Source organism: Ursus americanus, chromosome 14 (assembly GCF_024610735.1).
Source record: "Ursus americanus isolate L20-20 chromosome 14, mUrsAme1.1.p, whole genome shotgun sequence".
Lineage (NCBI taxonomy): Eukaryota > Metazoa > Chordata > Mammalia > Carnivora > Ursidae > Ursus > Ursus americanus.
Window position 1 is genome coordinate 44292696 of NC_142140.1, and position 110088 is coordinate 44402783.

Genomic DNA, 110088 nt, shown 5'->3' on the forward strand with positions numbered 1-110088 from the left:
TGTATTTGCATAAGTTAAAGCAACAGGCTCCTCTCCCGCCACCTGAGACCCAAGGGGAGGACGAAGGGGTGGTCACAGTTTTTTGAGGTCCCACTGTGTGCCAGGCGCTGAGCTGGGCTCACGTGCTGTCCCCCACAAACTTGTGGGCGGGACGTTATTGGTTCCCATTTTACAGATGGAGAAACGGACTCCGCGAAGACGAGAACTTGACAGGGGGCCACGCAGCAAGTCCGCACCCTTGAGGGCAGTCTCAGGAGCTGGCCCCAGGACTGGGAAGAACTATCCCCAAGAACGCTGTCTTGTCACAAATCAGAAAGTCTTCCGTCTCTCTCACCTGGGCCCTCATAAAATGAGATTTATACAACGCTCCTGCCATTCGACCCTCCACTGGAACACTGGGGTGACCTCCTCTCCCCAGGCCTGCTTCCTCACCGGGGTCCACTGCTCAGTAAGGGCAGCCCAGGAGCATGGGCCAGAGGCCCTGGAATCCCACAGTCTTCTCCTCACGTCCTCTATGTTGGTCCTGCTGGCGCCTTGTCTCTGAAACACCCCACTTCGTCCATTTTCCTGTATCCTCCCCCCCGCCCCCCACCCCACCCCCCCGTGGCCCGTGGCCCGTGGCCCATAGCCCCTGGCCCGAGGCCAGGCCTAGAGGCTGCCTCAGCTTCCTACTTGGGCCTGTTGTTGCCTCCACTCCTGCCCAGAACAAACCCTGCTCCCATGGCAGCTACGGATTTGGTTTTGCTTTGTTTTGTTTTTTAAATAAACAATTTATTTTAGAGCTGTTTTTTATTTACAGAATTATTGTAAAGATGGTACAGAGTTCCTATGTATCCCACACCTAACTTCCCCTATTATTAACACCTTACATTAATATGGTACATTTGTCACAATTAGTGAACTGATACCAGGATATTATTTATTTATTTAATTTTATTTATTTATTTTTAAAGATTTTATTTATTTAGGGGCCCCTGGGTGGCACAGTGGTTAAGCGTCTGCCTTCGGCTCAGGGAGTGATCCCGGCGCTCTGGGATCAAGCCCCACATCAGGCTCCTCCACTATGAGCCTGCTTCTTCCTCTCCCACTCCCCCTGCTTGTGTTCCCTCTCTCCCTGGCTGTCTCTATCTCTGTCAAATAAATAAATAAAAAATCTTAAAAAAAAAAAGATTTTATTTATTTATTTGACAGAGAGAGAGAGGGCACAAGCAGGAGGAGCAGCAGGCAGAGGGAGAAGCAGGCTCCCCGCTGAGCAGGGATCCCAATGCAGGACTTCATCCCAGGACCCTGGGATCATGACCTGAACCAAAGGCAGATGCTTAACTGACTGAGCACCCAGGCACCCCACATTATTTTTTTTAAAGATTATTTATTTATTTGAGACACAGCGTGTGAGAGAGAGAGAGCACAGGAGTAGGGGCAGAGAGAGAGGGAGAAGCAGACTCCCCACTGAGCAGGGAGCCGGATGGGGGCCAGGACCCTGAATCATGATGTGAGCCAAAGGCAGATCCCTAACTGACTGAGCCACCCAGGTGCTCCCAGGACATTATTATTAACCAAAGTCCATGCATTATTCAGATTTTCTCTGTTTTCCCTAATATCCGCTCTCTGTCTCCACATTACATATAGTCCTCACGCCTCCTGAGACTCCTCTGGGCTGAGACAGTTTCTAGGACTTTCTTGCTTTTGATGACCTGGGCAGTGTTGAGGAGAACCGGTCAGGTGTGTTGTGGGAAGTCGCCCAGTTGTGATTTGTCTGGTGATGTTTCAAGATTGGCCTGTGGGTGACAGGTTTTGGGGGAGGACCACAGAGGTGAAGTGCCCTGCTCGTCACACCAAGTCCACAGGACATGCCATCAGCGTGACTCTTCAAGGTGATGTTGACTTGGATCGCCTGCCTGAAGTGGCCTCTGTCAGGTGTCTCTGCTGCAAAGTTACTCTCTTCCCCCAGTTGGTGCTGTGCCCTGCGGAAGGAAGCTGCCATGCGCAGCCCACACCTAAGAGGTGGGGAGTCACGCTTCCCCCCTGCACAAATGTTTTTGAATTCCTCTCTTCTCCCTGTTTCTCTATTCAATCATTCACATCAGTATGGACTCATGGATATTTATTTTATACTTTGGGTTAAAATTCAATACTACTTAATTGATTTTCTTGCTCAAAGGGTTTCAGCTTTGGCCATTGGAGCCTCACTCGGTTGGTTCTCAGGGCTCTTTAACATGCCCCATCACATCCTTGGTTTTCCCCTCTTAGCACTTCCTTACTTTGTCCGTACAAAATCCTTCATGCTCATCTCCTGTACTTCCTGCCCCGCTCTTAGAATCAGCCTTTTCTCCAAGGAGCAGCCCTGGTGCCTTTTGCTGGAGAATACAGTAGTCTCCCCTTTTGCACAGTGTGGTCTGTGATCAACCGCAGATGATAGCCCTTCTGACATATGGTCAGAAGGTCAACAGCAGCCTCACGCTACATCACAAAGCCTGCGTCATTCACCTCGCTTCATGTCCTCACGTAGGCATTTTATCATCTCCCACCATCACAAGAAGGGAGAGTACAGGACAAGACGAGAATATGAGAGATAGACCACATTCACATATCTTCTATTACAATATATTGTCATAATGTGCCTAATTTAGAAATTAAACTTTAGCATAGGTGTGTATGTATAGGAAAGATCATAGTAGAAATGGAGGGTTCAGTAATAACCGTGGTTTCAGGCAGCCACCAGGGCTCGTGGAACATATTCCCCACAGAGAAGAGGGGCTCTGCTGTACTAACACAAACCGAGATCTAGGCGTGCGGCTTGCTACCGGGGAGTCATTGTTTTTAGGCCCTCACAGCTGACAGAGCAAGGACACAAAATGTGTATATTACCTGTGAATATACACAGTCTTGTAAATGTGTCCATATGTAACTCTCTGCATCTGTATTAAGTTACACATGAATTCATGCAGATGTCCCCACACCTAATCCACTAGCAAATGGATTCTTCCAGTCTCCTCCCCTTGCCTGTACTGTAACCTCTCACTCCAACAGTGAGAAACCTGGATCCCACCCTCCATCCCGTTTGCTTAATTGCTCCATTCCAGCGTACACGTATGGCGGCTTCAGGATGTTGACCTGTGCCTACGGTGAGGGTTTCACACAGGGACGGATCACCTTCCTCTCCAGCTCCAAACCCTCCTCTAGGGCTTGGCACGCTCAGTAAAGACTCCACGCCCTCCCCACAGCCCTCCGGACCTGTGCAGCAGGACGCTGTCCCCACCCCTGTCCTCATCCCTCCCTGCCCGCTCACTGCCATCCTGACAAAATCAATCCCACCGCAGGACCTTTGCCCCTGCTGTTCCTTTGCCTGCAGTGCTCTCCCCGCAGCTATACATCTGACCGGCAACTTAGCTCTTAGTTCCTACACAGAAGCCCTGGTCAGGCTTCCTTCCAGCCCAATGCTGACCCGCCAGGGTTAGGGCATTGTGTTGGGCTCAGCCCTTCCCCCAACAGGCTGGAAGCTTCTTGGGGGCCCTGGCACCACTCATATGGGCCAAATGCATTTACACTCCCCATACACATCTCTCCCAAGCCCCAGCCAAGGGTAAGAAGGTGGGGGCGGTGATTCTTATTTTCTAGGATAGGGGACTGAGGCTCGGGGACAAGAAGCTACTCTCTGAAGTCACACACCAAAGACATGTCAGAGACAAGACTTGACTTAGGTGTACTGGTGCCAAAGCGCTCACCTGGATCCTAAAATGATGCTGTGGGGATGGGGAGGACAGGATGCAGGACTGTCTGTTGGGGAAGGAAATCTGGGGGTCCAGTCACTGCCAATACAGCCTGGGGCCACCTGGAGGTTTGGGCCAATTATCTCATTTCTGAGATAGGGGAAGGCGAGGGTTGGGGGCCCACGGAGAGGTTAGGTAACATCCTCAAGGTCACCAGTTTTGCAACCATTTCCTGAGCACCTACTATGTGCCGGGCGGGAAAAGGCACATACTGTGTGTAGGTGGGTGCCTGCCTTGTCCCGTCCTGGCAGCAACTCAGACTACAGACTAGAAGGAAACAGAGGAGGGTGACTTGCTGGTGGATGGGGTGGCATTTTAAAGGGAGCGGGTCAGGAAGAGCCAGAGGAGGGCCTGGAGTGGGGTAGGCCGGAACCAGAGGCAGAACAGGGAGGGCTTTCTGGAGGAGGGGACCCAGCAGGTGGGGCTTGGAAGATGAGCGCTTATTGCACTGCTCTTCCTGGGAGAGGCAACCCCTCCCTCCTCCACCATTAGCTCCTAAAAGCCCACATCTTCCCAGTAAAGGGCCCCAGCCTCCCCTGCCCCCTCCTCACCCCCCAAGCCTCTTGAAGGGGAAATCCCGACTGCTCAGTGGGGCAGCTGTGGGGCCGGCCCCACCCCGCACCCTCCACTTGGGCAGCTTCAATATTACCAGGCTTCTCTCGGTTCCTTTAAAAGACCAAGCCTGGGCCTCTGTGGGTCCCTCTGCCAGGTGTGTTCTCCCTCTTCCCCCAAGGTGGCTTAACCCTCCGCTTCCTCATGGGGCCTTCTCTCATCCCCAAGCGGCATTGTGGGTCCTCCTCTGGCACCGTGCTACCCCCCCCGCCAAGGGCACTGTGGGTTGTCGTATCCTCCTGTGTGTCTGACTCCCCCACTTGCCAGGGTGGTATCTGGTATTTGCTGACTGATGCGTGGCTGGCTGGCGGCAGCCCAGGGAGAGGACGCCGTGGGTGCAGAGGCTTGCAGGTGTGATCAAGCTGTTGAAGGAACACGGAGAAATCAGGGGGCAGCTGTGGCTCAGGCTCAGCGTGAGTATCAGGGAGGGGCTGCCCGTGAGCCAGCGGCGCAGAGTGGGTGCCCAGGCCAAGGTCGCACATCCGGCTCCTGGCGCATGCTCCAGGCGGGGCCCCCAGGTGCTTTGGCTGTTGCGGGGATATTTTTAGTGCGCACTCAGCCAGAGGCTGGGCCAGGCAGCTGTCAGGAGGGACTGGGGAAAGAGGGAGGAAGTAGACACGGGGTGGGGGGGGGGTGGAGAAAGCGGGAGAGAAGGAGAGGAGGGAGACCTTAGGCCCCAGACCCTCCCAGCTGTAGACCAGGAGCTGGCAAGCCACGGCCCAGAGTTCAAATCGAACCCACAGCCTCTTTGTGCAGTTTTACTGGAATACAGTCTTTTCCATTTGCGTTCAGCTACAACGGCGGAGTTGAGTTGTCTGAACGGAGACCACAGGGCCCATAATACTGAAAACATTTGCTCTCTGGCTCTACAGAAAAAGTTTGCCAACCTCTGACCAAGACAAAACTGTCTTTGCTGGGGGGACTTGTCAGTAATCAGTTGATTTTCACCACTCTTTCTGGTTCTCCTCCATCCAGGTACCAGGGAGGAGTGTACCTCCTGAATCAGGCAGAGTCACGTGACCTGCTTTGGTCCACAAAATGAGAGACGTGGGATGTCACTTCCTGGTGGTTGAGCCCTCAGGAATCCGTGCCTGATTCATCAGGTTCCCTTCCCGCCTCCCCACCTGATGTTCTAGGTGGTAGGAGTCCTGTAATGCTGGGCTGATGAGGGCGTTGAGAAACACAGCAACATCAGAAATCTGAAGGGCAGAGAAAGGTCCACCGAGGATTAAGGGCAAAAGGCCAGACCCCTCCTCCCACCCAGTTTATTAAAATAAAAATACAAAGTGGAGTTCTTTCTAGGAATGTGAGGATAGATCAGTGTGAGAAAACCTAATAGCATAAAAAAAAAAAGAGAGATAAATTTATCCTCCAGTGGTTCTTAACTTTATTTCGAGGCTCCTTTATTAGATGCAAATAAGTTTAGACTCTATCTATTCTTGGTGAATTAAAAGCTCTAATTTGAGGGGTGCCTGGGTGGCTCAATCGGTTAAGTGGCTGTTTTCGGCTCTGGTCACCATCTCAGGGTCGTGGGACTGAGCCCCATATGGGGCTCCATGTTCAGTGGGGAGTCTGCTTCTCCCTCTGCCCTTCCTCTCCCCCTTGCTTATGCTCTCTCTCAAATAAATAAAACCTTAAAAAAAACCCTCTAATTTAATATTCTTTATTTCCAAAAATATACAAATATATAACTTTATTAATGTGAGTATATCAGCTTTCTTTCTTTAGTATTTGTCAGGTTTATTTTTTCTCATCCTTTAAAGTTTTCAGCATCTAAGCATAAATATTTAGATATTTCTTGTCGATAGCTCAAAAACTTGAATTAAAAAAAGGTAACAGTCTTTTGTCCTTTAACTTGACCATTTACACTTATTGTAATTGCTGGCAAATTATATGTATTTCCATGATCTTATTTTGGGCTACTCAAACCTCCTCTGCTATGGAAGAATTATTTTGGATTATTTCTGTTCCATTCCAATTTTTGCCCCCTACTATTTGGAAGTCATAAACTACTTTTATTCTCCTACTATTTACAGTAACTATTAATATTTTCTACTGCACTCAGCCAAGTAACATGTCCCACTCCCCTCAAACAATAGAGGGCTGCCTCAGAGATACTGTGGGTTCAGTTCGAGACCATGACCACAATAAAGCAAATATTCCAATAAGGCCAATCCAACGAACTGTGTGGTCTCCCAGTGCCTGTAAAAGTTGTATTTGTACCATACTGTTGTCTAAGTGTGCAATAGCATTATGTCTAGAAAACGCACATACCTTAATTAAAAATACTTTATCACTAAAAAATGCTAAACATCATTTGAGCTTTCAGAGTTGTAACCACTGATCACAGATCACCATAACAAATATAGTAAGAGTCTGAAATATTGCCAAGAATTACCAAAATGTGACAAAGAGACACAAAGCGAGCAGATGCTGTTGGAAAAAATGGCGCTGACAGACTTGCTCAATGCAGGGCTGCCTTCAGTTTGTAAAAACACAGGAAAATGAGGCATGCCTGTATGACAATTTTAAAACCTTACTCCATTCAACTATTTTTTGCCATTGTTGTCTTAAAATATAATTGAGACTTTAACCCTACACATTGGACATTACAACGTTCTTGCTTATGAAGGTGATGTTCCTTCAGTTGCATTTCCCACCTTTCTGCTCACTCTCTCCTGCACGTCAGCCCTGTCCTACCTGGTTCGTTTTCTGTCTAAAACAGTCCCCTTAGCATTTTGTTCAGCAAGGGCTCCACTCCTCTATCCTTCTCAAAAATATTTCTGTTGGGGGGCGCCTGGGTGGCATAGCGGTTAAGCGTCTGCCTTCGGCTCGGGGCGTGATCCCGGCGTTGTGGGATCGAGCCCCACATCGGGCTCCTCTGCTATGAGCCTGCTTCTTCCTCTCCCACTCCCCCGCCTGTGTTCCCTCTCTCGCTGGCTGTCTCTCTCTCTGTCAAATAAATAAATAAATAAAATGTTAAAAAAAAATATTTCTGTTGGGTGAGCATCTCTGGGCTGCTGCTTTCTCTCAGAGCCTAGGAGGTGCCCCCCCGGGTCCTGAGTTCCAGGCTGTGGGACTGAGAAGTTGGATCTCCATCCTCGTTCTCACTCTCCTTGCTGACTGTGGGTTTTGAGCCTTGAATCAGCTGTCTTTGTATACACCTTCCTTGGGATGTGGTTGGCTTTCTGAGTCCTGGTGAACTGGTGTTTCTCATCAGTTCTGGAAAGTTCTCCGCCTTCATCCTCTTCAGAGTTTGCCTCTGCTCTCTCTCCCTCTCTTAACCTCCCTTCTCTTCCCATGTTTGGGAAATTCACTATACTCCATCTTCTAGCTCACCTGTTTTCTCTTCGGCTAGCTCAGATCCACAGTTAGCCGTGTCCAGTGTCCAAAATCTCCACCATTTACTAATTTCTCTTTGTTCTATTCGACTTTTCTACAAATGTCTTGCTCTTTGTTCACACTTCAGGATTAAACACACCAGTTCTGGGTCTGATGATGCAGACACTGGAGGTCTCTGCTGCCTTCATGTACCCTGGCTCCCACCCACAAGGACAAATCGTGAGCTGATACTGGCTCACACACAGTTCCTGGGATGCGCCTGGGCGAGTTCTTCAAGGCTGGGGTTGAAGGCTCATCCAGCAAACCTCCAGGGTCATCACCACCCTGGACAGCTTTAAACCATTTTGTCCACTGGAGGCCTCTGCCCACCCGAGTAATGCTGGAGTTAAGACTCAAGCAAGGTCACCGTTCACCAGACAAGATTCAACCCCCTCTTCCTCCCAACAGCCAGGCTAGAGATAACCAAGTTTCCTTTCCATTCCTGGGAAAATCTTATTTTGATTTCGACTTCACCCTTTGAGGTCTTAACAGACCCACCATTTTGAAGGCCCCTGAAAACAAGACCAAACCCGCCTTGTCTAACACAAAAGCTGCTTCCTTCCTGGGGCTCCTGCCTATGCTGACATTCTGGCCTCTGACTGCTCCTTTTATCCTCTGGTTGCTCCCAGACATAATCATCAAGATTTAACTCATTTTTACCCGGCAACTTTCATTGTTTTTCTTGGAGAATGAGTTTGAGAATCTAGTCTACTATCTGGTCAAAAGCAGAGGTTTATACCTTTTTTTTTTAAGATTTTTTTTTTTAAGTCATCTCCACACCCAAAGTGGGGCTCAAACTCACAACTGAGATCAAGAGCCACACGCTCTACCGACTGAGCCAGTCAGGCGCCCCTGTAACATTTCTTAGAGCATGTGTTTGGGCCCCCTCCGTGGAGCTTCTAGAACTCCAAGAGGAATGAGCATGTGAAAACAGCTGGGAATTTATGAAGGGAAAAAATAAAATTAAGGAGAAAGAAACTGCCGAGGAGCAATTAAGACACACAGGACTACACCAATGAAATAGCCAGGAGAGGACCAGAAAAGCCAGTGATAGATTAGAGCAGATGCAGAAACAGACGCTAACACGCTAGGGTCTTGTTCAGGGAGGGGGGAGCGTTTCAAATCTGTACTCAGCCTGGAGACGATCGGCTGGCCCTTTGGGCCGGGGCAACCCCTCCATCTCTCTTCATCCCTAAATAAGTCCTAGATGGATAAAAATAAAAGTTAAAATTATAAGCAGAGAGAAAAAACAACCATGGAAGGATTTGTGCCAGCTGCAAGAAAGGCCTCTCAAAGCACAAAAGACAGACAGCTGAAAACCGTGGTTTGAAAACCGTAAAAATAAGATGTTTACAGAAAATGTGATTATGAAATGGAGAGGTCAATCTGGTAAAAGAGCTTACCGCAAAAAGCTTAATGGTTAAGATGGTAAATTCTGTTATGTTTTTTAGCACAATTAAAAATCTTAAAAAGTGTTGTTTTTTTTTTTTAAAGATTTTGTTTATTTGGGACGCCTGGGTGGCTCAGCTGTTATGCGTCTGCCTTCGGCTCAGGTCATGATCCCGGGATTCAGGGATGGAGCCCGGCACCGGGCTCCCAGCTCCGTGGGAAGCCTGCTTCTCCCTCTCACACTCCCCTTGCTTGTGTTCCCTCTCTCACTGTCTCTGTCAAATAAATAAAATCTTTAAAAAAAAGATTTTATGGGGCGCCTGGGTGGCACAGCGGTTGAGCGTCTGCCTTCGGCTCAGGGCATGATCCCAGCGTTATGGGATCGAGCCCCACATCAGGCTCCTCTGCTATGAGCCTGCTTCTTCCTCTCCCACTCCCCCTGCTTGTGTTCCCTCTCTCGCTGGCTGTCTCTATTTCTGTCAAATAAATAAATAAAATCTTAAAAAAAAAATTTATTTGTTGGAGAGAGCGAGCGTGAGCACAAGCAGGGGGAGCAGCAGGCAGAGGGAGAAGCAGACTCCCCACTGGGAGCCCGATGTGGGGGATTTGATCCTAGGACCCCTGGATCATGACCTGAGCCAAAAACCACCCAGGCGTCCCTAAAAAGTGTATTTAAAAAGCAAATTATGATGCATAACTAGAAAAAGATACACATGTAATAAAACAGTCGAAGCAGCCAATTACAGATAAACACATTTTAGAAAACCTCCCTAGTAATTAAAAAAAAAAATTAAACGAGAATGGGAGGCGGCACCAAATGTCACTTGACATTTGGCCAAACTGAAAATTCGGGCCATGTGGCCTCACGTATACACGGTGACCCACCCTGAGACCCGGTGACCCACCCTGAGACCCGGGGCTGAGAAGCCCACCCTTACCTGGCAACAGGAAAAAGCGGGCAAGGGGCCACAGCCTGCATGCCCAGCAGCAGAAGTGACGGGCTGGGCTGGCTGTCCCGACGCCACACACCCGGCCCAGCATGAGGCCAGCACTCTCCTTCCCTGTGAGGGGTGGGAGGCGGATGCAGCGACAACCAAGTGGGCTCGGGGTCGCAGATCCAGGTCTCAGATGCTGAGCTGCTCCCCCTTTCCCGGGGCCAGTGCGCACCGAGCTGGGCCTCGGCATCACCGACAGCGCCCTGGTGGGTCCCGTCTCTGCGGGCTCCGGGTCGGGTCTCCTGGTATCTGTCTGCACTTCCCGACGGCCCGGCCCCGTCAAACCCCAACATCCCACATGAGGACAGCCGGACACCAGTTCGAGGCTCCCACAGGAAGCAGTCAGTCCCCCATGCCAACCCTTTGTAGCCATCGCCCCCCCTGCTGCCACGCTGACAGCTCTGAATTGTGTGCCCCCTGGGGTGTCTTCTTTTTCTTCTGGTAATACAAGTGTCTGGCTTAAGCTTTGATGGCTCAGGCGTCCACTTCAAAGGTGGCTATCTGGAATAAACCTATTTGCCAGCCTCCCCACTAGATAAAGAGCCAGGCCGCTCCCACACTGAGGCTCCCTTGTTTGAGGGGTCTTGGTTTTCTTTTTCTTTTTTAAATATTTTATTATTTATTTGACAGAGAGAAGCAGACTCCCTGCTGAGCCGGGAGCTGGACTCGGACTCGGGGCTCGATCCCAGGACCCCGGGCTCATGACCTGAGCTGAAAGCAGACGCTTCACTGACTGAGCCACCCGGGCGCCCCTTGGTTGGTTTTGAGAACTGGCCTTTGGGGGCCACTTGTTTTTTCCCTTCTGGTGCTTTAAATTCCCTCTCCCATGTTTTAGGTTTACCAATGAGCCATGAGCCCTGGGACCCCAGGCTCCCATCCTGGACCCCCATAAAAGCAGAGGCCCGGCCAGTGAACACGAGGCTCCGTCTCCGCTCCCCCACCCCCTCACTCCGTGGCCCTGGGGGTGCTGTGCAATTTCCAGGTCTTGTAAGTAAGAAACCTTTATTTTTTTCCGTTTCCAGATCAGTGTTGCTGAAGGGTGTCTTACAGTTAGAGCAACCACAAGGGCCAGTCCACCCAGACACCAGATATGGACAGGCTGAGACCTAACCAGTACAACCCCCCCCCCCCCAGTTCCTATGTTTAAGCCCGACTCCCCATCGGCATGGTGTCTGTGGACGTGGGGGCTCTGGGAGATCATCAGGAAGGGGAAGGGGGGTTTGCAATGGGATTCGTGCTCTCCTAAGAAGGGGGTGTGAGAGACCGTGCCCCCACGCCCCCTCCCTCTCCATGTGAGTGCCGGGCCAGAAGGCAGCCACGTGCCAGCCAGGAAGCGTCCTCACCAAACCCCGACCGCACCGGCACCCTGACTTCCAGCCTCCCGAGCTGTGAGACAGGAATGAGCCCGTGGCGGGAGAGCCTCCGCAGCCACACGCGTGGATTCACCACCACGTCCAGGGAAGGGAGCTGGGTGGCGAGCAGCTCCTCTGGGGCCAACGTCACAAAGCACCACAAACAACAGTTCAATTTATGTGCTTCCGGAGGCGGAACTCGGAAATCAAGGTGCCAGCAGGGTTGGTTCCTTCAGAAAGTTCTAGGTGAGGATCACTCCTCACCACTCCCAGCTTCTGGAGGCTTCTGTGTTCCTTGGCTTGCGGCCCCATCGCTCCAATCCCTGTGTCCATCCCCACGCGGCCTTCCTCTGTCAGTGTCACCTCTTTTGTCTTTTATCAGGACACCTGTCATTGGATTTAGGGCCCATCTAGATAATCCCAAGATCCTTCACTTCATTCAATCTCTCTATTCGGTCACACTCGCAGACATCACAGGACAGAGGTGCGCTTTCCAGATCGCCATCTAAGCCAGTGCGTGGTACCTTCTCTAACGTTATGTCTAAGTATCTCTACGTGTGCAGAGAGCAGGGAAGGGGGTCCTTCAGGAATTGATGTTTTGTAACCTCTGGGTTTCCAATTCTTCTTTAAGATCTGTTGCGTGGGGGTCTCCTGCCGGGCTTCAATTATCTCTAGAAATGGAGAGGAACCTGTTTTCCAGCTTTGGAGCCCAGAGCCTGGGGTTCGATCTCACCTGGGCCACAGACTGGTGTGTGTAGTGCGGGTCCAGCAGCTGCCCAGGGTTACCAGCTTCCCCACTGGTAAAATCAGCCCCTCGCGGTCAGCAGCACACGCCAGCCGCTGGTGGTCCCCACCAGACAGGCACGCCCTCCCCTGGGGGCTCCTGGGGATTCCCCCCGAAATTGGGGGCCAGCACAGCGGCGATGACGGCCCTGGACGCTGCCAAGTCTCCTGTCAGCAGAAGGAACGGAGGCCACAGCCAAGTGGGGTACCTGGTTTATTTCTGATGCAGGGGAATCTCAGGCAGCGGCAGACTCCGGGCTGGGGGCGGGCGGCGGCCCGGAGCTAGAACTCCACCTTGCAGGCGGGGAAGGCCTCGTCCTGCATGGACACGGTGCTGTTGCTGCCCAGCACTGTGATGCCCAGCGCCTGGTGTCGCGCGTGCGTCTCCTCGTACCACTCGTGCATGGCCACCGAATCGAAGGTGGGGATCAGGGTCACCTGCGGGTGGGACAGAAGGCCTGAGCGTGGGGGGGGCCACCCTCTGCCCTCCTGGCCCAGCCCCCTGCTCCACTCCCGGCATCTCAGGCCCTTCTCCTCTGAGCATGGTTGATTGGCTTCCCTTCGCCCTCTCCCAGCTGTCTGTAGCTGGTGGCCAGCCCATCCCTGAAGTCCCTTCTCCTCCCCACAGCACCCAGGGGAAGGGAGCCTCTCACAACACAGGAGACCAGACCTCCCTCCGGCTCCTCGCTTGCACACCCCAGCCTTGCTCTGCCGCCACCCTGCGCCCGGGACCCTCCCTGCTGGCTCTCTACTAGCCAGTTCTCTCTACAGGCCGCGGGAGAGCAGGGGCCGCGGGTGTTCCGTGCGAGGCTGGGTGCCGGCCCGCTCACATGCTGCACAGGTGGCCAGGGACCTGGAAGCGCCTGCATCTACCCAAACTTGCCTCGCGCTCCAAGGATCTGCTTCAAGGCTTCCTCTGGGGACGACCCCAGCCCCAGGCTCAATTCTCCACTATGTTAGCTGCACAGACACCTCACCTCTTCCTCCCGGCCAATCACACCAGTCCCGCCCAGCGCCCGCACCCAGGCTGCTACAGACAGACGAAGTGGACGCAAGAGGAACACAGTCCTGAGAGCTGGTGGGACCTCTGCGCTTGCCTTTGTTTCCGTGGCCTTGGGGACACAGCCTAGTCTCTCTGAGCCCCACTCCCTCTGTGGGTGGGTGAGGGTCACACAGACCTCATAAGACGACGTTCAACAGGACGCTAGCACGAGGTGTGGAGCCTACCTTGTACCAAGACTGTCTGGGGCCCCGGGGTGGTCACGCACCTGGAGGTCACGGTCCCACTGCTGCTTGCCAGCCAGCAGTGCATCCAGGACAGCCCGCATGCCCTCTTCCTTGCGCTGGTCCTGGCCACTGATGACATAGCAGAGTGCACGCACCCGCCGGAAGAACTCCTCATCCACCAGCCGGGCGCTGCTCCCGCTGGGCAGGTAGGCCAGGTCGAGGTAGACAGGGGAGCCGGGAGGGGCTGCTGACCCACCTGGTCGGCTTCCAGCTGACCCTGTGGGCAAGAAGGACGGCGTCAGTCCTGAGCTCCTGGGACCAGGAAGGGGCTAAGACCCAGGGCCCGGGAAGGGGCTCCCAGCTCCGCCTACACCTCTCCAAGTAGTTCCCTCCTCAGGAGAATGCCTGATCTTACTATCTTATAGTTGACAAGCTCTCCCTGGCATGGAGAGTTACTCAGTGAACTCTGCAGATACCCCTGGTCATATCCTTGGAGGCCTGGACCCTCCCTGGCTAGCCCCTGGATGCAGACATACCCAGGGCCAGAGGTAAGGAGGGTAGGAAGGGGCAATCAGGGAGGGCTTCCTGGAAGAGGTTTCAGAGCTTCAGCTCCCAAAGCAACCGGTACCTAGAACAATCTGAGGTTTCTGCAGCATCCATCTGTTCAACTACTCAAGGGGCATTTATCGAGCCCTCCTGGGCATCAGGCACTGCGGACACAGCAGTAAGCAAGAGACACAAAAATCCTTGCTGCCAAGGGCACTGGGGAGATAGAATGGGTGTGGGAGGGACAGAACTGCAAGAGGGAGACCGAGGATGTGGCACGGCTCTCAGAGCCTCATGCATGGCCTTGAACCCAGAGCCTATGCAAAGGGGGATGAGACCACCAGTCCCAGCTGTGTCAGGACATACCTGGATCTTAGGCCCAGGAAACTGGCCCGGTACCGGATATCCTATGATCATAAACACTGCCCAGCTCAGGGTGTGGGTCCAGAGGGCTGCCGGGGCATTTGCAGAATGAATGAATCCCCCAGCCTTGGGCAAGTGGCATCCCTCACTCATAGCTGGGAACAGCGGTGGTGAGGATCTTAAGACTCAGGAAGAGAACGCCATCATGGCTATGGGACGTGCGAGGGAGACAGGAACTGCGGAGGTGGAACAGCGAAGGGAAGATGAGGGGAGCGTGGGCAGAAGCCGCAGGGCAGGAGGACAGGGGTAGAGCTGGGACCAGCAGCACGGCCTGCTTTCATAAATGCAGTTTTACCAGAATGCCCATTTGGTTACGTCCCAGGCTGCTGTTCTGCCACAGTGCAGAGTTGAGTCGTTGGGACAGAGGCCACCGGGCCTGCAAAGCTGAACACGTTTACCTCCTGGCCCTTTTGAGACACCAGCACGGATGGTCAGTGTGTCCGAGGCAGTAGGAGAAGGGGACCCCAAGTGGCCAAATGCCCTGGTAGACAGGGCCTCAGATGACTCTGGGTGCCAGCCCTGCCCCACAGGCCTGGGTAGCCACCTGCCACTGTGCTGGGGACCCCTGACCTGCCAAAGCTCACAGAGGCCCACCAGGTGCCTCCCTCAGGGTGTGCCCAAGAAGAATAAGGAGTGGCAGCTCAGGTGGGCACTGAAGCTGGGAACCAACGACAGGCCACGGGGTGCGAGAAGCCAGAGCCACGGTCAGCTTCCAGAGGGCAGGGGCACCCAGGCGCCTGGAACAGGTGGGCAAGTCCTCAGGGACTTGAGCTCAAATTATGATCACAGCCAACCATCACTGCGGCTCTCCCACCAGCCCCCTGCACTGCCCTCCGCGGTGTCACCACCCACTGAACGTCGCAGGTACGAGCTGAGACGAGCTGGGATGCTAAACACATGCCAGGCATCCAGAACTTTTTTTTTTTTTAAGATTTATTTATTTGAGAGAGAGAAAGAAAGAGAACACAAGCATGAGCAGGGGGAACAGCAACAGAGGGAGATGCAGACTCCCTGCTGAGCAAAAAGCCTGATGTGGGACTCGATCCCAGGACCCCGGGATCATGACCTGAGCCGAAGGCAGGCCCTTCACCAACTGAGCCACCCAGGCGCCCCTGGGCATCCAGGACTTAGTGTGGCAACGAGAAGTGGAACTAGCAAGTAATTTTTCATATCGATGACATGTTCGCACATTCTGAGAGCACAGCACGCAGGACAGAACGAACTCAGCAGGATTCGGGGATGACGGCGCAGCAGGAAGCACCGGGAACCCGCCTTCTGACCCAGACGCCGGGACAGTCCTGCTGGCAGCCCCTCCCTGACTTATGGGAGACTGAGAGAACTGGGAACATGTCCTCTCCTTTTCTCCCTCCCGCCTCCCTTCATTTTTCGCTTTTTCCCCATTTGGGAGCCAGACATGCAAGGACTGGGCCAAAAGGACAAGTCCCAAAAAGCACCGCACTGAATCACTGTATCATACATGTGAAACTTGGGTAACACTGTGTGTTACCTACACGGGAGTTAGAATAAACAACTTCATGGAAAAAAAGAAAAACCACTGCGTGCATTCAGGAGACTTAGGGTAGTCACCACACACACGGGAGAAAGGCACAGGCTCAGAGAGGACTTGAGAAGACCCTCAGTTCCCACCTCGGACTGACCCCCAGCACGGAAGCAGCACACGGCAAAACCAGAAAAGCCACACAAACCCGCCCCGGGGAAGGGGGAGATCTGGATCTCCGGCGATAACACATGATCAAATTCGAATGTCCAGTTTTCAACAACAGCAAAAACCACAAGACATACAAAGAAATAGGACAAGTAAAGCCTATTCAAAGGAAAAAAAAGAAAAAATCAACAGAAACCAGAAAGGCCCGATGGTGGGCTTACTGGACAAAAACTTTAAAACGACGGTCTTAAAGATGCTCACAGAAAGAAAGGAAGATGTTCAAGAGAGCGCTGCATGGACAAAACGGAAACTTCACTAAGAACAGAGAAGACACAGAAGTAAACCCAAAGGAAATTCTGTAGCTGGGGCGCCTGGGTGGCTCAGTCAGTTAAGCATGATCTTGGGGTCCTGGGATCAAGCCCCACATCGGGCTCCCTGCTCAGAGGGGAGTCTGCTTCTCCCTCTGCCTGCCGCTCCCCCTGCTTCTGCTTTCTCTCTCTCGCTCACCTCAAATAAATAAATAAAATCTTAAACTGAATGAAAAATTCACCACGGGAATTCAGTTCATGATTTGAACACTGATTTTTGGTGACAGGACAATGGCAATGATCAAGTCTGAGGAACACAGAGAGGTAAGACTGAAGAAAGTGAACAGCGGCTTAAGGGACTTACAGGACACCATCAAAAGGGCCAACACACATGTCAAGTCCCAGGAGAGGAAAGGGCAGAATGACTATTTGAAGAAATAATGGCCCCAAACTTTCTATATTTGATGAAAGGTGTTAGTATGAATGTCCAAAGAACTCAACAAATTCCAAGCAGGATGACCTCAAAGAATCCACTGTGAGACCCACTATAATCCGACTGCTGAAAGACAAAGAATCTTTGACAGAAAGCAGAGATAAAGGGAAAGTTTATACCTATGTTTATATATATATTTGTAAAGATTTTATTTATTTATTTGACAGAGAGACAGTGAGAGAGAGGGAACACAAACAGGAGGAGTGGCAGAGGGAGAAGCAGGCTTCCCGCTGAGTAGGGAGCCCGATGCAGGACTGGATTCCAGGACCCTGGGTCTATGACCCAAGCCGAAGGCGGACGCTTAACGACTGAGCCGCCCAGGCACCCCTATAAATGTTTATATTTAAAAAGAACATCTCAACGTGACAACCTTTCAACCCAAGGAACTAGAAAAAGAACAAAAGGAAATCCAAAGCTAGCAGAGAAAAGGAAATAAAGATAAGAGCAGAGATTTTAAAAATTGAGACTAGAAAAACACAAAAGATAATCAACAAAACCGCAAGCTGGTTCTTCAAAGAGATTAACAAACTTGACAGCCCTTTAGCTAGACTAAGAAAAAAGAGAAAAGACTCAAATTACTAAGACCAGAAGTAGGAGTGGGGACACTACTACCGACTCTACAGACATAAAAAGCATTACGAGAGTACTGTGAACAGCTGTACAACTAACATACTGGATGACCTAGAAAAAATATACAAATTCCTAGAAACACAAAACCTACCAAGACCAAATCACAAAGAGACAGAAAAGCTGAACAGATTCATTGTAGTAGGGAGACTGAATCAGTAATTAAAACCCTTCTGGACTTCACTAAGTTTCCACCAAACATTTAAAGAAGAACTAACATCGATTCTTCTCAAACTTTTCCGAAACCACTGAAGAGCAGGGAACACATCCTAACTCATGAGGCCAGTGATACCAAGGTCAGAGAAAGACATTATGAAGAAAACTACAGACTAATATCCCTTATGAACCTCGATGCAGAAATCTTCCACAAATATTAGCAAGCCAAATTCAGCAGCATATTTAAAAGACAGACACTGTGATCAGGTGGGATTTATCCCTGGGATGTATAGTTCTACATACAAAAAAAAAAAAAAAAAAATCAATAGAGGCCCACGTTGGGTGTAGAGATTACTTAAAAATAAAAAAAAATTTTTTAAGATTTTATTTATTTGAGAGTGAGCAAGAATGAGAGAGCCCAGCATGGGGTGGGGGTGGGGGAACAGCAGAGGGACAGGGAGAAGCAGGCTCCCCACTGAGCAGGAAGGCTGACGTGGAGCTCGATCCCTGGACCCCAAGATCATGACCTGAGCCAAAGGCAGACACTTAACTGTCTGCGCCACCCAGGTGCTCCTTAAAAATAAAATCTTAAAAAAAAAAGAGAAATCAATACAATACACATGAACAGAACAAAGGATTAAAAAAACCCAATCGTTTCAATTGTTGAAGAAAAGACATTAAACAAAATTCAACACTCTTTCATAATAAAAACCCTCAACAAATTAGGAATAGCAGAAAACTACCTCAACATAATACAAGCCATACACCAGAAACCAAAAAAGCCATAGCTCACGTCACACTTGATGGTGAAAGACTACAAGCTTTCTTCCTAAGAGCAGAGATAAGGCAAGAATGTTGGCTTTTGCCACTTCTAGTCAACGCAGTACTGGAAGTGCTAGCCAGGGCAATCAGGAAAGAAAAAGAAAAGGTATCGGATTGGAAAAGAAAAAACTAAAATTATCTTTGATCACAGAGGATATGCTATGTGTAGGAAACTCAAATTATGGGTGGACGTGCATGCACACGTGCACACACACACACACACCATCTGCCAGAATAAACAAATCCAGCCAAGTAGCTGGATACGAAATGAACACACACAAATCAGTTACGCTCCTATATGCTAAAAGTGAACAACTTGAAAAGGAACTTAAAAAACAATTCTATTTACAATAGCAACAAAGAATAAAATACTTAGAAATTAACCAAGAAAATAAAATATACGGAAACTACAAAACACTTCTGAAAGAAATGAAAAAAGACACAGAAATTCACAGAAAGACATTCCATATTTGTGGACTGGAGGACTTACTACTCACTGAGCTGTCGGCACTACCTGAAGTGACCTACAGATTCAATGCTGTCACGGTCAAAGTGCCAGGGATGGCTTTTTGCAGACACAGAAAAATCTATCCTAAAATTCATACGGAATCTCAAGGGATTCTGGAAGGCAAGACAATACTGAAGAACAAAGTTGGGAGGACTCACACTTCCTGATTCATAATCTCACAATGAAGGGATACTAATCAAGACAGTGTGGTACTGACATAAAGCCAGATACATAACAAGCCAAGGGAACAGAGAGCCCAGAAATAAACCTTCACATATATGGTGAAATGATGTTTGACAAGGATGCCAAGACTGGTGCTAGGAAAACTGATGTCCACATGCAAAGGAATGAAGTTGAACCCTTATTTAGCACCACAGGCAAAATTTAACTCAATTCATCAAGGAGCGAAATGTAAGAGCTAAAACCACCAGACTCTTAGAACAAAGCAAAAGCTTCACAACACTGGATTCGGCAATGATTTTTTGGATAGGATACCAAAAGCACGGGGTGGGGGGGAGGCAAATTGGACTTTGTGATAATTACAAACTTTTGTGCAAAGAACATCATTAACAAAATAAAAAGGCCACACACAAAATGGGAGAAAATACTCGCAAATCATGTATCTCATAAAGGATTACTATCCAGAATAGATACAGAACTCTCATAACCCAACGACAAAAAGACAACCGGATTCAAAAAGGGGCAGAAGACCTGAACAGATGTTTCTCCAAAAAAGATATATATATAAATGGCCAACAGTACATGAAAAGATGCTCACTATCACTAATTAGGGAAATGCAAATCAAAACCACCATGAGATACCGCCTCGGACCCATCACGTGGCCACTATCAAAAAAAAAATCAGAAAACAGTGCTGGCGAGGATGTGGAGAAATTGGAACGTTTTTGCACTGTCGGTGGGAGTATAAAATGGTGCAGCTGCTGGGGAAAATGGTATAGCGGTTCCTCGAAAAAAATCCAAAATAGAACTGCCATATGATCCAGCAATCCTTTTTCTGGGAATATACCCAAAAGAGTTGAAAGCAAGATCTCCAAAAGATATTTGCCCAACCGTGTTCGTAGCAACGCGACTCAACGGTCGTCAAAAGGTGGATACAGCTCAAGCGTCCATCAGCAGGTGAACGGATAAACAAAATATGGTGCAGCCACATCACGGAGTATTATTCGAACTTGAAAAAGGAAGGAAATTCTTAAAAAAACAAAACAAACAAACAAACAAAAAAAAGCGGGGGAAGGAAATTACGACCCGGGCTAGAGCACGGACGAACCGGGGAGATACTCCACTAAGTGAAATAAGACACACACGGTATGATTTTACTTACACGAGGTCCCTAGAGTCGTCAGAGTCATAGGAACAGAAAGGAGAATGGTGGCTGCTGGGGACTGGGAGAGGAGGAATGGGAGTTAGTATTTAATGGGGACAGAGTTTCGGTTTGGCAAGGAGGCCTGGAGAGGGATGGCCGTGACGGTTGCACAACCACATGAACGCGCTTAACGCCGAACCGTGCGCTTAGGAACGACTAAGGTGAGGTCATGTCGTGTACATTTCATCACAACTAAGGAAAACTGGGAGAAAAGTTACCACGACACACCCGAGACTGCTAGCCTCAGGCTGGAGTCTAGGGAACTTAGATCTCAGAAAGGTCCCCGCAGCCTGCGCGACAAGGGTGGCCCGCCGTGCCCATGGGTCCCGCAGCAGGGCGGCTCCTGCTGAACCCCTGCTTCCCCCTCGGAGGAGCCCGGAATTTGGGTGTCTGTCAGGCAGTGGGGGCCAACGTGACCAGCTCCGACTAGAAACCCTGGGCGCTCCGTCTCTCATGAGCTTCCCAGGGAAACATCACCTCACACCGCGGTCACCGCGGCTCGCTGCTCCGGCCCTAAGGCACATGGTGCGACTGCGCTGGGAGGCAGCTCTAGAATCCTGTGCCTGGTTTCCCCCCAGGGAAGCCCCCTCCCCCAGCCTCTTGCCCCTGCTGCTTCTGTTCTGTATGCTTTTGCTCTAATACAGCTCAGCCATGAGGAGGACTGTATACCGAGTCCTCCGAGCCCATCATCGAACCTGGTAGGCGTGGGCTTGGGAACCTCCACACAAAGGGGTTAAATATACTATTATAATTAATTTCACCTGTTTTTTCTTGCGTTCTGTGGCCCTAGCAAGTTCACAATGACAGATAGGCTCTATGTTTCCACTGACGGCACTGCTTGAATGCCCCGGAATTACGAGTGCCCGAACAGTGAGCCAGAACTTAACATTTTATATGAGACATGGAGGCCCAGAGAGAGTAGCAGGTACGGCTGAGGCCACACAGCAAGTAGGGAACAAAGACTCGGGCCGGTAACCCACTGCAGGACTCCGGCTCTTGGGTACTCACCAGATGGGCCCCGAGTGGTCGTCTTGGGGACTGAGGGCTTTCTGGACAGAGGTGCCCGACCTCCCTTCTCACTGGGCTCGCTCCGGGTGCTGAGTGGCCGACTGGCCCGGTCTCCACCAGTCAGTCCCTTGGTTTTGGCAGTGGTCGCTGGAGTGGCTTTGGAGGCGGCCGTGCTGGGGTTAGGGCGAGCCAGGGACTTCCGGGTACGGCTGAGGCCCTCTGTCAGCCGGGCCTGCTCAGGGGGCAGCATCTCGGGGTCCACCATGCAGATGCTGGGCGGGGTGGGCAGCGGTGGGGGGAACTTGAGGGGCTCGGGCAGTGGGTCACGGCGAGGGACCCCAAAGCCCTCCATGTCCTCGTCTGAGTCCACAGTGCCGGGGGCGGCAGGCAGGGGGTCTGAGTCAGACAGGGTGGGCAGGGACTCGCTGACGGATGTGGGTGGCGTCTCCTCAGCCCCTGGAGCGCCTGCCCGCTCCTGGGACCGAGCACTGCTCTCGGAGCTGCCAGGGGACGCAGGCGCTGGCGCCATGGGCACAGCCTTTCGGTGCTCAAACTCGCAGGGTGACACCAGGCACAGGTCCACGTCGTGCGGGGAGGCTGATCGCCGGACCCGGGGGCCGCGGAGTGGGAGGCTCAGCCCAGCGTCCCCTGCGGCAGCAGGCGGTGGCGGCAGCACCTGCTCGAAGGAGACTGACAGGGACTCGTCTACCTCTGTGGAGTGTGGGGAGCCCACCTCTGCGGGCAGCGAGGGCGTGGTCACTGTGGGTGAGGCATCTGGCCCGGCCTCCCCGCCACGCAGCGGACTCAGCGACAGTCTCCCACTGCCCTCAGCTGGGCCCTGCTCGGCTCCAGTAGGCGAGGGTGTGCGTGGCCTTGGAGTGCTGGCATCCAAAAGCAGCTCCAGCGTCTTCTCCTCCAAGGCGCCGCTGTCCTCCCCGGCTGGGCTCAGCCCCAGCTCCAAGCTGCTCTCCTGGCTGGGTGTGGCCACCAGCTGGGCGGCTGGGGAAGTACAGGCCTCTGTTGGGGGGCTGGCCTCTCCACACCGGAAGCTGGGGGGGCTGCGGGGCCCATTCTCTGCTGGCGGGACACCTGGGCGGGGGGTATTGGGTGCTCTGCGGACCCTGGGGGCTGCCGGGGCACCCGCCTTCTTCACACTGACTGAAGAAGAGGCCGCCCGGCGTACCTCCCGGGGTTGGGTCCGAGGGATGCTTGGCTTGGGGTCCTTCTTCACCTCCCGGGGGACCCTGGCTTCTTTCTCAGCCCTGCGGGGGGCCTCAACCCGAGGTGGGTCCTTCCGGGCCACCCCAGGGCGTTCCTGGGCAGCTCTGCTGGGTGCTGTTGTCCGGCCTTCTCTTCTTAAACTATCCCGGGAGCCCAAGCTTTCCTTGCTCTCGGCTCGTCGAGGCCCCACCAAGTCCTGGGGGGTCACCACGGGCTCCCGCAAAAAGCCCAAGTGCTGCAGGCGGACCAGGCCGTCCAGGAGGCGGGCGGGCGGGGTGCAGCCAGGGAACAGCACGCGCACCACCTTCTCTGTGGGGCCCGCGGGGTGCCACACCAGCAGGGCGCACACGGAGGCTGGCGTGCGCTCGGTGCCAGCCGCGGGCGGGTGCAGCACGTACATGTCCAGCCGGCCCACGCCCATCTTCTGGAAGAGCACGGTGGGCTCAGCCGGGAGCGGCCCGCGGTTCAGAGTCAGGGGTGTGATGCCTAGCCGGGCCAAGAGGCTCAGGGCCAGCTCCGCCTCATCCTCGCCGCTCACCAGACGCGAGGCGGCAACGCGGGCGTTGAGGAACACGACCCCCAGGTTGGGGGAGATGAGCCTGCGCAGCCGGTCATCCCCGGAGCCCCCGCCAGCCGCTGCCTCCTCGCGCTCCGCCAGCTTGCGCCGCAGCAGACTGTTGAGGCCCGGGAGGCTGTCAGCGCCCGCGTGGGTCACCAGCACGGCGTCCACCCGGTCCAGGTGCCGCACCAGCTTCCAGAAGCTTGACTTGGGGTTGGAGCCACCGTTGACCAGCACGGTGAAACCATTGACGGCGAAGAAGGCGGCGTCGCCGAGGCCGCCAGGGAAGATGTAGCAGCAGGGCCGGGCGAGCCTGAGGAAGCCCACGGACGCCGGCGGCTCGAGCAGCTCAAAGGGAGATGGCGGCTCCAGCGACTCCGCCACATACTCCAGGAACTCGCGCAGGCCTTCGGACGCCGGCAGCTGTGCGGGTGGGTTCCACTGCAGCTGGAGTGCGCCGTGGAGGCTGAGCACTTCGGGTGCCAGCTGGGCCCAGTCGCCGAAGGTCGGGCAGGTGATGGTGAGCTTGGGCAGGTCTGCAGGTGGGGGTGTGGATGCCAGGAGATCCCGGATCTGCAGAAGGGTGTAATGGTTAGACGCCTCCAGAGCGAGGCAACATCCAGCCCCTGGGAAAACTAGGCTGGAACACCCCCCATCCTGCCTCCTGGGCCTGGAAGAATCCCTTGCCCAACCCCTGTCAGCCTTAGGACAAAACCCAGCCACCCCCATGGTCCACGGAGATGTATGGTCCCGCCTCACCACCTGCTTCCCTCCCCCACCCTTTCTCTTACTCTCCCTGCCCCACGGCCTTTGCACTTGCTGTTCTCTTCTATAGCACAGCTCCCTCCTGGGAGACTTTCCACATCGCCTGCCTCCGCATCTGGTTCTTATCTCACCATCATTACGTCACTCTCATAATGGAAAAAGTGACTTACCAGACAGTTTTGCTCATTTGCCCCACCCAGACTAAGGACTCTAGAAAGGACCCTACCCTGCTGGGACCTAGAACCTGGGGTGCCGCTTGAAGTCTCTGGGAGGTCTGCTGATCTACAGGTCTAGCCTCAATCCACACACTGTGGTGGGTGAGGGAACTGGGCCCCAATAACAGAAGGGACATGTGTCATGGTACTGTTCCACAGAGGAGGGGATGGGATGCAAGGGGGACAGGTCACACAGGCCACACAGCCTGATGGGGACGAGCCAGGGGAAGCAGGATGAGGAAGAGGTGGCGGCTTACCTCTTTGTCCCCTAGGACCTGGAAGAAGTGGCGGGGCGAGAAGCCCCCCGTCTGCAGCAGCAGCTCCCCTGTCTCTTCCAAGCAGGGCCCAGCCAGCACCAGCAGCTTGTGAGGGGCAGGGTCAAGCAGAAGATTCCGGAGCTGCGGAGAGGAGACGGTGAAAGGCCCTACTCTGTGCAGTGACGAAGCCTGCATCCCCCCTTGGAATGGCCTCCAGCCACGAAGCTACATATAACTGCCCCACCCCTGTCCCCAGCCCCAGTACTCAACAGGAAGCTGGAAGGGTACCCTCTGGGCTTCCTGCTGAGCCCTGCACCCCACCCCAGACAAACTCCTGCTGCTCAACCTAAAAAGCCAGGCTCCAGGGCCTTCTCCTCCTAGAAGCCCACCATACCCTTTCTGGACTCCATCCAGCCCACCTCTCTCTCTGGCCCAGCCTCAATGCCATGGGAGAGAGGGTATCTGTGTTTGGCTCTATCTCCTTCAGAGCTCCTCGAGGGAACAAAACGGAGCATTTTTGATCAGAGTAATCAACCTGTACAAGGGTCTCTAGGAGGGTGTCCTGGGGCTCTATCTTGTTCCTCTTTCCCATGGATAACTGGGAGAAAGGCACAGATGTCCACAAGCCAGACGTACTAAGAAGTCAATTCAGACAACTCCTGGGGCCCAGCCAGGAGCGAGGCACAAGACGCAAATCCCAGTCAAGCTCCACCTCCCTGCCTCCAGACACTCTCCGCTCCATTTCTTGCTCCCAAGCTCCAGTCTTTCCTGACTTCACCCGCTCCCACCATCGCCCCTGAGGAGGGAATAAGCTGCAGCCGACGCCATCTGGGTAGGCTTCCTGAAGGAGGGGGTAATGCTAGTGGGTGTCAAGAGGATTTCAAACAGCACAAAACCAGGGATGCAGGATTTAGGATGGTGCCGGTCCCAGCAGACGCCCAGACTGTTCCCTACCTCGTCACATAGGGACTTGTCTGATGGGTTCAGGAGGACCAGGGTCTCCAGGGTGTCTCCGCGGTGGTGCAGGCTCCGCTGGCCTATGGGAGAATCGGGCGCAGTGAGTTTGGGGCTGGGCCACGTGTGCGGGGCCGGGCTGTCCTGGTGTCGAACCCTGCCTCCCTGTGTGACTCCAGGCAGGCACAAGCCCCTCCATGACTCTGCTTCCCAGGAACCCCAGCCAGGGGGTCATCTGAGGATCAACAGGCACATGGTAGAGTTGTAGGTCAGGATGAGGCAAGAACAGGAAACGTGCCTTGGCAGGCCTCACGTTGGAAACAGCAGTGACAACAGGCCTCCACTGCTCACAGGCCCCAATTCACAGGAGTCAGCCCTATGGGAGATGCCACTGTCACCCCCATTTAGAGGCAAGAAGCCTGAGCCCAGGGAGGGCCAATGAGGTACACCAGGAAGAGGGCAGACATGGGCAAGGGCTCTGAGGCAGGACTGTCTGAGGATCAGGAAGTGGTAGCTGAGGCCAGAATGAGGGGAGCATGGGGGAACATGGGGGAGCATGGGGGCAGGGAGGCCTCCTGGGCCACAAAGAGGGGAGTGGGGGTGATTCTGGAATCTGAACCCTGGTCTGCCCCCCAGAGCCCAGATATTTCAAAAATGGAGCACCAGGTCTGAGGCTGGGGAGACAAGGACCTTCTGGCACTAGTCAACCTTTTATCAGTTTATCACATGCTTATTATCGTGTACGGATATTGCCCCATTCCGGTGGGGAAACCAAGGCATAGAGAGAGGAAGTAGTTGCCACGGTCACAGAGAGCAGATGGGATTTCCAGCCCCTGCCCCCTCAATCCTGTGAGGGGTCAGGAAGCCACCAAGAACGGCTAGGACAATGAGGAGAAGGACATTTCCTTCCCCTCCTGCAGCAGCCTGGGGCTGACTCAACAGGCTGGCTGAGGCAAGAGCGGCTATAGGCGACACCTGGAACACGCCCAGCAGCTGCTCCATGCAGTGGGTCACCCTGGGCCGTGTGGGGCTAGCCCAGGTATCCTGACCCCTTCCTCGATCTTTTTTCTTTCCCAGCTCCCCATCTACTGAGCACCTACAGTGCACCCAGCCCTGTACGAGAGACACAGCCACGAGCCAGACACAGTTCCTGCCACACGGGGTCCACAGTCCACCCTCCAGGTCCACTCAGCAGCCCCTCACTTTCCAAGTATCTTCTCGCCTTGCCTGGGCCCTTCCCTCCACTTGACACATATCAGCCCCAGATGCCTCTAATCCAAAGAGCCCAGTCTTGGAGGTCTCCCCTGTCCCCCGCCCCTCAGCTGCCTCATCTGCAAAACGGGGACAAAAATACAAGTTCCTGCCTTGTGTATGGGGGCGCGGGGTGCGGGAGGTGGGCCAAGGGAGTTGATGACCAAGGGAGTTCACGCTGGGTCAGGGCCCACCCCTGCTCTGCACACTACATTATTACTGTTGTTTACAGCCATACCCCATGCCTGGCACATAGCTGGCACTCAGAGAACACGTGCCCAGTGAATGAGTGAAAGGGGAGCAGCTGAGGCATGCAGGGTCTCCAGTCTCACCTTTCACGATGCTGGAGAAGGTGGCAGAGTGCCGGGACACAAAAACCTTGAGCTGCTCATCTAGGTTGCAAATGCCAGGGTCAATGTCCCAGGACCGGATGCCTGTTGGAGGGTAGGGGGACAGGAGAAGTGATGCAGGAAATCAGCTGGGCTCCCCAGCTCCAAGAATAGTTCAATAACTAACTAGTATCAGGCAGGTGGGAGCAATCCCAGCCCCTCACCTCAACCTGACCCCCAATGCAACAGCCTGGAGACTCAGAACCACCCAAAGTGCCCTTGGATCTCTCTGCATCCATGTCAAGGAACCCAAAGCGTAACTCGGCCTTTCACAGAGAAGACTCAGTATCAACAAAAAAGCTCCCACCTCCTAAACAGTCATCTCATCTCCTCCATCATCTCCCCAACCCCCACCACTGGTCTCACAGCTCCTCCACCCTGCCAGACACACTCCCACCTCTTGGCCTTTGCACCAGCTACTCCCACTCTCAGGAGGCCCTTCCCTCTGCCTCTCTACCCTTTAGGTCCTCAGCCCTTTGCACCCTTCTGAGCACTCCTGACAGCAGGTGAGCTTAAAACTTGTTCCATCTCCTCGCCCACTTTGGGTCCATCCCCCCTACCAGACTGTTGGCCCTGTGAGGGCAAAGCTGAACCTGCCTGTGGTCGCCACACCATCCCTGCACATAGGGCGGTGGGGAGGGGGCAGGAGGACCCGGGCACAGACGACGACATTCCCAAGCATAAGAACAGAAGCGTGTGGCTGCCTTCCCATTTTACAGGCGCCAGACCGCAGGCCCTGCCCATCTGTTGGGGGGTGGTGGTGGTGAATGCCCTCCAAACACGGTGTGGGGTGCACCACGCCCTCCGGTTCCACTGTGCCAAGTGGCTGCAGGTGAACCTTGCAGGTGCACCTATGACTCACCTCCCCAGATGCCAAATCCCCTGGGCAGGCCGCGCCCGCCCACACCCCAATTAGCAAGGTCCTTGTGGAGCAACGGAAAATGCGCCCCGGGGCTCCAGGACCAGCCTCCCCACCCCTACTCCTTCTTCCAGGACGTCCAGGCTGCTAAAACCGGGCGATTCGAGGCGACCCACCCTCCCCCCTGCGGGCCCGTTGGGCGGGAAGCGGAGCCGTCGACCGTGTTGCCCAATCCTGCAGGTCCCAAAGCCCGGGCCCATGTCCCGTCCCTGGGCTGCTCCCGGGTCTGGGAGGGGCAGCCCAACCCAGGCCCGGGCGCCGCCTCCTCCGTGGGCACCCAAGGCCTCAGCCTGCGCGGTGCGCCTAACGATGAAGAGGACCGAGCCTCCCGGTCCCTGGATCCCGCCGCCCCCCACCCCCTCCCTGCCCGCAGCCCGGCCGCACCCCCACCCGGCCCTCGGGCCGAGATGCGCGGCCGCGCCCGCCTCCCGCACCCCGCGCCCCCAGACCGGCCCGACCTCGTTCGAGTTCCTCCAGCACATAGGCAAGCAGCCCCGAACACCCGCACTCGCCGCCCACCACAAGCAGCAGCGAGCTCGGCGCCTGGAGCGCCCCGGGGCCCGCAGCCGCTGCCGCCGCCATCTTCGCGCCGCGCTGACGCTCCGAGCGCCCATCCCCCTGGCCCCTCCCCTTAAAGGGGCCGAACCGGAAGAACTGAAGACCCCGCCCGGAAGCCCCCAGCCTCTTGTCTGCCACAGTCGGTCCCTTCAGATCATGGGAGCTGGCGACGTGAGCACCCAAGTGGTTGGCAGACTCTTGGGTCTCCACTTTGGCCACCCTCTCCCAAATGATCATTCCTTCGTCTGTCCCTCCGTCCATTCATACATTCATTCAACAAGCTTTGACTGCATGCCTACCACGTTCTTTCCGGGAACTCATCACATCACGGTGGACCCAATCAGAACCAGGTCCACATGCTCCTAGCTTCCTGAATCAGGGCTTGAACAGAGAAAAGAAAGATATCTTATAGCTAGGGCTTTGAGGGATGTGTAGGAGTTTGCCGGGTGTGAGCGGTGGGGCAAGAGCATATATGAAGCAGAAGTGAGAGCATGTGTAATGTTTTAGACGTAGGAAAGTACGTTTGTGTTTGGGAAAAATTCCAGAGCCCTCTGGGTCCTGGAGCCAGGTAACACACTTGCACCTATGTGCCAGACATTTTACTCCATTAGTTCACCAAATAAATCTATGAGGTAGGTAATGTTATTATGATCATTTCAGAGGGGAAGAAACCAAGGCTTGAAGAAATGAAGTCTCCAGCCCCTTAAGTGGTAGAACAGAGTTGAACCCAAGTGAGTCTGATTCTAGATCCAGCCCGTGGCAGACACTGACTGCCTGTCTCACATGGGTACCCTTCCTTCCCCGAACAATCTCATTCAACCTTTTTTTTTAAACGATTTTATTTATTTATTTGAGAGAGAGAGAGAGCACGCGCGTGTGCACAAGCAGGGGGAGGGGCAGAGGGAGAAGAAGAAGCCCGATGCAGGACTCCATCCCAGGACGCTGAGATCATGACCCGAGCCGAAGGCAGACACTTAACCACCTGAGCCACCCAGGCATCCCTCATTCAATCCTTTAAACTATGGTGGCTACTACTTAAAAAATTATGTTGCATCAAATTTTTTTTAAAAGATTTTATTTATTTATTTGACAGAGATAGAGACAGCCAGCGAGAGAGGGAACACAAGCAGGGGGAGTGGGAGAGGAAGAAACAGGCTCCCAGCAGAGGAGCCTGATGTGGGGCTCGATCCCGTAATGCCAGGATCACGCCCTGAGCCGAAGGCAGACGCTTTAACCGATGTGCCACCCAGGCGCCCCTGCATCAAATTTTTTGACAGTTGCCTGTGCCCAGGAAGGGTTGGGCTGTCTCTCTTGGGAGTGAGGTCTCCATCTCTGGAGGTATACAAAACAAATCAAGACAAATGAAAAGTTCTGGGAAACAAGATGGGCCTCCTGCTGCCCTTCATTATCTGGGGCTGTTCAGCCCAACTTCCTCCCTGGTCAGTGTGTAACAGTCGCTGGCCACGTGCTGTCTAACGTTCTAGTACTCCACTTCCTCTCTCTCTTTTTGGCCCTGGCATTCTTCCTCTATCCCAGTCCCTCCTCCTTAGCTACCTCCCCTGTGTCCTGGCTGCCCATGATTTCTTGCATTTTTACTATGAGCAATAATGGGAGTGGGAGTGTCTATCTCTCTTATCAGGCTGGGAACTCAGACACAGGCCACGCAGAGGCCTCTCTGGAGCCCCAGCCTTTTGCAAGACGAGGCAGAGCATCCTGGAAATGCATGATAAAGGCTTGTGGAATGGGGGTAAAAAGCCTATTTGTCCACCATTCATTTATTTATTTATTCCTTCATGTGTATTTATTGGTTAGTTAGAACTTGAACCCAGGATCTTCTGACTGAAATCTATGCTCTTCCTTCTGCCCCAGACTGTGAGTTATGATAGTTCCTATTAATCCTAGTTTGTCTTAAAAGGCCCTGAAGTGTGAGGATGTGTCTCCACCAGGGTGTCTGATTTGGGAGGAAAGATCCTCCCCAAGGACACTGGGGGATGTTCTGAGTGTTCTAGAGTCATGAGGTTTTTCTGTCCTAGAGTGCCATCCAGGTTGATGACCCCCGTGGGGGGAAATGTGAGGAGCATCTCCCCAGAGATGAAGCATCTGGGGGATCATTTCTGAAATCCCAGGCACCAGACTCAGGTCACTGCCCTCCTGCCTTTGTCTACACCCAGCTCCATGCCTGTTTCAAAGGCATCCAACCGTAGAGGGGTCAGATGATAGCATTTGTGGGGAAAATGGAAACCTTAGCCCTCAGGACTGCTGGACACTCTTGTTTTCCTACCCTGGCAATTCTTATCTCTTTTTAACATTTTTCTTGAGGCTTAACATAAGACATGGTCAAGTTCACAAATGTCTAAAGTAGAGGTTGACAAGGGCGATGGCCCTCTGGTCAGGATCTAGGACATGCCCAGCTCCTGGCAGTTGCTTGGCCAACTGATGCTCCCCTCCCTCAAGGCAACCACTGCCCTGACCTTTGTCATTATAGCTGAGTTTTACCTGGCTCTGAACTTCACATAAATGGGATCACAGAGGGTGTCCACTCTTGGATCTCGCTTCTCTTATGGTGAGGAGCAGGCGTTGCTCCTTTTCGTGGCTTGGTAGTATTCTTGGGTACCATTTTTTATGTTGCGGTGAAATACATATAACATATAACTTTCTTTAACCATTTTAAAGTATGTAATTCAGTGACACATAGTACATTTAATTCACAATGTCGTGCAACTTTCACTGATACTAGCTCTGGAACAGTCGCATTTGCTTAAAAGCAGACCCCATTCCCATTAGCCCTCACTCCCCACTCCCCTTCCCCCAGCCCCTGGCAACCAGTATTCTACTTTCTGTCCCTATAGATCTGTCTCTTCTGGACATTTCATACATGATGTGGCCATTTCTGTCTGGCTTCCGTCACTCAGCATATTGTTTTCAAGGTGTATCCATGTTGTATCCACCTATGACTACTTTATTCCTTACATCTTGTTTATCCATTCATCCACTGGTGGGCATTTGGGTGATTTGTACCTTTTTGCTGTTGTGACTAGTGCTGCTGTGAACATTCGTGTACAAGTTTTTGTTGAATACCAGCTCTCCATTCCCTTGCGTATATGCCTAGGAATGGAATCGCTGGGTCACATGGTCATTCTATGTTTAGGTATTTGAAGAGCTGCCAGATGTGTTTTCTGTGGCAGCTGCACCATTTCACATTCCCGTCAGCAATGTATGAGGATTCCAATGCCTCCACGTCCTTGCAAACACTTGGATTTTATCATCATCGTCGTTATTATTCTTGTTATTAAAACCTCTGGGTACCAGTTTTTCACCATTTGTCCATTTCACCTGTCAGTGGACATTTGGGTTGTTTCCCATTTGGGGCTATAGTGAATAAAACTGTTTTGAGCCTTTTTTTTGTACATGTCTTTTAGTGACTATACCTTATTCTCCCCCCAGTAAATGCCTAGGGGCGGGATGGCTTAGAGATGGGGAAAGAGATGGCCAGACTGTTTTCCTGAATGGTCTGTGAGGGAGGCTGTGACAGCTTCATTCTAAGCAAGACTTTGATTTCAGCCTTTTTAATATTTGCCTTTCTTCCCTCCGTCCTCTACCCCTTTCACCAACGCTGTACATCTGTCAACATCCATTAAGCGTGCGTGTTGAGAACATTCTGGGTGCTGGGGAGGAGAACAAAACTGCTGGTCCTGGGTGTGCATCTCTCCCAGTCTGGGACTCAAGGGAGCCTGAGGTCCCCGGGGCTGTATGCTTTATCTGTTAGTTAATATCACCCTTGCAACAATTTGGGACAAAGTCTGAGTAAATGCATTTAATAAATGGGCAGGTGAGATTTGGAAAAGGGGCAGATTCAGTGTTCAGCACCCTGGCCGGGATGTGAACCCAGGACATCTGACTCCAGGCCCTGATATATTCATTCATCATTCATTTGTTCATTCACCCCCTCAGGAAACACTTCCTGACAACTTTCCTGGGCCCCTAAGAGGTCTCAGTCCTGGTTCCCAAGGAGACCTCAGTATGCAGGAGGAAGAGCTGTCCACGGATGTCCCCCCAGCCCTGGGGAGTGAAGGTTGGGCTGGAGGGTGGTTCCGGGAGCTGGAAGAGTTGGGAGTAGAGGAGTGAGGGCTTTGTCTGGGGAGACAGAGAAGATATCCTCGAGATATCCTTGGAGCTAGGGTTTTGAGGAGTGCACAGGAGTTCATCAGGCAGATGATGTATTCAATTCAACAAACACCTCCAGCCAAATCCTCTGTGCCAACTTCACCCTAACCTGTTCCCAAGGAGTCCCCAGGGTGGGAGAGTCAGAACCTGACACAAACTCCCCAAAAGGTCAAGGATGAGGGGAAAGGAGAGGTGGAGCATAGAGATGCCCTGGAGGGGAGGAACATGGGTGCTCTTCAGGAGACCAGCAGGGGTCTCCTGGGAGGAGGGTGTGGCTCTAATTTGCTCTCCCAGAACAGAAGCAGCAGGTGCTGAATGTTTTTGCCTTGGAATATATTGCTTGGGTTAAATGAGGCCAAGATGACATGATTCTGCCTCAAAGAGATGCTTGGGCCTGGTGCAAACCACCTCCCAGCAGTGGAGCTTCAGTTTCCCCAGGTGCATAATATGGGAGGATAAACACTCACCCCACCCTATGGGCCTGGTGGTGTGGTGGTGATAGAGGAGGACTGATTTGTTACTTGTGGATGGAGGTCCATGCATTTGAGACATTTGAGACCTGTGAACAGAACAGGGAGGTCCTAACCAGATGTGGAGAGATCTAGGAGGACTTCCTGGGGGAAGCAGCACTTGAGGCAGGACCTAAGAGAGGACAAGTCCGGGACAGTGCAAGGAGGAGGAGGAAGAGCACTTCCTGTGGGGAGAACAGCATGTGCAAAGGCCCTGAGGCCAGAACAGACTGGGTGTGCTGGAAGACTACAAGACCACAGAGTGGCTGGATGGGGTGACTAGGAAATGCAAGAGGGTGCGGCCAGGGAGGCTGGTGGGGGTTGGGCCACACAGGGCCTCTGGGTCACAGGAAGATGCGTGGATTTTAGTCTGAGCGCCATGGGGACACATGGAGAGTTTGGGAGCCAAGGGGATATGGAACTCGAAGTGTAGAAAACAACCGTAAGCTGGTTCCAAGCATTTTATAAGATTAACACATGTCACTACCCATTCCATTGTACAAGTAGGGAAACAGGACTTGACGGGGTAAGTGACGTGCCCAGGATCACACAGCACGTGGCAGACCTAGGGTTTGAATGCAGATGCCCTCAGTTTTAGGGGCTGGGCTCTTAAACACTTAGCCAGGAGCAGCCTGGTCCTGGTGCTGGCCGCCTTGCCATCAGGTCCTTCTGCAAAATCGTCAAGATGCGGCGCGGGGAGGTGGGGAGTTGTGAGTGGAGGAGGCCGCATTTTGTTTATTATCCAGTCCTCTGCGAGGACCCTCAGCCCCTCCCGCAACCCCACCCGCAACCCCACCCAATTAATGCAAAGACGCCGCCAGAAATGGCGATTTCCTCCGCTCTGCTCCAACCTGCACGGGATCCGCCCAAACTCCACCCCCAAGAAGGACTGGACGAGACAGCATTACGGACACCCAATGGTAGCTCAGGATACAAGTTCCCGCCCCTTCCTCTCCATCAGGCCACTCCCTAACCCCCAGGGCAGGCCCCAGGTTGAAAGCCAGTGGGAGGGAGGTGGCTGGTTGCACTGGTTTAGGTCCCCGAGGGTTGCAGAGGACCTGGAAGTGGTACTTGGAGCCAAGATGGAGCACACCATCTTCAGAAATGACGTGCGTCCCTTCCCTCTTCCCACACACGTGTGTGGAGTGCACATCGTGCGCCAGACCCTGTCCCAGGCCAGCAGCGGTCCTGCCCTCAGGAGCTCCTAGTATAGTGCTCTCAAGAGGGCCGAGGGCTCCCTAATTTTTCATACCAGATTCATTCATTCATTATTCCGCTTGACATATGTTTCTTGAGTGGGAAGTGACCTGCCTGGGTGTCTTGCAGCCTTGGAAGCTGGTTAGAGGGGACAGAGATGGGTCCCGATCCGGCTTTCCAAGCAGTGCCATGTCCTTACATCCAGACCAGAACCAAGTCAAAAGGGCACCATTGTACTCGCATCTCCCATCCCACTAATTACTGGACAGGAAACACAAAGCTGAGGACAGCGCAGGGGTCAAGGGTGCAGACCCCAAGCCTGGTGGGGTTCAAATCCCAACTATGTCCCTCCCCAGTTGCGTGACTGCCCTTTGCCTCAGTCTCCCCACCGCTTGGACCCTATCATAACATCCTCCACCCAGTAGGGTCTCAGTGGAGATTAAATGATTTAAAACATGAAGCAGGATCCAGCCCAGCACATGCTAAACTCTCACCAGATTAGCTATTCTTGTAATTTATCGTTTTGCTTTGGAAACCGACTGGCCGCAGGTAGCTCTCTTGAGTAGACAGCTGGCAGTGACCCAGCGGGGGTCTCCCCAGGGAGACCACATCCAACCCCAAACCTGTTTTCTGATGCATCGATTTTAACCCCAATAAAGTTGACATCCTGTTCCTGAACATAATTAAACATTGATTCATTTGGACTTTGCCATTCTCCTTTTGCATCGTGAATCAGTGTGTGTATATCTGAGTCTCAACATTTTCATAGGACCCTGGAGTACTTGGGAGCTCCGGGCGCGCAAGGGGTTGACACAGACCGGCCCGACAGTGCCTTAATGGTAGTCCTAGAAGCACGAGACGCTGAAGCCCTGAGTTCAAATCCAGCTCTGCCTCATACTGCCTGTATAGTTTGGGCAATTACCTGGGCATCTCTGATCTGCAGTTTTCCCGCTTGTCAAAAGTGACAGCATCAAGGCCCCTTGGCAAATGTTCCTTGCCACCCGTATCCCCCACCCCGCCATGTCTGGGTACAAGTTCACCGGTCTCCAGTTGATCTGCAGTGGGGAAGCAAGATTCAAAGGGGTGGTGTGAATGAAGGTGCAGCCCTGGGCTGGGACACAGTGAGGGACTTGTTTGGGGGCAGTGGTGGCAGCGGGGGACTGGAGGCTAGAGAGGGCAGAGGCTTTAGGTTCCTACTGATCCCTCCCCTGAGCTGGACCCAGGGTCAACAGTGGACGAGACTCACATACTCTTGGCATTTTCACATTGGACATAGAATCACCTTGGTTCCCAGAGTCATTCTTTTCTTTGTGCTTCATTTTCCATCTGTAAAATGGAAATGATTGTACATACCTGGGGGGATGGCATGTAAGGTACAGGGAAAACCCAATAATAATTGAGAGGGAGTCCTTGTTTTGTTTTAAATTATCATTTTAGGGGATTTGGGAGTATAGGGATTAAGGACCCCAATGGGCTGCCTGGACTTGAATCCCAACTCTGCCATTCACCTGCTGTGTGACCTTGGGCACCTGGCTCACATTTTTGTTCTGTTTCCCTCTCTGTAAAATCGGTTAAGAAGATTAAATGAGCGAGCATTTGTAGAGTTCTGCACAGTGCAAGTCTCCCCTTGATAGGGTTCTTGCCTGCAAGTGGCCAGTCAGGCTTGGGATCACCCTTTGGCCCAGTGCTGCCACCTGCTGGTTACTCTGGAGACTTTGGACTCGGTCCCGCCCCCACTCCCTCTAGACCTATCTCATCTCTGGATCCAATCATCCTCTTTCATTGTTGGGCCTTCTCAAGCCAATCCAATTCCTTACTTCTTGGAGTTAGTCCCTTGCAGCCCTGCAGGTCAGCGCTGGGGACTTGAAAAGGGCCAGCACTGCCCTCGGTCCCATTAGTTCTCTAGGAAATAATCACCTTTTTAATCCCTATTTTATAAGTGATAAACCAAGATTGCTCTCATTGATTTTTCCTTGTGACCACTGGCTTGAGGGCCCCAGGTAGGTCCAGCAAGAGGTACAGCCTCAGAGCATTTGCTCTCACCATGTTCTCTGCCAGGAATGCCCTTCCTCCAATTTCTACTGTCCTTAGTGGGATGTCCTCACTCTCCAGCTTCCATTCTTCCAGGAAGCCTTTCCCAACATCCCAATCAGAGCCTCCTTCCCCCAATCCTTCTCCCTTCCTTTATCCCTGTCCTGCCCTTAGAGATTGGGTTCTGTTGCCCCACATCCTCTTCCAGACTTCAGATGGGCCCCAGGACTTTGGGCATTACATGCACTTGGGTCTGGATCCACGCTGTGTCCTTTGGATGAATGATTACATGAACATCTATATTTAAGAAAGGCTTATTCTGAGAGTTGGCGCAACTTTGCTTCACATCCCTCTAACCTCTCAGGAACTTGGTCTTCCTGTCTATGAAATGAACATACTATCACGCCCACCTTACTTTGCAAAGGATTAAGAGAAATAGCATTTATCAGGCGTTCGGCACATTGCCAAGCACACAGTAGGCTTTCTGGAACCACGTGAATACTCTTTTCCGCTCCACTCAGGAGAACCTTGAATGCAGGATCACCTACTTCTATCTACTTCATCTCCTTCAGTACTCTCCACTCCCACCCCACCCCAGTACCCAAGCCATCAACAGCAGAAATATGAGAAGAGGAGAGTGTATGGCAGTTCCAAGGGCTCTGAATTCCATGTTCCCTGCACTTACCATCGCTTGCTGCCCTGCTAACAGGGACTATAGTTGGGGATGGACAAACATGTAGAAGGCAGACCCCTGGGCTTGAAGTCTTGGTTTTGGTCCTGGGAACCAGGTGGCCCTTCACCCTCTGTCTACACTCTGGACCCAAGTGGACATACCCCATCTCATGTTGATTCTATCCCATTTGTATCACCAGCCAAACCTCTCCCCTGAGTTTCAGACTCAAGTATCCAACTGCACTGGGTATTCCCATTGGGTGCCTTGCAGGCATTTCCAACTCAGCAAGTCCAAAGCACAGATCTGTTTCTCACCCTGAGATCTGCCACTTGTCCTTCAGTATGGCGGATGGCTCCACCATCACCCAGCCTCCCAGACCCGCAAATCTGGACTCATGCTGGTCACTCACTTCTCTTCCCTTATCCCCGCACGTCCAGTTCATTGGCCGGTCCTTTAGGCTCAGATTCCAAAATGAGCCTGAACCATCCCTTCATTCCCATAGGCGCTGTTACCTGCCACCTGGATGCTGCCCTGGCCTCCCACCACCTACACTCCTGCCCCGACTGTCCCTGCTCCCTTGGCAGTCTCAGAAGGATTCTTCTTTTTTTTTAATTTAAATTCAATTAACCAACGTATAGTACCTCATTAGTTTCAGATGTAGAGTTCAGTAATTCATCAGTTGCGTATAATACCCAGTGCTCATCACATCACATGTCCTCCTTAATGCCTGTCACCCAGTTGCTCCATCCCCCACCCAACTCCCCAGGGATTCTTAAATCATAAGTCAGATCATGTCCTTTCTCTGCTGAAAGCCCTCGTTCATGGCTCTCATTGCCCTTTGAATAAAGCCCACACTCTTCCCTGTGGCCAGGATATCCCACGTGGTCTGCGCTCCTGTACCCCTGCCCATCTCCTCCTCCTCTTTCCCTCCCTCCCTTCTTTCCTCCCTCCCTCCCTCTGACATACTAGCTCATTCACATTTGTGGAGTGCCTACTGTGTGCTGAAACCATGGCACGGGGTCGTCACCCCCCATCAGTGCAGGTGGGGCATCAGTGAGGAGTCCAGGGGTGGGCGAGACATGGGTGAGAATGAGGCCTCATTGACAATAAGATGCCCATGGAACCTCAGGTCCTGCTTGACCTATGTTCTTCCCCAAATGGTGGAGGCCCAATCTCTCCCTTCCATTCACAGTCTTCCCCTCTCTCTCTCCTGGACCCTTACCCACACCCACAAGCCCCTACCCATCTCCCTTCTCTCTCACTCTGTTCCAGCCACACCAGCTTCCTTGGTATTTCTCCAATACACCAAGCATGGTCCTACCTCAGGGCCTTTCCACCTGCTCTGCTGTCTTGAATGCCCCTTGCCTATCTCTCCCCATGCTTGGTCCTTCCTCCTTTGGGTCTCAGCTCATGTATTGCCTCCTCTGCAAGCAGTTATCCCATCCTCCACCATTCCTCTCTATCGTGGGACACTGCCCATTTTCCTCATAATTTTCCTTTTTTTCTTCTGTGCATGCTTATTCATTTGTTTCCAACTTTTGTGCCAGGAACCACGTCACTCAGTAGAACCTGATGATAAGAGTAATTCCCAGCATCCAGATGGTGCCAAATATGCTTGCTGAACACATTGATTGACATCTAATTCATATCTTTCCCCTCTGTGGAGCTCTGTATAGTACCAGAAACATCAGATATACCCAGTAAGGATATTATTTGGAAATTTATTTGAGGAGCAAGTACGGTTACCCTGGATTGGGGCTCTAGAAGAAGCTCTGACCACTCCCCATTAAAAAACTGAAATCAGTAGGTGCTGTGGAAGGGGAACTTTCTCATCCAAAGTTCTTGGCATAGGAGATGGGCAAGTCCAGGCCCCTGGGAATTGCCAGGAGCTCATTGGCTGGGAGATATGTGATTGTTTGTGTGTGTATGTGCTTGTGTTTGATGTGTGTGTGTCTCTTCCCGTGTGTGTGCGTGGAGGGGAGGACTTGTACTTCTCACCAGTCTGTGTCCTATCTCCCATTATTTGTCTTTCAATAACTTCTCTGTGGATTTCATAAGATGGTAAAGAGATTGAAACTTCAGAAGCCAAGAGAAGAGAGATGGAAAGACAGAGGGTTAGTATGAGTTTGCAGAAGACTTGAGTGTAGATGCATAGTAAGAGGAGCCAGGGAAAGAGGGAGCTGCAGAGAAGAGAGTGCAGGAGAAAGATGGAGGAAGCATGGCATAATTAAAGGGAGGGCTTGGATAGCTCAAATAAATAGCTTTGGAATTATCAGAGCTGTTGGTGGGGGCAAAATGGACAGTGGGGCTTAAAAATTAGTTGGATCTGAATGATCAGTTTATCAGAGACTTTGGCAGATAGAGGGAGATGACATGTGGGTAAAAGAGAACAGGAAAGACCAGTGCATATCAAACATATTGAAAGAATGTAATTCACATTCACAGATTAAACAAGAAACGTTATATAGGCATCCCAGCTGATTCAGGAAACGTAATTGCTAAAATTCACCACCCACGTGTGATAAAAGCAAAAAATGCTAGCAAACTGGAAATAGAAGGGGACCTCTTTGGGTTTCCATTAAAAACCTCCAGCAGGGGGCGCCTGGGTGGCTCAGTAGGTTAAGCATCTGACTCTGGGTTTCTAGTCGGAGTTGTGGAATCAGAGCCCCAACTGGGGCTCGGTGCTCAGTGCTGAGTCTGCTCAGATTCTCTCTCCCTCTGCCTCTCACCCATGCTCTCGCTCTTTGTCTCTCAAACAAACAAACAAACAAACAAATAAATAAAATCTTTAAAAAAAATCTCCAGCAGATATATTTGTGGTGATTATTGAAATGCTGTCTTTAAGATGTGCAGACAAGGCAAGGATGTCAGTTTCTATGGTGTCTGAGATTGTGCTGAAGGTACTGGCCTGCACCATAAGGCAGGAAAAATAAATGGAAGGTGCAAGAATTGGTAAGGAGGAAACAAAACTGTCTTATTTTCGTTACTGCAAAGGAAAAGATAGATTAAGTTGCAGAATTTTAAATTAAATCCATAGACACAGAAAGCAGATTGGTGGTTGCCAGGGGCTGGGGGAGAGGAGATGGGGGAGTGACTGCCAGTGGGGATGGGGTTTCCTTTTGGGGTGACGGGAGCATTTTATTACTAGATAGAACTAGTGGTTGCACAACACTGTGAATATAAAAAATGCCACTGAAATGTACACTTTAAAATGGTTAAAATGGTAAATTTTTTAATTGGTATTTTACAGCAATAAAAAAAGGAATTTAAAATTAAGAGCTTCCTAGATACTCCTGCTCTAGGAGGTGGCACATAATTTCCTCATCTTGAAGGTGGGCTTGGCTTAGTGATTTGCTTATAAAGAGCAGAGTAGGGAAGGAGAAAAAGAATAACTTGACAATGGATAAACTTGGCAGACAGCATCTTACCCGATGATTAAAGTTAATATCCCCTGTGATGTCATGTGGGCATCAGGGACCTCCGGTGACAATGAGGGAACCCCATCTCCGTGATCTTCCCCCCAAAGCCCATAACCCCAGTCTAATAATGAGAAAACATCAGATAAACCCAAATCAAGGGACTTTTTGCATAATACTTGGTGAGTACTCTTCAAATGTGTCGAGGTCATGAATAATAAGGAAAGACTAAGAAACTCACAGAGAGGCGGAGACCAAGGAGATAAGATGATTAAACACGGTGTAGGGTCCTGGATTGTCTTATGGACTAGGAAGAGAACATTAGTGGAAAAACTGGTGAAATATAAAGTTTGCAATTTTGTTAATAATAAGTGTCAATGTAAATGTTTTCCTTTTGACATGTATATCCTGTAACCACATGTTAGATGTTAACATTAGGGCAAGCTGAGTGAAGAGTATATAAAACACTCTGTACCTTTTTACAGCTCAGTGCCTCTATGACCTTCTGTATATCTAAAATTCTTTCAAAATAAAAAGTTTATTTAAAAAATTAAGAGACTCTGTTCAGAAAATTATACCATAAATAGAATGAAAGCAAGCCACAAAATTAGAGATTTTTTTTATAGCACAAGTTAAACTAACAAAGGATTCATATCTAATATGGTTAAAGAACTACGCATCAATAGGAAATGACACATTTTATTTATTTGTTAAAAGATTGATTTATTTATTTGAGAGAGAGAGTGTGAGCATATGAGGGGGGAGGGGCAGAGGGAGAGAGAATCTCAAGTAGACTCCCTGCTGAGTGCAGAGCCCAACAATGCAGGGCTGGATCTCACGATCCTGAGATCATGACCTGAGCCAAAACCAAGAGTCAGACTCTTTAACAACTGAGTCACCCAGGTGAGCCTTTTAATCCATTTTTAAAAATGTGACTATTGGGGCATCTGGGTGGCTCAGTTGTTTGGGTGTCCAACTCTTGATTTTGGCTCAGGTCATGTTCTCAAGGTCATGAGACTGAGCCCTACATTGTTGGGCTCCATGCTCACTGGGGAGTCTACTTGAGATTCTCTCTCTCCTCCCTCTGCCCCTCTACCCCTTGTATGTGTGCGCGCGCTCTCTCTCTCAAATAAATAAAATCTTTTAAAAAATGGATAAAAAACTTGAACAAGCATTTCACCCTAAGAAGAAACCAATAATCACATGAAAATGTTTCCCTCATGAGCAATGAGAAAGTAAACCAAAACCAAAATGAGGCACTAGTTCTCCCCCTCCATTCTGGCATGATTCAAAAACTGGGAGTATTCCAAGTGTTGATAGGGGTGTGGAGCAACTGAATGCTTATATGGTGCGGGTGTGATAAAAATAGTTGGAGGCATGTCAAAAAACAATTTGATGTTATCTCGCGAAGCTGAGCATGTGGGTGTCCTACAATCCAGCCGTTTTACCCATGTGCACCAGCCTACATTTCTGAGAATGATTATAAAAGTTTGTGGGGTTTTTTTGGGGAATAAACTCAAAGTGGAAGCAATCTTAAGGTCCACCAACTGGAAAATAGATAAATGATCAAAGGTATAGTAAATCAAGGGGATAATGTAGAGCAGTGAAAAATGCATATATTACAGCACACACAGAAACGTGGATGACAATCAGCAGAATCATGTTGACCAAACAAAACAAGTTAGTAAAATATGTGATAATTTTATTCTAGTTACATGAAGTCCCCAAACACACAAAACTAAACCATGTATTGTTTGTTGATAAATATGTGGTAAAATTGTAAAGAAAAGTGGGAGAATGAAAAACAAAATTTGGGGTAGTTCTTTCTGAGGGGAGGGACAGTGAGATAGGGGAGAGACCCATGGGGTCTTGGACTGTGGTGATAATGTTCTTTGTTCAAGCTTGTCATTGCCCCTTATTCCTTATCTAGAGCTGATCAGTATGTAATAAAAATTGAAAAAGCAGTGAGAGTTACAACAGTGGGTAACACACATTACTATTCCAAGTTCTTTCAGCTGTTAGTTTACATAACATCTGCAATTCTGTGAGGCAAGTCCTGTTATTGTTTCCATTCTACAGATGGGGAAAATGAGGCGTAGAGTGGCCATATGACTTGCCCAAGGTCATGCTAGGGATTAGAGGCAGAGCTGGATTTTAAGCACAGGCCTCACTTGCAACTAATTCCATGTACATTCTGTGTTTATGAAGCTCCTTCATGTGTGCTGGGGGGCAGGGGATTCTGTGGGGCTCAGCTTCTAGTGCTGTTCTAGGCACTGGAGATACACACTGAACAGGTTTGCAAGACCCTGACCTACATGGAACTACCCATCTAGATAAGTGGGGAGGCCTGGAAAGCAGAGATATTTTGGGGTGAGGGCTGAGTCAGGGGAAGAGTTAGGGGCTGGGGAGTTCAGAAGGTAGGGTCAGTGTGGGGGAGTCAGGGAAGGCTTCCTGGAAGAGGGGATGTTCAAACTGGGTAGTGATGGATGAATAGGAGTTTGCCAGTTACACGAGGGAGTGAAGGATGGGATCTAGTCTGAGTGTGTGCAAAGATCCACAGGCTGAGTGGCTTAAAAGGTGAAACATACTCAGAGGGAGACCTAGACATGGAGTGGCAGAGACACAGAGACACTGGACAGAGAGCAGCTCAGAAGGAGACACATGACCAAAAGAGACGGGGAGACAAAAAGGGGAACAAAGAGACACAGGAAGAGAAAGAGATAGAGAAACAGTCAATGAGAGACACAGATCTAGAGACAGAGGAATAGAGGGAAAGCAGACAGACAGCAAAGAACTCAAGAGAGAGCCAGAGAACCCACAGAGTGACTCCAGGAGAGATGAAAACACGCAGAACCAGCAGGGAACCTGAGTGGGGCCGCTCTCTGTCCCTCTGGTCGGAGAGCCCTGGGGGCGGGGAACCCCCACCCGGCTCCGGCCCTTTAAAGCTCCCCCAAGCCTGCAGCGCCCCCGCCCCATCAGGCGTCCCTGGGCTCCGCCCGCCAGCCCCACATCAGCGCCACGTCAGGAGCTGTCCGCACCCCCGGTGCTGAACCAAGATGGCCGGCGGCGGAGGCCGGGCCCCGGCGTGAGCAGAGCGCGGGCTGCAGCCCCGGCCATGCCCTAGCCCAGTGGCCGCTAAGGTCTACCTGTCGGAGCCGGCCCGCCGGCGACCCCGGAGACATGTCTCTACTTTGCGTTGGAGGTAGGAAGAGAGGCTGCGGGGCTGGCACCCGGACCGGGCTCGGGGTCCTTGTGGATGCGGCTGGGCTCCTGAGGGGGTGACCCGAGTACACGAGGCTGGACTTTTGAGAGGGGAGCTAGCCCTTGTAGACGGGTCAGGGGGCCTGAGGGGGGTGATCCGTGCAAATGTAGCTGCGTTCTCAGGGGGTCCTGGTGGCCGCTGCTGGGGGTCGTACGGACGTGGCTGAACGTGGAGGTCCGTGTGGACGCCAGCAGGGATCTGAGGCTCTATCTGGCTCTCTAATCTAGACTGGGGAGTCTGTGTAGACCAGGTTATTAGCTGTGGAAGGGGCTGGGCTGGGTAGTTCGAATGAATCGTGTAGGGTACTTGGAAGGAGTCCTGTGAGGTGGGCTGGGCTGTGGGTTTTCAGGGACGTGGACTAGGCTCGGAATTCGAAAAGGGGTGAGAGGGAGGGATCTCCAAGCCCTGAGCATGTAAGATTTGGGTAAGAGGGCTTGACCATCAGGCCAACGGCGAGTTCTAGGAATCTCCCAGCCTTGAGGGCGAAGAGTCCTGGGAAGGGGCTGGGGAAGATCCTTCCCTACGTCCTGAGAGGGTTGTGACTGGGGTCTGGGGGCGCTTTTCCCGTTAGCTCTTTGGACTCCCGAGTGGGGGCTGGGGGAATCGTCTGAGGGCCTCCCCACACCCCGCCCCCTCCAGCACTCCTAACCGCGTAACTGGCCTTCCCCGTAGGGAGCCGAGCCCTCGAGGATGCAGTGCCGGTCTGCACCCCTCCCGGCATCCTCACCTCACCCACTTTGCGCCGAAGCGAGGGAGGGAGAGGTGGGGTGGAGCTATTTTGGGGCCCGAACGCCATCTGCACCGAGGCCCACGCCCAGGCCCACGCTCTGCGTTGGGGCGGGGGGAGGAAAGACACAGGAGGGGCATGATCGCTGCCCCTCACTTCTGAGGCTGGTTTGGGGGTGAACCCAGCCCATCAGGACTCAGGCGTCCTGGGCATTCCTGCTAAGAACTCAGGCTCTGGGAGACCTTGGGCGTCAGTGGTGGTGGTGGTGAACAGGGGCTCAAGGCTTACAGAGGTCTCAACCTTGGGTTTCAAGGACTGGGGTCCACCCCTCTCACTCACACCTACTCCCTCCAAGAAGGCTGAGGTTGGGGAAGAAGTGTATTGGTCAGGCCTGAGATGTCAGGCTTTGAGAGACCTTAGGCAGCGGGGACTGTGATGTGTGTGTGTGTGTGTGTGTTTGTGTGTGTGCGTGTGAGAGAGAGAGAGACAGAGACAGAGACAGAGACAAAGACAGAGACAGAGAGCTAAAACCCCAGCTTCCGCCTGGACCCCAGTGAACAGGCCCAGATCTGGGAACCGCCCCCACCACCCCTCCCCCTTCCTCCCCTCCCCCTCTGTCGCTCCATTCACAAACCCTGCCCCGCCCGCTCGCTCCCTGCCGCGGCGACTTCCAGAGTGCTGTCGCACGGGGCTGGGCAGGCGTGGACGCGGGTGTTCTTAAAGGGACAGGGACCTGCTTTCTCTGAGCTCGTTCCTGACCGTGCCTGATGGTGACAGAAGGGCCCATAGATCAAAAGCCAACTACCCCCTGACCTATGGAGTTAAGGGAGTGGGGAGGTGGAGGTCCCCCTGGAACCGCCAAGGGCGAGGCCTAAGGGAAGGCGGAGGTGAACGTACAAACCCTCTATTGGCCTCTTCCCCTCCTCTAAATTGCCTAGCAGTGGGGGCCGGGGCAGGGGTGGGGGTGGCTGGCACTGGAGGAGGAGGTCAATGTGTGTTCCTTGCTGATTCTCTCCTCTGCTCCTCCCACTCCCACCCTACCCTTCCTCACATCCTCCAAGTTGGGTTCCTCTGGAAGGTTTGCCTAGTTGTGTGTGTGTGGTGGTGGGGGGGGGAATCTCACCATTAACTCTGACGCAAACTGGAGGCTGGACTGTGGGGGTGGTGTGAGGGGGGGCAGTAAGAAGGGTGAGGCTTCCAGAAACGGAGGCCTGGGGGAAGAATTGTGTTGGATGATTCTGTGGAACTTACAGGAAGGGAATCACCAGCAGAGTGGAGGGGTGTTGCTGGGAGGGGCAAGGCTATGGGTGGAGTGGGAAGTAAAGCCCTGAGATGTATGGGGGGTGGAATAATGCTGGGAGAGGCAGAGGGGGAGACCAGGAGAAATGGAGAGAGGGTGAAATACTGGGGGCGGGGGTGAGGCCCAGAGTGGGGAGGCCGGGAGAGTAATGGAGTGAATGAGAGGGGAGAGGGGATAGGGGAGCAGTGGAGCTGGGCTGGGAGGGCTTTCCATGGGTCTGAGCTCATCCTTGGAGATGAGGAAATACCTATACCTCCAACCAGAGGCCAACTCATGTTTGCCCATATCTGTACACACATGCACTGAAAGGTTCATACACAGACTCACCCTGTGTGGACAGAAATGCCCAGGATCCACCAAGTCTCCATGAAGACCACATGCTTGTGAAAGCACACTTATGGACACATGTGCACATTCATATGTGTGTGTGAACACACACATGTATATGGGACACAGCCACTCTGCCACATAGACATGGCCCCCAAAATATAAGCATGTGTGTTCACATGCATGTACACGGACATGGATGTATTCAAACAAGTTTGATGCATGTTCACATTACCCATGTCACAGAAAGATCCACTCATGCCCTGACATACAGGCACGTACCTATGTATACCTGTTAGGGCCCCAATCCCAAGAAACATACACGGGTACACATGAGCATATGCCAAAGCCACATGTGTACTTGCATGATGACACTTGCCCGGACATTCAAAGCAGCCCCTTTGAGCAGGTGAATGATGTTGTGTACACACAAGTAAACAAATACACATTCCCTACAACTGTATAACACACATCCATACATACACCACAACGTGTTTCTAATTAACGTATCACCTGCAAGCCCTCATATACCTAAACTTACACATACTAGCATGTCCCACATTCAGTCACATTGCACTCCTTAACACATGTACAGATCAACACCTGCATTCAGATGGTACACACAAGCATATGTCCCTCCACGCACACATACACACACACCCATGTATACCTACCTGCCTGCCCTGGTAACACTAGCAAATACACATGCAAACACACACACGCAAACTCTTGCATCCATACCCGACACCAACACATAGGAGACCACCTTATACTAGTCTTGCCTCTGCCCCTTCTCATTTCTTTATCTATGTGGAGTCCCATTGCCCCTCCCCCACCCCATCCACTTGCTAGGGCTTGGCAGAGTCCTGAGGCTGCAAAATGCCAAGTTCCACCTGGTTCCTTCATGAATTCATTCATATACTTACTCAGCAAGCCTTAGTTGAGCACCTACCCTATGCCAGGCACTGTTCCTGGAGACCCAGTGCTATTCCTGGCCTCATGCTGGTGGGGTCAGAGTGGGAGAGACAGGGAAGGGCTGAGGGAGCCAGGGAAGGTGGTATCCAGGGCTTTCTTCCTTTGGGAAGCCTGCCCTTATCGCCCCCCAACACACACAACATTTACCTGGGTCTGAGAAGATGAGGGGGAGCTAAGCAGAAGGGACATGGTGCTCTAGGTGGAGAGAATGGCACGTGCAAAATCATGGTGCTGGGAATTCAGGTCTAGACCTTCCTATGTACCTTACGGCATTTTGCCAGGCCACTCAATGTTTTTGAAGGCTCCATAAATATTTGATGAATGAATATTGCATACAATTAGTAAATGCATGTGAGGGTGAGTTTGCCTCAAAACTAATAATATCAACAACAAGCCCCATTTATCTGGCATTCTGTAAGTATGGTGTTGAGGACTCTTATGCCCATTGCCTACTTTAATCCTCATAGAAACCCGTTGTAAGGATGAGGAAAACTGAGGCTCAGGGAGGATCAACAACTTGCTTAGTGCCACAGAGCCAGAGGTGTAACTGACTCCACAGCCTACTGGGAGTTGGGGATGAAGGTTGAGCCTCTTCTTGGAGGAAGAGAAGCCAAGTTCCTTTCATGGGATGAGAATCTGTGCAGGGATCACCTTCTTCCTTCAACCACTCAATAAAGAGATGTGTCATTTCTCCCCATTCATTGTGGGTTTTCCCCTGCTCCTCTCCCAGGAAGCCCTCACAAATCCCTCTGCCCCTGGCTGCCCTGTTTCTGATCCCATGTAGCCAGAGGAGCTTGTATCTGGGTCTTTGCTCTCACTATACTTATAGGTTGCTCTCCAGGGTTGGCTCTGATTCATCTTCAGGGCTGCAATCTTAGCCCCTTCCCCAACCTGTACCTCATTTTCCTCCCACATACAATGGGCTTCCTCTCTGAGGTGCCAACCAGGACATACCTAGTCCAGCAGGCCTGGGTTTGAATCCCTAAAACCACAACTTCCTGGCAAGTCCTGTATCCTCTTCACTCCTTAGTGTGCCCATCTGTAGAATGGACACACTAATAGTACCTACTGCCTAGGTTTGCTAGAACTCTCCAGTGAGATGAGGCACGAAGAGCCCTTGGCATGATGCCTGGCCTGTGGAAAGGTTCCGTAAGTGTGAGCCGATGACAGGAAAAATCAATGATGGTGTTTTTATTAATGGGGACTAAAAGCTTTCCGTGGGTGTAGGACATTTCCTGAGAGCTCACTGCGTTCTCAGGCCTGAGGAGGGCTCAGTAGTACACAGGAGGTAAAAAGGCATGCCAAGTTCATTGGAGGTAAACGGGCAGGGACAGGGGTTCAGCACCGTGGACAGAGCAGGGACAGCTCCTGCCGAACTGTGGACAGCGCCCGCCTGTGCGGAAGGGGCAGATCTTACCCACGGGGCTGCTGGAGGAGGAAATTCTGTCGTTACTTCATTGAACACTATTTAATGAGCACCTACTATATGTCAGGCATAGTTATAAGTGGTGGCACCTGGTAAACAACACAGACAGAAATCCCTGTCCAGGTTCTTGGTGTGTTTATGTTTTACACTGAAGTCTTCTGTCGGGCTCTGGCTTATTTCTGTCAATGGAGGGTAAGAAACCTCTCTCCCAGATGAAAGCCAGTGGGGCCAGTGTCCTTACCACAAAGCTCACGTAGGCCATCGACATCACATATAAAACCACCAAACATCTTAAATCGATTTCTGAATTCTTTGTTTCCCTTCCCTCCTCCCCCATCTTGTAGTGTCTCCTGACACCCAGTAAGCATGTCCTGAAGGCAAGCTTTCAGGGGCTTCTCTTGATGGTTGGAATCTACTCTTCACCCGCCCCCACCCCAGACCTGGCAGGTCATGGAGGAGGTGCCCAAAGACTGGAATTCACCTCAATTAGAATCCAGGGTCGTCCAGACCAGGGGTATACATAGAACCCAACCAAATAATACAAATAGTAATGATACTGGTAATGGTAATTGCAAAAATATTGGTCATGACAGTGTAATAATGCCGATTCTAATAATGATGAAAAAGAAAGGGGAGCAGGAAGAGAAGGGAGTAAGAGGAAAGGAGGAAGGGGAGAAGACGCTACATTGATCCATTTCCCAGATGCAGAAACTGAGGCCCAGAGCCTGGCGGAGCCTATGGGAGTCCCCAGCCTGAGCCCCTGCTCCCACCTCCACCGATTCTACCCTGGCCAGCATCTGCCTGTGTAACCACATTAATCAAATTAAAGCGCCTATGGGGGCCCCCAAGGGCCGCGCAGGCTGCTGACAGTCGTGAGGCGGCGTCTCCCGCTGGCCTCTCAGAGGGGCCGGCAGTGGCACCTCCCCCACCCGCCACTCCCAGCTGTCGCGTCGCCCACGCCCTCTGTGCCCACTTTATAAATAGCCTTGTGCGTGTGACCAGGAGCCCGCGGGGGAGGGGCGGTGCTTCCGCCCCGGTGACCCCGATACTGCAGCTCCGCTCGAGTTCGAGCGGCGCCAGCGAGCATGGAGAAAGTGGCAGGGCAGAGATGTGATGACTATGGTGGTGAAGGCGACAGTGACTCGGACCGTTTACTGACGGGGAAGACAGAAAGAGATAGACTTAGTTCCTTCTCGCAGCCCCACCAGCCCCTCCTTGCGCCCTCTCCTTCTTTTAAGCTCCCTTCTCCTCTGAGCCCCACCCCTGATGACACCCGCTCCTCTGCCTTCCTGAGTCCCCTCCCCCACCAGACCTTCCTCCAGCTCCGGAGCTTCCTTCCCTAGTCCTCTCTCCACCCCATTGCCCCATCCCCGCCCCCAGTCTTCCTCTCCACTCTGAGCCCCTTCCTTGATTCCTCATTTCTCTCTGAGCCCCCTCTCTTACTCTGAGTCTCCCCCTCCTTCCTCTGAGTTCTCAGTGATGAACATACATTGAGGTCCTCATCCTGTACTCGCTGAAGGGGTCTGGGAGCCAGAGCCTGGACTCAGCTGTGAGAGCTAGAGCGCCCCCCCGCCCCCCCGCCCCCAATCACTCCGCTGCTGGTGGCCCCCAACTGAGCTCATTACCCTCTGGCCCACTGAGGCTTAAGGAGGAGGGAAGTGGGTAATCTGAGGGAGTGGGGACAAGAGAGACAGACAGAGACAGATGGGGGAGAAGGGGAGGAAGAGAAACAGAACCAGGAGGAGGAAGACAGAGACACTCCATCCCCCACCAGGAGGAGAGGATAGAGGACAGACCTTGGATGACTGGCCTCCCCTCTGAGCTCTGTCCCTGGTCTGTAAAAAGGAATACTGAGCAGGAGCTGCAGGCCAGCCCAGGCCAGGCCTGGCTGGACAACAATCAGCCCCTCATCTCTCCCTCCAACCCTTCTCTTCCAACTCTGCCTCTCCTTTTTGCTGGCCCTCCCTAGTGGACATCTGTGTGTCTCTCTCTTTCTGTGTCTCTGTCTCTGACGCTCATGACTTGTTGTCTACCCCCTCCTCCTCCTCCTCCTCCCTGCTTCTCTTTCTTTCCCCATGTTGATCCCTCCATGTGTGCGTGCCTTTCTCAGCCTGTGTCTCTTTCACCATTCTTCCTCCCTGCCCTGCCCCTGCCTCAGCATCACCCCCATTCCCAGCTTCACAGTCACCAGGTGTGCAAGCAGGAGCTCCCCCAGGAGAGAGGTCTGTAACTCCTGCTGGGTACAGACTTAAGTGTCCCTGAGCTTCACTCAGCCCCAGGGGTAAGAGGCTGGGTGGTTGAGCTCCCTGTGGGGTAAGTGGGGCTGAGGGTATGAGAGGGGGCCAGTGGGACAGGACCTGAGCATGCCTTCAAGAGAGGGTCCTTTGTACGTGCAGTTATGTGCTTTGAATGGGAAGGTGAAGAGGATAGCACATAGTGACTGATTTGGGGATGTGGGAGAAAGGGAGACAGAGACACAAAGATAAAAGACAGAGAGAATGCCAGATCTAGAAAAACAGAAAGGGAGAGACAGAGTGAGAGAGAGATGGAGGCCCAGAGAGGGGGATTCACTTGCCCAGGTTCACACAGCACTATAAGCTGAACCTGGCTCCACCTGACTCCATGCTGAAACTGTGCTCATCACTCCCAAAGTCCAGCCGAGGGCTTCCCTCTGCATTCTAACCTCCCAAACCCAAACCCAGATGTGATGAGGACAATGTACAACCCATTTGCATTTAAAGTTTGAGTTTTCTTGTGGGGGGTGGTTGGCATTGGCATAGGAAGCTGATCATTCTTCCTCCTGCTCTGCAATTCCGGGGAGCTCACTCAGTGATTCTGGGCATCAATCCCCCTCGCCCCAGCCACCACCAGACACGTACACCGTCTGTCTGCAACAGGAACAAACAGTATTTAATGACAAGTGTTTAGAACTACTCCACGTCCCCCATCCTCTGTTCATTGTTTTCATTCGGGTGCTCTTGGTTCGGTTTAGAACTACTCCACGTCCCCAATTCTCTGTTCACTGGTTTCATTTGGGTGCTCTTGCAAAACGGAAAGTCAAGTGATGAGGACAGAGACATGAACTCTAGATGGGAGGCCATGGCATTTGCCCAGAAGAGGGCTGACCTTGACCCTCAAAAGGAGAGAGAGAGAATAGAAACACAATTTTGTTTCTAGGAATTTATCCTTCAAATTACCTGCACATACTCATCAAGACACACTGAAAAACAGAAAGTTTCTACAGAGGGTGTAGAATGCTGCCGTTTGTGTAGGAAATAAAACAATGCACACATGCACTTGATCGCCGAATCAGAAACCATCTATCTCTAGCACTACAAGGAACTGGTAATGTTGATTGCACCAGGAGGGATCGTGAGGGCTGGGGTAGAAAAGAGCCTTATTCTCATTGTATGCCAGTCTCTTGGTTGCCTTGGATTTTGTAAAATGTGCATGTATTGCTTACGCAAACAAAAACATCCATGCAAAAGGAGAAAGGGAGAAGAATTGTGGAAAGCAGGAGAAAGGGTTCAGTTTGGGAGCTGGTTTTGGGTGGAGATAGAGAGTGAATGATGGAGAAAGATGTTGGGGGCAGCTGCAGGGTGTGAGAGATGTTGAAATTAAGTTTAATATCTTATGAGAAGAGCCAGTAAAGAGTGGAATTGCTTCAAGTCACTTGGGACTGTGGTGTGCTGTGAAACATGAAGAGACTGGACCACGTGGGACCCTGACATATATTCGGGTTTCACCTTTCATAAGCAAGTTGGGCTGGACAAGCTCTAACAACCTCCCAGCCAGGTCTGGGATGTCTCTGGACTGTTCTGTTCCACCTCGCCCAGTCCCCTTTGAATATTAGACCTCAAAATCCCTGGAACATTTGGTAGGCAGACTGAGCTGGATAACTGGGGGAGAAGTCTCACTGGCCTGGCAGGCAGAGGGGGTCACTGGAGATTATCTTTCTCCTCTCTCTCTCCCTCTTTCCCTTACCAACTGTTCTCTCTCTGCTGCAATCCAGGAGGGCTTCCTGTGGGAAGCCTCTCCTGTCCCCTGCCCAGCTCCTTCTTTTGGAACCTGTTCAATTGTGGGTAAAGGCACAATTGGAGGTGGGGGAGCTTTGGGGGAGATTGATGGGGAGGATGGAGGGGGATGAAATTATACCCAGGGTCCAAATTTCCTTCAACTTCTAAGTCTGCCTGTGCTTATCTGTCTGATGGCTTCTTTCTCTCCCTTTCATCCCTGCCTCCCTCCTCTCCTTTCTGTTTCTCTTCCTTTCCTTGTCTCTTTTCTCTGTCTTTGATCTCACCTCTTTGTTTTGCTTTTGTTTTGTTTTCTGTTTGGTCTCTTGATCTGTCTCTTTTGCTCTCTCTCTTTGCCTTTCCTTTTTGTCTCTTTCTTTCTGTGTGTCTCTCCTCTCTGTCTCTCTTGTTATATTTCTATTTTGGTGTGTCTCTCTGTGTCTCTGTCTCTTTCTTCTCCTTACTCTCTCCCCATCTCCCTTCCCTATCTCTGTCTCTCTCCACAGTCAAAAAAGCCAAGTTTGATGGTGCCCAAGGTAAGTGGCCTCTATTCCTGCCCTGTCCTGTGTTGTCTGTCTGTCTGTGTCTTGGAGAGATAAGGGAGGGGGTCTGAGCCCATAATAGGGGACTTGGGTTGCATGTCTGCGAGCAACACAGAGTGTCAGACTTGGCCTGCAATCCCAAAGTCTCCCCAGCCATCTCCTGGAGAATCCAGTGGAGGTGGTGCTCACCCTGAGCCAAAGGCCCTTCCCAAGATCCTAAGAGACAGGGTGGGATTCTTAGATCAAGCTACACGCAGGAAAAGTGAGGCTCAGAAAAGTGAAGGGAGTTTCTTACTGTCAATTTTGTTTCACTATCTGGGGACTCAGTCTTCCCAGTTAAAAACCAGGACTCTTGTACATAGTCATTTCTAAGCAGCAAGATTAGGCATCCCAAAATTCCACATCTCCCTGAACCAAGGCCCTTCCCTTGTGCTCTGAGGGACTGGCAGGGAGGGACTCGGGTGTAGGTACAGAAACAGCTCAGTATATTGGACCTGGTTATTGGACTGTGGCCCCAAGTATGAGGAGACCTTGGGGGATCACAGCAAGGTCATCTAGAGCTTGGGAAGGGACATGGGGGGACCCTGAGCCCCTGTGCTGACCCCTGCTTTCACCACCACAGAGAAATTCAACACGTACGTGACCCTGAAGGTGCAAAATGTCAAGAGCACGACCATCGCTGTGCGGGGCAGCCAGCCCAGCTGGGAGCAGGATTTCATGTTGTGAGTCTGCCATGCCTGGGCTAGCACGACCTTGCTGCTAGTCCTCGCTGGTCCCATAGAGCAGAGCTGGACACCTGCATGTCATCTGGGACTCCACTCCCTCCTCCCTCGGCCCCATGTCCAGCCATCAGCTTTGCCTCCAAAGCACTTCCTAAATCCAGTTGCTTCCTTTATCTCCATGGCCACCAGCCAAGTCCCTGCTGCCCGCCAGCCTCCGCCCCTGGCCTCCTGCTGCTGCCCGCCTCCTGCCTCCCAGCAATCTGTTCTCCTCCAGGCAGCCAGGGGGATATTTTTAAAACTGCAAATCACATCCTGTCACTCTCTAAACTTGCCCATGGCTCATGGCTTGTGAACCTCAGAACAAAACCCACACTCCTCTCCACAACACCCTCTTTCCAGGCATGGCCCCTGTAACCTGCCAGTATCTCCCTCCATCTCTCCTGGCACACTTGCCCCAGCCGCCTCCATCTCTGGACCATTCCTCCAACACATCCAGCTTGGTCCTGTCCCAGGGACTTTGCACTTGCTTTTCTCTCCTCCTCCTTCCCCCCAGCAGGGTCCTTCTTGTCCTTTGAATCTCTATTGAGTCACCTCCTCAGGGAAGCCCTCCCTGACCACCATCCCCAAGCAGCGATTGGAGAGTAATTTCAGGCCAAGCCACCAATTATCATTTAAGTCATTTGTGTGATTTCTTTTTTTTTTTTTTTAAAGATTTTATTTATTTATTTGACAGAGATAGAGACAGCCAGCGAGAGAGGGAACACAAGCAGGGGGAGTGGGAGAGGAAGAAGCAGGCTCATAGCGGAGGAGCCTGATGTGGGACTCGATCCCAGCACGCCAGGATCACGCCCTGAGCCGAAGGCAGACGCTTTAACGACTGCGCTACCCAGGCGCCCCATTTGTGTGATTTCTTTTTTTTTTTTTTTTTTTTTTAAATTTATTTATTCGACAGAGAGAGAGCCAGCGAGAGAGGGAACACAAGCAGGGGGAGTGGGAGAGGAAGAAGCAGGCTCCCAGGGAGGAGCCTGATGTGGGGCTCGATCCCACAACGCCGGGATCACACCCTGAGCCGAAGGCAGACGCTTAACCGCTGTGCCACCCAGGCGCCCCCCATTTGTGTGATTTCTTGACACATTTCTGGGCCCTGGCTCTGGACTGTGAGTCTAGGAGGGTAGGGCCTGTTGGTCTCTGTCTCCACTGTGAGTTCCACGCCCCCATGCCAAGGAGAAGGTCTGGCACACAGTAGGTGGCTCAATAAATATTTGCCCAATAAATGAATGAATTCATGAGCTGGACCCTCCCCTCAACCTGGAGCTACTCAAGGTCTCATATTACATCCCATCTTCTCTGATGATGGCCAACAACATGTTCCATGCCCTCTTCTAAGGCTTTGATTAAATCAATTTTCCCCACAGGCCTGGGAAGGAGGGTGCTATTCTAATCCTCATTTTACAGAAGAAGAAACAGAGGACCAGAGAGGCAAAGTCCCTTGCTTAGTGTCACACAGCCTATACTTGGCAGAGCTGAGATTTGGACCCAGGCAGCCCTCAAATCCCTGAGCAGAGCTTGGCTGGGGACTAGCAGTGGTGGAGGCCATGGGAGAACTCTGAGTCAGGATCTTGAAACAGAGGAATTTGGGGAAAGAGGGGAGGATCTAGCCCTACAATTCTAGGGAATATGTGAAGGGGGAGAGACAGTGTAGTCCCCAACTCCCTGAAAGCCAGTTACTGAATGACAAGGTCACAGCTATATGCAAGGAGAACATTCCTTAAGATAAATTTTTGGTAAATTAGTAAATTCAGTGAACTGGACATTTACCAAGGATTTCCCCCAAATCTGCACATTTCCAGGGTGGGTCCTGCAAGGAAGGTGCTTAGAGATAGTATCATTTGTGTTCTCAGAGATGTCCCCATATGATTGGATAGAGGTGACCCTGGGAAGAATGGAGGCATCCTGAATGCCCTTATCCTGGGGTAACAGGGAGCCACAGAGGGTGCTTGAGCCTCTTCCTCACTTAGCCAGTACTCTTAGGATCTGAGGGCTCGAGGAAGGGCCAAGGGAGTTGGGGGTGCAAGAGATGTGTGATATCTTTCCCCACTCCTTCCTTCCCAGCTTGTAATCCTAGTTCTGCTGTGATACCCTAAGCATGTAACTTAACACTTTGGCCTCAGTTTCCCCTCTGTAAAACAAGAACTACTGTGTTACCTTCCTGGTAGGACTCACCCAGGCCTGGGTTTGAATTCCAGTTGGCTGTGTGTCCTAAGGTGGGTGAACTGACTTTTCTGAGACTTCACTTCCTCACTCCTACCTCTTCATGCCCCTTCCCTCTCTCCACAGCGAGATTAACCGCCTGGATTTGGGGCTGACAGTGGAGGTGTGGAACAAGGGTCTCATCTGGGACACAATGGTGGGCACCGTGTGGATTCCCCTGCGGACCATCCGCCAGTCCAATGAAGTGAGTGGTGGGCTGAGGGTTGGTGAGGAGTGCCTTGGAGGGGCCCAGAGGCCAGTGGCCTACATAAGATGAACATGTATCTCTATCCCCCAACAATTTTTGGGATGGTAGCTGAACTCCTTCCATCTTGTTGCTCTGCCTTTCTCCTTGTGCAGCCCAGGATGGCTGCGGGAGGATCCCATTACATCTGCATTGCTGCCAAGGGAAGAAAAGGTGGCAAAGTGGGGGCTCACCCTCTTGGTTAAGGCCCTAACCTGGAAGCTGCTCCCGGCACTTCACTCACATGCTATTGGCTAGAACTTGGTCATGTGACCATTTAGCTGCAAGGGAGCCTGGGAAATGTAGTCTTAAGCGGCACAGCCCTGGGCCCAGCTGAAAATGTATTTCTATGGAAGAAAGGAGAAGGGTTATTGGGGGTAATTAGCATTTTGTGCAGGGAGAAAGCTACACCAGCCCTGAAGGTACTAGACAATAACCTTGGCCTCCTCCCTGGCCTCCTGGCCTTACATCTCACCCCTTCCACTCCACCCCTTCATGCTGGGCCCAGTGGGATCTTGCCATCCTAGGACCTTTCCTTGCCATCCCTGCTCATCTCCTTTGGGAGGCTTTCTTGATGGCACTTGCCTATATTGTCAGCCTCATCTCCCCACCCCCCCCAACCTCCACCCCTTATAGGCCCCAGAGATGGCCTCCGAACCTTTGCATGTGCTGTTCCCTGGGCTTCAAGTATCCCTTCCATCACCCTCTAAGCCCAGCTCCTGTGCCCTCTCCTCCAGGAAAACTTCCCTAACTTCCCTCTGAGTACTGTAGCCCTTCTCCCTCCCTCTGGCTCTGCCTTGACCTCCAGGCTGGAGGTGAATGTGTCATGCTCTGCCTTCTGTGACTGCAGGACTGGTTTGTTCACTTGGGGTGGGGAGTTCTCCCCTGGATGGGCATCAGGGTTTTTATTTGAAACTAGGGCCACATAAGCCCATGACAATTGAGGCATGGTTGTGCAAACTTGGGACAACCCCTGCCTGGCCCTACAGGGCCTTCTCTCTGGATCCCTGCCTCTGGATTCCTTGGACCCACCATGTTGCCCTGGACTGGAACCTTCTCTCTGAGTCTCAGTTTCCTTGTCTGTAAAGTGTGGGCATGACCCTTGCTCTTAGGGTAAGAGCGAGATGAGGGGAAGGGCATTTTCTGTGAGAGTAGGGGGCCTGCCGGTCAGCATGCAGCAGATCCCTGCTCCACCCTGCATCACTTTGGACCCTGTCACCCCACCCCAACCCCCAGGAGGGCCCTGGAGAGTGGCTGACACTGGACTCTCAGGTCATCATGGCGGACAGTGAGATCTGCGGCACCAAGGACCCCACCTTCCACCGCATCCTCCTTGACACCCGCTTCGAGCTGCCTTTAGGTGAGTGTAGGGGCACAGGACCCTCACCAGACCCAGGAGAATGGCCCGGCCTGGGTGGGTTCATACTGATCTTCATTCTGAGGATGAAGTTTCCTGTCCCTGGAGGAGAGAGTTTCCCAGTTGCAGTGGTCAGCGGGGCATGCACCTGCCATGTGCAGAGAACACCACAGCCCCCCCTAGGTCACCAATGGGCAGCAAATGCTTCTTGACCCATGGAGTTTGGGTCTGAACTGCCCCGGGCTGGTCCTTGCTGAGGTCTTAGGCTGCAGGGTGAGCTGGAGATAGGAGGAGAGACAAACAGAGACTGTTTACATGTAGAGGTAAACAGAGGCAGAGACACAGAGAAACCGCTCTTCCTCTCTTAGAAGCAGCTCAGTACCCTCCACAGAATCTTTCCAGGAACCCATGGCTTCCCCACCCTCGGAATGCTAGGAGGCATCTCCTCTCTCATCCTCTATTCATTCCCAAGGCAGCTCTGGGGCTGGAGGCGGGGGGTGGGGGTGGGGGTGGGGTGGGGTGATGGGACTCCACCCTGTTCTCCCTTCCTCTTCCTCCACGCCCTTGAGACCAGCCCATAGGCCTGCAGGATGCACTGGATGAAGGTTGAGGGGCAGGGAGGGGTTCCAGACTCACAGCCAGGGCTCCGCTTCCAGACATTCCCGAGGAGGAGGCGCGCTACTGGGCCAAGAAGCTGGAGCAGCTAAATGCCATGCGGGACCAGGATGAGGTGAGTGTTGGAGGGGGACTCTTTTCTTTCTGTCTGCAGCCCTCCCTCTGTCTCCAGATGTCCTCTGCTTTCTGTCTCTGTTTCACTTTCCGCTGGTGTCCCTCTGTCTGTGTCTCTAACTGGACAAAATCAGAGCCTCATTTGGTCCCTTCTCAAAGCAATGATGGCATCATAGAACATACAGTCCACCAACGATGAAAAGACTTTAATCAGCTCAAGCCCTGCTCTTGCCAGATACCCTCAAGGAGACACAGGGGCCCCCGCAGTAGCCCTTACACCCGCTCTCTGCCCCACACCCCTCAACACCTCGGGTCACACTTTCACTTTTCAAAGTTCTCCCCCGCCAGCCCTGGCCTCTGTACCCCTGTTCTTCCATGACATCTCCCTTCTTCTTGGCTCTGTATCATCACAGTGCAAAGACCTAGTGGGGCCCAGAAGGCAGCCTTCTGAAGGCGAAGGCCAGGAAGAAAGAAGAGGCAAGACCAGAGCTCTCTACACTGGGAGGCAGGGTGCAAAAGGGCAATACTCACATGATAATAGCTTTTGTCCAACATCATCGCTGATCTTTCTTCTGCTCCTTTCCTCAGTTTGCCCCATTGCTCTCTCTTTCTTCCACTTCTATTTGTTTCTTTCCCTCAACTGTGTTTCTTTCTTTTTCTGTCTCTCTTTCTCACTGTCTCTATGTGTGTGTGTGTGTGTGTGTGTGTGTGTGTGTGTGTGTGTGTGTGTGTCTTTCTCTATGGACATCTGCATCCTTCTCCTGCAGACAGAGTGGATTTGGGAGGCAGGGGTCGTCAGGATGGAACAGAGCAGAGGACCGTCTTGGTCCCCTGGCTTCTGGCCCCTCCTGAGAAGAACCCTCTCTCCTTCCCTCCCTCTCAGTATTCATTCCAAGATGAACAAGACAAGCCTCTTCCTGTCCCCAGCAACCAGTGTTGTAAGTACCTCTCGATTCCTCCCTGGGCATCAGCTGAAACCTCATCCCTCCCCTCCCCATGACTGTCCTGTGTAACAGGCCACTCCCTTCCAGAGGAACAGGTCCTAAGAACGCACAGGATCTGCTCATGGTGTGGTGGAAAGAAAAGATCTGGGACTTGGATGTGAACCCTGCTCGCTCTGTGGTCACAGGCATGCCAGTGTCCCTCTCTGATTCATGGAGTCCCTCTCTTTGAAATAGGGCATCTGACAGTACCCTCACTCCGAGGGCTGTTGGAAGGGCCCAGGGGAGTCCTTCTAGAGATTTGAAAAACACTTTGCAGACTCTTTAATTCCATTCATCAGATCCTGGATGAGGACCTGTAACTCATTTGACAAGCTTTCACGGGGCCCACACAGGCCCCCCCCACCCCAAGCAGCCCCCAGATGGTGCAGACACACAATCCTGCTAACACAGGTACAATAGGCACACGCCCAATGGATGAAGGCTGTTTCACCTGCCCATTTTCTTAGATAGAGAAACTGAGGCCTAAGAGAAGAAGTGACTTGCCCAAGGTCACACACCCAGCAGGGGGTAGAGCTGGGATTTGAACTCCAGGTCTGAGGGACTCCAGCTTTGCTTCTCTTTCCACTGCTCTGCGTCTACGGACAATGACGGTCACGTTCCTCTGACTACTGCCCCTCCATCAAGGCTGAAGTTTTCCGGAGTGTTTATCCTCCTTGGCCTTGTGGATAGTCAGAGGCACCCAGACCCATTCTACATGGGCCAAGGAGATGTCTGTCCCCTAAAAGTGCCTTCCGAGTTCCCTGGAGTCGGGAGGAAGTGACAAGTCCTATAGTCTCAGGGCAGAGCCCCACCCGACATTTTGACCGCACCCCACCTTTTGACCTCTTTCTCCTTTTCCATCTGCTTCCCCTACAACCTTCTCATCCCCTCTCACAGTCTCCCCTGTATCCGTTGTTGACCTCCCATATGCCCAGGATGATAATGATGGAGCCTGGTGGGTGGAGGGGCTGGGGGACTGCAGTTGGGGGACCCCATTTCTACACTAATTTGGGGGTGCTATTGAGAAAGTGCTCTGACTTCCCTACCCGGGGAGGGGTCATCACTGCCCTGAGAAATGACTAACCCCTCCCTGGTGAATGGGGTCACTGAAGGATTGGGGTGGGGACAGTGTCAGGCAAGTGAGGCAGGAGCAGATGACAAACACCTGGACAGGTGGACTGATGTGAGGGGTGGGTTCAGTTTTGAATGGAGACATACCCCCGTCATTGACCTCTGAGTTCTCTCGAGAATGATTCGTCACCGCCATTTCTTGGAGGAGGCAGCCAAGTGTCAGAGGAGATAGGATTCTGGTCCAAGGCATTTTTCCAAGATGCCAGGTGCTGAGGATGAGGGGATGAGGGAGGATGCGGTTCTCTCCCTGGTCCTTAGAGGCTGAGTGACTTCAGGCTGCTCACTCTACCTCTCTGAGCCCTGTTTCTTCACTTGTAAAATGAGCAGAATGCTTCACACCCACCCCTCAGTGGTGTTCCAACTTTAGATTTCTAGTTCAGTGTTTCTTTCCTTGTATTCCAGAAGGGGGAGGGAGAGAGTGGGGAGTGCTGACTCCAGAGTTCAGAGCTGGAAAACGCTGGGCCTAAACGCCCCCTTTATTATAAAACTTCCTGGCTGAACTTGTGGCCTCTGAGAAAAATGGGGATATCCCCCTGCCTCCCAATGTGATGACCGAAGGTGACACAAATGTCAGTGGTTAAAGTGACATTCTGAGATGATACTCAGGGCAGGAGGGGATCGGGGTCCTGGGGTGGGAGGAGGAGATGGGGATAATGAGGAGGATGGGGGAGTCCCCCTCCCCATGCCCCCCCTCTGCCTGCTCCCTTTTATTATCTCTGCCCCTTCTCTTTGTAGGCAACTGGAATTATTTTGGCTGGGGTGAGCAGCAGAGTAAGTACTCAGCTTGATGTTCCGGGAGGCCATGGGGAGGTGGGTGCCTTGGCAACCCTGAGGCCCCCGCCCCACCGCCAGGGAAGCAGGGAGCCTATGGAGGGCACACTGGGGCCTAAGGACCGGCAAGACCCCTCCTGTGCCCTCCTGTCCCCTGACCATTAACATCTGTGTTGAGGGTCCTGCTCGGTTTGGTGGGGAGTGGGCACCATTATTGGGGTGGAGGGATTCAGCTGGGAGGAGTGGGCATTTAGACCAAAGACCTGCCTGTCTCCAGCTGGGCACTGTGACCCCTTCCCCCTCCCCCTCCCCGTTCCCCATGTATAATGTCATCTCCTCTCCTGTGATTCCTTCCTCCTTCCTTCCTTCTCCACCTGGAAATGGGCCCCAGTGTCACTTGGTAGTGGTAGATATGGGGTGAGAGGGTCTCAGAAGGAGCAACTGGGCAGGGACCCCTAGGCACATATCACTCTGGAGACCTCAGCTTCCAAAGTTCCTCTCCCTCTTCCTCCAATTTAACCCCAGGAGAAGGAGACAATTCACCCCCCTTTCTACAACGAGATGCTCATTTGCCTCCCTGAGGAACAGCTCCCTTTTCTCCATGTCCTGCCCCGCCCAGAGAAATCCAGTCTTCTAGCCTGAGCATGAATCTACCTCCTTCCCTCTACCCCACCCACTGGGAGCTCCTCCACCCAGTGCCCACATCCTGATGGACAACCTCCCCTATGCCCTCCCTCCAGGACCCGGGAAAATGTTTACAAATACTTGGATCCGAAACAATTTAGCCAAAACAGGGTATTTGGCAACCAAGAAGGCTTGGTAACAAACAGTTTGCCACGAACAAACAACACAGTCAAAAACAAAGACATTTTTGGCTGAAACCGATCTGGCCAAAGCTGATAATTGGGTCATAAAGAACAAAGACAATTGGGTCATTTCATCAAGGCCGGAGTGGCTGAAAATGCCTATTGGGAAACAGGCAATTTGGTTGAGAACCAATCTGGGAAAAAGCAGAGTCTGGATGAAAGCAGAAAGAATCCAATAGGAAGCAATTTACCCCTAAAACAAGACCGTTTGTCAGAAAAAAATTAATAATTTGGTGATCATGCCCACAGCCTCATGCAGTTTGGTTGGAAACATCTTGGCCCAGTCAAGGACAGTTTGGTAGAAAGAATGCCCATTTGGCTAAAGGCTATATATATACCCGGGTAACTGGTATAAAGTTACTGGTATAAAGTAACTGGTATAAAGTTGACGGGTTGGTCAAAGGAGGAATTTGGTGACACTGACAAATGCCCAGAGTTCCATGGGGGACTGTCTGGGTTTCAGACCCCCCACTTCAGGCTTTTATAGCTTCACAGTTACACCCTAACACCTGCAGATCTGAGCCGTGGAAAAGCACATCTGCTTCTGCCTAAAAGGCGAGCTCTGCGGGCACACAGCACATTAATCGGGTGGTGGTCGCAAGTGACAGGGACAAGATAAAAAGCTTGTAGGTCACAGTGGCCCAAGTCAGTTGAGAAACCAGGAAGCCAGAATTACCTTGGTAAGGCCGGCTTTGCTAGCTGAAAATGAAATGAAGGTTTCTCAAAAGGCAAAATAGGTTTGGGAATGAACCCAACTAGCTCTCTAGGCGAAGTGTGAAAATAATTTTTAAAACAGTTTAGCACATTAAAAAAAAATGGACCTATTCATCAAATATATAGAAACAGACACAATTAGCCAGAAAAAAATTTTTTTAAAGGTTTAAATAATAAGGCAAGAAAAGCACACAAACATCTGGGAAATGAGCAAAAAACTTATAAATGGGGGCATAAAAGAGGCAAGCCACCCCTTTGGCATTTAATGTCACCAGTAAGTTGATGCCATGGTTGAGAGTACCATCGGCCACCCAGTCAGGGGTTTAATTTAATTAAAAAAATTTTTTTGCAGCCCATTTGTTTTCAAGTGCTGCTTTCTCTTTTATTATTTTATTTTATTATTTTTTAAGAGAGAGGGAGAGAAAGCACACCCAGGTATGCCTGTGTGCAGGAGGGCAGGGAGGGGCAGAGGGAAAGAATCTCAAAGCAGACTCCCTACTGAGCGCAGATCAAGCAGACTGGGTTTGATCTCACAACCCCAAGAACGCGACCTGATCTGAAATCAAGAGTGGGACACTTAACTGACTGAGCCACCCAGGTGCCCCTCAAGTGTTGCTTTCTAAATGAATGGAGTCTCTCCCGTCCCACCACAATCTAACATCCTTCCACACTGTTCTCTTTTTGTCAAGGAAAACAAACCAAACTGAAACATCCCTTAATTCTTATAAAACACTTGAAGTTCAGCAGATCCCCCTGTTCCATTTTAGCAATAGATTCTGAGTGTGTGGTGATCTTGCCAACCTAAGCACCTGATCCTTTTTGAGGGCTAAGGTATCTGTCACAGCCCCTTCTTTATTCCTACACATGTGAGTTCAGATCTAGGATCTGCATCCTCGGACATCATGAAATCTCTGAGGGTTAAAGGAAATTTGTACTCCACCGTGTCCTCCTGATTTCCCTCTAAACTTCCCCCTGAGTGTTTGTGTGACTCACCGCCTGATGGAAAAACTCATCTTGTTTCCAGAAAGCCTGGACTTAAGCAAAGTCCATTCTTACATTTGAGCTGAAGGACACCCTCTAATTTGTCCTTGTCCTCCTCACATTGTAGGACCTACCTTGGACCCCAGACTATGAGTTCAGTCTGACCAGCAAAGCAGGGTTTCTCCTCCCTTATCTAAAGCCTCTACTTCTATTAATATGGCCCAAGATCCTTCCTTCACTCTGGCAAAGATTCCTCTTCTTGGGTTAGCAGCCAGTGAAGACTCCCTGGTCTGAGAAGTCCGAGAGACTGCGTTGGCCTCCATGGTGTGCTCTCTCTCTCTCCTCCTCCTTTTCACTGTCTCCCTTCCCCTCCTCTCTCTTCTAGATGATGACCCGGACAGCGCAGTGGATGATCGTGACAGTGACTACCGCAGCGAGACAAGCAACAGCATCCCGCCGCCCTATTACACTACATCCCAGCCCAATGCCTCAGTCCACCAGTATTCTGTCCGTCCACCACCCCTGGGTTCCCGGGAATCATACAGTGACTCCATGCACAGTTATGAGGAGTTCTCCGAGCCACGGGCCATCAGGTAGCCACCATGGAGAAAGGGATCTGTGCATGTGTGTGTGTGCATGTATGTGGTCCTGTGTCCTGGGTGGAGAGAGGAGTAGGGGACTTGGGCGAGCTGGAGGTGGAGGTAAGTGGGTCTAGGAAAGCAGCATCCATACTTTCTTGTAGGTAATAGAGCCCTTCCTTTACCCTTGATCTCGTAAGAAAATCTCCCAAGCTTGGTAAAGGGGCATCTACTTCGGCTGAAGAAAGAGGAAAAAATCAGGAGGCCCCTGAGAGGTGTCCCTGAAATACGGCGGTGCCTTGGCACTCCCTTTAAGGGCACTGGTTTCTGTGTTCTCTCAACTGGGCAGGGGAGGAGCGGGTGGAGGAAGAGACGAGCATTCATGGAGGGTGGTGAGGCATAGTGATATTGGAAGGACTCCCAGCAAGCAGCCAGCGAGTGGTCCTGGAACGGTGCTGCCTGGCGCTCCCTAATGGCCCAACTCTGTGTTTCTGACTGGCAGCCATGGGCACGGTGACTCGGGAGCTGTCCCTGCTCGGTGTGGCCACCATTCCTAGTCCCTTGAAATTGGCTGTCCCTAGATCTGTCCCATAGGTGGGTCCCCTGGCCCTCATGGGCCACGGCACTGCCCCGTGCAGGCTGCTGGTCCTCAAGCCCAGGAGGCTGACGTTTGTGCCTGCCGTCCTTCCTCGCTGACCTGATCACCCCGGGCCTGGTTTCCAAACGGAACAGTGACAAACATGATATTAAGCAGATTGGATATTTGTAAAGTGCTTAGAGTGGTGGGAGCCCAGAATGTGCTGGGCTGGACTTCAGGGGTGTTCATCAGCATAGGGAGCTTGGAGTCCTTTCCAGCCAAGTAATACCCCACCTGTCTCCTGCCATCTACACGGATGGGCACCAAAACGCAATCAACTAAACTCAAAAACTAGCAAACAACGGCTAGGGAAGGAACCCCCATTTTGATTGCTACAGCACCCCTGGAGCTGGCTGGGGAAAGGGGTCCCAGTCACTGAGAGTGGAGGAAGTATTTAAGACAAGGAATGATGTTTGTTGAATGACTGAGTGAATGATTAGAAGAGGAACGAGGGGTGGCCCATGCGACATGCTGCCTACCTGCAGGCAGAGATAGACACTTCTTCCTACTCATGTCCAGCACGATCCAGAGTGCATATTAGGAGCATATAAAGACCTGACTTGGCCAGAGGGTGGGGGAAACTCACTCAAAGAAGTGACATTTCAGCGGGCACCAAAGGATTTTGCCAGATAAAGCAGATGAGGAGGGGTGTTCCTGGTGGAGGGCACAGCAAGGGCAAGGGCCCAGAGGTGGGCAAGAGTGTAGGGTTTTGGAGGAACAGTGAGAAAGCTGGTGTGGCTGGAGCAGGGGAAGAGAAGGGAGCTCGGAGGGAGATAAGCTGGGGAGGCTGGAGGCTTTGGGCCACACTGGGTGTAGGGCATGGCACCGAATTTATTCCAAGGGCTCTAAGGAGCTACGGTAGCATTTGGAACAAGGAGGTATGCGATTGCATTTATGACTTGAAGAAGTCCCTCTGTGGCTTCCAAGGGAAGCAAGCACTGTTGGGGCTAGGAGTGGACGTTGGGGCTGCCTCTGGAGGAGATGGCAGAGCCTGGTCTGGGGGGGGCCCAGGGTGCAAGGAAGTGGATGCATTTTGCATATGTTTTCGAGGTGGAGCTGGGGAGACCCACTGCAGGGTCAGCTGTGGATGGAGGCTGAGGCAAGGAGTGGAGGCAGGGAGGCATGGGTCCCTGGTGAATGAGGAGGCTTGGTGGGAGGAGGACCAGGTTGAGGTTCGGGGACATCAAGACCCAGGCGTGGCCATGTGCAAGTTTCAGGAGCACTAAGTCTCCAAAGGCTGGGCGTGAGCACACTGAGTGGGGTCCCCAGCACATGAGGGGAGCATCTGCAGCCTCCACAGTGCATAGACAGGACTGACGCACAGTACGTCATCAGTGATCACTCATGTCATCGATGGAGTTTACTGCCTCTACCTCCAGACTGGAAACGCCAGGATAGCGGAGATTTTTGTTTCTTTTGTTCACGGCTGTGTTTCCCAGGTCCCTAGGGCAGAACGTAGGTGCCTAACCGATGCTGAGTGAATGACTGGGGGATGGAAACTGCGTGACCGGGGCTGGGTCAGGCAGTGGCTCTGTGCGTCCGCTGCTGAGCCCTGGCTGGTCCCCACAGCCCCACTGGCAGTAGCCGCTATGCCTCCTCGGGGGAACTGAGCCAGGGCAGCTCGCAGCTGAGCGAGGACTTCGACCCCGACGAGCAGAGTCTGCAGGGCTCCGAAATGGAGGACGAGCGGGACCGGGACTCCTACCACTCCTGCCACAGCTCGGTCAGCTACCACAAGGACTCGCCGCGCTGGGACCAGGATGAGGAAGAGCTGGACGAAGAACTGGACGAGGAGCTGGATGAGGACCTGGAGGACTTCTTGGAGGAGGAGGAGGAGCTGCCTGAGGAGGAGGAGGAGCTGGAGGAGGAGGAGGAGGTGCCTGATGACATCCGTAGCTACACGCAGCGAGAAGAGGTGGCCGTGGCTGAACCCAAAGACTTTAAGCGAGTCAGCCTTCCATCGGCTGCATCTGAAAAGGAGGAGAAGGCTCTGGCTGTACCTGCCGAGGCCCACGACGTGGCCAAAGGAGCCCCGGAGACAGGTGCACCCGAGGAGGTGCCCACAGCTGACCGGGCCCCCGAGACGGAACCTCCCAAGTCTGAGGAGAGGTAATGGGAGGGGCCCAAGGGGCTGTCACGGGGTCAACGGTCCTGTGATGGGGTCCGTATGGACCTGGCGAAAGGAGGGGAGTTTGTCACAGGGTCGTGGGTGGGGAAGCGGAAGGGGCACGGAAGCCCGTCAGAGGGGGTCCAGATGGGTCATTGTGTCTCTGAAGGGCCAGAGAGGCCACGGAGGGCCTGACGTCACTCCAAGGGCAGAGGGTCAAGGGAGGGCCGGCCCTGGAGTCTCATGACGCCCCTTGTCTCAGTTTCAGGCGACGAGAGGATGAGGAAGGCCAGGAGGGTCAGGACTCCATGTCCCGGGCCAAAGCCAACTGGCTTCGAGCCTTCAACAAAGTGCGGCTGCAGCTGCAGGAGGTGAGTGAAAGCAGCCGCCAGCCTGGTCAGGTTCATGCCCCGCCCACACCCGTGCAGCCACCGGTCTGCCCACTTTCCCCCCCAGTCGGGTACCCCACCCACCCTGGCCCTTTTCCAGGCGCTGCCCGCACTAGCCACGACTGGCCCTTGGAGCGCCTGGCCACGCCCACTTCCGTGCCCCATCCCTACATCCGGGTCTTTCCATGGCTCAGCCCACACCAACCTGGCCCCACCCCCACCTGTCATTGTCCTGGCCCCACCATTCCTGGCCCAGACCCTATCCAATCCAATCCCTTTCTGGCCCTGGCTACACCTTGGCTTCATCTGTCTCCTGAAGGGCCCTTCCCTGTTCTCACCCATGCCTGCCTGTCCTCTTCCCCAACCAGCTGGCCCCACCAAGGCCCAGCCCAGTCTCCCCCATGCCAGCCTGGAATTTTGAGTGGGGAAGAAGGAGTGGTGAGCTGGAACATGGAGCTAGGCCATGGTTACAGCTACGTCAGAGGTCAAGTTCATGGATAGGGGTAGAGGTTAGGCATAGGGATAGGGATAGAGGTCAGAGTTAGGGCAGCAGTCAGGGATCAGAGGTTTGGGTTAAAATTGGTGTTGGGGAGGAATCAGTGCCTGGGATCACATTGGGTACAACTGTCAGGGCTGGGGAAAGATCTGAGGTCTGGTCAGGGAAGAAATTAAGTGAAAGATTAGCATTAGGGTCAGGGTGACTGTTCAGATGGACAGCAGAATTGAAGCCATTCATTTACCTCTCCAATTGCTCAAGCCACCCTAGGCTGGGGACAGAGCAGTGCCCTTACTCAAGGGGCCCTTCCAAACTGGGGTGAGACTGGCAGTAAGAGACCCTAAACAAACTCCCAGAGTCCTAGACCATCGAACATCAGAGCCATAGGAAGTTCAAATCAGATTTCTTAGGTTTTAAAACAGAATTTTATTTATTTATTTATTTATTTTTTAAAAGATTTTATTTATTTATTCGACAGAGAGAGAGACAGCCAGCACAAGAGGGAACACAGGCAGGGGGAGTGGGAGAGGAAGACGCAGGCTCCCAGCGGAGGAGCCTGATGTGGGGCTCGATCCCAGGACTCCGGGATCACGCCCTGAGCGGAAGGCAGAGGCCCAACGACTGAGCCACCCAGGCGCCCCAGAATTTTATTTTTTTTAACTAAGTAATCCATTCACATGGTTCTAAATGCAAAGGATAGAAAAGAATATGCAGCATAAAATCTATTGAATAACTTTCACTAAGTCAGCAAATGAAATGAAAAAACAGCTAACTGAACATAATAAAAAAATAAATGAAAAAACAGTAGCTACTCTTGTAATGGATCCAGTAATAGGACAAAAAATATATAAATAAACATGGGCAGACTCTCTGGATTTCATAGAAGGAGCATAAAACTAATCCAAGACAATCAGGAAAACTCCCTGGAGGAGGTGACACTTAAGGAAAAGTGATATCCAAAATACTTCAATAATACTTCAGAAGAGAGGGCTGGACTCTCCCCACTCCTCACCCGCCATGCCACCCTTTAGTTCATAGGAGGTGGGGGTGTCAACCCTGGGTCTGCACTGAGATCTGAATGATAAATGGAGGTCGGTCGTGTGCAGTAGGTGGGAGGGCATACAAAGAGCTAGCACAGCTCAGGCAAGGGCCCTGGGGTAAAAGATCAGGTGAGCAGATGAGACTGGGAGAAGACAGAATCTTACAAGTGTTTGAACCAGCCCCTGAGAATCCCAGGACTATAGAACATGAGCTCTTGTTGGAGATGATACTAACACAACCCCAGGTTGGCAGACCAGGAGACCAAGTTCTACCGAGATTGGTGGTGGAGAGGAGCTCTTCTCTCCCCATTTTACAGATGGGCAAACTGAGGACCACAGAAAGCTTAAGGACACACAGTGAGGACTAGGCCCCAGGCCTCCTGACTTCCAGCCCAAAGGGGAGACAAAGGTGGGTGGGGAGCCTACCCTGCCCTGGGGAGAGGCTGCCACCCTGACCATATCTGTCTGTCTGTCCTACAGGCCCGAGGAGAAGGAGAGATGTCTAAATCCCTATGGTTCAAAGGCGGGTGAGTAACGGAGCTGTGGGGGTAGGAGGGTGTTTTGAACACAGAGCTTGAGGCTGCTTTACACCATAGCCTCAGCCCCGTGGGAGCAACCAGGAATTTTTAAATTGTATTTATTTATTTGTTTGTTTGTTTGTTTGTTTATTTATTTGTCAGAGAGAGGGAGAACACAAGCAGGGGGAGCGGCAGGCGCAGGGAAAAGCGGGCTCCTCACTGAGCAGGGAGCCCAATGCGGGATTCGATCTCAGGACCCTGGGATCATAACGTGAGCCGAAGGCAGACGCTTCACCGACTGAGCCACCTGGGCACCCCGAGAATAGATTTTAAATATACATATATCCATTTTCCAATTTTGAGCATAAGGAAAGCTTTCTTGAATATCTTACTATATTATTTAGATTTGCCTTAATTCAATTTTTCTTTAAACGGGGGCAACTGCATCATCTCCCCATTTCCCAGATGAGGAAGCTGACATCCAGTGTCTTCATTTCCGAGGGCTGTTGTGACAAACTACCACAAAAGGGTAGTTTAAAACAACAGAAATAGATTCTTTTAGTTTTGGAGGCCCGAATTCCAAAATCAAGCTGTTGGCTGGCCCACACTCTCTCCGATACATGTAGGGAGAACCCGTCCTTGCCCTGCTAGCTCCTGGTAGTTGCTGGCAATCCTCAGGATTCCTTGGTTTGTAAATGTGTCCCTCTAATCTCTGTCTCTTGTCACATTGCTGTCTCTCTTTTTATAAAGACACCAGTTATACCGGATTAGGGGCCCACCTGCTCTAGTGTGACCTCATCTGAACTGATTATATCTGCCATCACCCTCTTTCCAAATAAGGCCACATTCTGAGGTTTGAGGGGCTAGGACTTAAATGTATCTTTTGGGGAAACACAATTCGACCTTTAATGCCCAGGGAGATCAAGTGGTGTCTGGGCCTCAAGTGATGTCTGTTGGAGGAAGGGGGAAGCCTGGGCCCTTGACATCCCTGTGTGTGTCTTGCAGCCCTGGAGGTGGCCTCATCATCATTGACAGCATGCCAGACATCCGCAAAAGGAAGCCCATTCCACTCGTGAGCGACCTGGTGAGCACCTGTGCCCTCTCCTCCCCCAGCAAAACAGGCCTGCCATAAGCAGTGCTCAACCTATACAACTGCCCATGGCAGACCTGGGACGGGGAGCTGGCAAGGTGTTCTCTGGAACTAATGTAATCTGATTTCTACCCTGCCTGCTGCATGGACACTCAGGCCATGGTGAGTGATGGTGACCTGGGCCTTCAGTCTCCATCTCTTCCCCAGAACACCCCCCCACCCATAGGATCTTTCAACTGGCCCCAACCCATGGGTCCTGGGTGGGGGGAACCCTGCCATGTCCTACAGTTTATGGGTAGGGGAGAGAACAGGTGACTCCTGAGCTTGGTTCATGGAGTGGCTGGTAGTTTTGTTCTGTGGCTGGTGATCATGCCAAGTACAGCTCCTGACTCTGGTGGGGGATGGGTGAGTCAGGGGTGTGAGGCTGCACACCTTCCAGGGTCCCTTCTAACCCAGAGCCTCTGTCACTTTCCAATTCTTTGCTGGCCCTGCTCCCACTGCTGTGACCTGTTTCCTAATCGTGGCTGTGGCTTCAATCCGTGGCTGGTGACCCCAAACCATGGCTGTGGATTCTGCTTGTGATGACAACCCCATGGGTGTGAATCGACCCCTGTGACTTCCTGGGCGATCTCTCTGCCCCAGTCCCTGGTCCAGTCCAGAAAAGCCGGCATCACCTCGGCCTTGGCCTCCAGCACTTTGAACAACGAGGAGCTGGTGCGTGGGGTGCCTCCCCTTCCACTGGTTGAGGGGTGGGCTGGGTTGGGGGCTCCTAGAGGAGAAGGAGAAGAGAGTGGGAGAGACAGGCATTCCTCGCTCTCCACAATCTGGTTTCCAGAATTGGGTCGCACAACATCCTGCCAACATGATCTGTGCACGGGAACCGTGGTCCCACAGTGTGGGCGCAGGGGGAGGGCCTGGGACTTTACTATACTCAGCAAGGGGGTGAGGGCGGGGCAGGACAGCGCCCCATGCCGCCCGCCTCCCTCCCCTCAGAAAAACCACGTTTACAAGAAGACCCTGCAAGCCTTAATCTATCCCATCTCCTGCACGACGCCGCACAACTTCGAGGTGTGGACGGCCACCACGCCCACCTACTGCTACGAGTGCGAGGGGCTGCTGTGGGGCATCGCGCGGCAAGGCATGCGCTGCACCGAGTGCGGCGTCAAGTGCCACGAGAAGTGCCAGGACCTGCTCAACGCAGATTGCCTGCAGCGTGAGCGCGGGGCTGGAGGGGCGTGGCTCCGCGGAGGGGGCGGGGCAAAGACAGGGGTGGGACTCCTGGGCGGGAGCATTGAGGCGAGAGGAGGGGAAAGATGCAAGAGGGTCAGAGAGGGGTGGGGCGGAACTCAGGGACTAGCTAAACTGTGCAAGGGATGGGCTTCCTGAGAGTCAGCGGTTCCCCTGGAGAAAAATGGGTTCGCATTAGGGTTAGCTCGGGAGGGAGGGGGCTCAGAAAAGGGGCGGGGTCTTGGCAGAAGGCGGGGATTCAGAGGGGGAGGGGACACACGTAGACAGGTGGGGACTGACGGGTGAAGGGGTAGGATTCACAGAGCAGGTAGAAAGCTCTAGCAGCTCTAGCTTGGGGGGGGGGGTGAGTCACCGGAGCCCCAACGACTTAAAGTACCCTTGGCCACAGCCGAGGAAGCTCTGGAATGGGAGTTGGGGTTCTCGCTCCGGTGAGGGAGCGCGCTCTGGACGGTGACTGCTGTCGGCGTCCGCAGGGGCTGCGGAGAAGAGCTCCAAGCATGGGGCGGAGGACCGGACGCAGAACATCATCATGGTGCTCAAGGACCGCATGAAGATCCGGGAGCGCAACAAACCTGAGATCTTCGAGCTCATCCAGGAGATCTTCGCCGTGACCAAGACCGCGCATACGCAGCAGATGAAGGCGGTCAAACAGAGCGTGCTGGACGGCACATCCAAGTGGTCGGCCAAGATCAGCATCACTGGTGAGGCCGCGGGGGGTTGAGCGTGGCCACAGGGTCCCTTCTTCTCAGCTCCCTGTGCTTCCTCCTATGGCTCTTCCTTTTGCTGCGTGTCCTTGAGTGTGGCCTATGCTTTTTCCGTGTCCGTGTGTGTGAGTGTTTGTGCTCCCAGCGTGGGCGTGTATGCCTCCAAATGTGAGCTCATGACACTATCTGGATGAGTCCTGGTTGGTGCCGCCCCAGAATCAGACCCCAAAAAGAGGAGTTGAGGGCACATTGTTTATTTGGGGGGTGAAGTCATGGGAGTTGAGAACTGAGCCTGGGAGGGAGGGAGCCCTACACAGGGTGCCAATGAGCAGGCAATGCTGTGGACGTACCACTGGGGGACAGCGTTGAGCTCACATAGCAGAGTGGTCCTACCCAGGGATGGAAGCTTTAGGGTGTTTATCCATGCCTAACCTTATTCAAATTCCCCTGAAAGCAGACCCCAAGCTGAGGATTTCAGGGCAATGGGTGTCCAGGAGGTGGCCCCCGGAAGCCCCAGTGCGGGTGGAGACATGAGTCTGGGAGCTGGTAGGGAAGGAGCCCTGCAGGGGGCGCCAAGAAATAGGTGACTCCGTGAGCAACTGTAAGCTCAGTCCTGCTGGAGATTTCAGGACAATGTATAGAATGTCCTACTCAGGGGTGGCCCTGGGGCACCTCCCCATTCTGCATCACCTAAGGGCTCCCTGGGTGTTAACTCTCTAGCAAGCCCTTCGTGTCTTGTGGCTGTCCCCATGGGCTCCTGCAGTCAGAACAAAGCCCTCAGGCTATGTCACAGGTGTCTCCAACAAGCAACGTGGAGTCCAGCCCGTGGCAGTGACTGTTCTCAGCATACCTCACTCCTTGAGCCCATATCTGTATTTGTCCTGTGTGTCTTACAGTGGTCTGTGCCCAGGGCTTGCAGGCAAAGGACAAGACGGGATCCAGTGACCCCTATGTCACTGTTCAGGTTGGGAAGACCAAGAAACGGACAAAAACCATCTATGGGAACCTGAACCCTGTGTGGGAGGAGAACTTCCACTTGTAAGTGCCTGGCTGAATCCCTGGGCCCCCAGGGGTAGCTCTCTGCTGGGGCAGCTGAAGGGCACTCCAAGACCAGCCTGTGTCAGCCACCTGACCCCAGCTTCTGCCTCCCCCCACCCTCCAGTGAATGTCACAACTCCTCAGACCGAATCAAGGTGCGTGTCTGGGATGAGGATGATGACATCAAATCCCGGGTGAAGCAGCGGTTTAAGAGGGAATCTGATGACTTTCTGGGACAGACAATCATCGAGGTGCGGACACTCAGCGGCGAGATGGACGTGTGGTACAACCTGGGTGAGCATGGGTGGTGTTCTGCAAGGGACAGGGAGGGCGCCCCAGGGAGCCAAATTGGGGAACCAGTGTCAGGAGGAGTTAGTCTGGGGGCCCAATCTGATGAGAGAGGCGGGGGCTGTGAGGCCCAATCTGATGGGATAGGTGGGAGCTGTGAGGCCCAATCTGATGGGGAAGTCAGGGCTTTGGGACCCAATCTGATGGGAGGGGGGCCGGGTCTGTGAGGCCCAAACTGATGGGGCAGGAAGCAAGACCCGGGGGTCCTAGTCTGAAGAGAGAGGCACAGACCCAGGAACCCTGTCTAAGATGAGTGGACTCTGGAGGTCTTGATCTGATGGGGGAAACAGGGCCTGGGAGCCCAGTCTCGGGGAGAAGCAGGGCCTAGGGCTCCTGGTTAAAGAGGAAGATTCAGACTCAGGAATTTAACCTGAGCAAGGAAGCAAGGTCTGGAGTCCTAGTTGAAGGAAGAGACAGGGCCTCGTGAATTCTAGGCTAATGGGAGCGGCACACGCTTAGAGAGACAATCTGAGAAGATACCCAGGTCTTAATCTCAGGGAGTCCAGGAGGGCTACCGTCATGCATACATTAAAATATCCCAGGCCTGTAATGGACAGGTCTGATGCAGCCATCCATTTCGGTTTTGCAGACAAGCGGACTGACAAATCCGCTGTGTCAGGTGCCATCCGGCTACACATCAGTGTGGAGATCAAAGGTGAAGAAAAGGTGGCCCCCTACCATGTCCAGTACACCTGTCTGCATGAGGTGAGGCCCATTGTTCCTTCTTGCCTTCAAAGCTCACTATGATCGCCCACATTGCCTCCACTTGCCATTCCTGCCTGCCCCAGCTCCACCTTCCTCTTTCCAGTCACACCATCCACACTCCTTGGGTCTGTAAGACTGTCCCCCAGGCCATTCCTTCTGCCCGGAAAACTCTTCCCTATCCATCCAGCTTCAGGGCCCCCTCCTTTGGGAAGCCCTCCCTGACCTCCAGGCAGAGTCTCACTACCCAGCTCCAAGTCTTCCATCTGTCCCAGGCCTGAACAGGGGATCCTGGAGAGAACTCAGTTTGTTGAATGAATAAATGATTGAGTGGACAAATAGACGATGAGTGGATAAAAGGATGAGTGGACGGACAGATGTGTGGTTGAACTATTGGAAGTATAGATGAGTGAATGAGTAAATTTGGGGGCATTTGGATAGGTGGGTGGGTGGAAAGATGGATGATGGATGAATGGATGGATAAATTGATGGGTAGATAAACAGGTGATGGATGGTTGGATGGATGAATGAATTGCTGGATGGACAGATTAAGCTGTGGGTAGTTATAGGGAATGGATGGGTGTGTGGTTGGATTATTAGAAGGGAGGATTTGCGCATGGATGAAATTTTGGGTAGATGAATGTGTGGGTGGTTGGGTGGGTGAGTGAATGAATGGGAAAGCAGACAGATGGAAGTTTAGATAGATGGGTGGGTGGATGGATAAATGGATGGATGTATAAAAGGATAGAGGAGTGGATGGGTGGATTTGGGGTAGCTGGATCGATGGGTGAATGAGTAGATGGATAGATAAATGGATGGGTGGGTAGGTGGGTGAAGTGTTACAAGGATGGATGAGTCAATGGGTGAAATTTTTGGTAGTTGAATGAATTGGTGGGTGGTGGATGGATGAAAGAGTGGATGAATAAATTAATGAATAAATAAACAGATGATGTAAGCTGCCCCAGACCTGGGATCTCTGACCCCTTGTGCCTCAATGCACTCTTCATGATGCCTTCTCCCTCTTGGTGGCAGAACCTGTTCCACTTCGTGACAGATGTGCAGAACAATGGGGTTGTGAAGATCCCAGATGCCAAGGGTGATGACGCCTGGAAGGTTTACTATGATGAGACAGCCCAGGAAATTGTGGATGAATTTGCCATGCGCTATGGCGTGGAGTCCATCTACCAAGCCATGACGTGAGGCTGCAGGCTGGGGTGGACGTGAGGGCAAGGTGCAGGAAACTGGAGTGAGGGGGCCAAAGTGGACACTGGCAGATCTAGTGGTGGAAGGGTTCTTGGGAGAAGGAGCCAAAGAGGATGTGGGTGTGGTGAGCATTCTGTAATCCTTTGGAGGTTAGGAAAGTGCTGTTTCTGGGAGCTGAAGTGACGGGGTGAGAGTCAAGAGTTAGAGGCAGAGACAGGGCAACCCAGAGAGAAGACAGAGAGAAACTTGGAAGACACAATCAGCCAGAGGGAATGGTTTAAGGGAGCCACTGACAAATGCTGTCTTGGAGGCATTCTGGGGGGCACAATGCCTGTCCTGGCTGGACGCCAGGCCCAATTTCTCCCCTTATCTCCCACCAGCCACTTTGCCTGCCTCTCCTCCAAGTACATGTGTCCTGGGGTGCCTGCCGTCATGAGCACCCTGCTTGCCAACATCAATGCCTACTATGCGCACACCACCGCCTCCACCAACGTGTCCGCCTCTGACCGCTTTGCTGCCTCCAACTTTGGGGTCAGTCCCAGGGACTGGGGCTGGGGGAGGAGGGAGAGCCCAGACCCTATGTGACTCCCTGGTCTCCAATCTGGACCTGACTTAGTGTGTGACTTGGCACCAGTCCCTTGCCCTCTCTAAGCCTCAGTTTACCCCTCTGTAGAATGGAAACGGATATTACGAGGGTTCAGTTCAATGGTGGATGGGGTGCACTTAGTGTATAGTAAGCACTCACCCAAAATGGCAGCCACCTTTAGCTGCTGCACTTGCCTCCCATGTCCCTGCTTCCATCCATCCTCCTCCACTTCCTCCTCAGAAAGAGCGCTTTGTCAAGCTCCTGGACCAGCTGCACAACTCCCTGCGGATCGACCTCTCCATGTATCGGGTGAGAAGTACATGCATAATGACTTGCTTGCTCCTACACGTGTGTGTGCCCATAGGGGAGAGCTCCCAGCAGGTGCACATGGGAGGACCCATCTTAACATGTGGAAGTAGAATGTGTTCCTTTGACATGTGTACACATACATGGGCAGCACCTGCCCAGTATGCTTGGTGCATCCAACCAGAGCCCCCAGTTGCTTCAAGGTGTTCTCGTGGATCCTCACACACTTCCTGAAACTTGTATTTCCCCTAAAACAGTCTTCCCCCACCCAGCCCTCTTCCATAATCCCACCTCTCTTCTCCCTTCCAACAGAATAACTTCCCAGCCAGCAGCCCAGAGAGACTCCAGGACCTCAAATCCACTGTGGACCTTCTCACCAGCATCACCTTCTTTCGGATGAAGGTAAGAAGGGGACCCAGTCCCATTAGCTCTCCAACGGGCATTTTCTAGCACTCTTAGCTCCTAACCAAGTAACATTTCTCCTGGAGAGTAGTGCCCTTTCTCAATGACCCTCTGCTTTCATACTGCTACATTTCCTTAAACTCATAACCACAGGTAGCCACTTCCTGGGTACCTCTTGTCCCAGCTGTGCCAACTTCTGCCTGCCTCCCTCCCTCTAGGTGCAAGAACTCCAAAGCCCGCCCCGAGCCAGCCAGGTGGTGAAAGACTGTGTGAAAGCCTGCCTCAACTCTACCTATGAGTACATCTTCAACAACTGTCATGAACTCTATAGTCGGGAGTACCAGACAGACCCGGTGAGGACCCCAGATAAAGCAGAAATGAACAAGGGTTACCAACCAGACCCTGGCCCAAGTCCCTGGTCTTCTCCTTCTCAAGTGATTTAACTGAGCCTCAGTACCTTGCTCTGTAAAATGGAGTCATAAACCCATATCTCAGAATAGAGGAGAAAATTTAACGAGATGCTATCTTTAGATAAAATGTAGGTAAGTGCTTAGCACGTGATATACAATAGATGCTCAATAAATTCAGTTTTAGTTAAACATAGTTGAGTTTGGCATGCAGCATACCTAGTATAGAATCACCATTCAATAAATGTTGAGTGGAATTTGTTTTCTTGAGTAGAGTTCAGTTTTGGTCATTTCAACTCAATTTACTTGAGATCATTCTACACGTGTTTGTTTATCTACACATATAATGCCAGGATTGTCGGTAAGGTTTCAAGGAGCACATACCATTTTAGAAGGAAAAGATATATACATTGAAATTCACAACCTAGGATGATTAGCCCTGGGATGGAGGAATTGCAGGAGACTGTGGGAGCTAAGGTGGTCCCTACTTCACCTTGGGCTTCTGATAGGAGATAACACATAAGCTCAATTTAGTGATATTTTATTTCATTCTATTCATTTACATTCAGTTGACTTCAAGTTGAAGTCAACTTGCTTTGAAACCAAGTCACTTTGAATTGAATTGGGTTGAGGTGCAGTGGATTAAATTGGGTTGGATTTAGTTCAACTATAAACAGTTTTTTTTCCATTTATTCCTATTCAGGTGACTTACAATTGCTCTTGGCTAATTAGTGAACAGAACTGAGTTAGATTGAGCTGGGGTTAATTTTATAAAAATCCATTTATTTCTATTCAGTTGACTTGAGTTGAAGTTATTCTTTTTTTTTTTTTTTAAAGATTTTATTTATTTATTTGACAGAGAGAGAGAGACAGCCAGCGAGAGAGGGAACACAAGCAGGGGGAGTGGGAGAGGAAGAAGCAGGCTCATAGAGGAAGAGCCTGACGTGGGGCTCGATCCCAGAACTCCGGGATCACGCCCTGAGCCGAAGGCAGACGCTTAACCGCTGTGCCACCCAGGCGCCCCTGAAGTTATTCTTGACTGGGTTGAGTTGGCTTGAGTGAGGATGAGCTGGGTTGTTGGGTTAGGCATAGTTGAGTTCAAATGAGTTGGGTTGAGTTGGGCTCATTTCAGTGAACTTAGCTACATTCATTTTCATTGATTGACTAAAGTAGGATTGAACTGGCCTGAGTATGTTAGGTTCAGTTGAGTAGGTAGAGTTGGATTGGATTGACTCAGTTGAGTTGAATTAGATTAAGTTAGGGTGGGTTGAGTTCGAGTTGATTTATTTCCATTATTTTTACTTAGGATGATGTTGATCTTGGATGAGCTGATTAGGTGCAATCCAATTGAATTCATTTGAGTTTAATTCAATCCAGTTAAGTTTAATTCCACTACATTCAATATAATTGGCCTGGGTTCAGTTTCATTAAATTAATTCTGAGAATCTCCATCTGTTAAGCTAAATGGGCCTGATTGACATTCACTTCAGTTCTATTTGGTTTAGTGGGCTGCAGTTTTTTTCCAACTAAATTCAGTTCTATTCACTTTTATGAGTTGAGTCTAATTAAGCTTTGTTGAGCTGAATGGACATGAGTTCTGTTTGGGCCAGTTTACATGAATTCAGTTCCTTTTCATACAGCTCTCCTACCTGAACCATCCATGTGTTAATGGCACTGCTTCCTCACTAAACTCCTTCCCCTCAATAATGAACTAACTGAGGCACCCACCCATGGACCCCTTTGACCAATGTCTCCACTTCCCCACTCCAGGCCAAGAAGGGAGAAGTTCCCCCAGAGGAACAGGGACCCAGCATTAAGAACCTTGACTTCTGGTCCAAGCTGATTACTCTCATAGTGTCCATCATTGAGGAAGACAAGAATTCCTACACTCCCTGCCTCAACCAGTGAGTTGTGTATCGTGCCTTTAATTATCTGGAGGTCATCATGTGTGTGTGTGTGTGTGCACAATTTTGTGTCTTATGTGTAAAGGTGATCATGTCTAACTACACATAAAATGATGTGTATGTGGAGGCAACTCTAGGTGTGGTTGTGCCTAAATGAAAAATGGCATAATTTATAAACATAAAATTGTGTGTATGTATACAATCACTGATGTAATCAGACATGTATTTTATATGTGTTGATTTGTGTGAATAACAATGTGTACATATGTATATAATTTTGTATATGTGTGTAGGTTCATATATAACAATTGACAGTGTTGCTCAAGTATTTACTATGTGTTAGATACTCTGCTAAATGTTTTACACTTAAATTGCATTATATCTTGTGTGTGGGTGTAATTCTGTGTATAGTTGTGACCTATGGGTTTAATTGTGAATTGTATATATGCATACAATTATGGAATGCACTTCAATATACAATATCGTATATTGTGTAATCGCATGTGAGTATGTACACGGTTTTGATTTGTAGATTTATACGTCTGTAGAGTTTTCATCTGTGTTAGCTGAATGAACTGTTGTGTCTTATTTTTCCCTGAGTGCTAAAGGGGCTCCTAACTCTGGTGTGCCAATATCTCTTGGTTAGTTAGATACTCAGTTAAGATCAGGGATTTGGGATGGATGAACTGAAGGGTGGATGGATGTATGGGCAGATGAATGGAGATATGATTGAATGGGGAGATGAACAGATGGATGAGTAGATGGTTGAATGAATAGGTGGATGGATGGATAGATTGGTAGAAGGATGAATGAGTAGATAAAGGAATGGATGGATAGCTGGTTGGATGGAGAGATGGATGGATGGATGGATGGATGGATGGATGGATGGATAGGTGAATGGATGAGTAGGTGGATGATTGGATAGATTGGTGGAAGGATGAAGGGGTAGATAAAGGAATGGTGGATAGCTGGTTGGATGGAGAAATGGATGGATGGATGGATGGATGGATGGATGGATGGATGGATGGATGGACAGATGGGTAAGTGAATGGATGGGTAGAAAGGTGGATGATTGGATGAATGAATGGATGAAGGGATGGAGAGATAGATAGGTGGAGGCTCAGGGAGAAGCAGGGCTTCAGTTCAGAGTCACTCAGCATGTCAGTGGCTTTGGGGGAGCTTGAATCCAGAACTCTTGTCTGTCCTTCACTATCCTCTGGGCTGGGAAGGCCAAAGCAGCCTTTGCCATCCAGCTTCCATCTACCAAAGTTTCATACTTCCATGACTTTCACCAGGTTTCCCCAGGAGCTGAATGTGGGTAAAATCAGTGCCGAAGTGATGTGGAACTTGTTTGCCCAGGACATGAAGTATGCCATGGAGGGTAAGTACCCCTATCCCCATGTCTGCTAGCCTGGCTATAGCAGGCACCTTGCCTCAGTATCCCCTCCAAGGCTGTGAGCGTCCTGGAGCCTCAAGCTTGAGGTTGGGCACCTGTGATGGCCAGAGCTGGTGCTGCCAAGACAGAGTGTGGAGACCTTCCATTCTTTCCCTACCAGAGCATGATAAGCATCGCCTGTGCAAGAGTGCTGACTACATGAACCTACACTTCAAGGTCAAGTGGCTGTACAATGAGTATGTGGCAGAGCTTCCTGCCTTCAAGGACCGCGTGCCTGAGTACCCTGCGTAAGTCCCTTGCCCCAAGCCAGAACTGTAGTGCTGACAGCTAGACTGAGGCCCAGAGATGAGGGCTGACCTACTCAGGGTTCCCTGGGCATCAAGGGCACAGTGGGGTACAAACCTAGTATTCTCTGTAGCCCAGACAATTAATATGTATAAGTATCAGGAACTGCACTGAGCAGTGCCTTTTCTCATTTAATTCCTTTGACAATTCTGTAAGATGGGAGCATTATAATTCCCATTTTGTGGATGAGAAAATGGAGAGTTTAATGCTAAAGGACTTGCCCAAGGTGACATCCAATAAGTGACAGAACCAGGATTTGAACTCTAGATGTCTGACTCATGGTCTGTGTTGGAGAGCAGGATGGTGGTCACCATTTACCGAGGACCTGCTATGTGTTGTGTCATTCACTGCTCACAGCAGCACTGTGGGATAGATACTCCTCTGTTGTACAGGTAATGGGATCCCAGAGAGGAAATCCACTTGCCCATGGGTAGTTTATCTGAACCATGAGTCCTGCGAGTATGAGCCTTTCCCTGATGGTATCATGAGGTCCATTTCTTGGCTGAAGTAACTGAGGCCTGGTCAGGTAGGGAAGTAGAGGGAGTACCCACCCAAGGCCACAGGGTGAGTTCAAGGGAGAGAAGGACCTGCCCAAGTACCATTCAGAACTAGGCAAAGCAGTGGGTCAGGGGACAAGAGGTGGCAAGACCCCATCCCTGCTCTCCATTCCAGGTGGTTTGAGCCTTTTGTCATCCAGTGGTTGGACGAGAATGAGGAGGTGTCGCGGGATTTCCTGCACGGGGCCCTGGAACGAGACAAGAAGGATGGGGTGAGGAAACTAGCCCGTGATCAAGCCCCTAGACTGCCCAGAGTGGTCTCACTCCCTCTGGGGTCCATTGGGATCCAGTATGGGGTCAAAAATTGCCCTTGAGATGAAGCCAATCTCTGAAAGGTGGCCACCATCTTCATCTTGTTCATAGTGTCAAAAGTGTTTTGTTCATTCAACAAATGAATACAGTTCATCAAGCTGGAAGCCACACCTTCCCCATACCTCTGTGTCCACCTCTAAGTCACACTTGCACACTATTCGCTTAACCCCAGGGCACTTGGTCTCTGGATCTCCCCATGGACAGCAGGAGGATTGGATGCTGGGGACTGTCTGGCTCTGACCCCTCTCTTCCTTCCTGGCCTCCCTCCCACTGCAGTTCCAGCAGACCTCAGAGCATGCCCTATTCTCCTGCTCCGTGGTGGACGTCTTTTCCCAGCTCAACCAGAGCTTTGAGATCATCAAGAAACTTGAGTGTCCTGACCCCCAGATCGTGGGGCACTATATGAGGCGCTTTGCCAAGGTGCGGGAGTGCAGGTGGGGTTAGGGATGGAGTCCAGGTGAGGGATTGGGATAGGGTCAAGATTGGGGTTGCAATTGAACTTGGGATTGGGGTCAAGGTCAGGATTGGGGTTAAGTTTGGGATTGAGGTCAAAGTTGGGGTTGATGATATCAGTGAGATTGGGGTTGTGGTTGAGATCAGTGTTGGAGTTGTGGTTGGGGGCAGCATTTGGTTTGAGGTTGGGGTTGAGGTCAGCGTTCTGGTTAAAGTTGGAGATGAATTTGGACCTGGAATCAAGGTTGAGGGTGGGGTTAAGGTTGGGGTTGGGTTTATGGTTACCATTAAGTGTTGAGAATCAATTTGACATTGAGGTTGGAGTGAGTGTTGGGATTTATGTAGAATTTGCATGGGCATTGTGGTGAGTTTGGAGGTTGGGACCATCCTGCTGGGGTTGAGGGTTCCAGTTAATTGGCTTTAGGCTGGGTTGAAGTTGAGGACTGCAAGTAGGAATTGGGATTCCATCTGAGATCCAGTCATGCTTGTGCTTGGAGCTGGGTTAGTATGATTGTTGGTTGTTCTGTGAAAGAGCTGGGTCTACATAAAATAATCGTCTTTACCTGGTGGTGTCTCCTTGATTGTGAGGGTCATCCTGGGTGGAGAATTTACCCATTCAAGTGGTCCATCTTGAGTGCTCATAGGGATTTGCGTTCATCCCTGATCTCACTAGTGGCTCTTGATGGACCTGCCCAGCCCTAGCTCCAGCCCCAGCCCCAGCCCCTGTTCTCACCCCCTGTCTGTGTCCTCCCCAGACCATCAGTAATGTGCTCCTCCAGTATGCGGACATCATCTCCAAGGATTTCGCCTCCTACTGCTCCAAGGAGAAGGAGAAAGTGGTGACCTGTGGGGGACCCTGTTCTGTTCCCTCCCAGCCCCATTCTGCACCCCAAAGGCTCCCTCCTTCTCTGGGCTCTGATACTTGTGTCTGTGTGTGTCCAACTGTGTGTGTCCATGTACCTGACTTCATGGGTCTGGGGGGATCTGGAGGTGAGGGTACATGTCTTCAGTGTGCCATTGTCTGATTGTTGCAACTGAAGCCTTCAGGGTGTATGGATGTAAGTGTGAAAACCTAGAGTCCATGTAGGAGAATATGGGTGTGTGACAGGAACTCCCCCCTCCCTACTACTCCCAGAAGCCCAACCCACCCTGGAGAAGTTACTTGAGTCCTGTTTCCCCCTGCTAATCTCCAGAACCCACCCCCCAACATTCCCAGGAATCTGGTCCCAAATGCTGTCTTCCATTCTCAGATGACCCTATGGGATCTTCCTCTGGGCCCAGACCCTGAAACCTTCCTGGGGTCCCTGGCAGTGGATGGGGGAGGCTCTGGGGAGGGGTCCTGAGCCCTGACTCCCTGCTCTGTTTGCATCCCCAGCCCTGCATCCTCATGAACAACACTCAGCAGCTCCGAGTGCAGCTAGAGAAGATGTTTGAAGCCATGGGAGGAAAGGAGGTGAGGCGAGCCCCAGGCAGGGTCACCACTTCCCCTGCATCCCTGCAGGCCCTTGATGAATTCCAGCTCAGCCACTCCCTCTGACCCAAGCAAGCACCTCCACCATCTGTGCCTGTTTCCTCCCAGCCCCTTGGGATCACTTTCCCTGTGTTGGATGGGAAAGTGCCCCATTTATGTGGATGCTCTGTAAACCTAACCTGATGTCCCTTTTCCTTTCTCAGCTGGATGCTGAGGCCAGTGACATCTTGAAGGAGCTCCAGGTGAAACTCAACAATGTCTTGGACGAGCTCAGCCGGGTGTTTGCTACCAGGTGGGGACACCTCCAGGGCTGAGAGCAGACAGGAGGGGGCAGCTCCCAGACCTCTGAGCCTGGAGCATCCAGAGACTCAGCAAATGTAGTGGTGAAGACTTCAGGCTTGGAGTTAGAGCTGAGTTCAATCCTGGCTTCACCACTTACTAGCTATGTAGCCTTGGGTGAGTTGTTTAACTTCCCTGAACCTTAGTTTACTCATCTGTAAAGTGGGGACGATGATAATAATAGTACCTGGGTCGGACTGTGCAGTGAAATAAATAGCACAGGTGAATGTCTCAGCCCAGTGCCCAATTCTGCTATTGTACACCACCCGCTCCCCTGCTTGGTTATATGCCATGGCTCCTTGATGCTCAGGATAAAACATCAAGATCCATGGTCAGCTTTTGAGGCCTCATCTGGCCCTTTCTCTGGGAGGCCCCGGGAGTCTGGTCTGAACTCCCCTACTCTGCGCTCCCAGCTTCCAGCCACACATTGAGGAGTGCGTCAAGCAGATGGGTGACATCCTCAGCCAGGTGAAGGGCACGGGTAATGTGCCAGCCAGTGCCTGCAGCAGTGTGGCCCAGGATGCTGACAATGTGCTGCAACCCATCATGGACCTGCTGGACAGCAAGTAAGCCAGGCTGGGTGGACTAGGACAGCCAAGAAGAGGTTAGGATGGGGCTTTAGAGACTCAGGGTTGGCCTGGAGAGGACACTCAGGGCATGTTTCCTGGGTGGTGGTTGGATGGTTTGGATGGGTGAGTGGGTGGGTGGAGGTATGAAGGGATGGAAATATGGGTGGGTAAATGATTGGAAGGACTGGTGAGTTCTTTTGTATGGGTTAATGGACAGTGGTTGGATGGATAGATGACATGAGAAATGGGTGGGCAGATTGATTGGTAGATTAAAAAATAAATGCTTAAAAGTCTAGATGGAGGATAGATTGATAAAAGGAGGGATGAATGGACAAATGGACGGGTAGATGAAGTTAGGTAAGTATTTGAATGGATGAATAACTGGATGGATGGATGGATGGATGGATGGATGGATGGATGGATGGGTCAATTGAAATAAGGATAAATGGATGGAAGTGTAGATGAGAGGATGGATACATGGGTGGGAGGAAAGAAGGGAGGGAGGGAGGATGGATGGATGGTTGGGTAGAAGGATGGATGGGAGGGAGAAAGCAGGGAGGAGAGGGGAAGGAAAAAGATGGAGGGGTCATTAAAGAAAGTTGGGGGAGGGATTGTTTGGTGGTTGGGTGGGTCAGTTGCTAGATGGATCATGGTGGATTACTCTGTCTCCTTCAACCCCCATACATCCAGTCATGAATTTTTTGTTGTTTCCCCTCTCAAGTTTGCCCTCTTCCCACCATTCCCTTCTCCATCTGAGCATGGCCCCAGTCCCCTCACAGTCCCTAGTCACCAGCCTTTCTATTCCAGTTTACCCCCCACTCTGTTCTTTTGAACAAGAAAGTCTGGCTGTGTCTCTTTTGAACACTCCATGGCTCCCCACTGCCCTCATGCTAAGGCCCACGCCTTCCTCCCAGGTGTTGAGTCCCCTTCCAGCCTGGCCCCTGCTGACCTGTCCAGCTATCATTTATTTTTCATGTGTCACACATCATAGCTCCATCAGACCATTCTGATCAATGGGTCTCATCAGACCCCATTAAGGGGTCCCTATACAGGCTCTGTGCACTCTTGTGTGTCCATGGAGTATTTTCCCGCCTTGCCTATTTGTTGAGAGAAAGGGGCTTTGAGGGTTAGGGCCAGCTGGGCCATTTCTCAGACCTACTCCTTGCCTCCAGCCTGACTCTCTTTGCCAAAATCTGTGAGAAGACGGTGCTGAAGAGGGTGCTAAAGGAGTTATGGAAGCTGGTCATGAACACGATGGAGAAGACCATCGTCCTGCCGCCCCTCACTGACCAGACGGTGAGGCCCACAGGGGGCCAGAGGGGATTCCTGGGCCACCTCCCCTGTGGGAGCCCAGAGAACTTGATGCCAAAGGCATTGGGTCTCAGAGGTCAGTGGGGCCATTCAAAGATCAGAGAGGTCACACATGGGTCAAAACTCATCAAAGAACCAATTCATGGGTCAGATATGTAAATGTCAAAACTCATCAAAGAACCAATTCATGGGTCAGATATGTAAATATCAAAAATGTCAAGTAGAGTTAAGAGATGTCTAAGGGACATAGAGGTCACATGTGAATCAAGAGGGCATACGAAGGCCAGAGATCACCCAGAAAACAAAGAGGTCAGCTTGGAGATCACAAAGGTCATAGGGGTCAGTGGGTTCATCAGAGGGCTCTCGGGGGTCAATCAAGAGACAAGGAGGGGAGATACCAGTGACTTCGAAGATCAGAGACCAAGAGGACAGAGGGCTTCCAGAGGTCAGCCAGAGGTCACAGAGAGCATCCAAAGTCAGGCCAAGCAGAGGTCAGCATTCATCCAGAGACCAGGACCATGCCTCTGGAACCCTTCTGGGAAAAGCCCAGAAAGCCTGATCCCCAGGGATCAGGCTTCCAGGTGGGATTGGGTGAACCGCAACATCTGTGGAGGGGTGTGGCTGGGCTTGGGTTCCTCCAGGGAGGTGTGGGGGCCTGAGGACAGCAATGGTACACGGGTTGATGGCACAGCACAGAGTGAGAAGACGTTCCTGGGGACAGGGTGGGGGAGGCTTGGGGAGGGTGGGCAGGGCCACCAAGAGGCAACGATGGTGGTGGAGGCTTTGGACCTCCCGTCACCTGCCTGTCTCCTCTGGGCTGGGCAGGGGCACGGGGTCCGCCCCTCGGTGCCGTCTCCGCCCCCTCCCTGGCCTTCCTGGGAAACTCATGGTGACTTATTCCCCCCTCCCCCCGCCCCGCCCCCAACGCGGCTGACAGATGATCGTAAGTAGAGGCCCTTCTGTCCGTCTGTCTGTCCGTCCGCTCTGTGTCTGGACTCGGCCCACCGTGTGGCTGCATCCACCCCACCCAGCGCCCCCTCCTCACCCACCGGCCCCCCCACCTACTGTCCCACTTCCCGCCTAGATGTGCCTGTGTGTGTCTGGGGCGGGGCATGGGGTGGGGGCGGGGCCTGGCGGGAGGGAGGCCACGCCCACCCACCCCGCCCCATTGTAAGTACAGAGGAGGCACCTTCCGGCTCCCAAACCCCAAACCCTGAGCCCAGCACCTTCATGTCTGACCTCGTCCTTTAGTTGGAATTCACCCTTACTCCCATGCTCAGACTCCACCAGGATATTGGTCTCTCCCCGAAGCTAGAAAGAGGTTAAAAGTCAATGGAGTTCCTCTGACCTCCCTTCTGGGCTCTGAACTGTTAGCAGCCACCCAAAATACAGGCCCTTACCACCCGGGTCCCCCTACTTAGCTGTTCAGCACAGACCTCCTACCACCCCTGCCTTCCCACTCCCACCATAGGACCACATGAATCCCAGACACACACCCAGGCATTCAGGTGGGAGACAGCATTTGGGACTTTGGTGTCAGGCAGACTTGGCCTCAAATCCCAGCCCAGCCACACTCTCTGTGACCTTGGGAAGTCACTTCACCTCCCAATCTCCATTTCCTTGTCTGGAAAAGGGGTTAATTAACTGCAATAACTCTCTGAGGGTTGTTGTGAGAACCAAATGGGATGATGGATTAAAGTGCTCATCTCTATGACTATCTGAGGCAGTGCTCACTAAATTAGACCTAATGTTGTTGTTGGTGGTAATATGTAAATACACAGTAGGGTAGAGATCAATAAAACCACTTCAGAGTCTCTCTTTGTGGACAAGACAGGCTACTATAAGATTTCACCTGTCAAAAGTTCACAAGTGCTCATCTCACTTCTTGGTGGCCGCAGTCTGGGTCTTTGGTTGTAACCACTTGGTGGCAGCATACCCAACAACAGACAATGCATTTGTGGGCAAGGAGCTAAAGGGATTCACACTTTTTTAAAAAGATCTTATTTATTTATTTGACAGAGAGAGACACAGCGAGACAGGGAACACAAGCAGGGGGAGTGAGGGCAGATGCTTAACGACTGAGCCACCCAGGTGCCCCAGGGATTCACATTTATTGATGATTCTTTGTATGCTAGATTTCATAGCTGCTCTTACAGCCCACCTTCATGACAACCCTTTGAGTGAGGTGGATATTATTATTCCCATTTTGCAGATGAGGAAAGCTGACGCTCAGAGAGGAGGAGTCACTTGCTCAAGGCCACATAGTAAACATATGTCAGAGTCTGTTTTCAAATTCAGGTCTGTCTGAATTTGGAACCTGTTTGCTGTCCTGTTGACCCAAGAAACAAGATCCTCATATATACAGTAAACGTAAATGGATTATGTTTTGGCAGTGACTTCTCTTCTTTCTCTCTGGCTCTGTATTTCTATTTCTCCTTTCTCTTTCTCTTTCCTGTCTCTCTGACTCTCTTATAGCTTTTAAGAGTTGATCATTAAGGTACACACACATTCCCCCATGCAACCCAGCCATCAGCCCCCTGTGCAGTATAGATGCCCCTTACCTCCTGTCCCCATGAGTACATGTGTGATCACCCTGGGTTCCCACCCCACATGGCTTGCCAGGTTGATCACCCTGTGACGTTGTCTCTGCAGGGCACCCTCTTGAGAAAACATGGCAAGGGATTAGAAAAGGTAATGAGGGCCTCATCTGTGCTGAGGTCCTGAGCTCTGGTGTCTGAGTGTGTGTGTGCATGTGTGTTCATGTGCATGGGTAGGAAGGTCAGCTGGGGATCACAGGTAAAGGCAGGTGTCCTAACCAAGTCCCACAAAACCAGAAGTCAGAGATGAGTTGATTCTCCAGGGACATGGCTTGGAGTGTGTGTGCACGTGTGAGCAAACATGTGTACAAACAGCTCCCACCCTCTCATAACAAAACCCAAAGGGCTTATCTCAGCGCTGGGCTCAGCTGAATTCTGTGGCTTTGAGATGGGCCCAGACACTGGACCACTGTTCTGGACTGAGACATGTGTTGTTTTTCATGTAAATTTTGTTGTTGTTGTTGTTCTAATGGGTGTTTGTTGTAAGAAGATGGGAGCTGTGACAACACATGAACAGTTGCCCTTGCTGTGCATTCATGCAGGAACTATCATACCTGTGAGCACACAAGTGGGGTCTCTGCTTCATGAACATGGGTAGTAGGGCTTCCCTACTCACTCATCCAGCCCTTTGCGGGGGGGGGGGGGCACATTCGATGTTCCAGGCAACATATACATGTAAATGTATCCGTGTGGGGGGTGAGTGTGTGAGTTTATGTGTGATTGTGTACACATGTGCAAGTGTTTAGGAGTGCACGTGTATATTTTAGTGTGTGAGTTCTTCTGTGTGTATGTGTGCTGATCCAGGTGTGTGTGCGTGTAAACTTTCTGCACTTGTGTGGATGTACTTGGGTGTGTGTCTCTACATTGAGGGAACTCGTGATACCTATAAGTACATTTCTTTTAGAGTCAGTCCTGCTGGGGAAAAGCCTTGGGGGTGGGGGAGGAGAGAATCCCAAGCCCTTTCTCTTCTCTCCCCCTCCCCAAGGCACCCCATCCCTAGGCAGGCTGTCCCCAGGTGATGGGCTGGTTGTAGCCTCCTGGCAGTCCGGAGTCAGGCCAGAGCCCCCAGTGGGAGACAAGGGAAGATGCTTAGCTTGGGGAGGGGGCCTAGTGTTAGACTCAGGACCTGGGGGGCAGCTTGCGGGCTGGGGAGTGAGACTGTGCTTTGAGGGGGCAGGGAAGCCCCAGTGAGCATCCTCCCAACAGCCACCCAAACGCTGACCTCCGCCTGATTCTCTCCACAGGGCAGGGTGAAATTGCCAAGCCACTCAGATGTAAGACCAGCCTCTCACTGTCTGTCTGGCTCCTACCCCCACCCCCACCCCCCTCCCCACCCTGTGCCTCCTTCCACCTCTGTGGTCTGTGCCGTCTGGGGGCGCACTGTGAACCCATCTGTGGTCTCTTCTTCCTTTGTCTGTCTGGTTTGCTTGTGAGGGGTGGCGGGTGGCAGGGGGGAGGCAGGAGGGGAGGAGGGTGTGGCAGGGGAAACCAAGGAGCAGACAGCTGGGCTCCGAAGCAACTATGCCTCAGAACAGCCTCAGGGAATCACAGACAAGGAATCAGAGTAGCAACAACCAGGATGATAGTAATGATATTCGTAGCGGTAGGATAACCAGCTCCCACTGGCCAGCTGGTAGACCATCAATGTGATTCCACGCATCCCAGCTGCAAATGGCCCTCCTCCCTGCCTAGCCCTGCTCAGGACCCCAGAGCACCCCAGGGCCAGTAAATGCAGGACCTCACTGATTCTTAGGCCTACCTCACCCTCTAAGCTAGTATAGGTGCCCCTGTTAACCAGGGAAGGAAACTGAGACCCAGAAAAGTCCAAGGACATGCCTCAGGTTACCCAGCACAGGGATTGGAGGAGGCAGGACTCATGGCTTCCAGGCCAACCACTGCCCCCAACACTGCTCATGACCTTGAGACCAAATGATAATAACAGTGAACATTGAACAAAGACACATTTAGCCCCAGCTAAACCATGAAGTGGATATGATTTTCCCCAACTAGATGGGAAAGCTGAGGTTCAGAGAGGTTAAGTGACTTGCCCAGGGCCACACAGCAGAGCTGGGATTTGAACCCAGGCCCACCCGGCTCATTGGAGCCATAACCAGGATGCCATCTTGCTGGTGTCTGTTTGGGGTGGGGTGGGGGATGGGTACTGAGGTGTGTGTTGGTGGGGAGGATTCTTCCTTTTACAAGGTCAGACTAACAGCCACCCAGATAACTGGGGAAATTCTCCCACAGAGGCATTGGCCCCGGGAGTTGTGGTGGTGGGGTCACCAGAGCCCATCCCATAGTTTTCTTAAAACCCCCTGACTTCGGGCTGGCAAGCCTGTCCCATACCGACAAACACCACCTGGGGCTCCCCGCACCCATGGCTTCTCACTGTCCACTCACCTTCTTCTCTGTGCCCCAAACCTGGGGTCCTGGTGGAAGTGAGAGGGTGGGTAGTGTGCCCACACTGGGATTTGCAGGGACAAAGTCACCACCTCCTCAGCACTTCCTGAGGGGGGAGCTCCAGACCTCTGCCCCTGGTACACAACCATTGCCCTGCCCAGAGCCTCTGGACAAGAACCGAGATGGTGTTCAGGGCTGGGGTGTCAGTAGGCCTGTAGGGATTGGTCTGGAGGACCCCCACCCTCACCTCGGCTGTGACTGTTGTTACCTGCAGGGAACCCAGATGATCTTCAATGCAGCCAAAGAGCTGGGTCAGCTGTCTAAACTCAAGGTGAGGCCAAGGGTGGGGGCAGGAGATTGGGGTGGGGAAGCTTTCTAGGGGAAAGGTCCCAGAATGGTGACATGTTCGAGGGACAGAAACCCTATTCAGACTGACTTAAGCACAATTTATTTGCTCCAGTGTGTTGGAAATATGTGCAAAGTTCAGCTTCAGATACAGCTTGATCAAGGGTAAAATCATTTATTCAACAAATATTGAGCACCTGCTGTGTGCCAGTCACATGCTAGGTACCAGGGACACAATGATGAAAAGACAGACCCACTACCCAACTCGTCAGAGTTTTACAGGGATGAGGCCCATAGACAGGCAGATCCCTTAAGTGGGGCCTGCTCTGCCCACCTGGGCCCTCTCTCCATCCATCCAGGACCACATGGTACGAGAAGAAGCCAAGAGCTTGACCCCGAAGCAGTGTGCAGTAGTCGAACTGGCCCTGGATACCATCAAGGTGAGAGGTCCCACCCCTGTCCCATTCCAGGTGGAGCAGGCAGAGGGTGTGACTGGTGTAGACATGGACCTTGGCTTGAACCCACCTAACTTCATTCAATTTATAAACACTCCCTGATGACTCTTCTGTCCATTCCAGGCTGGCTGACGGCAGGGCCCTGAGGAGCCCTAGGTTCAGGGGGCCAGCCAGATACAGACAGCCCCAGCTCTGTGGCAGAAGGAAGGGGTAGAAGGAAGGATGGGAGCTGGGGGAGCCCAGGGAGGGAGAACCGAGGATGTTTGGAAAGAAGGCATGTGGGAGGTGGGTCTTGAGGAATGCATAGGAGTTTGCAAGACAAAGCAAACAAAGCATTCTGGGCATTGGATCAGCCCATGCGAGAACTCAATGAAAAGGGCCGTGGTCTCCATGAAATGAAAACTACTCTGAAACAAAGTTTTGCCAAAATAATTATAGTGAAATAAGGTTGGCAACATATTAAGGAGGGTGGTCAAGGAAAGTTCCTTGAGATCTTAACCAAAGAAGGACAAGGAGCCAGCCATGGTAAAATAAGGTGTTTGAAGTTGCGGGGGGGCGGGGGGGGGGGAGACACACCTTCCACCAGCACGCACAGTAAGTGCAAAGACCCTGAGGCAGGAACGTTCTAGGGAAGACCTTTTGAGAGAAGGCTGGGAGGTTGCAGGGTGGGGGCCACAAAGGGCTTGAGGAGAAGCAAGGAGCAAGGGTATTATTTTGAAAGTGCTGGAAGCTGGGGCGCCTGGGTGGCTCAGTCGTTAAGCGTCTGCCTTCGGCTTAGGGCGTGATCCTGGCATTCTGGGATCGATCCCCACATCAGGCTCCTCTTCTGGGAGCCTGCTTCTTCTGCTCCCACTCCCCCTGCCTGTGTTCTCTCTCTCGCTGGCTGTCTCTCTCTCTCAAATAAATAAATAAAATCTTAAAAAGAAAGAAAGAAAGAAAGAAAGAAAGAAAGAAAGAAAGAAAGAAAGAAAGAAAGAAAGAAAGTGCTGGAAGCTCACCGGTGGGTGTGAGGCAGGGTTGGCGGTGAGGGAGTAACAGCACGACTTGGGTGTTTTGAAGCCCCCCTCCACCCAGGTCATCCAGCACATCACCACTGGAGGGCAGCGCGGTTGGGAGGGGTTTGGGGGCTGCATAGTCTCACCTCTCCCCACCTTGTCCTCCACAGCAATACTTCCACGCAGGTGGCGTGGGCCTCAAGAAGACCTTCCTGGAGAAGAGCCCAGACCTGCAGTCCCTGCGCTACGCCCTGTCCCTCTACACGCAGGCCACGGACCTGCTCATCAAGACCTTCGTGCAGACGCAAGCAGCCCAGGGTAAGCGGCGGCCTGCTAGCGTGCGGCAACCCAGCTCCTAGCCAGTGACGCTGCCACAGACTCACCTCCTCTGTGACGTCATGGGCTGGGGCAGTTGACAGCTCCCGGGAGCTCCAGAGCTCCGTGATATGATGGCACGCGGCCCACAAGTGAAAGACGGACTACTCGTGGGGGCGGGACCTCTGACGTCATTGGGCCAGGAGGTGATTGGCATCTCCTGGGAAAATCTATGACACCACTGGGCCAGGAGGTGATTGAAAGCTGTGGGGCGGGAGCTCTTTGAAGCCAGACCAGGGAGTGATTGAAAGCTCCTAGGGACGGGACTTTGAAGTGTTGGATCCAGGGAATGGTTGACAGCTCGGGGGGGCGGGGCATGTGACGTCATGCGGCAAAGGAATGATTGACAGCCCCAGGGATGGGAAGGACTCCGGCCTGGAGGAGTGGACGGAGAGGGAGTTTCCATTTCTCAAATTCTGTCTTTCTCTGTCTCTTCTCTTGCCTCTGTCTCCTGTTCCTCTCTGAGTTCACACACAGCAGCTGGGGCTGGGGAGAGCAGGACTCCAGGTCCTAGTTTCCCTCCCTGGGGATCCCCCCCCCCATTCAAAACTGGCCCTAAGACAAGGGAGAGAAGTTTGGCCGCTGACCCAGGCTTAGTTCCGGCAGTGGGGTGGGAGGGAGAGCTGCCATCCAGCCAGAAGCTGGGGGGAGGGGAGCGGCCCCCTTCCCGCCCCAGTCAGCCCAGGGCCTAGGGCCCTCCCTGGGCGTCGGGCCTCCGTGCTCAGCCTCGTGCCCAGTCCAAGCTGCTGCTTTTAGTGTCCCTGGTGTTCCCCCCGGAGCGGGAGGCTGTCTGTCCGTCCGTCTGCAGCTGACGTTTCTCTCTCTCTTGTTTCTCCTCCCTCTCACTCGCCGTCCCTTCTCCGCGCCTCCCCTGCTCCCCACCACGCACACTCGCCCTCCATCCTCGCCTCTCGCTCGCTCGTCTCTCCCCCCACCCCTCCCTTCCCTCCTTTCTCCACCTTCCGCCGTGATTAGTCCATGGTGGAAAAGGGACTAGGTTTACCCTTAGTGAAGACATTTATCCTGAGAAGGGTACGTGCCTCCGCCGCCCGCCCGCCCGCGCCCGGTGCCCGGTGCCTGCGCCCCTCCCGGCCCCGGCTAGTAAAAGGCCCGTCCTTCCGCCTCCCCGGCCTGCTGGGCCCGGCCCAGTTCGGACCGGCTGCGGGGGCCTAGGTGGATGAGGGGGAAGGACGGCTTGCTGGTTCCACGTGGGGAAGGAGAAGCTATTCGAGTCAGAATCCGCTTCTTCCTAGGTGCATCTCTTAAGCCAGATCCTGGGTCCCCTGGACAGCGCCTGCACGGTTAAGAGTGGGCTCAGATCCCAGTGGGCTCCCATCCCAACTCCGCCACTCTGGCGGCTGGGCGCCTGCGGGAGATCTCCCCTCCCTGAGTCTCAGCTTTCCCATCTGTAAAATGGAAACAGTCAAAGGCCCTAATTCATAAGATTATTTTTAGGATTAGATGAATTAAATTTAGAGCAGTTCCTGACCTGTAATACATGTAGTAGCTCCCAGAAAGGTTATGGTTGTTGTTACTTTATTATTATTATTATTATTATTATTATTATTATTATTATTATTATTAATTATTACTAATGATGTCTTTCTTCCAAGCATAGAAAACTGTTTTCAGGCTCTAACTCTGAGCCAGCACTTTTGCCAAGAAGCATTTCTCAGGGATTCTTGAAAAGATTTCTCCCAATTGCCCCACAGTCCATCATTCCATAGATGAGGAAGCTGAGTCTCAAAGGAAATTGTCACTTGCCCAAGGAACCTTCCCCTACAGGGGGGCCAGCGACTCGGGGAGGGGTGGGATTGGGGTAAGCACAGAGAGGCCCGGGAAAGACCCTTCCCCTTGGAGCCAGCAAACCACGGGATGGGGGCGCCCAGCATTGCCCTCCTCCCCCTTCTTACTAGCTTTGGCCATGGTCTGACCCCTCACCCCACCCACCACTGTCCAACTCCCCCCCTGGCACCCTCAGTCTGGCCCGGATTGAGCTTGCTGTGAAGCATCAGCCTTGGGGTGGGGGGGAGGTGAGGCTGAGCATGTGACTGGTTGGGGGGAGGGGGGAAGCCAGAGCCTGAGATGACAAGGAAGGTGGCCTGGGGTGGGCAGCGAGGATGGGGGGGTGCACGCCCCAGTAGTGGGGTGATGGGGGGTCTCCAGGCCTCTCTGTCCCCTGAGCCTCAGTCACTTCCCACCCAGTGCCAGGTAACCCGGATTAACCTTGGACACCCATCCCTGACTCCCCCCTTCCTCCCCCATGCATGGGGTGCTCAAGGTGTGGAAAGCTTCCTGAGGGGCAGGGGAGGAACTTAGTGGGGGTGCTGGCGGTCACAGGTCCCCAGGCTCCACAGGATGCCCTTTCCAGAGCCACAGAGAGAGGGACAGGGACAAAGCTTTTAAGCTGCCCGTTCAGTGACCCCCACCAGAACCAATCAATCAGGGCATTGTGGTGGCCACAAACAGAGGCACAAACAGACTCAAGCAGACTAGGGAATTTGTGGGCCTGGAACTGAAAGATTAAGGCCTATGTTGACATCAATAATAGCTGGATCCAGAGTCTCTGACAATGTCATTGGTCATTGGTCTCTGCTGAGACATCTGTGATGTAGGTTTTCCCCTTATTGGGCAGCGACAGCCTTGCCACCTTAGCACCAGACTCTTTCCTCAGAGTTACAGCCAAAGTCCCAGGGCTAACTCTGATTGGCCCAGCATGGGTCACATGACCATTCCTGAGCCAATCACTGCCACTAGTGGCAGGGAATGCTCTGACTGGGCAGCCATGATTCATTTCGCCATACCTAAAGTGCAAGATGGAGCCACAAGGTTTGAGGTGGGCTTGGGGGCCATTTCTCAATGGAAACTTGAGATTCTCTGTTGAAAGAGGAGTAGCATTGGGGCAGGAAAAATAAAGATATCCCTACAAGCTGTCATTTCAGAAGAAGTGAGGACTCTGGGTCAGGTTATCACAGTGTTTTGGAGAAACAGTGAGGAAGCCTGTGTGGCTGGAGCAGAGTGAGCGACGGTGAGAGTGGACAGAAGTGAGCAGGAGCGATGATAGCGAGGACACATTGGGAGGGACATTGCAGGTCACAAAAAGGACTTTGGATTCTTTCAGAGGGAGATGGAAGCCCTAGAAGTGTTTTAAGCAGAGGAGGGAAGTGTGCTAACCTAATAGGATTTCTCTGGCTGGTGTATGGAGAGAAGCTGAGAGGAGGATTCGGGAGACAGGGTGGGGGCCACTGCATTAGTCCAGGCATGTGATCATGGGGGGTGCAACAGGATGGAGCCAAGGAGGTGGGTCAGATTCTGCATGTATTTTGAAGGTAGAGTCAGTAGGATTTTCTAGTGTGTGAGTAGGAGAATCTGAAGAGAGTGGCATTAGTGCAACCAAGAGGAGAAAACAAGACCCAAGAAGCCAGGCTGTGTACGATGGTGTGTAAGATGAAGACTGAGTTTGGACAACATGGCAATCAGTGGAATGAGAAAAATGGGGGGCAGATGCATTAAGCTCAGAGAAGTTGAGATCTACCCGAGATCACGCAGCAAGGTAGTGAAAGGCCCAGACCCAGCATTCTTGGCCTCCTAAAGTCACTTGCCATCACAGCCCCACCCTCAGTGCCACCCTGTCAGGGCTGATGACCTGGTGCCGCCAGCACATGGTGGGTGGGAAGCGGTCCAGGTCCCTTAGAGTGAGTGGGAAGAATGGAGCTCATGCCAAGCATCCTCCCCTACCCCGCCCAGGCTCGGGTGTGGAAGACCCTGTGGGTGAAGTTTCAGTCCATGTGGAGCTCTTCACTCATCCAGGAACTGGGGAACACAAGGTCACTGTGAAAGGTGAGTAGTCTGAGTTGGGAGGGGGAGTGCCTTCGCCAGGATTCACTAGGTCCTATGACAGAAACCAAACCCAAACTAGCTTAAGCAAGAAAAACATTTTCCATTAAAAAAATTTTTCATAAAACTGAAAATTCCAGAAATAAATCAGCTTCAGGCATGGCTGGATCCAGGGGTGCCAACAGTATTATGGGACTTAATTCCACCTTCTCCATCTCTCAGCTCTTCCTTTTGTTTGCTTTTTTTTTTTTTTAAATATAATTAGAACACAGATTGAGCTGTTTTAACCACGCCTAAAATAACAGTGGCTTAAAAAAGATAGAATGAAATTTTCTCTGAGGTAACCAAGGACAGTCAGCCCAGAGCTGACATTGGAGGCTTCACAGATTTGGGGACCCCTGCCACCTTTTGTTGCACTTTCATCCCTAATATGTTTTCCTCCTCTATCCACCAGCATCCCAGCCTGCAGCTAGGAGAAGGAGAAAGTTTAGAGCATTTCATCTGCCTATTAACCTGCAACCTGAAAGTTGTCCACATCACTTCCTTTCACTGAAATTTCACTGGCTAGAACTTAGTCACATAGCTACACTTAGCTATAGGAACATTCTGGGAGATGTATTCTTTCAGACAGGCTTTGAAAACCACAGCTGTGTAATAGCGGACCCTGACAGTCTTACCCTCTACTTCCCCTAACAGTCGTGGCTGCCAATGACCTCAAGTGGCAGACTTCTGGCATTTTCCGGCCATTCATCGAAGTCAACATCATTGGGCCCCAGCTCAGCGACAAGAAACGCAAGTTTGCGACCAAATCCAAGAACAACAGCTGGGCCCCCAAGTACAACGAGAGCTTCCAGTTGTGAGTCTAAGAACAGTTTGGGGAGCATAGGGAGGGGACATCTGCTGGGTGAATCTCAGGGTCCACTAGAAGAGGGTTGTCTGGTGGGCCAGTGATTCCTGGTCACAAGAAGGAGAGGGGTCACATCCTAGGTGAGGGCACTGGGAAGAAAGGCACCTTAGTGCAGGAGTGACATTGGTGAGGGGATGGGGTACCCACTTTGGGAGATAGGCAGTGCCCAGAGGAGGAAGTGAATGTACTATAACATGTTGATGAAGGCTTGTGAAGAGGAGAGGAAGTCTGGGCAGAGGGAATATGTTGGGCGGGGCCGTTTCTGGGGCTGGAGACTCAGGTCTGGTTAAGGGCCATGAGTGGTCATGATGGGGCAAGGAATGTATGGGTCTCAGGGGCATGGGGGCAGGTCTCCTGGAGTCAGCGGTGAGCCTTGTCAGGGCTGGAGGAGTCACCAGTAGGGGACAGGAGTGGAGTGTGGTCCAGGGCATAGGGATGCCTGTCAAGTGGGTGAGGGTGGGGTCACATCCACATGGGGCTTCCTGGTGAGCACAGTCAGAAGCATCGGGGGTCCAGAGGGGCAGATGACCTGGGGAGCATAAATAAGTCTGATCAGAGTATTACTTGGGATGGGCAGATATTTGGGTCAGGTGCAAAACTCACTGGGGCAGGATCATGTTGGGGGGTGTTCTTGGGGGACAGAAGTGCAGAGGGGTGAGGGGGCATCAGAGCTGGGGAGAGGACAAGAAGAGGCCTCTTGGTCAGAGGATTTTGGGGGTGGTAGGACATCTGATGCAATGCTTGGGAGCAGGGGCTTGGTCTAGTTGCAGGGCAGATGTCTCCTGGGGTGGGCGGTAGTACTTGACAGCTTCGAGTACGGTCAAGGAGGGTGTTTCTGGGGAGCGGTGTGGGCGTGGCCCATCAGGGCAGGTCCCCTGGGGGCAGAAGCCCAGAGTTGGGGACCTAGCTTGGGGGTAGGGGGAGGCATGCTGGAGTATGTTGGGGGGTCACTCATGGTGAGGCATGAGGGCAGGTTGTATGGAGAGAGCACCTTAGGGGTAAGAGTAGTGGGCTAGGGAGTATGGGGGAGGGGCCACGTCAAGGAGAGAACTTGGATTCAGGTGGGAGCCCGGTAAAGGGGCTTCTGGGTGCGATATCTGGGACAGGTGGGTGGGAGCAGCTCTCACGGGGTGGAAGCATGGTCTAGCCATGGGGTCTCGGGGGAGTGTCACCTGGGGGGGACGTGGTTTGGCCCGGGCCTGGGAGTAGGATGGTGGGAGTGTTGTCGGTTAGAGGTGGGGTGGGGGAAGAAGGGGGGAAGGAAAGACAGGACAGAGATATTACTAGAGAACAAGGGTGTGTGTCTGGAAATGTGGGCGTGGCCCAGCGCAGGGCGTCTTGGGGGCGTGGCCCGGCGCGGAGACGGGGTCAGCGGTAGGGGCGTGGGAGCCCGGCAGGCGGGGCTGTCCTTACGCGCCCCCCCCCCCCCGCAGCACGCTGAGCGCCGACGCGGGCCCGGAGTGCTACGAGCTGCAGGTGTGCGTCAAGGACTATTGCTTCGCGCGCGAGGACCGCACCGTGGGGCTGGCCGTGCTGCAGCTGCGGGAGCTGGCCCAGCGCGGGAGCGCCGCCTGCTGGCTACCACTGGGCCGCCGCATCCATATGGACGACACGGGCCTCACGGTGCTGCGCATCCTGTCACAGCGCAGCAACGACGAGGTGGCCAAGGAGTTCGTCAAGCTCAAGTCGGACACGCGCTCCGCCGAGGAGGGCGGTGCCGCGCCTGCGCCCTAGCGCGGGGCACGCGAGCGGGCAGCACTGCGCCTGCGCACGGGGCGGGGCGACGTCTGCGTGCTGGGACCTCCCAGAGGGCGAGTCTCGGGGCTCTGTGCAGAGGGCTGGCTGCGCCTGCGCCCTTGACTTAGCTCGCCCTTCTCGGCAATTGTGAACGGACGACGCCCCGCCCCCTCAAGAGGCCACGCCTGAGGGCGCGATGAAGGAAGAAGCCACATCCTCTACTAGAAGCCAAGACCCCAGCGCCTAGGGGACATTTCGAGCTGGGATGGGAGGAAGTCCCGCCCCCTATGGAGGAGGCCAGATCCTGGGGCTCTGGTACGGGGAGACCCTGTCTCCTGTCCCCTGGAAAAGCCATAAGATGGGTCCCCAACCCCTGGGGCCCAAGACCAATTGCCAAGTATGGAACTCTCAGCTCCCTCGAGGGGCGGGCCCTGGGCAAGGGGCAGGGCTTCCTGGAGCGCCCCCTGGGGTGGCCTAGGGGTTGGAGGCCCTAGGATGCTGGTTAGAGGGCCCAGGTTGGACCAGAGTGTCTTTTCATGTTTGTGCAAAAAATAAACGGGGAGGGAGGGGAGGATGGGATTTCAAAAGCACATGCGCCCTCGGGCGCCCAAACCCTGGGGGCCAAGTGGATGGCTCTGAAGCACCTGCGCCGCCCCCACTTCCCTATGGGGGGGTTGCCTCTCCTTTTCCCCCAACATACCCCATCCTCATATCATAAAGTTCAACTCACCCATTTAACAGATGGCAAAACTGAGGGCCAGAGAGCTGCTTGAGACTTTGCTGAAGGTCCCAGTGCCACACCTTCTCCCCACTCCCTTTGGCCTGTGTGCCCCATCTAAGGGTGGGCTGAGATCGGATGACCCGACACAGCTCCCCATTGCTGCTAACCCCTCCTCAGGGGACCTCCCCCAATCCTCACAAGGGATGGGGGTTCTGGGCCAAGGCCCCCACTGCCCCCCTCCCATGTCTGGCTGCCAAGCAAAACCCCTGCCCTCGGCCCTTTCCACTGGGACCCTATGGGGAGATTCCCTGAGAACTCTGGTAGTTCTCCCACCAAAAAAAAAGAGTGAGGATTTGGGATTCCCTGGACCCAGGCACCCCCTGAACCCCTTCTTCCTCTCCCAGAATTCTCCAGGCAGGCAAGAAAGAGACCAGAAACTCTAGGTGTGTGTGTGTGTGTGTGTGTGTGTGTGTGTGTGTGTGTGTGTGTAAATATACAAACATGCTTGGAGCTTAGTCTCCAAAATCTCATTCATTCAAACACCATGCCACAGGATACCCCCAGGTGGGGGGCCTCTACTGCCTGAAGCTCTTCCTCCAAGAGGCAATAGTGGGGCAATCGGGCCAGAGTCAAGTTTCCCCATTGAGTTCATGCAGGCAGAAACTTTTGGGAAAGTTTGTCCTGGCTTGTCTTTGCCCAGAATCTGCTTTTCCATATTGGATGGGTGCTTGTGTGCCATTTTTTTTTCCCTGCCAGACTGACAAGTACAGGATTCTCTTGTACTAGGAGGAAATTAAAACAGAGTCGAGGTGAGGAGTAGCCGGGCTCCTGTAGTTGCAGGGGCTGTATCAGACAGGAAAGTGAGGGACGGCTTTCTGAATAGGTGAAAAAGGAGAAGGAACCACCTATTAGAGAGAAAAAGCTCCAGGCAGAGGGAACAGTAGGTGCAAAGGCTGAGGTGGGCAAGCTTGAAGCACAGCGAGGTCAATGTGGCTGACGAGGGGGATAACAGGGAGGAGGTGTTGATGTTGGGGAGACCTGCAGAGATGTCAGACCAGGCAGGGCCTTGTATGCTGCCCAGGGAAGTTTTTATTTTATGCTGAGAGACTTGGGGAGCCCCAGGAGATTTTAAAGCAGAGGAGAGTCTAGATGTCAGGTTTCAAAAGCTCCCTCTGTCCACCTCATGGAGAATGGACCAGTGCAGTTTGTTGGAGAGACAAAGTGCTTTTGGGACACTGAAATTAATTCCTGGAAAGATTTTGGAGGATAAGTTAAAAAAAAAAAAAAAACACCCCTTAGATGAGCCCTGGTCCACTGGGTACAGTTGTCCACATTGTGCACTGCCCAAGGGTTTGGCATTTCTAAGGAGGCCATGTGCAAATCCTAGGCATTGATAGTTGTATGTTTATATTGATGGTTTCCTGGCACGTGAACGAGCCTGGAAGAAATGGCACTATTTTCTCAGTTACCTGGAGGTGCTCTATGTCCCCTGAATTTAGGCAGATTCAGGTGCCTGAAGGTTCTGAACCAGATATTAAGATGCAAGTTCTGCTACGGGGTAGTGGGGGAAGGGGCAGGGGCCAGGGGCAAGCTGGGAGGTGGCAAGAAGGGAGCTTAGAATCTCTATCGCACAGACTGAGAGGCAGATTTTAAATTCGGACCATCCAAGGGGTAGGTGGGAGTGAGGTGGATAGATGATTTGGGTTGAGAACACCAGCAACACCCAAAGGGGAGGTAATGTGACCTGCGGTGAGCCCTGATTTATGGATGACCAGCAGGAAAAGGGGGAGCTGAGCTTCTGCCTGAAAGAGCCAACTTGTTTCCCAAAAGAGTCCTTGGGAGTCTCTGGTCAAGGTCTGCCAGTGTGTGTGAGTGTGTGTGTGTGTAAAGTTCCCCAGCAGCAGCCCAGGCACACGGAGGGAGCTTCAGGGAGTATTTGTTGAATGACTTTTTCTGACTCCTAGGCTAGAACTGTTTTGGAAATTTACTCCCTCTTCTTTCCCCCAGAGAACTCCTATTTATCACTCAAAACCCATCACAAATATCCTCTCCTGTAGAAAACCCTCCCCGCTCCTCAGGACTTCCCAGCCTCTGTCCCTACCTTCTGTCCCTGATGCCAGGGGGCTGGGGGTGTCTGTGACAGGCTCTGTTTCCCCCAGACTGGGGTCTGAGGCCTCTTGATAGCCCCAAGTTTACCGAGCACAGACAGGGCACAGGGGGATGACAGGGAGGGTATACCTAGTAGAATTATGTCTTGAGGTGGGGGATCCACATGCATGTCTATCCATGTCTGTCCATACCAACCTTCCCCTCCCACATAGACCTGGGCACACAAAAGGTGTTCCAGCCAGACTGTGGCTGAGTCACAGGACAGAGTGGAGAGAGGACGAGAGCAGACAAGGAGGAGACAGAAAAGGAGTCTCAGGGCCTGGAAGCCTTTGGAACTAGGAAGTTCCTGTATTGGAACAGGCTCAGAGAGGCCCAGCGTTTTCCCCAAGGCCACTCACCACCTCATCTGGGGTGCCCGAAGTTCTGAGCCCTGGTGGGGCCTCAGGGTTGTATTTCATGCCAGGAGCTGGCCCTAGAGTTCCATGGGTCATAGAAAGAATAAAGTAGGCCCGTGTTGGGGGTGGGGGAGGGGGAGTGTGACATTGAGGGGCATCTTGGACAGAGCCGATCCCTTCTCCCTGCGCCCCCATCCCCCAAGAGGGACAGTGTCACAGAGTAAGGACACAAAGAGAGAAGAAGAGGGAAGGTTGGAGAGAGAGAGAAGGGGAGAAATCGGGAGGGTGAGATCATTCCCAGAGAGAACTTGAGGCTCTCTGGGGGCACACAGAGCAACCCTGAGATGGAGAGAGACTCAGAGAGAGAGGGGAGAAAAGCTGGGGATCTAGAAGGGAAAGGAACCCGCTGTTCTCTCTGGCTCTCACCAGTCCATCCTGGAAGGATTTGTGTAAAACGAGCCAGTGCCTGGCCTTGACCCACAATCCCTTTCGGGTTCCAGAGCCTGAAACCTCACCGTGCCCCCATCAGAGATGCAAAAAAAACTTAACACCCAACTAGAAATCTTTGGGACCTCAGAGACCTTTCTGTCCCCCACACCCTGCGCTGTTCATTTTGCAGATGGGGACACCGAGGGGCGGGGCAGAGCAGGGACAGTCCGGAGTCGCCCTTCACTCTGCTGCCCCAGTGGAGCTGGAGGGGAGCTCGCTGGGGGGTTTGGTTCGGATCACGACACCGTCTGCCCCCTGAACATCCTTTCCTAAGAATTGTCAAGGACCAAAGTCGTCTTCGCTGACACGTGTTGCTTTTCTCTTTGCCTTTTATTTTTTTAAAGAGAGAAATCAAGTTGACGGTGTCGAGTAAGACCTCCCCCCTTCCTCGACCCCTGCCTAACCATAGTGGCTCTCTTGAGGCACAGGTCACAGGTGGAGGGTCCCCCCCACCCCCACCCCCGTGCATCCCAGGCCATACAGCCAGAGGGACTCACATTTCACCCCTGGCCCTGGCCCCCCACCCCGAGACCCCCAAACCTGGCCACGCAGTCCAGGGAGGCTCTTCCTCCACACACCTTCTCTTAGCATGTGATTGCAAATGTGAACTCAAAATGCCGTTTGTTTGTTTGTTTGTTTGTTTGTTTGAATTCCATCCCGTTGGTCTGGCATCTGCACAGATGCCCCCATTTCTCTGTAAATACGTGACTTGGAACAAATGTTTAAAACCAACGAGAAGTGGTCATGAATGCATGGTGTTGAGATGTTTTGCACTATTCCGACTTTTTGGTCTCTGTAAAAATATTTTATTAACAGCAGACATTAAAAAAAGAAAAAGCACACAGCCTCAGACGTGCGCTGGCTTTCTTGCATTCCCCTATTGGCGAAAAACTCACATAGCCCTTCACACTCGCAGACGCTGTCGAACACACTTCCACCCACGAGCGCAACTCATCTACGACTAGCTTTGTAGGAGGAAAAGGGAGGCCTGGAGAGGTGAGATACTGCAGTGGCGGGGAGAACCGGGATCTGAACCTAAGACAATGGGCAGCTGTTGCTCTTGGCTCAAGCAAGTTGGGACATGCTCACCCTCAGCCCCATGTGTCTGTTGTGTTTTGTTTTTCTCAGCTTAAGTGATGAAAATTAATTGAGAATTCCTCGGATGGGGGTTATCGCTTCCCAACCTGGAGGGAGGAACCAACACTGTAGAAAATCACTCAGAAATCACACTGCCCTAGGGCGCCTAGGTGGCTCAGTCAGTTCAGCATCTGCTTTCGGCTCAGGCCATGATCCTGGAGTCCCAGGATCGAGTCCTGCATCAGGCTCCCTGCTCTGCGGGGAGTCTGCTTCTCCCTCTGCCTTCATCTCACTCCTGCACACACACTCTCTCTCTCTCAGTAAATAAAATCTCTAAAAAAGAAATCACACTGTCCCAACACAGGAAGGCGCAACATCGTTCTCCCCCAAAATTGGTCAGTCTTTGTTCATCCAAGAACTGTTGGGAGGACAGAGGCATAAGGGACCATCCCATGATCCTGGGGGTGGGAGGGGGATATGCTGGGACCCCAAGCCGGCTCTTCAAAACTCAGGGGAGAAACAAATCTGCTGCTTCTCTGGGGGTGGAGTTCCTGGTCACCAGGCTCATGTCCCACCCTTAACAAGGCTGTCACTGCCCCAGGGAACACTTGCATCCTGTAGGTTCAGGACGACGTTGTCAGCAAGGTTGTCGGCAGTGAGACAGATACAGTTCTGTGCTGTGACTATCTCTCAGAGATGTTCTGGGCTGCTCGGATCTTGTGCAGTTTGAGACAGCTGGGGTTCCCGCTCAGGGCTGCTCCCAGGTGAGCAGGGTGGGGTTAAGGGTCTCCCCCCGGGGCCCCCTCCTTACCTCCAGCCCCTCTCTGGGCCGTCAGTCCAGGGTTGTGCTCAGATAGCTCCTGCCCAGTCCCACTTTGGTCCCCACCTGTTTTGGTTTTTTTAATGTAGCAGGTGAAAATCTCATTTCATAAATATGCAAAGAACAAAACCTAATTTTTCTACAGCTGAATTTAATTTCTTTTTTTAAGACTTCTTTATTTGAGAGAGAGCGAGAGCACGGACGGGAGGGGCAGAGGGGGAAGAAAAGAGAGTCTCATGGGGCTCGATCCCACGACCCTGAGATTACCACCCTAGCCGAAACCAAGAGTCAGACGCTTAACTGACTTAGCCACTCAGGCGCCCCTACAGCTGAATTTAATTTCTGTTTTGAGCCCCATCCCACCAGGGAGCAGAAATGGAATCTCACTCAGTTCAGGGTTTCCTCGGGGGAATTCAAGGACACACACACACACACACACACACACACACACACACACACACCCAGATCTGGGGTGGTTTCTACATTTGAGTGGCAAGGGCAGAGGCCACGAGATCCACCACTGGGAGCCGCTTCGCTGAGTGCACTTAGCTAAGCAGGACCCAAAGTGGTTAAACCACGGGAGAGACCTGTACCTAGACATTCTCCTCCGAATGTACCTGCAAGAGAGTCTTGCACGTGGGTAAGAAGGCTGGAAGCAGACTCGTGTCATGGGCTTTGCACACAGGGGAACATTGTACGGCGGGGAGAGGGACGAGCAGGGCTGTGGACAAGGGGTCAGGGGACGCAGCCCAGCAGGGGCCCCGCTCCGCCTTGCTGTCGGTGCCGGGCCGGCCTGCAGACCTGTTCTCTCCCCCGAGAGCCGGGGGCTCCCGGGCTACACAGCGTGACTTCTGCACAACTGCTCGCTCCCCGACCCAGGGGACTGGCTAGTTCACTGCTTGCCGCCTATGGTGCTCAGCCCTCAGCCCCATGTCCCTCACCCTGTGGGCTCCATCGTGTCACCCACGAGGCTGGGGAACAGAGGCTCCCTCCAGCTGCTCACTGTGTTTCCAGAACCAATTGGCCTGGCTCTGGACCCACGGAGTCTCATCGTCACCTCCAGCCCTGTGGGCGAGGGACAGGCTGCCTCTGCCCTTCTCTCTGGGGTGAGGGAGGCTTTTCTCTGACAAAGCATGTGAATGAATGTTAGACGTGTGATGCTGACTGGGGGAAAAAGTAAGTCTCACACGTCTTCACAGGGCATGAGCTACGTCGATCAAGCCCGAGAACTAGCCACATAGATTTACACACACACACACACACACACACACACACACACAGCTTCAGGATACGTAAGTGTGATTAATAAAAAAAATTAGCCCAACATTAAGGATTAAAAATGCTACCACCAAAAAACCCAGAAGACAGCAAGTGTTGAGGATATGGGGCAATTGGAACCTCCGTGTCCCCTCGAGGAGCACGGAAAACAGAGCAGCCTTGGTGGAAAACGGGAGAGAGAGTCCTAAAGAAATTAACAGTAGAATTACCGTGGGACCCAGCAATTCCACTTCTGGGAATATCCTCTGAAGAACTGAAAGCAGGCTCTGGAAGAGGTGTTTGTACACCCGTGTTCAGAGCAGTGTGGTTCGCAGGAACTGAAACAGGGAAGCAGGCCAGGGTCCAACAACAGAGGAATGGGCCGGGGCGAGGCAGTTTGTCCACACACTGGAAGATTCTTCAGCCTTAAACGGAAAGGAGATTCTGAGCCAGGCCACAGTGTGGGTGAATCTTGAGGACACGATGCTGAGTGAAAGGAGCCGGTCACCGAAGGACAAAGACTGTATGACCCCACTGGAGTAGCCAAGTCCCTAGAGATGGAAAGTAGAATGGTGGGTGGCAGAGGCTGGGGGAGGGGCAGTTTGTGTTTAATGGGGACTGAGCTGCAGTTTGGAAGGATGGAAATTTCTGGAGGCGGAGGGTGGTGACGGCTGCACAACCCTGTGAGCGTACTAACTGCCATGGGATTGTCCCCTTGCCTATGGCTCTCGGATTGAGTCCCGCATCAGGCTCCTTGCTCAGTAGGGAGCCTGCTTCTTGCTCTGCCTGCCCCTCCCCCTGCTTGTGCTCTCTCCTTGACAAATAAATATATAAAATCTTTAGAAAAAGGAAAGAAAAGAAAAACAGGTGGCTGGATGGCCTCGGGCCCCTGGGCCAGAGTTTACCCACCTCTGACCTAATCCATTATTCAGCTCCCACTCCTGCTTCCTTCTTCTCACCTATCCTAACCTGTGGCTAAACTCCAGCAACGTCCTCATGCTCACTGCACCCTCCACTGTCCCTGAACCCCCACCTCAACCTCACCCTGTCCTCTTGCTTTCGCCCCCACCCCTTAATCTACCCTAATCCCACTCCCATTTACCTACACCTCCTCATCGTGCCACCTGCCAGCATGACACGATCACCCGGGAACGTAAACAAGATAAAGTTTCCTGGCAGGTGTAACACGATTCTGTGATTCATGATCTATGTGAGATTACATTTCATTGCATAATTTATTACATCGCATGGTAATTACTGTGTTCCTAATGCCGCAATTACATATAGTAGCTCCCATGCTTACGCACCCTCCAATTACACCATCATTCTTCCCATCACCATGAAGTGCAGTAATAAACGAGCAGGAAGTGGTGGGTTGACATCAGAACCCGCCCCAATCAACCCCTTTCCAGGCAGAGGCTGCAAAGCTGCAGCCAGGCTCGCAGAGTTTCCCTGCAGCTGGGCACATGCTCAGGTCCACCCATGGAGACGCGTCTGGAAGGCAGAGGAGACCAGAGCTGTCTTGGTTTTTGCTTCGCCTTCCCTCTGTGAGCAGCCAGGCATGGAAACACCTGTTGTTCTGGGATCTGCATTCCCTTGTCCAGTGACAAGCTTGGTGGGGGTTGAAAAGCAGTTGCGGTGGACACAGAGGTGGCATTCTATTTCTGGATTGCAGATACAGGGCATTTGCCCCAAGTCAGAGGTTTCAAGGACCTCCTGCCTCCTTGCCTTGATTGCGGGGAGCTTCAGCTCCCCCTGTGAGCAGGTCCCTGTAGGACCAGTCCTGGACCTGCTCCTCTGCACCAGGAGTGGCAAACTCTGCCCCCCGGCCCTCATCCAGCCCACTGCCTGTTTTTGTAAGTAAAGTTTTATTGGCACAAGGCCATGCTACTTCGTTCATTCATTCAGTTCAATCTGCGGCTGCTTTCCTGCTACAACAGCAGAGTTCAGTTGTTGTGAATTACCTTTGCGTTAAAAGTCCTCCAGTGGTTTTTCGGGGTGCCTGGCTGGCTCAGTCAGTAGAGCATGGGACTCTTGATCTCAGGGTCATGGGTTCAAGTCCTGCATAGGACATACAGGTCACTTGGAAAAAAAAAAAAAGACCTCAAGTGGTTTCTGTTTCCCACCCTTCATCCTGATTGCTATGCTGCATTAGGATACATAAGAAATTATGATACATCCATAGACCCAGCCACAATTACAGCCTGCTAAAAGGATGAATACAGTAGACTGAATAAAAGCCTCCATCAAAGATACCCACATCCCATTGCCCAGAATCTGTGAACGTTACTTTTCTTTTTTTTTAAGTAGGCTCCATGCTGGGCGTGGAGCCCAACATGGGGCTTGAACTCACAACCCTGAGATCAAGACCTGAGCTGGGATCAAGAGTCCAACGCTTAACTGACTGAGCCACCAGGTGCCCTGTGAATGTTACTTTAAATGGCAGGAGAGTGGGCTTTGGCAGCACATATACTAAAACTGCAGCGACCAGGAAAACCTAAGCACGGCCCCTGCGCAAGGATCCACAGAAATGACCAAAGGAACATTGTAGATGTAATTAAGGATCTTGAGATGATGGGAGCATTATTCTGGATTATCCAAGTGGGCCCAAAGCATAATCACAAGGGTCTTTGTAAGAAGGATGGAAGAAGGTCAGATGAAGAAGTAGGAGATGTGATGACAGAAGCAAGGGATTGGGTACAGGAAGTGGCTGTGAGTGAAGGACATGGAATCTCCCCTAGAGCCTCCAGAAGGAACCAACCCTGCTGACATCTTGACTATACCCAAGTGAAACTGTTTCAGACTTCTGAATATAACTTGTGAGATATATATATATATATATACATACACACACACACACACACACACACACACACACCCCAGGGGAAAGATAGATGATAGATAGATAGATAGATAGATAGATAGATAGATAGATAGATAGATATAGATATAGATAGATAGATAGATAGATAGATATAGATATAGATAGATAGATAGATATAGATAGATATAGATAGATAGATAGATAGATAGATAGATAGATAGATAGATAGATGGATAGATAGATATAGATAGATATTCCAGAAGGAAGGATATGACTCTTTTGGAGATTTTATTCAGAATAAAATTGGGATTCCCAGTCACCACCTCTAAGCTTCTAACCCCTTCAGTCTGGGGGCAGAGCCTAAGAATCTGTTTTACTCAGAGAGAATTCATAGCAAAATTCGTGCCACAAAGAAGACCCTTCTAGAGACTCATGTCCCCAAGA

At 52.2% G+C, this 110088-nt stretch overlaps 2 protein-coding genes across 2 annotated transcripts; one reads left to right on the plus strand and one right to left on the minus strand.

Annotated features, from left to right (window-relative positions):
- Nucleotides 1-12483: 12483 nt before the first annotated feature.
- MAP1S (microtubule associated protein 1S) lies at nt 12484-28571 on the minus strand. Its single transcript, XM_045778652.2, has 7 exons — nt 28439-28571; nt 27005-27106; nt 25422-25504; nt 24468-24608; nt 21451-23803; nt 13551-13786; nt 12484-12720 (listed from the first exon to the last, which is right to left on the minus strand). Exons 1-7 carry the CDS (start codon nt 28560-28562, stop codon nt 12565-12567), a joined length of 3195 nt encoding a protein of 1064 aa, XP_045634608.1. The 5' UTR covers nt 28563-28571; the 3' UTR covers nt 12484-12564.
- An 11405-nt stretch (nt 28572-39976) lies between these two features.
- Nucleotides 39977-104510, plus strand: UNC13A (unc-13 homolog A). The gene is made up of 47 exons (XM_045778359.2): nt 39977-40012; nt 43508-43730; nt 44463-44552; nt 53065-53094; nt 53723-53822; nt 56160-56277; nt 57553-57676; nt 58330-58403; nt 59286-59340; nt 61252-61287; nt 64234-64441; nt 66633-67172; nt 67433-67541; nt 69576-69622; nt 70619-70697; nt 70860-70865; nt 71346-71417; nt 71697-71916; nt 72425-72652; nt 73552-73693; nt 73818-73987; nt 74631-74746; nt 75776-75939; nt 76327-76477; nt 76773-76841; nt 77151-77240; nt 77459-77593; nt 79418-79551; nt 80847-80932; nt 81108-81234; nt 81965-82061; nt 82438-82581; nt 83370-83453; nt 83990-84067; nt 84289-84377; nt 84838-84990; nt 86166-86289; nt 87242-87247; nt 88957-88995; nt 90146-90175; nt 91576-91632; nt 92006-92086; nt 93267-93414; nt 94447-94503; nt 97219-97311; nt 98005-98164; nt 99649-104510. The coding sequence occupies exons 1-47, from the start codon at nt 39977-39979 to the stop codon at nt 99947-99949; spliced, it is 5520 nt and encodes a 1839-aa protein (XP_045634315.1). The 3' UTR covers nt 99950-104510.
- The last annotated feature ends 5578 nt before the right edge of the window (nt 104511-110088 follow it).

Bases quoted from the DNA above. Each gene is read 5' to 3' on its own strand.
- UNC13A (XM_045778359.2), top strand. From the start codon at position 39,977: ATGTCAGTTTCTATGGTGTCTGAGATTGTGCTGAAG. The intron at 64,442-66,632 runs GTAGCCACCATG...TGGTCCCCACAG, and splicing joins TCCGAGCCACGGGCCATCAG to CCCCACTGGCAGTAGCCGCT. The intron at 67,542-69,575 runs GTGAGTGAAAGC...TCTGTCCTACAG, and splicing joins TGCGGCTGCAGCTGCAGGAG to GCCCGAGGAGAAGGAGAGAT.
- MAP1S (XM_045778652.2), bottom strand. From the start codon at position 28,562: ATGGCGGCGGCAGCGGCTGCGGGCCCCGGGGCGCTCCAGGCGCCGAGC. The intron at 13,787-21,450 runs GTGAGTACCCAA...TCTTGCCCACAG, and splicing joins GACCACTCGGGGCCCATCTG to GGTCAGCTGGAAGCCGACCA. The intron at 12,721-13,550 runs GTGCGTGACCAC...TCCCACCCGCAG, and splicing joins AGTGGGACCGTGACCTCCAG to GTGACCCTGATCCCCACCTT.